The sequence below is a fragment of the Schistocerca piceifrons genome, chromosome 8 (genome assembly GCF_021461385.2).
Source record: "Schistocerca piceifrons isolate TAMUIC-IGC-003096 chromosome 8, iqSchPice1.1, whole genome shotgun sequence".
In the NCBI taxonomy this organism is placed as follows: domain Eukaryota; kingdom Metazoa; phylum Arthropoda; class Insecta; order Orthoptera; family Acrididae; genus Schistocerca; species Schistocerca piceifrons.
Window position 1 is genome coordinate 367070985 of NC_060145.1, and position 144179 is coordinate 367215163.

A 144179-nucleotide genomic window follows, 5' to 3' on the forward strand; every position below is an offset into this window, starting at 1 on the left:
CGATCCAGTCCATTCCACGTAAACACATTCCACATCATTATGGAGTCACCACCAGCTTGTACAGTGCTTTGTTGACAACTTGGGTCCATGGTTTTGTGGGGTCTCCGCCACATTCGAAGCTCACCATCAGCTCTTATCAACTTAAATCGACACTCACTTGACCAGGTCACGGTTTTCCAGTCGTCTAGGGTCCAACCGACATGCTCACGAGCCCAGGTGCGTCGGCTCAGACATTGTCGAGCTGTTAGAAAAGACAGTCACGTCTGTTGTCTGCTCCCATTGCCCGTTAACGCCAAAGTTTTCTGCATTGTCCAGACGGATACGTTCGTCGCACGTCACACATTGATTTCTGCGTTTATTTCACGCAAGTAATATGAAATCTGTTTCTTGTGACCCTTGATAAGCAGAAATATCTTCTCAATTTGCTTTACATTCCTACTTACAACCGTATTCAATGATTCTGTAACACTCTTATGACCACCGATTGGTGATTCTATGGTGAGTCGCCTATAAGTAACCAGAATAACGAATATGATGCCTTCACGAGTATATTTCCTGATTACCTGTTAAAGGCAATTTTTGGGCAAGGCATTTGACGAGGTTTCACATGTTTCCCTGTTCCTGCTACCAGCCTTAATCTCTTGTCTCCCCGTCTATAGATGGCAAATTGATTTTCCATCTAATACTTCAACACGACAGAGGAATTTACAATAAATTTTCCCTCAAACATATTGGACCTGAGGAAGCGGTTCAATAACGTGAAGCACCCGATCACAATGTCTGACCCGTCTTTAACAGCTTCGTCCAAATTATTTCAAATGTGGATTGTGCACTGACTTCAATAGGTATTATGATATTTTTACAGCTATAAAGAAGCCTCCAGTACCGGTGTTAAAACTTTGTTTGGAATATACATTCTAGTCGAAATTTGGAAATACGTAGCCTTTAACATCAAGTTTCATCCAACTTCCTATCCTTGGTTTTATGTGGGTATTGTTACCGTTTACAAGAGAGGCTAGTTCTGGGACCTTCCCATAAACTTCCTTGGAGTGAACTAAATCTGTATCGACATTTTTTCTCTCCGTTCTTCCATGGCCAGTACTAAATTCTCTAAGTAATGGGGATAGTGTTCTTCTCTGTCTGAAATAAGAACGTGTCTTTGTTGGGCATGTGGCATTGACTTCATTATCGTAAAAAACTCACATGTGCAGGCTACTGTCACTTTGCTACTCTAATAGTTGTGTCCTGAGTACAGCAAACGCCTGACGTACTAAGGGGAGGGTGTTACGTTTCCACTCCTTCAGGAGTAAACTTGGAGCTACCGATATCATAATACTCTACAAGATAGCGTACTGTATCTCATATTGCTCTTCCTTTACTGCACCCTGGAATTCTGGACAGAGCACTCTTCAGATCATGTGGTATCGACCTTAGGGCACCAATGATAACGGGGATGACACCAGCGTTTCCGTTCCACATCCGACTGCCCTCGATGACCAAATCCTTATATGTGGATTTATTCCTGTCCCCCTAGCCATTAATGATTCCATGGGACGGACTGATACTTTGATTAAAATGCACCATCTTTTATCTGGCTGACTTACAACATTGTCAAGGTTCTCAGCTGCAATCTTCCCGTCGGTATGTGTCTGTTTATCATACGAGAGGGTATTATATCGTGTGCACCTGAAGTGTGTGGTCGCATCATTTATTTGAGAGATATGATACTCCAAGAGCTCCTCGTATTTGCCAATTAAAGTGTGACGGCATCGTTTTGGGCCTCTTGAGGTCTTAATAATTCACCAAGGACAGCATGATTTTATGTCGTTTACAAAATTGACAATTATCGTCTATTGTTGTTAATATTATGATCACTGTATCGAGTTACTATTCAAATTGTAATGTCAACATGTTATAACCGTCGTGGTTAAAATGGTTCAAATGGCTCTGAGCACTATGGGACTTAACAGCTGTGGTCATCAGTTCCCTAGAACTTAGAACTACTTAAACATAATTAACCTAAGGACATCACACACATCCATGCCCGAGGCAGGATTCGAACCTGCGACCGTAGCAGTCGCGCGGTTCCGGACTGCGCACCTAGAACCGCGAGACCACCGCAGCCGGCACCGTCGTGGTTAGAAATGATGTGTACCAAGTGGTGTAAATACACAAATAAATAAACAGTTCGCCGAATTTCCTTTAATTTCTCAACGTAGAGACCACGTTTCCAGGAACTATTAATATTATTTACACACTGTTAATTTACATGTTACAGAGACTGCTGAAGATGCTTCAAATAAAGCGAAACGCGTCTGAGCCAAACAACACTTTATTACAGCCGTAAAACACGGAATAACTCCCGTATTAGTGTCACGTTGGAGATTTGGTTATACATCATGATCTCTGCGACCTCTTTGATGACAGAATTCGCGTAGTACGGGATAAGATTTTTGTTACGGTGAGCAGAATGTTATGTATTTCCGAGACTGTGGTCAGATGCCACTGATCTTCCTGCATCACAATATGAGACTACCACTTTTATTGCTTTTCTGCATCATTTTCCAGCCGATAAAGATATGCATTGCACGTGCGGATTAGCAAGGTCTACCGTTTTGAAATGTACGAAGTATGTTTAAGATGCATTGTGTGCCTGAGGCCACTACCAAGGACTCCGGGGCAGCTCTTCCTCAGGAATGGAATCGGCTCTGCCAATAGGATTCCGGAACCCCTCCGAAGAGAGAAACTACATTGCGATCAACCACATCTCTATTAGACTTTTTGTTGTTACTCCTAATGCTATTGCTGCATAAAATATTGTCTAGTTTTCATACGTTCTCAAATATGCCTACACTGCTTTTAAACATCAGTCTTAGATACTATTATTTTATGACTCCCATCGTTAAATTTAAGACTATAATTCTTTAATTTTTAAAAATTATACGCTATAATTATCTTTTCTCATTTGTGCATGTAAATGGCAAGACCTCTGCTCGCTCATTGCTCGTTTTCTGTTACGCTATATTTTCCTATATACCTTTTGCCTTGCAGCTTTTACTTTATTAATTTTGTGGACACTATATGTATCTCGACCTTCTTTAAAATTTCTTCCAATTTTTCTTCTTTGTTTGCTAATCCTCAGACATTCCATGTTACTACCCTATTTGTTAACTTTTCTCGTCGCAGGTTCGTCATCAGTATATCTTACCTTGATCTGAAGCTGTTCTGAACACTAGTTGCTTAACCTGCCCATTATATTTGTTTCTGTATGGAATTGAGCCAAGCTTTACCTCCTACTCTACAAAAATCTACTTATTACCAAAACTACGTATTTGCGAACTGTTATTAACGTGCACTCGAATGTTAACCTTTGGCTAAAGAGAACTGTAACTGATCTGAATGCAACTCGTCTTAACGTTCGTTAAATGTGCAACTCAAGTAAAACAATTATCTGGCCGCAGTCAAAATTTCCACTTATCTCGCGTCTTGACTACATTGTTGCCGATTTCTCGAAAGCACAACAGCAAACAGCAAGCAGGCACAAGCTAAGCTAAATTTCCATTTCTAAATGAATACCTAAACTGTTGTATATCACATGGTGCAATGTGATAATGTGTAATGCTAAACCTTTGAACAGTGGGATGGGGAGAATAACTATTCCTACGAAATGATATTCCAAGACCACAATTTTAGAATGAAGTATGCATTAAAACAAGCAGAGTAAAACATGGCGTCATCTTGACACATAACATTGGTCGGAACAATACTATGCCTAACAAAGTGAATGATTTGAAAAGGGTACGATGTTAACAGAGAATTTCTATAAAAACCAGACAACTTAATGAGTTAATATGTTAATACCTGACTGAGGAAAGTGCGACGGTCTTCCTCTCAGCTCTGAGTAAGTGAACAGATTTAATTAGCCACCAAAATCATTTCTATGAATTATGTGCGCAGTGTTGCAGTCTTAACTTATTCTCTTCAAAAAAAGTAACATTATTCAAAATTTGTATTCCTTTCGTCTTTCGATATATAATTCATATTTACCCCTGCTATCCTTTACAACACATATTTCTTCATCTAACAGACACAATCACGAGTCAACACATTATTACTGAACACATTCATCACCTTCCACACTTCAACAAGAATGTATCAGACTGTGTAGAGACAAATATTGTGCCACAACAAGACCAAAGATTGTTTAACAGTATCATAAATAGCCCTCTCTCTGACGTGCACGTCAATAACATACTAAAATCACAAACTGACACGTCCACCTTATAGTTGTAATTGGAAAAACTCACCTAGCCACCCTACGTGGGCAATTAGTGTATAGCCTGATAGTGGGGTTGCCCTTTTGCGGCTTTCGAACACTCCCAATTGTGTTTTAAGGATTTACTTCCCCTAGTGAGGCTGTCTTCCGTACGCCAAAGAGGCCTCCCTACCCCTTTTACTTATAGCTAGAGACGACAGGGAAAGGAAACAGTAGGGACAGGCATAGGACAGGAGAAAAGTGACAAATAGGCAGTTGTGGGACACTCTTCGTCGTTCGACCTGTTTTTGCTGTTTGGTCAGCCCCTTCGTTCTGTTCAGACGCTCTTTCTGCCATAGCTATTGTTGTGTCCTACTAAAGAATTCTTGTGCCACTGTACCCAGTCATCATTTGACGATGTACATCCGTCGAAATGATGTCATTTTTTTACGTTGCTGGATTGGGCACTCAGCTCGTTCAGAATATTGGTATAGCTTCCGCATTCACTCCTGCTCCAACAATAGTCCTTTTCAGGCGTTCTGCATGACTATTGACTCTGCTGCTGTGTATCTGATGATACCTGAGATGGACGCCAAAATTTCGGTGGCTGCACCAAGTAAACTGATCTTCTGTGCAACAGGTACTTCTTCTACCGGGTAGCACTTCGGTATGAAATGGTGCATACCTTTTATCCATGGAAGTTTCTTCAATGAAATAAGAATCAGTGATGCAGTCTCTAACAACCCAACACTAAATGTTCACAGTCCACTGTCACTGATGTTCAGCCTTCCTCAGCCAATGTGAATTCTCGACGGCCCTATAATATTTCAGGCGAGTAGTTCAGCTGACTCATCCTACACACTAGAATGATTATAAAGTGGCAGAAGGAAAAGAGGATGACAACCTACACTACTGGCCATTAAAATTGCTACACCACGAAGATGACGTGCTACAGACGCGATATTTCACCGACAGGAGGAAGATGCTGTGATGTGCAAATGATTAGCTTTCCAGAGCATTCACACAAGGTTGGCGCCGGTGGAGACACCTACAACGTGCTGGCATGAGGGAAGTTTCCAACCGATTTCTCATACACAAACAGCAGTTGACCGACGTTGCCTGGTGAAACGGTGTTGTGATGCCTCGTGAAAGGAACGGAAATGCGTACCATCACGTTTCCGACTTTGATAAAGGTCGGATTGTAGCCAGTCGCGATTGCGGTTTATTGTATCGCGACATTGCTGCTCGCGTTGGTCGAGATCCAATGAGTGTTAGCAGTATATGGAATTTGTTGGTTCAAGAGGGTAATACGGAACGCCGTGCTGGATCCCAATGGCCTCGTATCACTAGCAATCGAGATGACAGGTATCTCATCCGCATGGCTGTAACTGATCGTGCAGCCACGTCTCGATCCCTAGGTCAACAGATGGGGACGTTTGCAAGACAACCACCATCTGCACGAATATTTCGACGATGTTTGCAGCAGCATGGACTATCAGCTCGGAGACCATGGCTGCGGTTACCCTTGACGCTGCATCACAGAGAGGAGCGCCTGCGGTGGTGTACACAATGTCGAACCTGGGTGCACGAATGGCAAAACGTCATTTTTTCGGATGAATCCAAGTTCTGTTTACAGCATCATGATGGTCGCATCCGTGTTTGGCGACATCGCAGTAAATACACATTGGAAGCGTGTATTCGTCATCGCCATACTGGTGTATGACCCCGCGTGATGGTATGGGGTACCATTGGTTACACGTCTCTGTCACCTCTTGTTCACATTGACGGCACTTTGAACAGTGTACGTTACATGTCAGATGTGTTACGAACCGTTGCTCTACCCTTTATTCGACCCCTGCGAAACCCTACATTTCAACAGGATAATGCACGACCGTATGTTGCAGGTCCTGTACGGGCCCTTCTGGATACAGAGAATGTTCGACTGCTGCCCTGGCCAGCACATTCTCCAGATCTCTCACCAATTGAAAACGTCTGGTCAATGGTGGCCGAGCAACTGGCTCGTCAATACGCCAGTCACTACTCTTGATGAACTTTGGTATCTTGTTGAAGCTGCATGGGCAGCTGTACCTGTACACGCATCCAAGCTCTGACTCAGGCGTATCAAGGCCGTTATTACAGCCAGAGGTGGTTGTTCTGGGTACTGATTTCTCAGGAACTATGCACACAAATTGTGTGAAAATGTAATCACATGTCAGTTCTAGTATAATATATTTGTCCAATGAATACCCGTTTATAATCTGCATTTCTTCTTGGTGTAGCAATTCTGATGGCCAGTAGTGTAGTTCTTGTGTACAAAGTATCCAGTCGTTTATGGAGAACACAAAAATCTTAAGGAGTTACGGAGGAATAGGGAAGAGCGGAAAAAAATAATGAGAGACAAATTGGAGCTGGTAAAATGTATAAGCGTTGTTAAACCAGAAATGTAATTTGGTATGGTTGTATATTAAATGTCTTGTGATCAGATTTTGCCTTGTTTAATCCTTGAATAATGGGCAATACAGGATTCAAGAACGATCCATAAAAGACGTGCACTTCCATAAGTTCGTTACTCTTTGGATCATGAGTGCGCATTGGTTTTGCTACAGAAGAGTTTAATGACCGTGTATAGGTGGTCCACTGACGAACGCAAACAATCGACACAGGTTATGGACAATATCCATTGGAATTGCGTGGCTGTGTATCTGTATGACCGGAAGCACGGCGAGGTTTCCTAGCACGCAACCTGGGCGTGTGGCTCGCCTTGACAGTCTCTAGGTCGTGAAAGCTGTTCCTGCTCTCGCGCCGGGCTACGCGTGACCACACGTTGGCCGATGCAATCCACTGACGGGCAGAGTCTCCGAGTAGAACCTTCACTGTCGATTATGGCCGCAGTCTCGCGAATTTTGCTTTCCTGTTTATTTCGTTCGTATAGTCAAGAAGGCTTAATCACATCCCCGTATTTAACGACTGACATTTTGTGTTGCAGGCGATGCTATGGGGTGGATCGTAGAAACTTCTGAAACAGTGAGGTTGTCTACAGTATGCCCAGCATGTAAAACAGTCGTTTCCGCGTTTCCTTTTTGGACCATCAATTCTGGGGGTAGGCAGGTGTGATTGCCTTTACTTTACGCCTAGTACACAGCGCTGTGGTGGACCAGGGAACGTCTCCCTCCTATCGCTCATCTTGCCTGCTTTCATGATATGGCAGATGTTTCATTTTAGCTTTGTACCTTAATGTCCTACCTGCACCCACAGTCGTCAAGTACCTAAGAGAAGGTAGACAGCCTGACGATCATTCGAAGCGAAAAAGTCGATTAAACATGGCCTCTAAACCGCATACCTTGAGAGATATGAGCTTCATCTTCGATACTGTGAAACAGTCACTTCAACTGCAAGCTCTTTGCCTTCCAAAATTTTGGGATGAAGTTGTAACCTCACTTATAATTTTTCAGTAATTAACTGTGAATTTAACCTGGTATATTTTGAACGTCAGCAGTGCTGCGTCATGGCCCTGAAAGATCATTCTGAATAAAAAAGAGAAAAATTCTTACCTCAATGAAGTCGCCGGATAATGCATATATATCTGCTTTTACAATTTTTTTTTTTTTTGGCACAGCCCTGTGCAATGCTGGCCGATAGATTTGTCATTTATTAAAGGAAACAACTGATATTTCTTTTGCAATAATCGGGAGCATCATGGATTGGAGAAATTAGTAAATTCTTTAAATTGAAATGAATGGTTGTTAAAAGTTATCTTTTATAAGAAAGATTATTATTAGGAGATTTTTAAAACATTCACATGGGACTTGAGATAACAATACTACATATGCGCGAGGCTGCTTTTTACCTTATACAATAATGCTCAGGCTCCGGCATCGCTGCACCACGACCGGCCCAGCCAACACGATACACCAGACCAGACTGCTCGCTAGCAACAACTTACTGCTACAGCTACACAGTTCCTACTGCAGTCAACACTGCTCTCTGGTCTGAGATTCTCTTATACCTTGCATATCGCAGGTAGCGCGTGAGCAATACATCGAAATTACATCTGCTTGGACCCCTTACATAACCCTCCACTGGGGGGGGGGGGGGGGGGGCAAAAATTTGTCAGCGATGGTGAGTCAATTGGACTTGCCATGAGGAACAAATTTTTTTAAATCTAATTAATTAACTAAGTCTATAGTCACAGAATATAAACATATATATAAGTGCAGAACATGAAATGAAATAGAGTGCACATGCACTGAGTACAGAACATATCAAGAAATGACAAAATGTATACACAATGAGTACAATAGATATTAACAAATGACAAAGTGCACACGCACTGAATAAGTCTTTAGCATTTTTACAGAACATATCATGAAGTGAAATAAAGTGCACACGCACTGAATACAAAATATATTAACAAATGACATAAAGTGCACACGCACTGTATAAGTCTTTAGTATTTTTAGGACAACTGATCTTATTAACAAATGAAATAAAGTGCACAAGCACTGTAAAAATCTTTAGCATTTTACAAGAACTGATTACCCTAAGAATGAAATAAAGTGCACACACACTGTAAAAATCTTTAGCAATTTACAAGAACTGATTACCCTAAGAATGAAATAAAGTGCACACGCACTGTAGAAGTCTTTGGCATATTTACAACATATCATGGAGTGATATAAAGTGCACACGCGCTGTAGAAGTCTTTATCATTTTTACATATCATGGAGTGAAATAAAGTGCACACGCACTGTAGAAGTCTTAAGCATTTTTACATAACGTATCAAGGAGTGAAATAAAGTGCACACGCACTGTAGAAGTCTTACAAGAACTGATTACCCTAAGAATGAAATAAAGTGCACACGCACTGTAGAAATCTTTAGCATATTTACATAACATATCATGGAGTGAAATAAAGTGCACACGCACTGTAGAAGTATTTAGCATTTTATAAGAACTGATTACCCTATGAATGAAATAAAGTCCACACGTACTGTAGAAGTCTTTAACATATTTACAACATATCATGGAGTGAAATTAAGTGCACACGCACTGTAGAAGTCTTTAGCATATTTACAACATATCATGGAGTGAAATTAAGTGCACACACACTGTAGAAGTTTTTAGCATATTTAGGACAACTGATCATATTAACAAATGAAATAAAGTGCACACACACTGTATATGTCTTTACCATTTCACAAGAACTAGGAAAGGAATGGGAAGGATTGCATCATGGTTGTAGCACAGTAGGTGGCACGTAGCTGCACTGAAAGTCCATATCTTTCTACAGAAGCACAACACCAAGTGAGACAATCTGAAGTTCTCTTCCCTGAAGGATTTATCAGTGTAGCCAAGACACTGAAATGTTGTATTAATATTCAATGTTTCATTTTGGTAGTACATTAGGTACACCAAACAGTAGGACCGTAATAACATCTCCATCGTTCAAGGTGGTGGACAGCGTGATGTGTCAACACCACATTCTTATAGAATTAATACTCTTTCACCAACGTAGAATTAGTGCAAAAACCAAATATAGTGCTCCATGATCATGAGGATGGACAGGACAAACGGATATTGCAGGAATTTCTGGTAATTAGGTCAGAAGGTGAAGGACATTAAGTCTTATGCTAGTCATCATTGAGAATTACACTAGTCTATCAACCGATTTGAGTAATTGTTGGCACTCATTGCCTAGTTACTAAACATTTCTGTACTATGTATGGAGTATTACAGAACATTATTCATAAGTCGCCTGATTACAGTAAATATTGGCACTCATTGGCCAGTTACAAACCATTTTATGCATTATTCAGAAGTCATCATTCAAAGCAAGAGTTAATTAATGGCATAGCATCTATAGAGTATAACAAAAATATTATTTATAGAAATTATTGGCATAGAATTTATGCATTATTACAAAACATCATTCAGTATTACCTAGAACTCATCATTCAAGTGACATAGGACATACTTAAAATGTAACACACTGTAACTATTACTCAAGGTCTGTGGTCCAATAATACATAGATATAATGGATTCAATACATCTGAGAAATTTGCATTATATTTTGAACTAGAAATATATCTTAAACTGGTAGCATTATTTGGTTCCATACCGGTAATAGCTGGGACTGGTAATAGATTTTTTTGTGCTAGCAATGCATTGCGTTGGGGTCGATATTTAATTGCTGGGGCATGAAAATATTTGCTTTTGACTCATTGCTGGAAATAAGGATTAATAATGTCATTTGTCATGAGTCAGCTGTAGCAAGGTTATGAGACAAGTAGAGTATATGTGATCAAATTCATGAATGATACATACAAATTGGTAAAAAAATTCAAGTACTAGAACAGATTTAATAATTAAGTGCTTATAGCATATTAGTGTCATGAAAAGCTTCTCCTGGGAAAAATACAAAGTGGATTATTGAGCAGAAAGAAAAATGTATATTATGCTGAAAAGTAGTCTGCTTCGAATTAACAGATAATGAAACGTGTACTTAATATGTATGTACTCTAGCTGTCTTTCCCAAAAAAACATTCAGTCATTATACCATGCGACATAAGACATACTGTCAAAACGAACTGCAACAAATACTTAAATATCTACATAGCATCTCTTAACTAATAGTAAATATATAAACGTCATCATTATCATCATCTGCAAAGAAAAACTTCATTATTCATATTACAATAACTTCATCATTATCATCATCTGCAAAGAAAAACTTCATTATTCATATTAGCATATTCTTCACATAACTATTCATCATCATTTATTATCATGTGAAAAAAAGGACACTTCATTATTCACTATTCATATTACCATTTACTTTATACAACTATTCATACTATAGAGTTTCTTAATTCTAGCATATTTCATCACTAAAACTAAGATGTGTAGTTCTGTCTGACAGCTTGCTCAATCGCCTCGTATTCTGAAAGAAAAATAATTAGTCAAGACTGCTGTCATACGATGTGTACAGTATACTCTGGTTGATGCTTGTTAATTCTGATCCATTTACTCTTCATGACAAGATATTGCATTTTCTTTCGTTCATTCCGATGGTAAAATTTCCATTTCAGAGTAAACCACTGTAATCTGCCAGGAAGTTTCACTGTGGTTTGTTTAATTTATTTCTTGTACACGTTATTGCTATCTGAAAATGATGAATAAGAATTAATATCTTGCATTTAAATGATATACCCATTAGATAAAAACTTGTTTATAGTGGTATAATTAAGCATACAGCATAGCATGACAGAAAACGTATTAGGCCAAAAACATAGACAGTTTTCAAGTGCAAAAAATGTACACACAGTATCATAATGTGGTGGCAAAAAGTGTAGAATAGTCAAGATATTGAGATATCATAAGAAAAAATGTCAAAGTCAACTGTTGTTTGTTATATCTTAAAGATTACATAGTGCATACAGACAAAACAGGAAAACAATGACACATACACGAAAAATGGAAAATGTGCACGGTCTGAGATATAACGACAAGAAAACCGACCTGCTAACCTTACCTTGCCGGGCACTTGCTAAGAAAAAATATGATAATCATCAGTAAATAGTCACATAGATAGAATTGCATAAGTGGTCATAAAATATGAAAGTTTATCTGGAAAAATGTGCACGGTCTGACGTGTAACGACAAGAAAAGCGACCTGCTAACCTTACCTTGCCGGGCACTTGCCAAGAAAAAATATGATAATCATTGCATAAGTGGTCATATAAAATTCAGGAAATGGCATTACAGCGTGATAAATCATAAAGTATATTCATTCAATAAAGGGTTTAATATTGGAGACATGGTGATTGCCCTTGCTTTTTCTGGTTCTCAAAGTTTCGACGTGTACTACATTGGAGTGAGGAATGCTGCGAATTCGATATGGACCTACATATAGAAGCTCAAATTTACTGCATCTACTCTTTTCTCTGTTGGATAAATAGTGTGTACGTACTAATATCTTCTGTCCAACGCGAAAGTCACGGCGTGTACAAACCTGTTTTTCTGTCTTCTCCGGCGTTCTGCGGCACGTTTGATGTTGTTGAGAGCAATGTCAATTATTTCACGGTGGCGTAGTCGACGAGATGTAGGAAAAGATACTAGTTCTTTAATTTTGTTAGGTGGTTCAACATTTTTCAATATAACAGTCGGAGATAGCGTAGTAGATTCATTTGGTATGGCGTTAATTACATCCTGGAATGAGAGTATGTGTGTGTCCCAGCCAATATGTTTTTTGTGGCAGTATATTCTACATGGTTTACCAATTTCTTTCATCAGTCATTTACAAGGGTTCGAAGAAGCGTGATACTTGGATATATAGATCGGAGAAATGTTTCTAGCTCGTAACATACGTGTCCATATTGCAGATTGAAATTGTGGTCCATTCTCAGAAATTACTTTTAATACATGTCCTACATGGAATAAAAAATGTTTTACAAATGCATTCGAAATTGATTCAGCAGTAGCTTTGCGTAACGGAGTGAAGGTAACAAATTTCGAAATGAGTTCAACAGCGACAAAGATGGAGCAAAAACCTCTATTAGATCTGGGAATCGGTCCAAAAATGTCTACAGCGGCCATGTGTCTCAATTTAACGGGTACAATAGAATGTAACGGAGGAATATGTGAAGTCGTGTCTGATTTAGCTTTCTGGCAGATTTTACATGACGCTAAAGCTCGTCGAATACGTTTCTCCATGTTCGCAAAATAACAGTTCTGTCTCAGTATAAGAAAACATTTTCTGGCTCCGTAATGTGCGTAACTTAAATGAGTAAACCAAATTAATTTGTCAACAAGCTCGTCAGGAATACATAATAACCAGTTCTTGCTGTCTGGGTGAGAGCGGCGAAACATAATGTTCTTGCGTACAGTATAATGGTTTCTAATGGTAACATTATTCCTATCTTGCCAAAGGTGTTTAATTTCTTTCCACACGTTGTCTTTGCTCTGCTCTTGTGCTATGTCTCGTAATAATGACAAAATTAAATTTTCGAATGCAACTTGTTGAATATACATGACGCTAAAATTTGCTTGGCAGAAGTTGGTTGCGATGTCTTGCTGATTGTTGCTGAGAGAACGAGATAGTGCGTCTGCTACAATATTTTGTGTACCGGGAATGTAAACAATTGTAAAATTAAATTCCTGTAAATAAAGTTTCCATCTACTTAATCTGTAATGTGTAAATTTTGCTGAAAGTAAAAACTGGATAGCTCTATGATCTGTGTAAACGGTCGTATGTCTTCCATAAAGAAAATGCCTAAATCTCGTAAATGCCCATACAACACATAATGTTTAAAGTTCTGTAACAGAATAATTGCGTTCAGCAGGTGACAGAATGCGACTCGCAAAGGCGATGTTTTCAATTACTGTAGTACCGTCTTCTTCAATTTCCTGAAAAATATGTACGCCTAAAGCGGTGTTAGAACTGTCTGTGGCAATGGAAAAATTTCTAGTAAGATCTGGGTGTGATAAAAGTGGTGCATTCAACAAAGCTTGTTTCAGATTGACAAATTCAGAATGTGCTTGGCTATCCCAGGACCAAATAGTGTTTTTGCCCGTCAACTGGCATAATCTAGGGGTGTCTAAAGCAGCGTAATGAATAAATTCACGGAAGAAGTTAATTAATCCCAGAAAGCTGCGTAATTGTTTCTTCGTCGTAGGTACAGTCATGTCACGTAAAGCTTGAAGTTTTTCCGGGTCAGGCGCAATGCCTTCTGCTGAAATTACATGTCCAAGAAATTTTATGGAAGTTGCTAAGATTAACTGTGAATCCTTGTGCACGAAAAGTTTGTAACAGTTCTTCAAGAATCAGATAGTGTTCAGACCAGTTAGCTTCTGCAATAAGAATGTCGTCTACATACGTTGTGATTCTGTCTTTAAGTTCTGTCGGAAGTATAGTATTCAATCCGCGAATAAATGCTGCTGAAGAAATTGTTAAACCGAATGGTAATTCACAAAATTGATAACAGTCACCAAAACAGAGAAATGCTGTGTACTTTCTCCAGTTCGGTTGGAGCTGAATTTGCCAAAATCCCGATTTAAAATCTAATGTGGAATAAATAGCAGTACCATGAAATTTCTGTAGAAGTTCTTCTAGTGTCTGCGGGCGATCTGTTTCATTAATAATAATGTCATTGATGTGACGCGAATCAAGTACGAGGCGAAGTGAGCCGCCCTTTTTCTTAACAATATGGAGCGGGTTTATGTACGGACTAACTGCCGGTTCAATAATACCTTGGTCAAGCATAGCTTGCAATTCTTTCTTAACTTGTTCTCTGTGAATATATGGAATGGGATAATGTTTGGTTTTAAACGTGTCGTGCTGTTTAACTTGAAATTCATACATGAAACCGAGCATAGCACCAGGGATGTTGTCAAAAACTGGAGCTTGCTGTAAAAGAATATTGCGTAGTTGAGTTCGTTCGACGTCTGTATTTGCACTGCTTTGTTTTACTTTATCAGAAGTCATTTGCATAACGTCATAGTCGGCTTCGTCTGGTGTATTGTAGTTGTGAACATACGTATCTGTGAACAATGTGGAATGACAGTTTATGTTACGTGATGCAGAAATGACCTCTGTCCGATTAATTGTTTGTTCTTCTCCAAATAAAGAGTGCTGAAATTCTAATGCCAGTTGTACATTTTCATCCTTTAACATTAAATAGGAATTTTGAAAGTCAATAATTGCGTCATGTTGTACCAGAAAATTCGTAACTAAAATAACGTCTTGGGGTAAATAAGGGAACAATCCAAAACTTTGAGTGAAACGTATGACCTGCAATACAAAATGTTAAGTGTGTCTGTAACTTTACATCTACTCCTTTACTAGATACTGCTTTAGTTTTTCCTAACGGTAATGTAGGATAGGTATTCTCTTTGTTACATTCGTTGAAAGTTTCTTCATTTATAACTGACATAGGTGATCCAGAATCGATTACTGCTGAAAATTTGGATGATCCAGTCTTTACTTCAATGACAGGGTGCGAAATTGTTTTTTGAATAACTGGTTTTTCGTGCAAAAGTGTGTCTAATAACATTTTCGTGAACAAGATTCTGTCTATCTGAAGTATTGCTTACGTTGCTGGAAGATGCAACCTGTACTGTACCTAGTCAAACTCTATCTGACATGCTATTATTTGCGGGAGGATGCTGTGGCATCTCTACTATTTGTACTGTTCTGTTATTTCGTCCTGACGTATTACGTTCGGGATGATATCTACTGTCTGGTTCATTCATGATAATCTGTTGATGCGGATGATTCTGCTGCTGGTAAGACCGGCTGTTACGCTGAAAACTATGCTCATTACATTTACGTCTGTCATGATAGTCATCCCTATACGGCGCGTTGCGATAGGAGTTAAAATGATGTGTTTTCTGTACGTACTGATTTCCTTGTTGCGGTGTGTTACTATTTGGTGGAGCCGACGCTATACGTGTAGGCGGCGAAACATTAAAGCTTGGTTGACCTTACATATTACATTGTTGGTTAGGTATGCCAACTGGCTGGTTTTGTTGCTGTTGCGGAGAAAACCCTCTTTTGTTGCCAAAATGCGTCTGCGATAGCTGAAATTTTGTACATACTGATGATTAAAATTTTGTCTGTTATTAAAATTACGCTGGTAGTTCTGGAGTGTCTAATGAAAATCGTCACTTTCGGTAAAACTTGTCATATCGGGTTTTCTTTACACGTTTCTAATCGTAGATAGATCGATAGTTAAAGAGTTGTTTTGATAGATATAAAGGATAGTAAAAGAGAAGGCAGCAGTGCAGAAAACTAAAGATGAAATAGCACTACTACGGCTCGGGGCCCTGTGCACGCTACGGCACATCTTCATCGAAGTGTAATGAATCCCCTGAGGTCTTTTACGCACTGCAAATAAATTTTGGTTTCTGTGTTACAGGCAATGCCGGTGAAAATTCAAAAGCAAGTTGTTGTATCCAATCCAATTCTAGTTTCTGCATTACAGGCCAAGCTCGTGAAAGTACAAAAGCAAATTGTCATATCCAGTCGAAAGAGTGAATCTGTGTTCTGTCATTCTTAAATGCCTTAAATTTTCTCACAGATAGAAATTGCTTGTAATCAAAATTATCGTCTCTGTATGTCTTAACAGGTTCAGGATTGAATGATAATCTGTTTATCTGTGTCTGTTCGGAATCTCCGTCATGTAGTCTCTGTAAATTACCTAAGTTATACTGGCTGTGCGAGTGTGAGAAATATTCGGAATGTGGCGTATGCTGTGACGTGTTAGTGACTGAAACATTTTTTATTTCTGTCACTTTAAAATGTTCGTCAATTTGGCTGTTGTGTCGTTCAAATTTTTTATCAACTTTCGCATCCAGAGTGCGTGATAGTTTTGCTGACATTAATTTAAACTCGTCACGTAACTGCGTTGCTTTTTCAGAACATTGTTTAGCGACTGCACTACTTTCATCTCTAAGTGATTCTGTTGTGGCTGCATGTGTATTACTTAATTCTTGTGCAACACATCTAATTTCTTCACTACTGTTCCTAGCACAAGCCTTAATTTCCTCACGTAATTGTTCTTTAGTATCATGGCGTTGCACGGTAACGGCTGTAATCTGTTCACTAAGTTGTTTGTTCTGTTCATTAAGATTGTCGTGTCTTTTATTCGTCTGTTTGAAACTTTCATTAAATTGTTTGTTCGACCTGTCATATTTTTCACTTAGTTGTTTGTACGATTCATTAAGTCGTTTGAAATTGTCGTCTTGTTCTTTCTTGAATTGTAGTAATAATGCTACAACTTGATCCGTGGCAAAATTACCGACTCTGTTCTCTGTACTGTGTGATGGTGTATCTGCATTTGTCACGTTTTGTGAAATCATTTGGTCATTATCTGATTCATGAAAAGGTTTGCTAATCGGATGTGCACTGATTGTCACTACACCGGAATCAAATAAATCTGACGTATTCTGACTACATTGTTCATCTTCGTGGGAAAAATTTATCTGTTCACAATGCAAATTTTGCAAATCAGGTGTTTCAAAATGGGCAGCGTTCATTGTAACGGAACGTGCCGTGTCGTCACTTGCCGTTAAATTAACAGTGGACATAACTGAATGTGTTAGTTCATCATTAGGATCAACATCATTACTAGTGATCGGCACGCACTGATTATCTGTAACTAGAGGATTACCACTATTACACTGACTGTCGGTAGTATGATCGGTCAAATTATTCGAGTCGGCTATTTCAATCATTGCACATCGCGATGTACTGTTAACAGTTTTTCGCGGCATTTTCACAAATCAAAATTAGTCACAAATTCATCAAAGTCAAAGCAAAAATGGAACAAATACAATTACAACAAAGAGCAGTAACTTGCCGATGATCTGTGAAAGAAAGAGCGAAAAATTAGTAAATGCGTTGCGCCAGATGCAAACTACATTTAATATTATGTAAATAAGAGCAGATATATGACTACTTCTCAGAAATTTACAAAGAAAATACGATCCTGGCCGGTTGTCGCCAAGTGTAACCTCCCCACAAAATTTCTTTCACATTTTAGTGTAACCTCAAAACAGCAAAATTCCTAAACCTCTCAACAGAAAAAATATAATTATGTCGTTCACATTCAGTGTAACGTCCCAACAAAAAATAAATTCAGTAACCCGGTGATAATACAATGTAACTAGCCTCTCAATTAAATTGTCGCTCACTTATAATTTTTCAATAATTGACTGTGAATTTAACCTGGTATATTTTGGACGTCAGCAGTGCTGCGTCATGGCCCTGAAAGATCATTCTGAATAAAAAAGAGAAAAATTCTTACCTCAATGAAGTCGCCGGATAGCGCATATATATCTCCTCTTACAATAATTTTTTTTTTTTTTTTTTTTTTTTTGGCACAGCCCTGTGCAATGCTGGCCGATAGATTTGTCATTTATAAAAGGAAACAACTGATTTTTGTTTTGCAATAATCGGGATGATCATGGATTGGAGAATTTAGTAAATTCTTTAAATTGAAATGAATGGTTGTTAAAAGTTACTTTTTATGAGAAAGATTATTATTAGGAGATTTTTAAAACATTTACATGGGACTTGAGATAACAATACTACATATACGCGAGGCTGCTTTTTACCTTACACAATAATGCTCAGGCTCCGGCATCGCTGCACCACGACCGGCCCAGCCAACACGATACACCAGACCAGACCGCTCGCTAGCGACAACTTACTGCTACAGCTACACAGTTCCTACTGCAGTCAACACTGCTCTCTGGTCTGAGATTCTCTTATAACTTACATATCGCAGGTAGCGCGTGAGCAATACTTCGAAATTACATCTGCTCGGACCTCTTACAAAGTAGTATGGATCAAAACAAAAAATAGTCCGGTAAACTTGGGTTTTAAAATGAAAACCTTAAGAACTATGAGCACTTGCTCAATAGAAGAGATTTGTTTCACAATAGCGAAGACAAACGCGTACTCATAGCTCTTAATGTATTCACTTTAGAGTCCATTTTTACAAGATATTTTGCTTCGAATAATCGTTCGTATCGTAGACACACAAAAGAAGACGAAGTAAGTATTCCAGAATTCGAATAGAGAGCAGCTGCCAACGTGAATAACGTAGAAGTAAATATCCTCGGAGTAGTGAAGCAACTTAAATCACTTAATAAAAGTAAGATTTCTGGTCCAGACTATATACCAATTAGGTTCCTTTCGGAGTATGCTGATGCATTAGCTCCATATTTAACAATCGTACACAACTGTTCGCAGGGAGAGAGATCCGTACTCAAAGACTGGAGAGTTGCACAGGTCACACCAATATTCAAGAAAAGTTGTAGGAGTAATCCACTAAATTACAAGCCCATATCGTTAACGTCGATATGCAGTAGGATTTCAGAACATATATTGTGTTCTAACATTATGAATTGTCTCGAAGACAACGGTCTATTGACACACAGTCAACGTGGGTTTAGAAAACGCGAACATTATGAATTACCTCGAAAAAAACGGTCTATTGACACGCAGTCAACATGGGTTTAGAAAACGCAAACATTATCCATTACCTAGAAGAAAACGGTCTATTGACACACAGTCAACATCGGTATAGAAAACATCGTTCCTGTGAAACACAACTAGTTCTTTATTCACACGAAGAGCTGAGTGCTATTGACAAGGGATTTCAGATCGATTCCGTATTTCTGGATTTCCGGAAGGCTTTTGACACTGTACCACCCAAGCGGCTCGTAGTGAAAGTGCGTGCTTGTGGAATATCGTCTGAGTTACGTGACTGGATTTGTGATTTCCTGTCAGAGAGGTCATAAGTTTGCAGTAATTGACGGAAAGTCATCGAGTAAAACAGAAGTCATTTCTGGCGTTCCCCGAGGTAGTGATAAAGGCCCTTTTCTGTTCCTTATCTATATAAACGATTTTGGAGACAATCTGAGCAGCCGACTTCGGTTGTTTGCAGATTATGCTGTCATTTATCGACTAATAAAGTCATCAGAAGATCAAAACAACCTGCAAAACGATTTAGAAAATACATCTGGATGGCGTGAAAAGTGGCAGTTGACCCTAAGTAACGAAAAGTGTGAAGCCATCCACATGAGTGCTAAAAGGAAGTCGTTAAACTTCGGTTACTCGATAAATTAGTCTAATCTAAAAGCCGTAAATTCATCTAAATACCTAGGTATTACAATTAAGAACAACTTAAATTGGAAGGAATACATAGACAATGTTGTAGGGAAGGCTAACCAAAGACTGCGTTTTATTGACAGGACACTTACAAAATATAACAGATCTACCAAGGAGACTGCCTACACTACGCTTGTCCGTTAGTTTTGTGTTATCGCGAAATATGCGACAGAGTGTCACAGAAATAATACAGGATTTGAGCTCGAAATCATTAAAAGACAGGCGTTTTTCGTTGCGACAGAGTCTTCTCACGAAATTCCAATCACCAACTTTCTCCTCCGAATGCGAAAATATTTTGTTGACACCGACCGACATTGGGAGGAACGATCACCACGATAAAATAAGGGAAATCAGAGCTCGTACGGAAAGATATAGGTGTTCATTCTTTCCGCGCGCTGTACGAGATTCGAATAATAGAGAATTGTGAGCCGGTCGGTGTGACCGAGCGGTTCTAGGCGCTTCAGTCTGGAACCGTACGACCGCTACGGTCGCAGATTCGAATCCTGCCTCGGGCATGGATGTCTGTATGTCCTTAGGTTCGTTATGTTTAAGTAGTTCTAAGTTGTAGGGGACTGATGACCTCAGATGTTAAGTCTCATAGTGCTCAGAGCCATTTGAACCATTTGAGAGAATTGTAAAGGTGGTTCGACGAACCCTCTGCCAGACACTTGAATGTGATTTGCAGAGTATCCATGTAGATGCAGATGTAGATGTAAATTGCTATATACTCACCACTCCTCCTGGGACATTCTGTATCGTCTATTATTCAAGAATGAGAGACAGCGACTTCGAACAAACTTTACACATAGTGTCAAATATTTCCGGGACATTTTTCTCGTTGACGCCCATCACAAAATAATGAAGGCAAACAAGCTTTTCGCTAACTAAATTTTCGATATTCATGCGGCACAACTTCAGCAGTGGGAATGATTTTCTAATTCATTACTTCTTTAGTACTATCTCTGTTTATAACACGTTTAGCACAGCGCTTACACTTATGCCACTGACTGTACCTGCGAGATTTGTATTGTAACACGACACATAGTTCAGGAGATATGAAGTCGTTAATATGTTTAAGCTAGGAGGTAGTTTGAGGTGATCTAATGAACACTCGACGGTCGTTATACAGCAAGGGAGGTCAGACCGCTTTTAGAGCAAAGGCACTTCGACTGCAGAAATTTTACCAGTTAGTTGGCGAAGTATTCGTAACAAAGTTCCTTGCCTTACTGCTGTGCACGAACTTCCGCGCGCTCAAATTATTCTTGGGCTCTAGAGTTGGACCCGAAGTGGAAACCTCGGAGGTATTTAGTGTGTCTTGGAACGTACATAGGAAACACAAATTAGAGGCCATAGAAGGAGACGTGTGCATTACATTTGACATAAATGTTGTTCTGCTGAGGTCGAAGTTGAGTGTGACACTGAAGTTGTCTGGGCCGTGTAAAAGGTGTAGCTGAAATCAAGTTGTTTGTTGAATGTCTTTACCGATCGCTGCGACAGTTCTATAGTCATTTAGTCATTTAAACAAAGTCTATGGCCACAACACAAATCATACCCTACCAGTTTCAGGAGATCTTAACCTACCGAGTTGTTTGCACTGGGACATCTGTAGACTCCAGAATGAAATTTTCAGTCTGCATCGGAGTGTGCGCTGATGCTGATGTCTATGGAGTCATTGAGGGCGGGGGAGGGGGGGGTTACAGACAGTCGTGCGAAGTACTTTTGAACAGGAACTGTCGTGAGCAGATAGTTCGGCAGCAGGCATGCAATGAAAATTTCTTAGACCTTGTAGCTACAAACAGGCCAAGTTTTGTCGACAACGTCAGTATAGAAATGGGGATTAGCGATCATGTTGTAATTACAGAAAACTAATAAATCAGTAAGGCTGGGATAGTGTTTATGCTAGAAAGAGCAGACTGATAATTGTTAGCATCTCAGATAGACAGAGAACTGACATCACTTAGTTCCAGTAAGATGGACGTAGAGTAATTATGGGATAAGTTTAATCAGACACTAAATCGTAGTCTGGAGAGTTATCTTACTACATGGTGGACTAAGGCTGGAAAAGATCCACCATGGATTAATAATGAAATTCTGAACGCTGAGAAAGCAGGGGCTGTTGAACTTTCGGCTATAAAGTGAGGGCGCACATGACAATAGGCGAAGGTTAGTAGACATTTGTGCATATGTAAAGATATCTATGCGCGATGCACACAACAACTACCATCGCCACGCCTTACCAAAAGATCTGCCAGAGAACCCAGCAAAATTCTAGTCATGTATAAAATCGATAAGCGCGTCTAACGCTTCGATAAGTCCCTTGTTGACCAGTCTGGTGCGGCAGTTGAAGATAGCAAAACGAAAGCCAAGGTTTTAAACTCGCTTCCAAGAAATCATTCATGTAGAAGAATCTTACAAACATATCGTTATTTTACCATCGGGCAGATTTCCGTATGGGTGACACAGTAATAAGCATTCCTGGCGTAGAGAAACAACTGAAATATTTCAAAACAAATAAGTCACCGTCTCTACACGGAATCCCAATTCGGTTTTATAGAGTGCTTTATGGCGCCTTACCTACATTATATTTATCGCTAACATTTAGCCTGTGAAGAGTCCCGAGCGAAAGGAATAAAGTGGGGGTGACTCCGGTATATAAAAAGGGTAAAAGAATGGACGCTCAAAATTGTAGGCCAAGCAACCTTCGATTTGAACGTATTCTCAGTTAGAACATGATAGGATTGGATTGTTTGGGGGAAGAGACCAAACAGCTAGGTCATCGGTCTCATCGGATTAGGGAATGACGGGGAAGGAAGTCGGCCGTGCCCTTTCAAAGGAACCATCCCGGCATTTGCCTCGAGCGATTTAGGGAAATCACGGAAAACCTACATCAGGATGGCCGGAATCGGGATTGAACCGTCGTCCTCCCGAGTACGAGTCCAGTGTGCTAACCACTGCCCCACCTCTCTCGGTAGGACATCATAGATTTTCTTCAGACCAAGAAGCTTATGTCCACCGATCAGTATTGTTTTAGGAAGCATCGGTAGTGCGAAACTCAGCTTTCCTTTTTCTCGCATGATCTACTACGAACAATGGATGAATGGCAACAGGCAGAGGCCACATTATTGGACTTCCAGACAGCATTTGTCACGGAGCCCCATGGAAGGCTGTTAAAGATGGTACGAGCATATGGAATAGGTTCACAGATACGTGAGTGTCTCGAAGACTTTATAAGTTGCAGGACCCAGCCTGTTGTCTTCGACGGCGAATGTTTAACAGAGACAGGACCATCGTCAGGTGTGTTAAAGGGAAGTGTGATACGTACGTTGTTGTTCTTTGTATACGTAAATGATTTGGCGGTCAGGGTGGACAACAATCTGCGGTTGTTTGCTGATGACGCTGTGGCGTACGACAAGGTGTCGACGTTGAGTAACTGTAGGAGGATACAAAATGACTCACTGGTAGGCAAAATTTCTAGTTGGTGTTATGGATGACTGCTAGCTCTAAATGTAGAGAATTCTAAGTAGCAAAAACAAACATGCAATATTCGGATAATGTATTAGCAGCGTCCTGCTTGACACAGTCACGTCGTTTAAATATCTGGGCAATATTGACTGGAACAAGCATGCGAATACTGTGGTAGTGAAGGTGAATGGTCGACTTCGGTTTATTAGGAGAATTTTAAGAAAGTGTGGTTCAGCTGTAAAGGAGACCGCATATAGAACGCTGGCGCTACCTATTCTTGAATACTGCTGGAGTGTTGGAGTGGTTACCAGATCAGATTAAAGGAAGACACTGAAACATTTCACAGGCGCGCTGCCAGATTTGTTACCGGTAGTTCGAACAACACTCAAGTGTTACGGAGATGCTTCGGGATCTCAAAATGGAATCCCTGGAAGAAAGGCGACGCTATTTTCGAGGTAAACGGTTGAGAAAATTTAGAGAACTGGCATTTGAAGGTGACTGTCGAACGGTTCTACTGCCGCCAACCTACATTACGCATACGGACCACGAAGATAAGATACGGGAAATTAGGTTTTGTATGGAAGCATATAGACAGTCGTTTTTCCATCGCTCTATTTGCGATTATAACAGGAAAGGTTATGATCAGCAGCGGTACAGGGTACCCACCACCACGCACCACACTGTGGCTTGCGGAGTTTATGCAGCTATACATATACCATTGAATGTACCGAAAAAATTATGTCATTCTACAACACGTAGTTCAGGATATAACAGGTCATAAATATTGTTGAGTATGAAAAACTAGGTTTAGCTTAAAACGGTACACAACTTCCCCAGACTACATTCATCTAAACGTTTGACAATGAGAGCTCGCAACAATCTACCAACAAACTTAAAGGGCGGTTTCAAATCTTTATTGAACTTATGGCTCGCTTACATGCTTAACGTAAAATATTTAACACGATCGCTCATTTGTAAAGCGATGAGAAGTTTGATGGTGTTTTATGCAAGGGAGTTCGATACCTTAAAGAATCGTGGATTTACTGGTCTGTTCACAAAACTTGTAAGCTCTGTGATCTGTATTACGGTGTTCCGAATCTTTGTACGTCGAATTTTCTGAAGTGGAAATTGTGAACCACGTTAGCATTTATTTAAATGAGAGCTTTAATGGTGTACTACATCAACGGCCGTTAAAACACCGCACTGATTCAGACCCGTTCTGACACACCTACCTGTTTTACGATCGACTGGGCTGTGGATTGAGCTGTAAGAACAGGTTGGTCTGATCACCTAATTAAACGCATTACGTAAAATGTCGGTGTGAGGTTAAATTGCTGTTACACATCTTGTTACTGCCAATGTCTGTAATCAAAATCGCACGCGGCTACTACCACTTTAAAGTCCAAATAGTTGAAAGCATTTTTTTTAACAAACCGATGATGGAAATAGGCTATACTTCTGCAGACACAAGGGGTTATTTGTCTACTACATGTGGCCCTCGTGTTCGTTTCGAAATTAGGAGTCCAAGTCTGAGGTTGCCCTTGTGAGAGCTTGAACAAACAAGAGCTCAGTATGAAATCACGACACTGCATAAGCATACAATCACGGCGCTTTCATGATGTTTCATGATTTTAAGTCATACAAACTGTTTTCCTCTAAACAACATACATTTTCTTTTTTTTTTTGGGGGGGGGGGGGGGTCATCAGTGTTCTCGCTGTTTTGAGATGCTCCGTCACGAATTACCCTTCTGCGCCAATCTCTTCATCTGAGAGCAGCACTTGTAATCTACTCCCAAAATTATTTGTTGGACATATTCCACTCTCTTTCTTCTCCTACAATTTTTACCCTCTGCAGCTGCGTCTCTTACCACGGAAGATATTCACTGATGTCTTAACACAAGTCCTATCATCCTGTCCCTTCTTCTTCTTCTTCTTCTTCTTCTCAGTGTTCTTCATATGTTCCTTTTTTCATATGTTCTCTTTTTCGCAGACTCCACGGAGAAGCTCTTCATTCATTCGCTATCAGTTCACATAATTTTCAACATATTTCTGCAGCACCGCATTTCAAACGCTTCGATTACCTTCTTTTCTCCTTTTCCCACAGTCCATCGATTCTTACTAGGGCTAGGATTTTTATAATAGGACATATATTTTTCGACAAGGCTGACGCGTTCCTTAAATACATATAAATGCGTGTTATGTAAAATTAAATGAATTGATGTAATTTATTAATTCAGAATTGTACATATTTGGCCATTTCTTTCTCTTCTTTCAAGAAGAAAAGAACTTTTCTGATGTAATTCATTTCTTCCGTGTTACGTTTAGTAGAATTACGGTCTCATTTTGTTTTCTGGAAAATGGCACTTATGTATCTTTCTCCCAATTTTGGTTCAATTCATCATATGGACTTCACACTTAGGCGACAGTGGGTTGTGTAGACTATTGCTACTCTGTGAGTTGCTTAACATATTCTGTACACTGGATTGCAGACAGGTGTCTCACTGTGCTACTCAGTCTTGTTTAAGTCCGAAGTGTGAGTATATAGTCCAGTAAAGGTACCTCAATTGAAACAGAGTGTTCAAGTAAAGTTACAACACTTCATCTCTCAATATGGTGAGAAAGTATTTTCGACTGATGGTAGAATGTGGTACTGTGAGCTGTTCGGAGTAAGAGCAACTGCGATTGCATTTAACTTTAGCAGCACGTGGCAAAACAAACACAGAGACGTGGGATACAACAGACTGAAAATGTAAAAATATGATAGGAAATCCCGCCAATCTTATTCACCATTCTGTGAAGAACTTTGTACATCTTGCAGTGGCTAGTTTGAGAACAGTTTTCGCTACTAATTTTGATAGCACTGCATACAAATCTTGTACGTGGGTGAGTCTGTCACCCTGGCGTCCGAAGTGGCAGCCATTAATTGTGAAATTCCTGTACAGAAATATCAGCTTGGGGCCCCAAGCTCCATGCACCTTTCCTTTGTGGAGGCATTCCGTTAAGTAAACTAAGCTACCCAAAATTTCGCGACTTTTTAGAAAAATACGGAGGCAAATCTCTTCCTTCTTCATTCAATTTGAGAAAGAACTGCTTCACCTTCAGTAACGAGAAAAACAATGCAACAAATCAGACAACAGGTTGCAAATAAGATCAAGTGGGTATCAATTGATGAAACCGGAGACTATACAGGAATATCTATTGTAAATGTCATTGTGGGAACTTTGGAAGTAGAAGGTCCATATGAAATGATGATGATGATGATGTCCCATACTCCTTGACAGAGAGTACGGGAACGATGCTGGAGACCCGCACCGACGTACTAGCCAAAGTCCTGGTGGAGGTGATTTGTCATTGCCTTCCTCCGACCGGAATGGCGATGAATGATGATGACGAAGACAACAACACCCAGTCATTTCGAGGCAGGTGAAAATCCCTGACTCCGACGGGAATCGAACCCGGGACCCCGTGCTCGGTAAGCGAGAACGCTACCGCGAGACCACGAGCTGCGGACTTCATATGAAAATTTTCTAATAAAATGTATGTAGAAAGAGTAAATTTTTACACCATTAGCTAATTGTTCGACAATTATATGGGTGCCATGTGGCCCAGAGGCCATGACAATGTACTGCTCTTCGCAAAGGCTGCTACGCCTTATGTAGTAAAAGCTGTCGATTCTCTAAAAGCGTTATACATTAAAATGGTGCAAGTATGTGAGTTGTTTAGATAACGCCTGGTGCAGGTTTGCTGAAGAGATTCGTAGGAAATTCAGAAATGGTGACAAATTTATTGTACATGACAAAAACTTGTTTTTGGAAGTCCCTCCACGTGATGCTACATTTAAGTCGTTAGCACCAGCTCCTATTTGCACAAGTGTGGGGTGGGGAGTGGATTGATGAACATCAACGTTGTGAAAAACATCATTCATTGAAAGCAGTAAAGTCCAAGAATTAATATCTAATGCTGAAATTGCCGGCAACATTTCGCACATAAAGTCAAATTTTGGATTTATTCTTGCCACTACAATTGTTTAGGAGAGATCAAAAGTGCCACTAGTGTAGAAGACAGAATTAGTAAAAGAAATTGGTGAGCAAATTAGAAACTGTTTCTGGTAAGTGGGAAAATAAGTCTCAAAGAAAATAGAAAAAGTATAGGAAGAAACTGGACAAGAGCGAGTAGGGCTCGCGCTCTGAGGGTTCCGTATAAAGTTAACTATGTATGTATAAATTTCATCTACAGGTTTTTATGGGTGAGTTAACTTGTATCAAAATGTGTGACATAAATGGTCGTATCTTTTGATGGCATTGACTTAGAAGCTTACATTTTTGTTACGCAACCAAAGGACCACATTTGACAAAAATTTCAGCTTGACAACTCTACGCGCTCCTGTACAAGAGGGATTTTTACAGACAGACAACAAACAGATGCTATAATGGTTCATTTATTTACGACTGTGAAAGGGAACCCTAAAATAAATACAGAACCGGAATTAAAAAGATCAGTCACAATGTAATAGCTAATCCCCATCAGTTAATGGGATGTATTTCAGTATCAGCGATTTCCAGTACTTAAGTGACGTAGATTACATTGAATATTGAACTAAATGGTTCACGTAAATAAGAGACAATTATTAAAATATATTTTGCTGGAGTGCAAGCCAGTAGGCATGCATTAGTTCAAGATAGTGGATAGGGGAGGCCACCCTCTTTGGACCATCCGACAGCTATGGAGGTGAGTGCTACTTGGACACATCGGTCATTACTTTGAAGAACCACGCCTGGATGCTGCTCACTAGGAACCACAATGCACATGAGATCTCCTGCAGTGCAGGGCCACCGGCAGAGCCTGTTTTAACGGCCTCCATACGAAGGAAGGAGATGTACCATTTCTTATGACGCCAAGAAGAAAGATTTTGTTAACAGAACGCTGAAAGCAGAGCTTCTTAGAGAAACACTGACTGCTATAACTAACTTTGGAAAGTTGACTAAGAACCCAAGTGTTGACCACTTTTCAGGACGTGGGATGCCATCGATCTCATGCATAGCAAAATCTAGCGTAAGAACAGCCAGACTGACAAACGTAATCAATTTTTAGAGAGAAACTTGGCTGTGCTAACGAGGTCCAACCTCACTCGCCACAGACACAGCGAAGGACACAATTTTATAGCACCAAACGCTAGGCAGCGTGTTACTAGTTAACCTCCTAAAACAAGAGTCAGAGAAGGGGATCAACTTCTGTTAAAGCATCTTTTGACTGTTTGGAGTTCAGAATATGTATAGTTCAGCCAATGAAAATATGTGACGGAAAAAACACACAAAAACAGGAATCTACCTCATAGGAAGAGGTAAGTCGAATGATGTCACCACTATTTCCAGGGACTGTCCATGTCTTTTAGAAAACTTTCGATACCTGTATATTCCCTAGAAAGTCCCTGTGAAGGATGCCTCAAAAACTGCCCGTGCTGTTTGTGAATCCTAGTCCCACCAGAGAAAAGGTTTGTGGGTCTCCATAGCATTAAAAATTTTATCAGAGGAGCCCGACCGAAAATAGCTCTAGAAAGCGGGCAGCACAAAAGGTAGCTGTCTCCTCCAGAAAATTCATCTTAAGAATTGATCAAAAAACTGCCCTTGATTATTAAGAATCTTCCTTCCACCAGAGTAACGTTCTGTGGATATCCACAGCAGTAAACACTGAGCAGGGTTTACCCGACTGGTAGAACAAAACCGTACTAGGAAGCCAGGGGCACTGGTGGCTCAGCTGCCGTCCTTGATACTTGAGGCCCGCACCTGAGACCTTATGCATCCTCTAGCTCCTAAGCCAGCTGGGGATTAGAACGATTCTTCCGCTCTAATGTCTAATTTGAGGTTAGCACAGCTTACCGCCATCGTCTTAAATAGCACCCATACATCTACAAGTGCAGAGATGAAATAAATAGAGAAAATATCTACGCCATCACTGTTGTATTCCAATTGGAAATAAACATATCTTTCCGCAATAACGCCAATTTCGACTGGATTCAATTGAAATTTAACTAATTTGCTCAACAAGCTAAGTCTAATTTGGGTATAACTGTAGCTAAGAAACAAAGGAATTACAGACATTCGATGCGAGCGGCATTGATTTAAATCAATAGGTAAAGTTGAAAACATGTCTCTTACCAGGACTCGAACGCCGATTTCCTGCGTGTTAGGCAGTTGTGCTGACCACTGCACTGACTACTCTAGCACGCCTAGGGTCAGACTCAAATTCTAAATTTATCCACCCACTACTAATGAAGTGTTCCTTACCCATGATCCTCATTACTAGCGGCAGAAGTTGGAGCCAGGTGTGCATAAGCGCTGAAGAGATCATTAGCCATGGCATCTTAATACTAGAAATACCGGAGTTCTCCGTACTCCTTCGAGTAACACGTGGGTCATTTTTGACCCACACTGGGAAACCACAATTTTATTGGTATTTACGTGGTTTTAATAATACGTTCAGAGGGTCTCAGAGGATGATTTATGTTGTGTCGGTATCCGGGCCGACACCGTGAAGTTGAGATGGCTGAAAAGGCAAGCTAGACTAACGCAGACGGCGTGAAGTACTGGAACAGGATACGTAATTAATGTTAGGAAGAAAAGTACGGAGCAGGTTTAATACTTATCTTTAATATCATTGTGGTACATCGATCTTGACGATACACAGGAGACTTTAAGTTCAATCACTGTATGGCTAATGGCGCCTTGCTAGTTCGTAGCCATTAACTTAGCTGATGGCTATTCTGTCTCTCGGCTAATGAGAGAGAAAGGCTTCGTACATCTGGTCGGTAGCTAGGTTCTCGTACAACTGGGCGAGTGCTCTCTCGTATCACGAGACCTGCCTTGGTGGTGGCGCTAGGTCTGCGATTACACAGTGGCGACACGCGGGTCCGACATGTACTAACTGGACCGCGGCCGATTTAAGCTACCACCTAGCAAGTGTGGTGCCTGGCGGTGACACCACAATTTAGTCCCCAAAATAGATAGTTCACCATCATAAATAAATTTTCAGAAATAAACAGTTTTTATTTTAAATTTTACAGAAGTAATTCTTCAGTCTTTCATCAAACATCATTACAACAAGTAAGTAAAAAAAATGTTACACGGTTTTCATCCATAAACAGATTGAAACAGAGTCAAAATATACTGTTCATATCCGTACTAATCGTACTTTTACTTTTACACGCAAATGAGTACTAAGTATTTTTAAAAGATTCTAAAATTCAGCATGTGACTGAAATGCTCTGCGTGCTGCCTTGCTTATTGCAGTCAAGGAACAAAAACATAAGATCAGACAATTTCAGTACAAAATTATAGATACATGGAAATACTGGGAACAAAGAAGTGGACAGAATTGTTTAAGCTGGGATCGGCTCCCAGTTTTTACATTCGACAACTGCTTTCGCTTGGCAGCTTTTGCACATAGCTATGTTGCATTGAAACATACACGTGATGCTTTATTCTCCTTTTGTTCTGCGCAGGAAACCTGAATTTGACAAAGCTTTCTATTTCCAGGTTCACCTGGGTCAGTATCGAGTCACTGCAAGGGGACATTGGCTCGTCTCCGCAGTTTGTAAGCATCAGTAAGATCTTCTGCTACTCTGAGGATAAAGTCACCCCATAAAACCTCTTGTAGGTAAGGAACTTAAAAACTGTGTGAGCATTGATCGTGGCAAGGTCAAGAATGTGGTGATGATGATGTTTGGTTTTTGGGCGCTCAACTGCGCGGTCATCAGCGTCCGTACAAATTCCCAATATGTACACAGTCCAATCTAGCCACTTCCACCAATGACGATGGATTTATGAAGACAACACAAACACCCATTCCCCGGGAAGAGAAAATCCTCAACCCAGCCGGGAATCGAACCCCTGACCCCGTGATCCAGAGCCACTAGACCACGAGATGCGGACATCAAGAACGTTGTGAAAGACATGTAGACGCCATCGGTGGCTCCGAGCTCGGACAATGTAGAATCCTGTAGTGTAGTCAACTAACTCGACTCCACTGTTAGTTTCATTATACACTCCTGGAAATTGAAATAAGAACACCGTGAATTCATTGTCCCAGGAAGGGGAAACTTTATTGACACAGTCCTGGGGTCAGATACATCACATGATCACACTGACAGAACCACAGGCACATAGACACAGGCAACAGAGCATGCACAATGTCGGCACTAGTACAGTGTATATCCACCTTTCGCAGCAATGCAGGCTGCTATCCTCCCATGGAGACGATCGTAGAGATGCTGGATGTAGTCCTGTGGAACGGCTTGCCATGCCATTTCCACCTGGCGCCTCAGTTGGACCAGCGTTCGTGCTGGACGTGCAGACCGCGTGAGACGACGCTTCATCCAGTCCCAAACATGCTCAATGGGGGACAGATCCGGAGATCTTGCTGGCCAGGGTAGTTGACTTACACCTTCTAGAGCACGTTGGGTGGCACGGGATACATGCGGACGTGCATTGTCCTGTTGGAACAGCAAGTTCCCTTGCCGGTCTAGGAATGGTAGAACGATGGGTTCGATGACGGTTTGGATGTACCGTGCACTATTCAGTGTCCCCTCGACGGTCACCAGTGGTGTACGGCCAGTGTAGGAGATCGCTCCCCACACCATGATGCCGGGTGTTGGCCCTGTGTGCCTCGGTCGTATGCAGTCCTGATTGTGGCGCTCACCTGCACGGCGCCAAACACGCATACGACCATCATTGGCACCAAGGCAGAAGCGACTCTCATCGCTGAAGACGACACGTCTCCATTCGTCCCTCCATTCACGGCTGTCGCGACACCACTGGAGGCGGGCTGCACGATGTTGGGGCGTGAGCGGAAGACGGCCTAACGGTGTGCGGGACCGTAGCCCAGCTTCATGGAGACGGTTGCGAATGGTCCTCGCCGATACCCCAGGAGCAACAGTGTCCCTAATTTGCTGGGAAGTGGCGGTGCGGTCCCCTACGGCACTGCGTAGGATCCTACGGTCTTGGCGTGCATCCGTGCGTCGCTGCGGTCCGGTCCCAGGTCGACGGGCACGTGCACCTTCCGCCGACCACTGGCGACAACATCGATGTACAGTGGAGACCTCACGCCCCACGTGTTGAGCAATTCGGCGGTACGTGCACCCGGCCTCCCGCATGCCCACTATACGCCCTCGCTCAAAGTCCGTCAACTGCACATACGGTTCACGTCCACGCTGTCGCGGCATGCTACCAGTGTTAAAGACTGCGATGGAGCTCCGTATGCCACGGCAAACTGGCTGACACTGACGGCGGCGGTGCACAAATGCTGCGCAGCTAGCGCCATTCGACGGCCAACACCGCGGTTCCTGGTGTGTCCGCTATGCCGTGCATGTGATCATTGCTTGTACAGCCCTCTCGCAGTGTCCGGAGCAAGTATGGTAGGTCTGACACACCGGTGTCAATGTGTTCTTTATTCCATTTCCAGGAGTGTAAAATTCACTGTATCATGGAGCTTCTTCTCAGTATTGTCATTTACCTGACATCCCGGTACATCTTTCTCAGAATAAGATCTTTTGATTTTCTCTCTCCACTTCGCCATGCAGGAACTCTTTGAGTGATCTCCGAAGAGTGTCAGCTAAATTTGTTCCACATTGTTTCAGTTCATCCACTAGTTTCACGGAGGTGAAGAAGTTGTCAGTTGTGATATTACGACCACAGTTGAGAAATGGCTGTGAAAAGTTCGTAATGACATGGTAACTGTTACTCGGATCACGAGTTTCATGTTTGTCACGGTAAGGAAATCCTTCCAGGAAGCAGGACTTGATAGCATCACACAAAAAAGCCAATATTTTATCCCATTATAGCATAGCCTCCGGAAAAAAGAGTATCAATTAAATTATCGATACTCAGCAGTGGAAGGGCTATATTCGCTCTCAGAATAGTAATTTGTCATTTCGTACAAAATGGATGAACGTTTTTATTTTGTTTCATTGCCTTCTTGGTTCTGATGTTCTAGCTGTCGGACGCTTATTGTTCACAGTCTGTAACTAATACAATTATCTGTAGTAATACTAGTAATAAAGTTTGGAAGGTAGGAGACGGATACTGGCAGAAGTAAAGCTGTGAGTACCGGGCGTGAGTCGTGCTTCGGTAGCTCAGATGGCAGAACACTTGCCCGCGAAAGGCAAAGGTCCCGAGTTCGAGTCTCGGTCGGGCACACAGTTTTAATCTGCCAGGAAGTTTCATATCAGCGCACACTCCGCTGCAGAGTGAAAATCTCATTCTGGAAACATCCCCCAGGCTGTGGCTAAGCCATGTCTCCGCAGTACCCTTTCTTTCAGGAGTGCTACTTCTGCAAGGTTCGCAGGAGAGTTTCTGTAAAGTTTGGAAGGTAGGAGACGGATACTGGCAGAAGTAAAGCCGTGAGTACCGGGCGTGAGTCGTGCTTCGGTAGCTCAGATGGCAGAGCACTTGCCCGCGAAAGGCAAAGGTCCCGAGTTCGAGTCTCGGTCGGGCACACAGTTTTAATCTGCCAGGAAGTTTCGTATCAACGCACCCTCCGCTGCAGAGTGAAAATCTCATTCTGGAAACATCCCCCAGGCTGTGGCTAAGCCATGTCTCCGCAGTATCCTTTCTTTCAGGAGTGCTAGTTCTGCAAGGTTCGCAGGAGAGTTTCTGTAAAGTTTGGAAGGTAGGAGACGGATACTGGCAGAAGTAAAGCTGTGAGTATCGGGCGTGAGTTGTGTTTCGGTAGCTCAGATGGCAGAGCACTTGCCCGCGAAAGGCAAAGGTCCCGAGTTCGAGTCTCGGTCGGGCACACAGTTTTAATCTGCCCGGAAGTTTCATATCAGCGCACACTCCGCTGCAGAGTGAAAATCTCATTCTGGAATACTAGTAATATTTTGTATATGAAGCTACTGCTAATAAAAATTGTGTTTTTGTCAGTAGCAAGTGCCTTTCCTGTCCATGATTTAGTTACGTAATAATTGAATGTTGCCCTGGCCATTTTGTATGGGTTCATTGTTGTAGCGACGCCATTAATTATAAAAACGATATAAGCTATTTTAATAGTCATTTAATGCTAAAGCTATTAGAAAGAATAATCTCAATAAATACAAAACGGCGTCTAGTAATATTTTCCAGTTGAGTTTTGGCCGGAGGTACAGTTTCATTAAGAGTAATTTCTATAAATGTGTACGCTGTCATTGCAGCCAGGTGCTAACTGTGTCATGTGTATGGAATGTGGCGTCCAACTTTAGTTCGTGAAATTATTTAGGTCTTCGGAGATATATTCTCGACGAATCCCAAAACCGTGTAAAACTGTAGGTCCACACCATTAAACCACAAACACCTCCGAACGACTTGATTCTTAATAATCACTGAATATTTCTTTTGAAATTAATAGGAGTTATGAAATCTACGCACCTGATAATCCTTTTGTGCTTTTATATGTATTTATATGTTATTTATATATTTATACGTATATGTATTTATTTTCTTCAATACCATAAAACATAGTTTAATGCCTTAATGGTGGCTTCCAACAATCTCCTTTGAATCCGATATAGAACATCTCTCTTCCAATGTCCAACATGGAATAACAATCTCTTTGCCATAACTTAACGCAGTCAGTATATCTTTGTTATCGATGCTTAAATTCCACAGAGTATTTATCTCTTGCACAGGTATTTTACATTTATCGTCGTATTAATAGTCCGTCGCACTTTATCCTATAGGATTTTGCATCACAAAACGCTACACGGGGCGTCGAGAAGGACAAAGAAATAACAGTGTCATTATTGACGTAGTGAACCTTCAAGTAGCTAACACCCCTCTTTACCCTAGCCGTATCCCCTCATGTGCAAGCATAGATTCGGATATTCAGTGTAAAATTAATCGTACCGAAGCATACATTGCCAGGCAAACATGACGAGTATTTGACAGACACGATGACAATGTGGCAACAAAGATCGTCTTACACGGCCCAGTTGCAATTATCTTTAACGATTTCAGGTGGAGAAGTTCCAGCAAAGAGACTCAACGAGATCTGCTGCTGCGAAACGCATATGGTATTACCGTATTATTTAACTTACGGAGAACAGTAAGCAGTATAGACTTCATAACTACCGAAAACGTAATTAAAAGGACTCAAATAAAAGGAGCAAACAATAAAAAGGAATCGCTAAACCAAATTATAAATAACAATCAATTAATAATAATACGCAATCACATTAAAAAACGATCATTAAATAATAGAGAGAATAAAAAATAAGAACATTAAAGCTGGTGTTTCGGTGATACTGAGCTTGACATTAGTCTTAATCCTGCGGAATAGTCGTTCAGCATTAACACTAGTGCTCCTTTAGACTAATGCAACATATTGTATTTCTGGAAGAAGAATATCTCTAACTAACTGCATGACAGCAGCAACATATCAAGAAGATAACGTGAACATAATTACACACCCTTTCATTAAACTGGTCTTAACATGGAGAGGCTCACCAACAGAGCCGTTATCAGTGATAGCTACTCTCATATACAGGGTGATTCAAAAAGAGTAAACAGATTTCAGTTGTTTATTACAATCTAAACCATGGAAGACGGAAACACATTGCATATGTCGCTGGATGGAAGGAGGTTGAAAGTTTGATGTTAGCACATACTGCGTTGCTCGAGAAACTTCGGAAAAGTAGTACCTTTCATTCCACACACGCATCAACAGGTCTTGTTTATTGAACTGACAGCTTCAACAATTCAGTTTCTCAGTTCTTGAAAGAGTATCTGCAATAAGCGTGACAAAGACTCTGTCTTTTACGTACCCCCACACAAAAAAAAATCGAAAGGAGAGAGGTCTGGTGACCTGGAGACCAAAAGCAATGAACCAGATCTTCTTGTCCACCTCTTGCAGTCGAATGTTATGGCATAGTGTTGCTAAGATAACGTCGCACCTCAGGATAAAAGTGAGGCAGGACGCTGTCATGAATAAAAGTGAACATTACAGGTATGACATTCCTATAACAGTTTCCTCAGCAATAAACAAAAGACCCTCGAGTTCGTGAACACATTCCGTTTCGGTGAGTCTCTTTCATGTTCGACGACGACGTCAAGATTTTGTGATGCCCAAATTCTTATATTATGGTGGATTGTTTTACCCGAGAGATGAAACATCGATTCGTCCGAAAACAACAGTCTTTCGGAAAGAAGTGTCCTCTGCAATATGCTGGAGAATTCAAATGCCATATTCATACGTTGTCTAATGATCGCCGGGAAGTAGTTGTTGCAGTAACAACAACTCGTAAAGCTTCATGTGCAGACGTCATATCAGAACACGCCACAATGTTCGTTGAGGAAGTTCCTATCTGCCCCGTCTTGTCGTCTTCCAAGGCCCATCTAAGAATTTTATATTCCATCCATAAATATGTTTGTGCAGAGGCGGATTCTTGATGATTCTATGGCGGAATGTCCGTTGCATTTGAACAATGGACTGACTTCTCGCAAATTCCAATGCATAAATTTTTTCCTTTTGTGGTGTAGTGCCATGTTGCTACAAACTAACTACAGCACATCTGCGTGAAAACTTTGAACCTTCCTCTAACCAGTGACTTGCCCAATGTGTTTCTATCTTTTACAGTTTCTCTGTAATAAACAACTGAAACCTGTTCTTTCTTTTCGAGTCACCTTTATGTGAAAATAAATGTCAAAACTGTAATAAATGTCTGTGGAAACTCATACAGAGATAAAATCTTTCATGAAGCTGCATAGTTTATGAAGTGAAATGTCTTACTGAGAGCAATAAACACAATGTAAAGTGGTTTATGAGGTTCCTTTCATGTTTCCTCAAGATGAGGAGCTGTCAGTATTCTATCTGTGGATCCTCTAGAAAGCCTGACGCCACAAGGGCTCTTTCATTGTAATTTTTTCCACTAAGGGCATACCACGATTTGCGAGGATTCGAGTAATTACCTTCCACAAATTAGGCAGCAACTACGCTGTATATTCTACCGTAGTTCTTGCAGCCTGTGCGATCTCGTTTCTTAAATATGGTAACCAAGAGACTACTTCTGGAATCAGGAGGCATTTCTTCACGGTTCCAGATTTTAATAGTCAATTCATCTGTATGTAGTATGTGTTCCTTACCACATTATTTCAGAGATTCTATTGGCATACCAGTGGCCTTGTGTTGTTTTGTTTGATTGACGGTACAGTTAAATTCAGCTAATGTTGGTGGGGAGCAAAGTTCTTTGACGGGTGCTTATTCTATTATGTCGTATGTTTGTTCATCAATAGTTCATTCCTGACTCAGAAAGTGTTCAACACATTCCTTCTACCTATTCATGATGGAGCATTAATCTTTCAGACGTGTTGCTTCTCACTGGACCAAAGTGCATTTCTGTCAAAGGTGGTTGGACCGTAAATTGCGTTTTATGACTTGGAATATCTGTGGCACATTTTTGTCTGTGAGCTATTGTAAGTCTTTAGCTTTTGTATTCTTCAGTGCAAGGAAAATTATTTGTACGTTTGCTCTGGCAACACGAAATGCATCTTTCTTAGCGATGGAGCTCACGTTTCCGCATGCTTGCTAGGCTGTCCTCATGTTTCATTTTCTTCATCATTTGCCTCAAAACAGTCCTGATGTTTCCTGGCCTTATATTCTATGTTTCTTTGTAGCCGTCCTGAATGGTGGTCTTCAAGTTATCCTAGTGTTGTGTTACAACATTATGTCATTCCCTAGTTGGTAAGTGGTGAAGTTGTTACCTGTATTGTGAATCATATTCTGACTTGCCAAAACTTCTCAGTATCAAATATGTGCCTACAGTTCTTTTATTTCCTATTATGGGCGGTTACTGTCAGAAGCATGACTGAGATAATAAGTCTGTGATCTGCCCACCGATCAGCGGCTCCTGCTATCGTAGAAACATCGTGTACATCTTTTTAGGGGGAATTACGTAATCAGTTCTTCCATCTAGGGTGCTGCCAAGTCTCTCCTATCAGTGGCACCATTCCACCCTTCGAAGTCCTTACCAACTCTACAATTAAAATCACTAAGTAAGATTATTTTGTTTGTCGATTGATGTTTGATAGGGTGCTTGAACCTATGCTGTTGTGGTAGCGTCTTTGACTGTTCTGCTAGTGGGTTTGTCAAAAAGGGCACTTTTTTGCCCTTGGGGGTGGGAAACTGCCATAAAAGGCGGAAGAATCGGCACTGATGAATCGCATTAGGATAGAGAATACAATGGAAATCACTGCATTAAACACATATGAGGTGCATCCACAGGATATATGACCTGGAGTTGAGAAGGTGTCGTGATGATATCTCCATTGACCAAAGATTCTGGATTAGTCCTCCATTCTTCGGGAGGTGACTGCCAAGGGCAAGATTCCGTAGCAAGAAGATGGAATAACCAAAGAAAGGGTTACACTCTAAGAGTCTAAGCGTGGATTTCTGGAGCTTGAACGTGTTAGGAAAGGGAGAAAATGTAAAAAGGGAAATGCAAGGCGACATACCATTGGTCAGTAAAGTGAACTGGAAAGGAGATGAGGATTTGTGAGCAGAAGAACATAGATTAATATCAAAAGCAGCAGAAAATACTATAATATGAGTAGGGTTCATTATGAATGGGAAGGGAGTGCAGTGACTGAGCTACTGTGAATACTTCAGTGACTGTATTGGTTTCATCACAGCAACTAACGCCAACAACAACAGTTCAGGAATGCAAGTTTACATCACAAACAGAAGATGAAAATACAGAGAAAGTATATGACGATATTGAACGGGCAGTTCACTATGTAAAGGGAAATGATAATCTATTAGTCATGGGTGACTGAAATGCGATTGTAGGGAAAGGTGTATAAGAAAGAATTATGGGAGATCATGGGCTTTTTAGTTGGAATGACTAATTGAGTTCTGCAGCAAATTTCAGCTAGTAATAGCGAATATTCATGCATCACAAAAGAAGGTGGTGTACTTAGAAACGGCTCAGAAACAATGGAAGTTTCCAAATGGACTTCATCGTGGCCAGACAGTGACTCCAAAATCAGATCCTGGGTTTTAAGGCTTACTCAGGAGCAGATATAGGCTTGGATCACGATTTAGTAATGATGAAGAGTAAATTGCAGTTTAAGAGAGCCGTCCTGAAAAACAGCGTAGAAAGAAGTGGAATCTGAAGCACTGAGTAATGATACCGCTATGAGAAATACCAGACAAAACTGTTCATATGATTAGATATGGACACCTTTAAAAAGAACAATCGCACATGTTTTTAGAATCGTAGGTACAAGATACGTAACTGCGTAATCGGAGAACTGATCGGCGAAAGAAGGACGTACAAAAATGTTGAGGAAAAGAGGAAAAACATAAACCACCTAGGCATGAAATAAAATGGAAATCTGGGAATTCAAGTCGAAATGCCTGCGGATGACCCGTGAAGAAATCGAGAAGAAAGTGATACTAGGAAGAACATATAAAGCATATATAAAATTCAAATCTACCTTTGGTGAAGCTAAAGGCAAAAGGGGTTAATTAAGACTAGAATAGGAATTCCACTGTTAAAAGCAGAGGAGAGAGCGAATAGGTGGCAAATAGTACATTGAATGCCTGTATGAGTTGGAGAAATTGGCTGTTGTCGTAATGGAATTAATTGTAACTGAAATGGAAGAGGTAGGAGATCCAGATTAGTTAGATTTAGAAAAGCTGGGTAAGATTTGCGGTCCGATAATACAGAAGTGATCGATAACGTTACTACCGGTATTTCTAAGATCACTGTGAGAAGTGGCGACCAAACGACTATGCAAGTTGGCCTGTAGAATCTATTCGATTCCCGGCGGGGTCAGGGATTTTCTCTGCCTCGTGATGACTGGGTGTTGTGTGATGTCCTTAGGTTAGTTAGGTTTAAGTAGTTCTAAGTTCTAGGGGACTGATGACTATAGCTGTTAAGTCCCATAGTGCTCAGAGCCATTTGAACCATTTTTGTAGAATGTATGAGACAGGTATCATAACATCAGAATTACAAAAAAATGTCATCCACTCAGTTCCGAAGATAGCAAGAGCAAATATGTACGAGTTCTTTCGCACAATCAGATCGACGGCTCACGGATTCAAGTACCTGATAAGAATAATATGCAGAAGAATGCAAATTGACGCCGATCACTTTAGCTTTCGGAAAGGTAAAAGGCGCCTGAGAGGCAGTCCTAAAGTTGAGCATGATAATGAAAACAAGATTGAAGGAAAACCAGGACGCTATCATAGTATTTGTCAAGCGAGAGAAAACTTTCGACACTATAAAATGATCCAAGATATTCGCAGTTCTGAGAAAAATAGGAGTAAGCTATAACGAGCATTTGCTAATATAGAAGGAACAAAGAGTGGACGATAAGAGTGGGAGATCAAGAAGGGGGTATTCGGATTAAAAAAAAAAAATGTCAGACAAGGATGCAGTCTTTCGACCCTACTGTGAACTGTATACACTCAAGGAGCAATGACGAAAATGGTAAAAATGCTCAAGAATTGAATCAGAATTAGGGGTGAAAGAGTGTCAGTGATATGATTTACTGATGATACTGCCATCCTCAGTGAGAATGGAAAGAAACACACAACCTGTGGAACGGAATGAAAATCTAATGACCACATAACATGGCCGAGAGTAATCCGCGGAACGACGAAATTAATGAGAATTAGAAGACATGATCATAGAGAGAAGCTAAATATCAAAACTGGTGATAACATAGTAGACGAAATTAAAGAGTTCTGCCACCTTTGAAGCAAAATAACACATGTCAGACCAAGCAAGTAGAACACAACTAGCAAAACAGCATGGGTAAAGACGGGTGGTTCAAACATAGGCTCCAAATTGAGGAAGAGATTTCTAAGAGTGTACGTTTAGAGCACAGTGTTACGTGCAAGTGAGATTATGAACTGTGGAAAAACTGAGATGAGGTACCACAGAAGAATGTTGGAAATTGGGGGGAGTGTTATGGTAAGGAATGAAGAAGTTTCACGCAGTAATGGTGAAGAAACGAACATGTGTTAAACATTCACAAGGGACTGACATGTGTTATAGCATCAGGGAATAACTTCCACTGTACTAGAGGGACCTTTAGAGGGTAAAAACTGTAGAGTTGACCAAGAATTCAGCGTGTGGCCCTGGCACGAACGCCCTAGCGCTCAACCTAGCTGGCAACTTCCTCCACTGCCGTGGCACACTGTCCGAGTATGAGCAGGAGGAAAATGCGAACGCACCGCATTTAGATGGCAACGCACTCTGTACCACTTGGTTTTATACTTTCTCCACAACAAACAGATTACAAACAAAACAAAATTTCAGTATTAATCAATTATTTTTGGCATGCTGAAGACAAAGTATTACTTTTATCTTGTACAAACTGCAAAGGGAGATGGGAACAATGTCACATATTTTCACACTAACGCCGAAACGCAGTCGTGACTTATTTAGTTTCATAACCGAAAAAATCCTTTCATACATACATGTTCATCGTATATCGTGTAGTATTCTTGCAACCTCATTATGGTGACGTGGAGACTATCTGAGAAAAGCAATGTAGACGTCCTGCACAATTTAAACGCAAAGCGATTTGTCTTTAAAACGTGAATCACCCTGTAGACCAATAAGTGACATCTGCATATGCAAAATGCCTTTTTAAACTGAAACGACGTAGGGTCTCCGAAACAGCTTGTTAACAGCTGTAAGACTGGCAGTGTCATCAAAACGTTTAGAAAACTATCTTTGTAATTCTCATCAACAATTACTGACTCACTCGTTGGTACACTAGCAAACAAGGTTCAGATTTAGGCTCCGTAGACTGAAACTAAATACTCACAGACAAACAACTAAATATAGGAACTAACCGCATTAAAACAAATAGAAGCGTAAAATAATTATGGTATACATGGGACAGAGGAACTAAACCAGAAAATACGTAAACGGAAAGGAGTGCACACAAAATACAAGATCACAGCAATCAGACAATGGTCACATGTAGGACACGACACAGTACTAAGTGGCACATGCTGACCCACAATAATATAATTGTTTACAGATTAGGCAACTTATTAAAGAAGCAGGGACTACAGTTAGGATATAGGACAGACAACACAACACTCTGATCGGCCTTCAGAACGGCGTGAGCCAGGTCCGTCTCTATTCTAAGTTTCCAATTTTGTATGAAAGTAGAAAAAGTTCAGAACACAGAAAACATACACAGATAAGTAAGCACATTAGGTATATATGAACTCATATGCAACACTTGTCACTCGGTGTAATGTAAAAATGGTCGTGCGTAATGTACACACATCAAAAAAGTTTTGCATCACCCTGGTTCCCAGAACTCCTCAAGATAGATGTTGACTGTGGGTATTGTATCACAGGAACAGTCCCTTTGGTCAGTGATGTCACTAAACCCGCCCAAAGATGTAAACAATCATACACGAGCAGCGCCTATTAGACATAGGGGGTCCGACAGCCGATCAGTTCCAGTCATTAAACCAGGAAGGAGGTATACGGCTCGTGTTGTCTGTAGTTCAACCATCCTTAGACAATCAATACGGCGGTTCGATGGCATCCACATTGTTACTTTGTGCCAGGAAGGGCTTTCAACAACGGAAGTGTCCAGGCGTCTCGGAGTGAACCAAAGCGATGGAGGAGATACAAAAGGACAGGAACTGTCGATCACATGCCTCGCTCACGCCGCCCAAGGGCTACTACTGCAGTAGATGACAGCTACAAACGGATTACGGCTCGGAGGAACGCTGACAGCAATGCTACCATGTTGAATAATGCTTTTCGTGCAGCCACAGGACGTTGTGTTACCACTCAAACTATGCGCAATAGGCTGCACGATGCGCAGCTTCACTACCGACTTCCATGGAGAGGTCCATCTCTGCAACCACAACACCATGTAGCGCGGTACAGATGCGCCCAACAACGTGCCGAATGGACCGCTCAGGATTGGCATCACGTTCTCTTCACCGATGAGTGTCGCATATGCCTTCAACCAGACAATCGTCGGAGACGTGTTTGGAGGCAACCTGGTCAGGCTGAACGCCTTAGACACATTGTGCAACGAGTGCAGCAAGGTGGAGGTTCCCTGCTGTTTTAGGGTAACATTATGAGGGGCCGACGTAAGCCGCTGGCGATCATGGATGGCGCCGTAATGGCTGTACGATACGCGAATGACATCCTACGACCAATAGTGCAACCATATCGGCAGCATATTGGTGAGGAATTCGTCTTCATGGACGACAATACGCACCCCATCGTGCACATTTTGTGAATGACTTCCTTCAGGATAACAAAATCCCTCGACTATATTGGCCAACATGTTCTCCAGACATGAACCCCACCGAACATGCCTGGGATGGATTGGAAACGACTTTTTATGGACGACGTGACCCACCAAACACACTGAGGGATTTACGCCGAATCGTTGTTGTGGATTGCGACAATCTGGACCAACAGTGCATTGATGAACTTATGGATAGTATGCCGCGACGAATACAGGAATCCATCAATGCATGAGGACGTGCAGCTTGGTATTAGACGTACCGGTGTGTACAGCAATCTGGACCACCACCTCAGAAGGTCTCGTTGTACGATGGTACAACATGCAACGTGTGGTTTTCATGACCAATAAAAAGGGCGGAAATGATACTCATGTTTATCTCTGTTCCAATTTTCTGTACAGATTCCGGAAATCTGGGAACCGAGGTGATGCAAAACCTTTTTTTATGTGTGTGTAATGGAAAATTCTTTCCCCATGAACCATGGACCTTGCCGTTGGTGAGGAGGTTTGCGTGCCTCAGCGATACAGATAGCCGTATCGTAGGTGCAACCACAACAGAGGCGTTCTGTTGAGAGGTCAGACAAACGTGTGGTTCCTGAAGAGAGGCAGCAGCTTTTTCAGTAGTTTCAGGGGCAACAGTCTGGATGATTAACTGATCTGGCCTTGTAACACCAACCAAAATGACCTTGCTGTGCTAGTACTGCGAACGGCTAAGGGGAAACTACAGCCGTAATTTTTCCCGAGGGCATGCAGCTTTACTGTATGGTTAAATGATAATGGCATCCTCTTGGGTGAAATATTCCGGAGGTAAAAAAGTCCCCCATTCGGTACTACGGGCGGGGACTACCCAGGAGGACGTCGTTATCAGGAGAAAGAAAACTGGCGTTCTACGGATTGGAGCGTGGAATGTCAGATCCCTTAAACGAGCTGGTAGGTTAGAAAATTTAAAAAGGGAAAGGGATAGGTTGAAGTTGGATATAGTGGGAATTAGTGAAGTTCGGTGGCAGGAGGAACATGATTTCTAGTCAGGTGAATACAGGTTTATAAATACAAAATCAAATAGGGGTAGTGCAGCAGTAGATTTAATAATGAATAAAAAATAGAAATGCCGGTAAGCTACTACAAACAGCATATTGAACGCATTATTGTAGCCAAGATAGATACCAAGCCCACGCCTACCATAGTAGTACACGTTTATATGACAACAGCTCTGCATCAAAAAAATTCTTCAGGGTATCAGACCGCATCGTCATAATTTAAAATGCGCCAACGTTTCGGCCAGCGTTGCAGCTAGCCTTCATCAGGGCCTTACGTTAACTGCTAAATGAACACACTTGGTTCCTTAAATAGCTGCACGAGAAAACCGTGTCGTTACTTGATTGGCTGTAAAAAGAGGAGGAGGAGGGGTGAAAGGTATGCTTTATTGGTGTTTCCTTTATTATCTGTCATTGGCTGAAATAGCTGTTTTCTATTGGTCTTTATATTAATCCACCCCATTGGAGGAGACGGACGAATAGCGAACAGGTGATGGCTGTGACGTCACACTGTTTCCATGCTGTCCAGAAGCCGGCTGCGGCGTGCCATTGCTTTGTGTGCTCGCGACCACTACTGTGGCTCTCCGCGTGACTGCATGGGCCGCCACGACTCTGCCGCCGCTCCGTAGCCCTGCTATTGCAGGCAGCCAAGACCTCGGAAGCTTGTACCCGTCCTCTCTATTCACGTTGGCGCGTCTTTTGGCTGTTTCTATCGCCTCTCTAATCTTTCTTTTGAAACTGAGAGGCTGTTTCGCCAGGGGCTTCTTGAAAAAATATTGGTTTCCCGCACTCGTCTCGGTGTTCCGCCACTGCTGACTTAGTGTGTTGTTTCAGGCGGATATATCTTTCATGTTCCGAGAGCCTTGTGCTAATCGGACGTCCCGTCTCACCTATGTAGACTAATCCACACGCACCACCAATTTCATACACGCCAGCTGTGTGTAGTTTGTCAACTGCATCCTTGGTAGAACCGAGCATGTCTGATATTTTGTTTCTGCTTCGGAAAATTGGTTTGATGTCGGCTTTTCGTAGAATTTTGCCAATACGTTCGGTGACCCCTTATACATATGGTAACACAGCAATGCTCTGTGCCTCCTTCTCCTCTTCCCTATTAGTCTTCTCCCTTGTTGACATGGTGCTGTCTATCATCTGCTTCCCATAGCCATTAGTTCCGAAGATGGACCTGAGGCGTTCAAGTTCTGTCTTCAGATGTTCTTCGTCGCTTATCCTGTACGCTCTCTTCGTTAGCGTGTGCAGGGCGGACTTCTTCCGCGTGGGGTGATAGTGGGAGGAGGCGTGAAGGTACCTGTCCGTATTGGTTGGTTTCCTGTACACTTTGTGGCCAAGTTTACCATCAGGTTTTCGATAAACTTCCACGTCGAGAAAAGGCAGCGCCCCATTCTTCTCTGTTTCCATTGTAAACTGAATTTTCCTATGCTGTTGGTTAAGGTGCGTGTCGAAGTTCTGTAACTCCTCTTCTCCGTGGGGCCAGATGACGAAAGTATTATCGACATTGCGAAGCCAACAATTTGGGCGTAATTGTGCGGACTGGAGGGCTGTTTCCTCAAATGCCTCCATGAAAATTTCTGCTGCGATAGGCGATAGGGGTGAGCCCATAGCTACACCGTCAGTTTGTTCATAAAATTGACCTCTCCACTTGAAATAGGTGGTCGTCAGACAGTGGCGCACAAGCTCACATGTATCAGGTGCCACGCGTTCTTCTAGGATGTTCACAGTATCTGACACTGGGACATTCGTGAATAGGGATTTGACGTCGAAACTAACGGTCAGAGTTCTGACTAAAGCAAAGCCACCGAAGCAAAACATCAACGCTGAGGAATACCATGCCATCAAGGAACTCAGGGACAACCCCCACTTAGTAGTGGTACAGGCAGATAAGGGCAACGCCACTGTAGTCTTGGACACAACTGATTACAACAAACGAATGAAAGATATTCTCGCAGAACCTATCTACAAGAAACTTCAGGGAGATCCGACGGCCAAGGTAATCAAAACGTCGCAGGCACTGCTCAAGCACTCTAGAATCAACTTCGACAAGGCCAGAAGATTCATCCCGCAAGTGACACAGCCACCAAGGGTATATGGTGTACCGAAGGTACACAAAACCGACTTCCCCTTAAGGCCCATAGTAAACAGTATAAATTCGCCGACCTACTATCTAGCGAAAGAACTGGCACCTAAGCTCCGACACCTAGTGCACCAAACCGAGTCCTACGTTAAGGATTCCACTCACTTCGTGTCTCTCCTAAGGGAAATGCGTGTTACGGACCAAGATCTGATGGTTAGTTTCGACGTCAAATCCCTATTCACAAATGTCCCAGTGTCAGATACTGTGAACGTCGTAGAAGAACGCGTGGCACCTGATATATGTGAGCTTGTGCGCCACTGTCTGACGACCACCTATTTCAAATGGAGAGATCAATTTTATGAACAAACTGACGGTGTAGCTATGGGCTCACCCCTATCGCCTATCGCAGCAGAAATTTTCATGGAGGCATTTGAGGAAACAGCCCTCCAGCCCGCACAATTACGCCCAAATTGTTGGCTTCGCAATGTCGATAATACTTTCGTCATCTGGTCCCACGGAGAAGAGGAGTTACAGAACTTCCACAAGCACCTTAACCAACAGCATAGGAAAATTCAGTTTACAATGGAAACAGAGAAGAATGGTGCGCTACCTTTTCTCGACGTGGAAGTTTATCGAAAACCTGATGGTAAACTTGGCCACAAAGTGTACAGGAAACCAACCAATACGGACAGGTACCTTCACGCCTCCTCCCACCATCACCCCACGCGGAAGAAGTCTGCCCTGCACACGCTAACGAAGAGAGCGTACAGGATAAGCGACGAAGAACATCTGAAGACAGAACTTGAACGCCTCAGGTCCATCTTCGGAACTAATGGCTATGGGAAGCAGATGATAGACAGCACCATGTCAACAAGGGAGAAGACTAATAGGGAAGAAGAGAAGGAGGCACAGAGCATTGCTGTGTTACCATATGTACAAGGGGTCACCGAACGTATTGGCAAAATTCTACGAAAAGCCGACATCAAACCAATTTTCCGAAGCAGAAACAAAATATCAGACATGCTCGGTTCTACCAAGGATGCAGTTGACAAACTACACACAGCTGGCGTGTATGAAATTGGTTGTGCGTGTGGATTAGTCTACATAGGTGAGACGGGACGTCCGATTAGCACAAGGCTCTCGGAACATGAAAGATATATCCGCCTGAAACAACACACTAAGTCAGCAGTGGCGGAACACCGAGGCGAGTGCGGGAATTCAATATTTTTTCAAGAATCCCCTGGCGAAACAGCCTCTCACTTTCAAAAGAAAGATTAGAGAGGCGATAGAAACAGCCAAAAGACCCGCCAACGTGAATAGAGAGGACGGGTACAAGCTTCCGAGGTCTTGGCTGCCTGCAATAGCAGGGCTACGGAGCGGCGGCAGAGCCGTGGCGGCCCATGCAGACACGCGGAGAGCCACAGTAGTGGTCGCGAGCACACAAAGCAATGGCACGCCGCAGCCGGCTTCTGGACAGCATGGAAACAGTGTGACGTCACAGCCATCACCTGTTCGCTATTCGTCCGTCTCCTCCAATGGGGTGGATTAATATAAAGACCAATAGAAAACAGCTATTTCAGCCAATGACAGATAATAAAGGAAACACCAATAAAGCATACCTTTCACCCCTCCTCCTCCTCTTTTTACAGCCAATCAAGTAACGACACGGTTTTCTCGTGCAGCTATTTAAGGAACCAAGTGTGTTCATTTAGCAGTTAACGTAAGGCCCTGATGAAGGCTAGCTGCAACGCTGGCCGAAACGTTGACGCATTTTAAATTATGACGATGCGGTCTGATACCCTGAAGAATTTTATTGAAGAAGACAACGGCCGCGGAAGCTTACGCTTACATTTAAACAGCTCTGCAGATGACGAAGAAATTGATGAAATGTGTGGTGAGATAAAACAAATTATTCAGGTTGTGAATGGAGGCGCAAATTTAATAGTCATGAGAGACTGGAAGTCGATAGTAGGCACAGGAAGAGAACGAAACGCAGTAGGTGAATGTGGAATGGGGGTAAGAAATGATAGAGGAAGCCGCCGGGAGAATTTTGCACAGAGCATAACTTAATCATAGTTAACACTTGGTTCAAGAATCATGAAACAAGGTTGTATACATGGAAGAAGCCTGGAGATACTGGAAGGTTTAAAATAGATTATATAATGGTAAGACACAGATTTAGGAACAAGGTTTTAAATTTCAAGACATTTCCAGGGGCAGATGTGGACTTGACCACAATCTATTGGTTATGAACTGTAGATTAAAACTGAAGAAACTGCAAAAAGGTGGGAATTTAAGGAGATGGGACCTGGATAAACTGAAAGAATCAGAGGTTGTAGAGAGTTTCAGGGAGAGCATTAGGAAACGATTGACAAGAACAGGGGAAAGAAATACAGTAGAAGAAGAATAGGTAGCATTGAGAAATGAAATAGTGAAGGCAGCGCAGGATCAGGTAAGTAAAAAGACGAGGGCTAATAGAAATCCTTGGTTAACAGAAGAGATATTAAATTTAATTGATAAAAGAAGAAAATACAAAAATGAAGCAGGCAAAAGAAATACAAACATCTCAAAAATGAAATCGACAGGAAATGCAAAATGGCTAAGCAGGCATGGCAAAAGGACAAACGCAAGAATGTAGAAGCGTACATCACTAGGGGTAAGATCGATACTGCCTAAAGGAAAGTTAAAGAGAGCTTTGGAGAAAATAGCCAAAGGCCTTGCCGCAGTGGATACACTCGTTCCCGTCATATCACCAAAGTTAAGCGCTTTCGCGCGTGGCAGACACTTGGATGGGTGACCATCCGTGCCGCCATGCGCTGTTGCCATATTTCTGGATGCACTCAGCCTCGTGATGCCAAGTGAGGAGTTACTCGACCGAATAGTAGAGGCTCCGGTCAAAGAAAACCATCATACCGACCGGGAGAGTGATGTGCTGACCACACGTCCGTTCTATGAACATCGTCAGCTGAGGATGACACGGTGGTCGGATGGTCCCGATGGGCTATTTGTGGCCTGAAGACAGAGTGCTTGGAGAAGAGAGAACCACTTGCATGAATATCAAGAGCTCAGATGGAAGCCCAGATCTAAGCAAAGAAGGGAAACCTGAAAGGTGGAATGGAGTATATACAGGGTCTATACAAGGGCGAAGTTCTTGAGGACAATATTACGGAAATGGAAGAGGATGTAGATGAAGATGAAATGGGAGATATGATACTGCGTGAAGAATTTGATAGAGCACTGAAAGACCTAAGTCGAAACAAGGCCCCGGGAGTAGACAACATTCCATTAGAACTACTATTAGCCTTGGGAGAGCCAGCTCTGACAAAACTCTACCATCTGGTGAGCAAGATGTATGAGACAGGTGAAATACCCTCAGACTTCAGGATGAATATAATAATTCCAATCCCAAAGAAAGCAGGTGTTGACAGATGTGAAAATTAGCTAACTATCAGTTTAATAAGTCACAGCTGCATAATAATAACACGAATTCCTTACAGACGAATGGAAAAGCTGTTAGAAGCTAACCTCGGGGAAGATCAGTTTGGATCCCATAGAAATGTTGGAACACATGAGGCAATACTGACCCTACGACTTACCTTAGAAAATAGATTAAGGAAAGGCAAACCTACGTTTCTAGCATTTGTAGACTTAGAGAAGGCTTTTGATAATGTTGACTGGAATTTTCTCTTTGAAATTCTGAAGATGGCAGGAGTAAAATACAGGGAGCGGAAGGCTATTTGCAATTTGTACACACACCAGATGGCAGTTATAAGAGTCGAAGGGCATGAAAGGGAAGCAGTGGTTGGGAACGGAGTGAGACTGGCATGTAGCCTGTCCCCGATGTTATTCAGTCTGTACATTGAGCAAGCAGTAAAGGAAACAAAACAAAATATCGGAGTAGGAATTAAAATCCATGGAGAAGAAATAAGAACTTTGACGTTCGCCGATGACATTGTAATTCTGTCAGAGAAGGCAAAGGACGCGGAAGAGTAGCTGAACGGAATGGAAGGACATAAAGCGAACATAAACAAAAGCCAAACGAGGATAATGTAATGTAGTCGAATTAAATCGGGTGATGCTGGTGGAATTAGATTAGGAAATGAGACGCTTAAAGTAGTAAATGAGTTTTGCTATTTGGGGAGCAAAATACCTGATGATGGTCGAAATAGAGAGGATATAAAATGTAGACTGACAATGGCAAGGAAAGCGACTCTGAATTTGTTAACATCGAGTATAGATTTAAGTGTCAGGAAGTCGTTTCTGAAAGTATTTGTGTGGAGTCATGTATGGAAGTGAAACATGGACGATAATTAGTTTAGACAAGAAGAGAATAGAAGCTTTCGAAATATACAGAAGCATGCTGAAGATTAGATGAGTAGATCACATAACTAATGAGGAGGTATTGAATAGAACTGGGGAGAAGAGAAATTTGTGGCACAACTTGACTAGCAAAAGGAATTACTTGGTAGGATATATTCTGAGGCATCAAGGGTTCACCAATTTAGTATTGGAGGGCAACTTGGGGGTAAAAATCATAGAGGGAGACCGAGAGATGAATACACTAAACATCTTCAGAAGGATGTAGGTTGCAGTAGGTACTGGGAGATGAAGAAGCTTGTACAGGATATAGTAGCATGGAGAGCTGCATCAGACCAGTCCCTGGACTGAAGACCACATCAGCAACAATGTACAATTTACGTAATGACAAAACAAATGAAAACTGTCTGTAGGGTTAATATTCGTAGATTAGTTATCACTTAAAATATGTTCCCGTCTCAATGAGACAGAACAAAGGTGCTGCAGTATGTTTGAGTTAAACGATAAAAATTATGAAACTTCCTGGCAGATTAAAATTGTGTGCCCGACCCAGACTCGAACTCCGGACTTTTGCCTTTCGCGGGCAAATGCTCTACCATCTGAGCTACCGAAGCACGACTCACGCCCGTTACTCACTGCCTTACTTCTGCCAGTACCTCGTCTCCTACCTTCCAATCTTTACAGAAGCTCTCCTGCTCTCCTGGTAGAGCACTTGCCCGCGAAAGGCAAATGTCCCGAGTTCGAGTCTCAGTCGGGCACACAGTTTTAACCTGCCAGGAAGTTTCATATCAGCGCACACTCCGCTGCAGAGTGAAAATCTCATTCTGGAAACAACCCCCAGGCTGTGGCTAATCCATGTCTCCGCAATATCCTTTCTTTCGGGAGTGCTAGTTCTGCAAGGTTCGCAGGAGAGCTTCTGTAAAGTTTGGAAGGTAGGAGTCGAGGTACTGGCAGAAGTAAGGCTGTGAGTAGCGGCCGTGAGTCGTGCTTCGGTACCTCAGACGGTAGAGCACTTGCCAGCGAAAGGCAAAGGTCCCGAGTTCGAGTCTCGGTCGGGCACACAGTTTTAATCTGCCAGGAAGTTTCATATCAGCGCACACTCCGCTGCAGAGTGAAAATCTCATACTGGATAAAAATTATTTTGTGTTACAGGTGGATCTCACATCCAATAATTTTAATTGCAAACGCAACAAATGCAGGAGCAGCAAATCAGAATAATGAACATTTCATCGCCTAATCAAGCATTCCCCGGTGAGCTCTACAACCCGCAAAGTATAATTTACAATAAATTTTCAGCTCGTAAGTTAATAATAAAAATATTTTGTGAATACCATGGCATCTGCAAAAAAGAAATGAAAAGCAAGGCAGATGCTATATGGTTAAAAGAAGAAATTATGGAACTGTATGCTGAAAACAATTGGTCAGTGCTTAACTTCACAAAACCCATTTGTAATTTGTCACACTTCGAGAATATAACACTGAGAGAAAATGTATACCTACAAAAGTAATGCAAGAAAAACAGACATGAGAAAAAACAGCTCAACAGAATCATAAACAGCACAATAATGCCAACTGCATACATTCATCACAACCAAAATTTAGTTTCAATGACTGAATCCTCAACCTAACTGACAGAAAGAAGCCTACTACAAAAAAAACCAAAACTCAAAATCGATGCACACTTATCATACAAAACAACAGAAGAACTAATAACAAAATCTGAAGGAACAATAACGATTGAGGACTCCATATTTTAATGAAAACCTATCAAGAAAAATAGTAGTTGCAGAAATAACACAGAAAAAACAAATCTACGAGCATCTGTAATATTAGAACACCTGTAGAAATCACGTACAATAAGCTGAAACAATAATTAAAGAAAAACAATGTTATTCTAACTAGAATGGAGAAAGAAAGTACTACAGTGATTATGAAATAAAAGGAATACTTAGATGAAACACTAGATTTTTTGGAGGACAACAACAAGACCTAATTGACCAGTGAACTAGGCAATGTACCAAAAAAACATTCAATAGACATTGAAAAACTTCAGATATACATTCTAAGTAGGGCCAGGTAAAAAGAATGAGAAAGAAGAATCGAAGGGCATCAACTCTAAACATCGTACCAAAAGTGCATAAATACAGTATTCTGTTAAATCCAGCCATCGTTTTCAGAAATCCTCCATTCTTCACCTAGCCCAACACACACACTAATTTGTAAAGAAAATACGCACTTAGGAAAACAAAAGCTACCTGTAAAGCTAAAATGATTCATAGACAGAGTCAAGAACATAGAAACAACTGACACAGCAAGCCTTATATCATTTGATGTCAGATAGGTGTGCACTTGCATTCCAGTGAGCGAAACAATTAACATCATTACACTAGAACTGAAACAAGGAAACACAAGAGACACACATATTGACAAAACAGCAGTTATAATCAGGACTATAATAGAACGAAATTACTTCGTGTTCAGCAAACAATTTTATTCCCGGCGAGAATGAACTCAAATGGCAGAGCAATAACACAGACACAGGCACACACACACACACACACACACACACACACACACACACACACAATATTAAATGGCACATACTCATTTAAAATAGCATTGTTCACAGAATAGACGTCATATTAAGAAACAGGGACATAACATATGATGCAAGGCGGAAAACACAACACAGAAAAAAGCTCAGAATTCAGGTAACACCCACAGATAAAGTCGACCTATCAATTATATATGGAAGCACATGCATCACTTTCAAGTTAGTATAAATACCACAAACGTGCAGGAACTTTAAGATAAGATATTCAGAACACTTCAAAGCTCTAAGAAGTGAGAGATACCATACGACACTTGCTGAGCATTTACTAGCCCAGCTACAGCTTATACCATAAGCTAACATCAGACAAACAAAACTGAACGCGGCAGTGAACTCACAAGTGAATGCTGGGATGGGACAAATAATAACGTTTACATAGTGTTACGGTAAAGTAAAAGTGCTACAAAAAATTCTGCAAAGTATGTGTAATGTTTATTTTCAGTTCTCAATAACTTACGAGAGCACTAAAGAAAAAGAATAACCCAAAGCAAATCGTGAGTAATAGCAAATACATGTGAGTTATATCTTGATAAAATAAAATTACGACTCAAGGACATGTAATCATACTTTACATACCAAAATAAACCTGTTTCATTAAATATGACGTGCTCCCACTATTATTTAATGACCTTTTTACAAGATGATGATTTTACGTCTGGTAACTCGTGCGGAGCGACTACTTTTCTCAATTTATGGCCAATGTTAATGGCATAAATTCAATCCAGGCCAAACCTGGATCGTAATTAAATAAACAATAATATAGTCAAATAATGATGTGTTCATTTAAGACAATTACATTTAAATATAAAGTGAAGTGGTAATTCGCCAAACAAATTCGCATTAACATCATTTGGTTGAAGATGTCACGCTACTGTAAAGTTAGTTACTTCCTTAGTTATATACACGTTACATACATCGTTTGAACGATTCTTCTGTCGAAATGATGTGGGCCAGTCAGTTTATAGGGTATGTACACATGGTTAATTCAAATGTTCAAATGTGAGTGAATTTCTAAGGGACCAAACTTGCTGAGTTCATCGGTCCCTAGTCTTACACACTACTTACACTAACCTATGCTAAGAACAACACACACACCCATGCCCGAGGGAGGACTCGAACCTCCGGCGGGAGGGGCCCCACTATCAGTGACATGGTGCCTTAGAACGCTCGGCCTCTCCGCGTAGCACACATACACGATTAGTGTTAACGTTAACGATTACATTATCTTATTCCTAATCATGTAACTGCTGTTAACAAAAGAACATGATTTTTTCTGGCTCTCAGTTTTTTAGTAGAAATTCGTCATTCGAATGGAAGCTGTTCCCCATGAGAAATGATTTTTTAGCTTTGATGCAGGACTTTCTTTGCTACCATTCAGACATTTTATATTTCTGGACAAATGATTAAAAAAATTCGGTGCTGCATATTGATGTCCGTTCTGAGCCACTCACAGCGTTGACAATGGGTAACAAAAGTCATTATTCCCTGTAGTGTTGTTGGTACGGACATCAGTAATCTTGTAGAATTGTTACGTATTATTAATGACGAATTTCATGTAGTGACGGTGCAGTTAAAATGCCTAGCTCCTTTGAAGGGATACCTCCATGACGTCTGCGGTGGAACACCACAAGTCATTCTCACTGCTCGCTTTTGCAATAAATACTTTATTTGTATGCGATGACTTACCCCAGAAAATTAGTTCATAAGACATTACTAAGAGCAAATATGCAAAACATGTGAGGAGGTTCATCCGTTTGTTTCCAAGATCAACGATCATACCCAGTGCAAAACTAGCAACATAGGTTGTTGGAACGAATATTTGTTGTTCAGAACTGAATATACTGTGTTTTTCAAAATTTTGGGTGACTCCATTTTTTTAGAACCACTTTACAATTATTTCGAAAAATATAATTTACCTTCTCTTCTGGTGCTTTTTTCCGATGGGATTTGTTATAAAAATACTATGGTCTGCAAAAAGTACCAAGTGTTAAAGTGGAGGATCATTCACATACGGCATGTAAGGAATGGGAGTTGACGCAAAATTGAGCCACGAGAGATTTTTTGTGATTTCTCCCCAGTCACCAAAATTTTCCACCATTCCGACAACGTTTGAATTGTTCAACACAATCTTCTGCATTCTGCTTTCTAAGATTGATCCACACTACTTGTGAGTTCAACTACAGATTTTGCTAAGAGGGTAATATTAGCTATACAATCAAACACTTCAAAAAGATAAAAAAAAATACAAACTGATGATGTTTTTTTTATTTAAGGCTTGTAATATTTGACGTGTGAATGCATAAATAGCATTCTGAGTCGAGCGGTACTTTAGTAGCTCGTTGACCATGTTTGATCAGAAATATGTAAGGTAGGAAGTGATTTGCAGTAGTAGCTGCAGGCAGGCTCTCGTGCTATGACTTACAAAACATATCACAGCCATCGCAACGTTGCGAGACGAGCTGGCTTCAGGAGGTATGGAAACAGCTGACACAGCAATACTTAATCGGAAGTGGATGGAAGTCTTTCCTCACCAGACGCAGCGAAATGTTTTGTAGTATGTGTGCCACAAGTCACAGAAAAGCCCAAGCAAGTGCAGCTCTGAAGCACATTAATACCTATCCTTTTTACACTATAAGCACTTCTGTTAATATCAAAGTTCTATCACCATGCGGCTGTGATGTTCGGACGCTATCTGTAATTGTGTTCGTGGACCACAGCTTGACTCTGCGTCAAGGCAGTCCACCTTCAAAGAACAGGAGGTGGCGCTTCCACCACATCGGGCCAGAACCGGCACTGAGAAGCAGTTTGCCGGCCGTCAACTCGGGGCAGTGTATCACAGCTGGACAGCACAGTGTTCTTGAGCTGTGCTTCAACAAAAGAGCGGTCGCAGTTAGCGAATACTGCCGAGACGCGAAATTACTGCAAAAAGAAGTTTCTGCTTCACGAGCCAATGCTCGGTGGATGCTGCGCTGTGTCAGCATTGTGAAGTGACAATAAACAGAGGCCGCTGGGTTTCTCACCCACACTAGCGCTACATGTGTTGAGCTACAGCGGAAAACCATAAAATCGCCATCTGGCACTTCAAGTTGTTTGATTGGCGCCGCTCTGCGTCTTCTTACTCTCCAAGTTCCACCGGTCTATTACGTTTCTGAAATCCACACTCTGATAAGACAAGTAAATTGTTTCCACTTAAATGTGAGACTACTCTTTACTACATTACTTTTCTGAATATTTTTAAAAACGACGTCAGTAAGGAATCTCAATGATAATTGTTTAAATCTATTGTGTCATCTTTCTTACAAAGAGGTTTAACAATTGTATAATTCAATTTGTCCGGGAAAGTTCCCCGTGCTAGATATGCTCTGCATACGTCACTAAGAATTTTACTTATTATGTTGGAACAACTTTAAAGAGCTGTGTTTGAAATTCCATCGACACCACATGAGATAGTTTTTTAGAATTTTTTCAATTATATTAAACTCGGTGAAGAACGTTGGTGCTATTTCCATTAGCTTAAAGTTTTGCGGAGCAACAGTTGTAATATATTCTCTTCCTTCTTCAACCAAACCATTTAATTCTATCTATTCTATTTATCCTGCTACATTTATAAGGTATTGAAACTTGTGAATTATCATTCACAACATTATCGTATGGTTAAACTGTCATAGTATCTTTAATACTGGCTGACTGTCATGTCTCCCATTTGACAAAATCAAAAATATTTTTAACGTAATTGCCTGCATTATTTATTTCTGTCGGGACATGAATATTTCTGGGCATTTTAAATACTTTCCATAAAATATTACAGTATCTTTTTGAAGCATGCAAGTAATATTACGTGTTAACTTACACTGGCCTTTATGTAAAGTTACTTTTTCCTCTTGGATGAAATTTTAATTCCCTGAAATATACACATGATAATGTATAAATGGTTCTGGAAAACATTAATGTAAAATTACGATAACGTCAAAAACAAACAAAAACTGTCCTTAGGTCTCATTTTTATAGATAAGTTATCACTGGAAATATGTTCACATTTCACACTTGTAAAAAAATGATGATGGCTCAGAGATACTCAAATACGTTTGGGTCATACAAAAAAGAGTGTTTGCACAACAGGTGGACCTTACATGAAATAATTATAAAACTCTGTTAACACTGTTGACCGAGTTTTGATTAAATACTATACTATTAACCAGAATAAAACTCCTTCAAGCCTCTCCCATGAACACCTGTTAATATTTCGGAATGTATCAGTCTCTGAATCCATATTTAATGGACTTATTTTCCTTCTTCTGTTGAGAACTAGTACTTTTCAAAATATTCGACTTTTTTCAGAAAATACTGGAGATCACTACACAATCCTTAAAAAAAATGCTGTAATAAACTCATCAACTTCGAGAAGCCGAAAGAAAAATTACACTTCACCATAATGACATCAACTCCAGATTCGAAACTGCCTAGAGTCACAGAGGTAGAGCAGGTTATAAAATTACCAAACAGCAACAGAATCTCAGCAGAACCGCGCGGTCTCAGGTGCCTTGCCACGGTTCGAGCGGATCATCCCCGTCGGAAGTTCCAGTCCGCCCTCGAGCATGGATATGTGTGTTGACCTTAGCGTAAGTTGGTTTAAGTTAGATTAAGTAGTGTGTAAGCAAAGGGACCGATGACCTCAGCAGTTTGGTTTCACGTGAGCACCCGAGGCCCACCGCATCGCGTCCATGGAGACAAGGCGCACGCCAGAGCTTAAGTCAAGTCTTGGTGTTGACTTAGTACTTATGTACCGCACTTTTAAAATGTGACTACGCCTATTCACTCCCAGAACATGCCCTCTTAGACAAATTATAGATTCAGGTATATCTCCTGAAGAAGGCTCAATTATTTGGGCTGAAACCTAGGTAAAGGTTGGTTTCATTACTGCAGTAGAGACTAATAGTTTCTTATATATTAGAACCAATTGGCGTCAAGGTATAGAAGACCTAAAACAAGCACATATCAATAGGGAAACGATAAAGGAGAGATGTAAATCCAGAAAGAGAATTATGAACACGAAATTTAAAGTAAAAGAAAGCAATAAAACGAGAAAAGTGTGGACAGAAAAGGAAACAACAGCACAGTCAAAGAATGGAGAGATTTTGGTTCAAATGGCTCTGATCACTATGGGACTTAACTTCTGAGGTCATCAGTCCCCTAGAATTTAAGACTACTTAAACCTAACTAACCTAAGGACATCACACACATCCATGCCCGAGGCAGGATTCGAACCTGCGACCGTAGCGGTCACGCGGTTCCAGACTGTAGCGCCTAGAACCGCTCGCCCACCCCGGCCGGCCGAGAGATTTTGGGAAGAGAAAAAGAAGAAGAAAATAAAAAAGAAATATTACGTAAAATCCAAGTTGAGACACATCTTAAAGATGAAATGGGTGATAATAATAACAATAATAATGTGGGGTGTAGCAGTGTCTTTGCATCTAACGTCCAGAATGACAGAATACATCTTGGGGAACAACTTATGTTAGAGACAAAATGAAAATTTAAATTTATCCATGTTATATGGATATTGTTTGAGGTCTGCGACCATATTATAAGATTATGTGGAATAATTTATACTGCTGCAGTTACTTTTTACTAATATTTAACTAGCACAATGTGTTTGAAGTCTGCGACCATATTATAAGATTATGTGGAATAATTTATACTGCTGCAGTTACTTTTTACTAATATTTAATTAGCACAATGCATTTCGGCAGCATCATAATCAGGTGCATTACACAGTTACTTATACATCAGCTGATAGGTTATGTACATTAGCTCTGCGTACCAGGCTCGTGCGGTAGCGTTCTCGCTTCCCGCGCCCGGGTTCCCGGGTTCGATTCCCGACGGGGTCAGGGATTTTCTCTGCCTCGTGATGACTGGGTGTTGTGTGATGTCCTTAGTTAGTTAGGCTGAAGTAGTTCTAAGTTCTAGGGGACTGATGATCATAGATGTTAAGTCCCATAGTGCTCAGAGCCATTTTGTGTGTGTGTGTGTGTGTGTGTGTGTGTGTGTGTGTGTGTGTGTGTGTGTGTGTGCCAGTGAGGTTAAGAATCGAAAAATAAACATTTCAACTGGCGAATTCTTTTTCTGGCAGGTAAATCACAACTCAGCATTTTCACAAACATCTGCACATGTTTGTAAAAATGCTAAGTTGTGATTTACCTGTTACTGTCCTCTGTGTGCCAGAAAATGCAACCAATAACATAAATGTTTATTTTTCGATTCTTAATCCCACTGTCACATACAGCTAATGTACATAACCTATCAACTGATGTATAAATAACTGTATAATGCACGTGATGATGGCAGCATGCTGCCGAAACGAATTGTGCTAACTAAATATGAGTATAAAGTGACCGCAACACTATAAATTATTCCATATAGTCAAAATGAAAATGCTCACCGCCGCCTCCTGGTGACTGTAGGGCTCCTTTTGTATTGATTATGCATCTCAAAGGGGGCGCGTGTACACCTTGCATGTTGCCTTCAATCCCTTGATCCATTTTGTATGAAAGTCAGCTGTACTTATTTAATGGTGCAGAAAAAAAATACACAAACACAGATACTCAGAGGATGACAGTTCAAGAAAATTTGGCCACCCAAGTTGACCGACATGAATTCCATCGAACGTTTATGGAACATAACTGAGAGGCCAGTTTGTGTACAAAAACCTGTATCAGCAACACTTTTGCAGTTATGGACGGCTGTAGAGGCAGCATGCCTCAGTATTTCTCCAAGGGACTTCCAATGGCTGCAGTAAAAGTTTTCTGGGTTTGTGAGCACATTTCCAATATGTAAAGCTACCGGCGTTACGGTCACTGTTGCAAATGACCTTCTGCAGTTAGACTGTCAGTGAGAGAGCACCTTGGGTTCATGCTGCCGCCGGCCGTAGTGGCCGAGCGGTTCTAGGCGCTGCAGTTCGGAACCGCGCGACTGCTACGGTCGCAGGTTCGAATCCTGCCTCGGGCATGGATGTGTGTGATGTCCTTAGGTTAGTTAGGTTTAAGTAGTTCTAAGTTCTAGGGGACTGATGACCTCAGACGTTAAGTCCCATAGTGCTCAGAGCCATTTGAACCATTTTTCATGCTGCTAATAAGGCGAGTAGACCATTCTTTTGTTACATATTTTTACGAGCTTTATTCAGGTGCGACTTCAGTAATGGACAGGAACTGGGATTCCAGTGTACAGATGAGAGCTGAGTTGGTGACCCTTCTTTCACAGCTTCAGGCGGTGTTGGCTTCCGTCACAAAGATTGAGGCAGCTGGCAAGGGTCATCACTTGGTGGGGGGGGGGGGGGGGGGGGGATCGCACGTGGGGATGCGGGGATACGAGGGACGTCGAGCACATTCCATGTGCCCCCGATCGGTCCACTGCTCCGGCCGCGCCGGGTACTGATTGCATTAAGGTTGACTTCCCAGCCGTGGTCAAGTCGGAGATCAATCCAAAGTCTGACAGGCAGCGAAAGGCTTGACATTTTGAAAAAAAGAACGGGACTTCTGCCGTATGTTTGCGTTGTTCTCGCACGATACTTTGACTACGTAACTCGCTGTCTTCTTCAGAAGAGGAAGCTTCTCGGCCTGCAAGGTCTGGACATTCCCAGAGGGTGGGTTTGCTGGTAGTTGGGAACTCCAACGTTAGGCGCGTAATGGGTCCCCTTAGAAACATGGCTGCCAAGTAGGTGAAGCTAGTCAGTATGCAGTCCGTGTGGATACCGGGAGGAGTCATTCCGGATGTGGAAAGGGTGCTTCCGGCTGCCATGAAGAGTACAGGGTGCAGCCAACTACAGGTGGTGGCTCATGTTGGTACCAGGGACGTGTGCCACTTTGGATCGGAGGACATTCTCTACCGTTTCGCGCAACTAGAGAAAATAATAAGACTGCCAGACTTGTTTCAGAGATTAAGGCGGGGCTCACCATCTGCAGCATCGTCGATAGAGCGGACTGTGGTCCTTTGGTGCGGAGCCCAGTGGAGGGTCTGAATCAGACGCTCAGGCGGTTCTGTGGCCGTGCCAGCTGCAGATTGTTTCACTTGGTGGGTTTCTAGGTTCCGCTTAATAGATCCGGAGTCCACAACACACAGGAAATGGCTACATGGGTAGCGGGGGCTGTGTGGAAAGGACTAGGCGATTTCCTGCATTAAAGGGTCTCAGGAAACCACAGAAATGGCGTCCGCCTAAAAGCGAGGAGATAATACGCAATAAGTTACTTATTATTATTCGTTGGCTGAAGGCCAGGAGCAATTTAAAAAATATGTAGCGACGCTGCAGCGCGCTAATTCAAGCTCGCCGTGTGTGTGTGTGCTGTGCGCGTGTGTCAGTGCAGTGGTGTGCGGTCGCAATTACTTTACGCGACGTTGGTGTAGTTCCGCGCCCAGCCTCTAGAGGCGCTGTGTTTTCTATCTTTTATATACGTTCGGTTTATTGTTATTATTCCTTGTTTTTTTGAGTGAGAGTAGTTCCTTGCCTCCTGACTTGTGTGGACGAGTACTGTTTCCTCTCCTAATTACGGAAGTTTTCCGAGGATTAAGGATACTCTGTATAGGCCGGAAGCAAATTTTATAGCTCCGATCTGTCCATGCATGCCGGGCGTCGCAAGATACGCGCTCGCAATAAAGTTATTGTTACTCAACTGAAGGTCTTCATTTTTCCGAATCACGTTAAGCAAAGGTCGGACAGCCACCAGTTTAGCTGTACCCGACAAGTGGTGACCCCGACGTGATCCAAGCAGAGCCCGACGTGATTCAAGCAGAGACCGACGTGATTAAGAAGAAGCAGCCGTGAGCTACGTAAGTAACGAGCACATAATGACCGAACAGCAGGCCGTCTCCAGGATTGCAGTCCGTTTGCCGCCGTTCTGGCCCGACAACCCGGTACTCTGGTTCGCGCAGGCAGAGGCAAGTTTTAGCTGCGCTGGAATAACGGTCGAAGCAACTAAATTTGCGCTGATTGTGAGCCAACTCGACCAACGTTATGCAGCCGAGGTGCAGGACATAATCACAGCACCGCCCGAGGCTGGAGCTTATGCCAGGCTAAAATCAGAGATGATTCGACGGGTGGCCGCGTCACAAGAGGACCGGATACGTCAGGTTCTGACACAGGAAGAAACTGGCGACAGGAAGCCTTCTCAATACCTGCGACATCTACGCAGCAAAGTTGACACCGTTACTGTGCCAGACAGTCTGCTCAGAACACTGTGGAGCAGTAGGTTGCCGCCGCAAATAAAAGCCATAATCGCCTCAAAAACGGACATGCCGCTGGATGACGTGGCGCAGCTAGCAGACCGGATTCAGGACGCGATCACACCGGCTCCGGTCAGCGCAGTCGCGGCGTTGGACAACAGTGCAAACAGTACCGCGTCTGTAGCACGAGCCGACCATGATTCTCTCGCTGCCAAGGTTGAGCTTTTGTGCACCCAGGTCAGTGCGCTGCTGGCACGTGACGACGACAATAATAGAAGAAGCCGATACAGACGGCGGCGTTCGAGAAGCAGGCAGATCTTCCGGCGGTACTACCACTCCGCAAGGCGAGGTACCGTTGTGCTGGTACCACCGACGATTCGGCGATCAGGCAAGGAAGTGCACATCGCCATGCTCGCACCCAAACGCCACCGGCGGTCGACAATAGGCGCAACCGACTGCCAGTTATCCTCCAAGCGCCTGTTCGTTACCGATAGGAGTTCCGGCGTTAAGTTTTTAATAGACACAGGGTCGGACCTGAGTATCATACCACGAACAGCCATACATCGTTGCCGGCCGCCAACTGCCTTCCGTCTGACGGCTGCCAACAATTCTTCCATCGCAACATATGGCACACAGAGGATGGAGCTTAATCTCGGCCTACGTCGCGCGTACGGGTGGAATTTTACAGTGGCTGACGTCACGGAGGCGATCGTCGGGGCTGATCTTCTCGCACACTACCACCTGCTGCCGGACGTCGCGAACGCACGCTTGGTAGACAGCGTCACTGGCTTAGCAGTCACGGGTTTCCGTCGCGACACCGCAACGCACAGTGCCAAGTTGGTCCATGCTACGGAGGGTGAGTACACTGAATTACTGCTTAAATATCCGAACTTGACCAGGCCGCCCGGCGCTCCCAGGTTCATACCACATGACACGGTGCATCACATTCAAACGACGGATGGTCCCCCAGTAGCATGCCGACCTAGGCGTCTCGCTCCGGACCGATTGAAGATAGCGAAGGCAGAATTTGACGCCATGATTCGCGAGGGCATAATGCGGCCATCTAAGAGCCCGTGGTCCTCCGCATTACATCTTTTTCCGAAGAAGGGTGGAGCTTGGCGCCCATGCGGTGACTACCGTGCGCTTAACGCGCGAACAGTGCCGGACAGATATCCCGTTCCGTTACTGAGGGATTATAACCACGCTTTACATGGTGCCACGGTGTTCACAGTTCTGGACTGCGCTAAAGCGTATACACAGATTCCGGTGGCCAATGACGACATTCCAAAGACTGCAATAATAACGCCTTTCGGTTTATTTGAAAGCAAATTTATGACTTTCGGTTTACGCAATGCCGCTCAGACCTGGCAAAGGTTTATAGACTCGGTTCTCCAGGGGCTGCCGTTCTGTTTCGCCTACCTGGACGATGTGTTAGTGTTCTCTGCTGACCACGATCGACACCGACAACATCTGCGAGAGATTTTCGAGCGGTTGGAGCGTTACGGTGTCGTCTTGAACGTGGACAAGTGTGTTTTTGGGCAGTCAGAGGTGACATTTCTTGGCCATAAGATTTCTGCTGAAGGCTCTCTTCCTCTGTCCGAGAAGGTGGACGCTATCTTGCAGCTACCCCGACCAACTACGATCAAAGAATTACGTCGTTTTTTGGGGATGCTCAATTTTTATCGACGACACCTTCCTCACGCTGCGGAGCTGCAGGAACCTTTGACGGCGGCATTATCGGGCCCTAAAGTAAATAGCAAGTCTCTGATGCAGTGGACAGAGGACGTGTGTTCTGCGTTCGAGGCAACAAAGAGGAGCATGGCCGACGCGGCGCTTCTCGCACACCCACGGCTCGACGCGCCATTAGCAATTGTCGTAGATGCGAGCCAGACGGCGATCGGTGCCGCGTTACAACAATGGTCCGACAACGCATGGCAGCCACTGGAGTATTATTCCCACAAGCTTTCGCCTGCACAGAGAAAATGGAGCACATACGACCGTGAGCTCCTGGCAGTATACCAGGCAGTGAAATATTTTCGCCCCCAAGTGGAAGCGCGAACTTTCACGATATATACAGACCACAAGCCACTCACGTTCGCCTTCCGTCGGAATAGTGTCAACTGCTCTCCCCGTCAATTTCATCACCTTGAGTTCGTGGCCCAGTTTACTACCGACATTAGACATATTTCTGGGATCGACAACATTGTTGCGGATTGCTTTTCACGGATCAGCAGTGTTACCAGTACCATAGACTTTCCTGCACTGGCACAGGCACAGAGAGACGACGAAGAACTCCTTGCCTATGTCAAAGACACGGCTTCCGCATTGCAACTGAAACTCGTTGATGTTCCGGGGGAAGATACACAGCTATACTGCGACGTTTCTCGCGGCCGACCTCGTCCCTTTCTGACGCCGGCTTTTAGAAGACAAGCCTTTGATATAGTACATGGATTGTGCCATCCCGGGGTACGCCCGACATTCCGCCTAGTATCGCAACGTTTCGTGTGGCCAGGCATGCAAAAAGACTGCCGCGAGTGGGTCCAATCTTGTCTTCAGTGCCAACGCTGCAAGATTAACCGCCATGTACACGCACCGATCGGCGATTTTCCGGATACCACCGCCCGCTTTGCCCACGTTCATTTAGATGTAGTCGGACCACTTCCACCTTCGAACGGGCAAAGATATCTGTTTACAATGATCGACCGTTTTACACGTTGGCCGGAGGCAGTGCCGGTGGATAATATCACAGCAGACACATTAGCTTCCGCTTTTGCAATGACTTGGTTGGCAAGATTTGGATGCCCACTACATATTACCACTGACCGCGGACGGCAATTTGAATCAGACCTGTTCTCACAGCTGGCCAAGTTTTGTGGTTACACCCACCATAAGACCACAAGTTATCACCCAGCAAGCAACGGAATGATCGAACGCTGGCACCGTTGTTTGAAGGCCGCGCTGATGTGCCACGAAGAAACCTGGACAACCGCACTACCAGTGGTCTTGTTAGGCTTACGGACGACTTTCAAACCAGACCTGGGGTCGTCAGCGGCAGAACTGGTTTATGGAGAAACACTGCGCCTTCCTGGTGACTTTGTAGACGCAGATGCCACAGAGACAGTGTCTACTGGCCAGCCGGATTTCTTGCGACGATTGAGGGACCATGTATCAAAGATTCGCCCTCCGAAAGCCACACGTCATGGCAAGCCGCCCACTTTCGTGCACCAGGACCTGGAACAATGTCGTCACGTCATGCTCCGCACTGAGGGCGTTAAACCGCCTCTACAAGCTCCTTATTCTGGTCCATATGAAGTGCTACGGCGCGGTGCCCACACCATGGATATCCTAGTGAACGGCAAAACTACGAATGTCGCGTTGAATCGGGTTAAACCTGCGTATGTTTTTCCTGACACCCCACTAGCGGCACCTCGTCGCAGGCATTCACCTACCGCTGTTCCAGACACTGACGCCACATCTCCGGCGCCGGTTCTTCAACATCCGCCGCCCAACGCAGCACAACATCCACCTCCTGACGTTGTTCCTCCTCCTCCGACGAGGACGACCCGTTCTGGACGTCGGGTGCACTTTCCGGCGCGGTATCTCGATGCCGACGCTCCGCTTCCGCCCGGGGGGCTGATGTAGCGACGCTGCAGCGCGCTAATTCAAGCTCGCCGTGTGTGTGTGTGCTGTGCGCGTGTGTCAGTGCAGTGGTGTGCGGTCGCAATTACTTTACGCGACGTTGGTGTAGTTCCGCGCCCAGCCTCTAGAGGCGCTGTGTTTTCTATCTTTTATATACGTTCGGTTTATTGTTATTATTCCTTGTTTTTTTGAGTGAGAGTTGTTCCTTGCCTCCTGACTTGTGTGGACGAGTACTGTTTCCTCTCCTAATTTCGGAAGTTTTCCGAGGATTAAGGATACTCTGTATTGGCCGGAAGCAAATTTTATAGCTCCGATCTGTCCATGCATGCCGGGCGTCGCAAGATACGCGCTCGCAATAAAGTTATTGTTACTCAACTGAAGGTCTTCATTTTTCCGACTCACGTTAAGCAAAGGTCGGACAGCCACCAGTTTAGCTGTACCCGACAAATACACAACGGCTTAAGGCCTGAATTACCAATAAGGTGGACAATTACACTTTAAAAATAGTCGAAATCCTTTTAACAATCTTAAAGACTGTAGCAAGTAATAGTGACGGCTCAAGACCTTATCAAGACAGAACTGGAACTATTTTTCGGCTGAAAGCCACAAGCAATGTTACAAACAATTAACAGCTGAAGGCCAGCAGCAATTTCAGAATACATAACGGCTGAAGGTCTGAATTACAAGTGAGGAAACACATTGAAAAATACTAACATATTTCCTGGTAACAAGCTATAGTAACAACTGAAGGCCTTATTAAGAAAAAATAGCAAATTATTGGTTGGCTGAAGGCCACAAACAATGTTACACACAATTAACGGCTGAAGGCCTGATTAAGAAGGTTGAAAATTATTCAAGGGCTGAAGGCCTGAATTACAGATAATGTGGACAATTACACCTTAAAAAGCCTAAAACCACTTCTAATAATCTTAATAACTTGTAACAAGCTATAGCGATGGCTGAAGGCCTCACTAAAACAGAATTGAAAATTATTAGTCGGCTGAGGGCCACAAGCAATGTTACAAACAATTAATGGCTGAAGGCCTGATTAAGAAAGGATTCAAAATTATTGGGGACTGAAGGCCACAAGCAGTTTTCAGAATACTCAACGGCTGAAGGCCTGAATTACAAGTAAGGAAGGCAGTTGCATGTTGAAATACTAATACCCTTTTAAAATAGTCTTAACGAACAGTAACAGGCTATAGTGTCGGCTGCAGGCCTTATTAAGTGAAAATTGAAAAAATTTGTCGGATGAAGGCCACAAGCACTGTTACAAACAATTAACGGCTGAAGACCGGAATTACAAGTGGGGAAGGCAATAACATGTTAAGACATTAGGGTAATTTTTAAACAATTATGACAACTTGTCCAAATAAGACAGAGTGATGCCCAGACAGTGTTTCCTGGATCGACCTGAGGAAGGTGACTACAGCCGAGTAAGCGCTGAGACAGGCAGCCAAGAGTTGTACTCACGTAAAGGGATGGCAATTCACACTATGGATAGCTTAAGCGCCGACCGACTGACTAACCAATGCGCCTAACGCCCGATAACCGGTATAACGATGGAATACTTTTAGGCAAGGGCAAAGAGACGGACAGCACCACGTCTTCAGAAACACACCCAAGGCCGAAGGAAACACTAGAACCAAGGTAGACCTCCCAAAAACATATGCACAGTACAATTCAAGAGGCTGTCGAACTACACGCCGTGTCGGACAGCATCAACACGACGAGGAAAGACACACTGCCGGGAACGTACGCTAACCTCCAGGGCAGGTTGTATTGTATGTATGTATTGTATTTTAACCAAGGACCTAGAAACGACGGAGAGGCTCCGTCCCCGCCGCAGCCGCAGTGGTCCACAAACCGACGACACGACTACCGCAGTCCACTTCACCCCTCCGCCGCCCCACACCGAACCCAGGGTTATTGTTCAGTTTGGCCCCCGGTGGACCCCCCAGAGAACGTCTCACACCATACGAGTGTAAGCCCTATGTTTGTGTGGTAGAGTAATGGTGGTGTACGCGTACGTGGAGAACTTGTTTGCGTAGCAATCGCCGACATAGTGTAACTGAGGCGGAATAAGGTGAACCAGCCCGCATTCGCCAAGGCAGATGGAAAACCGCCTAAAAACCACCCACAGACCGGCCGGTTCACCGGACCTCGACACAAATCCGCTGGCCGGATTCGTGCCGGGGACCAGGCTCTGCTTCCCGCCCGGAAAGCCGTGCGTCAGACCGCACTGCCAACCGGGCGGGCCCAGGGCAGGTTACCGCTGGTTGCACTTCACTAATAAGAATAATACTAAATCCATACTAACATCAAGGAGTGGAAGGCGGCTGACAGCTTCCACCAACCTGACATACTCCACTTGTTGCGGTTGGTCTCACCGACCCTGGGAGCAGCAACACGCAAACAACAGCAATTTCTCAAACAGTGGAGGTTTCAGCACTGGACACGGTTCACTTAACGTCCTGGGTTCGGTCGTCGGCTACAGCCCCACGATTCGACAGTGCCTGTCCTCCCGGTGTAGACCTTCTGGCTGACACACACGACGACCCGGAAACACTAGCCGTGGCAACGAAGATAGTACCACAGTACTGCCTATCGGTAACCGCTGCTGTTGCCACTCGCTGGCAAACAATACTAGCAAAATGAGTGGTGTCATTAACACAAGAAGAAAACAAGACGCCACCACCACTATTACAAGACGCCAAGTTGTGAACGGCAAGAACGCGAGCCGCACATGGCTCATTTACCTTGTAGTGAAACTGAAGTAGATAGTTGCTGCGAAATAGTATGGATAGAGGTTTCACTTGACAATCGGAGTAAACTATTAATGAGATCATTTCATCGAGCCCTCGACTCAGATAATATAGTTGCTCAACAGTTCAAAGAAAACTTGACTCTCATTTAAAACAGGTACCCCACTTATACAATTATATTCGGTGGTGACTTCAATCTACCCTACATATGCTGGAAACGTTATCCGTTTGAAGCCGGCGGCTGGCATAAAACGTAATCCGCAATTGTACTGAATTCTATCTCAGAAAATTGTTTGAACAGTTAGTTCGTGAGTAAATGGTTACGAAAGCATACTTCATCTCTTAGCAACAAATAATCCTGGACAAATAGGAAGTATTATGACGAATACAGGGATTAGCGACCACAAGGCGGTTGCTGCTAGGCTGAATAGCTGAATACCGTAACACCCACAACCATCGAAAGAAACCATACTTGATCTCTTGACAGCAAATAATCCTGGACAAATAGAAAGTATCATGACGAATACGGGGATTAGCGACCTCAAGGCGGTTGCTGCTAGGCTGAATACCGTAACACCCACAACCATCGAAAACAAACGCAAAGTACTTATATTTAAAAAAAGCCGATAAAAATGGTCTTACAGGCTTTTTTAAGAGACGGTCTCCACTCCTACCGACGTGATCATGTAAACATAGAAAAGCTGTGGAATGATTTCAGAGAGAGATAGTATCGACGGCATTTGAGAGATATATACCCCATAAATTAATAAGTGATGGTACCGATCCCCCATGTTGCACAAAACGGGTCAGACCGCTGTTGCAGAAGCAACGATAGAAGCATGTTAAATTTAAAAGATTCGCAAAGTTTTGCTGCTGTTAGAAATACCCATGCTTCAATGTGAGATGCTTTTAATAATTTCCACAATGAAACTCTGTCTCGGGATTTGGCAGAAAACCCAAAGGGACTCTGGTCATACATAAAGCACACCAGCGGGAAGACGCAATCAATACCTTCACTGCTCGATAACATCGCTGAAGTCATTTTCAGTGCCACTAAACCCGAGTTTTAACTACGGTTTTCCTAAATTCCTTCTCCAAAGAAGACGAAGTAAATATTCCTGAATTCCAATCAAGAACAACTGCCAAGATGAGAAACATAGAAGTAGATATCCTCAGTGTAGGAAAGCAGCTTAAATCACTTAATAAGGGCAAGGCCTTCGGTCCAGATTGTAAACCAGTTAGGTTCCTTTCCGAGTATGCGGATACAGTAGCTCCGTATTTAGCAATTATACACAACCACTCGCTCATAGATTCGTACCTAGAGACTGGAAATTGCTCAAGTCACACCAATGAACAAAAAGGGAAATGGGAGTATTCCGCTGAATTACAGGCCCTTAACACTAACGTCAATTTGCAGTACGTTCAAAAATGGCTCTGAGCACTATGGGACTCAACTTCTGAGGTCATCAGTCCCCTAGAACTTAGAACTACTTAAACCTAACTAACCTGAGGACATAACACACACCCATGCCCGAGGCAGGATTCGAACCTCCGACCGTAGTGATTGCGCGGTTCCAGACTGAAGCGCCTAGAAACGCTCGGCTTGCAGTAGGGTTTTGGAACATACACTGTGTTCGAATATTATGAATTTCCTCCAAGAAAATTATTTATTGACACATAGTCAGCACGGATTCAGAAAATATCGTTCTTGTGAAACACAACCAGCTCTTTATACTTATGAAGTAATGAGTGCTATCGTCAGGGGATGTCAAATTGGTTCCCTTTTTCTAGAGTTCCCGAAGGCTTTTGTCACCTTTCCTCACAATTATAAATGAACTAAATTGGAACGATCACATAGATAATGTCGTCTGTGGAGCAAACTAAAGACTGCAATTCATTGGCAGAACAATTAGAACGTACAAAAGGTCTACTAAATAGACTGATTACACCACGCTTACCCACCCTATCCTGGAGTCTTGCTGAGCGGTGTGGCATCCGCATCAGGTGGGACTGACGGATGACATCGAAAAAGTTCAAGGAGCGCAGCTCCTTTTGTATTATCGTGAAATAGGGGAAATAGTGCTACAGATATGATACGTGAATTTGGATGGTAATAATTAAAACAAAGGCGTTTTTAGTTGCGACGGGATCTTCTCATGAAATTTCAGTTTTCTCCTCCGATTGCGAAAACATTCGGTTGGCACCCACCTACATAGGAAGAAATGGTCATCAGGATAAAATAATAGAAATGAGGGCTCACACAGAAAAATTTAGAGTTCGTTTTCCAGGCGAGCCGTTCGAGAGTGGAACGGTAGAGAGACAGCTTGAAGATGGTTCATTGAACTCTCTGCCAGGCACTTTATTGTGAATAGCAGAGTAATTACGTAGATATAGATGATGAGGTTTTTTTTAATGCCGAATGAGAAAACTTTGTTTCTGATATACCTGTTATCTAATTCTGATAAACTGTTAAGGATGAATGGGAGGGGTATTAGAAGTTCTTTATTGGTGTTTTTATTATTTCTTTTCATTGGTGGAAACCCGACGCTTTGATTGGTGTTTGCATTACTGCTTGTGATTGGTGGAAATCGGCGAATGGAAAACCAGGCGGCACTTGTGACGTGGCGGTGTTTTCCTGCTTTCTAGCGCCGGTTGAGGAGCGCCGGTACGCCATGTACCTGCGGCCGCTGCGGCCTCTCGGGCTGCTGTGTGTGTGTTGCTTCACGTGAGCTGTAGTCCCATAAAGCTGTTATCGCAGGCAGCCAAGACGTCGGAAGGCGGTATCCATCAGTGTTCACGTGGGCGTGTCGCTTGGCTGTTTCTATTGTCTCCCTGATATTCCTTCTCAAAGTAAGAGGCTGTTTAGCCAGAACGCGAGCTTCATCAAAATGAATCTGTTTGCCGCACTCATCCTGGTGTTCTGCCACCGATGACGTGGTGAGTTGCCTTAGTCGGATATATCTTTCGTGTTCATATATCGGTGTGCTGATGGGTCCCCCCGTCTCGCCTACATACACTAATCCACAGTCACACCCTTATTGACTGTGATAATGGCCGCGGAAGCCTACGTTTATGTTTATGTTATATGACTTGTTGAGCACATGCCACACCGAACAGATGTGTTTGTGTGTCAAATCTTACAGGACTTAACTGCTAAGGTCATCAGTCCCTAAGCTTACATACTACTTAACCTAAATTATCCTAAGGACAGATACACACACACCCATGCCCGAGGGAGGACTCGAATCTCCGGCGGGACCAGAACGAAAAGATGTACTACACCCGACAAACGGAGGTCAGACGCGATATCAGGAGGTATGCGATGACTTTTGTCGCCTCAGTGTATATTCGTTCCAGTAGTTGCGGCAGTTATCAGACAGAAAATGCTTACTTACCTCGAACACAGTCGTGCTGGTGATGAGTCACAAAGCAACCACGATGTAGTCATGCCTGTATGTGGAAATTTATAGATAAGATACGTAGACGAGATTTCACCCGAAGAAGAACAGTCTATGAGTTATGTACCTTTGAGATCGGTAAGACAAGCTAAGCAGAATTACATGTTACGTGGTGTCTGCCATGTACCACTTCCAGGGAGTGAACAGTCTGAACGCGAAAGAGTTCGTAGATTAACAGAACTCAAAATAACCCGACCGACGCCAGGTTAGCATGCGTATCGGAAGCAGCGTTAAACGTTTTTTAATTGGCAGAAAAAAATTTCCGTGTCAATGAAAAACACATTTTGGCAGCGAACTTAACGCTTCAAGTACTGGTAGGGGATGCATATAAAGCGGCCAAGAAAGTCATACGAAGTAGTCCATGTTGTTGCACGTACTTTTAACAAATATTCTTTCGAGGAAATATAACCCCCAAGCAGAGACGGTAGCAGCTACAGAATGTGGCAGTAAAAACATCGGCATGGAAAATGCAGCAAGGCTATTTGAAGAGGCAGTCACCACGCAGATAATTTATTTTCTGTATTTCTTCGCCGAGTTAACTTACGTAAGTGTAAAAAGTGCTATAACCTGCAAACCAAACACAAGCATTAACCCTGTGGCGCAGCTGCCCTTTGGAGTGGACATCTGTCAGCGTCACGCAAGCCACAGAACCGGGAAGGAGTGCATTTGCAGCCTCAGTTCCACCAAAAAACGCCAAAGGAGCGACGTTGACAGCTGTCCAATCCAGTAGGCAACCGCACCACAAGGCTAAGTCCGTTAATATGAAAACAGAACTGTGAGTTTGTGTTTCTGTATGCTCTGCAATTCCAAAATATCTCCCTCAGACAAACAGGATGAGTTTCAAATACAACGCCATTACATACAGAGCACACAGTACTTACCATAAAAGCAATTACGAGGAAGTGTAACGAGTATTACGAGCAAAATAAAATCCATGATTTCAGTGACGGACATACGAAATTCATTTTATTCGCATTATATTTTCAGTAGATGCCGAGAAACAACTAAACACGATGGTTCATTGTTTACTCACTAGGATATCGCACGCACGTACAACTCAATTCACTTCCTCATTAATGTGATTTTACCCGTTCGCTCAATAGAACTGCTGTAGCCGCTTGGATCCAAAATGGCGGCCGTCGACAAGTTGGCTGTACTGTCTTTCTTCATGGCTTTAATATAGCCATCCCTTAATTTACCCGTGCTAAATCCGCCAAAAACCACGCTGACACTGCGTGGATGCGTGACAAAGGCACAAGAAAAAGAAGAAATACACAGAGGTGGCAAGTCATGGGTTAGCAACATGCTCATACACAGACGGCGGTAGTATCGCGTGCATAGGGTACAAAACGGCAGTGCGTTAGCGGAGCTGTCGCTTGTACTCAAGTAATTTATGTGAAAAGGCTTCCGATATGGTTGTGGCCGCACAACGGTAATTAACAGTCTCTTAACAGAGAATTTCAGTTGGAATTAAACGCATAGAACATTCCATTTCGTAAATCGTTAGGGAATTCAATATACAGAGTTCCTCAGTGTAAAGATCTTGCCGAGAATACCAAATTTCAGGCATAACCTCTCACCACGGACAACGCGATGGCCGACGGTCTTCACTTAACGACCGAGATCAGCGGCGTCGATGAAGAATTGTCAGTGCTAACAGGCGAGCAACACTGCGTGAAAGACCAGCACATATTAATGTGGGACGTAATATGAACGTTTCCGTTGGAATAGTTCGGCGAAATTGGACATTGATGGGTTCTGGCAGCAGAAAACAAAAGCGACATCGAATGCAGTGCCTCTCCTTGGCTCGTTACCAAATCGGTTGGACCCTAGTCCGCGGGAAAACTATAACCTGGTCCGGCGACTCCCAGTTTCAGTTGATAAGAGCTGACGATAGGATTCGAGTGCTTTGCAGACTCCACGAAGCAATGGTCCTAAGCTGTAACAGGTCACTATGGAGGCTCCATTATGGTGTGGGCTGTGTTTACAGGGGATGGACTGAGTCTTATAGTCCAATTGAGTGGCAATGGCTATATTTGGCTGCTTGGGGAACATTTGCAGTCCTTCACTGACTATTTTACCAGACAACGATGGACTTTTTGTGGATGACTATGTGCCATCTCATTGGGCCACAATTTTTCGTGAATTGTCTGGATAACATACTGGACAGTTAGAGCGTATGATGCAGCCACCCTTATCGCTCGAAATATTTCCGAGCGAACATTTATGGGACATAATCTGGACGTAAGGTCTTGCACAAAATCCTGCAGCGGCTATATATTTCCGCATAGCAAACGAGGTCCGACATGATATTAGCAGGTATCCCATGACTTTTGTCACCTCAATGTGATTCATCCACGAAAAAACTGGCTTCCAACACATTTGTTCGATTGTTTCTAGAGCATTGCTCGTCAGTCTGGGACACTTAATGGGCTGGATTAATAGAAGGGATAAATAAGCTGCAAGGGCTAGTGGTGCGTTCCGCCAGGGGATCGTTTAACCGGCGCGAGAGCATTTCCATGCTCCAGTGGAAGTCGTTAAACGCGCTGTGTTGTGTATCACAGAGACGTTAGTACTGTAATGCCGAGACAATACATTCCAGGAAGAGTCGAGTAACATATTACTTCGTCTCACGTATGTCTCGTGAAGTGAGCACAACGAGAAGTTAGAGCTTATACGGAGGTTTACCGACATCCTTCCCATTGTAGCGTCACTTTTATAGTAAAATCATGAATAAGATAAATACGGATTAAAGAACACCGTATAAATGTAATATTCTCGGCTGTTTCCCCGTAAAAACTCCTCCCGAACAGGCCATGAAAGCCCAACGGGACCGACCGGCCGCCGCGTCATCCTCAGGCCATAGGAGTCACTGGATGCGGATATGGAGGGGCATGTGGTCAGCACACCGCTCTCCCGACCGTATGTCAGTTTCCGAGAGCGGAGCCGCTACTTCTCAATCTAGTAGCTCGTCCGTTTGCCTCACAAGGGCTGAGTGCACCCCGCTTGCCAACAGCGCTCGGCAGACCGGATGGTCACCCATCGAAGTGCTAGCCGAGCCCGACAGCACTTTGGTGATCTGACGACGTTTCCCGTAAGCTTACAAGAAAAAGTGTAAAGATTTGTGCAAGGGGAAGCATCTTTTTATAGACAACGTTCTTCATTTTCTTCTGTCTTTGATACTGCTGTGAGCTAATCGATGGGAGTTATGCCGAAAGAGTCTGAACAGTTATTAATTTAAAATATACATACTAAATGTTTCATTTCTTATTATTTCAGTACTGCAGTAGAAAACCTCCATGACAAACGTTCAAGCAAGTTCGAAGAGATACGTTAATTTTATCCATTTTGTAATTAACATCGCTGGTAGCTTATCTTGGAAGCTTTCACGATACTGTTTCCACTAAATAGCAGGCCAAACATTCAGTTCCTGTTAAAAGTAATGAATAATTTTGACTTCGACTTATAATTTTCAGACTCTTATTAAAGGATCACTTGAGATTTCCAAGTACGGCTGTACTCAAATAGTGATTTTGGCCTAGACTAGTCCATTAGTAATTAAAAAGTATCGTACTAGAGATGAAAGCTTTAAACATGGCTGCGTTGTGGTGCAGCCCTTAGTGGCCTACCTCTGTGTGTTCTATTTTACTATTCTGTGACTAAAGCGTTATAGCTTCATAGTTACTTTGTACGTGACATGCTAGATTTAAATGTTTTATTTCTGATGAAGGCACTCTTAGAAGCGGCCGAAACCTAGGTAAAAAGAATTCATTTTTGCGACCAAGGCCTGCAATTGTTTTAATGTTACCTTGTAGTTTATTTATCAGAACAAGATTTTCAGTAGGCTTATAGTTCTCTTTTTCGTAGCACTGACATCATATATAATAGTCTTGAGATTAGGTAACGATTTACCACGTGCCAATCTCGAGCGGAAAAGGGAAGCGAGGATCACGTAGTAATAGCAGGAGTACCCTCCGAAACATTCCGTTCGGTGGCTTGCAAAGTACAGATGCAGATACAGGTCCAAGGCCAGTGATTTGTGTGGTGACCTCACAAAAAACAATCCTGAAGAAGTTATCTAACTATAGTTGCGTTGCGATATTCTTAGGGATAGTAACGATCGAGTGGCGTAGCGTCCCTGGTCGAACTTTGATCTGGAACCGAGGGTTACAACCAGAACATAGCATCATCAATGAATAAGGGAATGATCATTACACCAACTCACCTACCACCGGAAGATAGTATGTACGAAAAAATTATTTTTAGACCACATGAAACGTGATTGTAACCAGACGCGCATCTTTCGTTCGAAGAAAATCGACGACTACGAACGTCTTTCTTCAGGGCTCCAAAATCATGGTAATCGCAAGTTGGTCATAGCAACACTTTTATGAATTTTAATTTCCACTTAATTACTTTAGTAGTTATGGATTATTTCTGTGATGATAGATCAACTACGAGATTAACATTTTTGAAACAGTAACGCTAGAGAGTAGGATTGTAAGCCAATATATCTATCGCAATAGTTATAAACACATTCGTGAAACTTAGGCGACAAAGAGTATTTTCTTGTGTAGTTATTAGCCTACAGTTTAGTTAGTGGCCGCAGTACGTAATGCTTCAGTACACTACAGACGTTCCAGGCGCTAGATATGTAGACACGCTAATAGCCAGCTCCGTTCTCCCTCAACTACCTACCTCCCCACCTGCCCGTCCTCAGAGGAGCAAGCTTGTTTTTGGTTCAATGGCTCTGAGCACTATGGGACTCAACTGCTGTGGTCATAAGTCCCCCAGAACTTAGAACTACTTAAACCTAACTAACCTAAGGACATCACAAACATCCATGCCGGAGGCAGGATTCGAACCTGCGACCGTAGCGGTCGCGCGGTTCCAGACTGTAGCGCCTTTAACCGCTCGGCCACTCTGGCCGGCTTGTTTTTGGCAAGTAAGGCTACGTTGTTAACAACTCAAGAGGACCACGACACTCCAATGGTTCGCAATTTTGGGAAGGAGCCAGGAAAAGCAGAAGACGAAGACACATAAGGACTGCTGTCCTTGTGTTGCATATAAATCGTGTCTCTGAGGTCACCCCATCTCCTCCCTCCTCCCTTCTTGGGGATGAAAAACAACAGTCATATTTTGTAGCAGTCTGTGGCCTTGTGCCCCGAAGGAGAAGTGAACTCACAACCTTTGTCGATAGCTTTCCCGCTGAAGATGTGGTCTCTACTGCGATATCTCTTCGAACTGGAATTAAAACAGGCATAATTGCATTATTTCCCCACTTATTAAGTAGTTACAACTAATTTCAACTCAGAGAAACTTGGTAGATACTGTAATGCGTTGACGCGCAACCGATTTACGCTGAAAAAAAAATTTGCTCCAGTTTTGGCCACCGGGTTCAAATCTGGCGCTGTGTTGCAAAAAAGACAAACAGAAATGTTTCCTTACGCAATGGATTGGGAGCGGGACACGGGCAGAAAAGGTCAAACAAGTGAGAAAGGCAGCATGTTGAATTTGTTATTAACTTCCACTTCCACTATTTATTCAATAAGAGCACCGGAGACATCGACGATGTGCTTTACAGCGCCAGATTTTGACCTGGTGACCAAATTTCGAAAAAAAAATTTCCAGTGTAAATGGGTTCTTCATTAACGCGTTAACATATCTACCAAGTTCCGCTGCCATACGATAATTACAACCCACACGGAACCTCCGTGAGTAGCTGCACATTAATTTTAACCACCAGGTACTAAACCGTGTTCCATTTTTAGATTAAAACTCATTCGCCTCGTTTTCTCATGTAACAGCAAATGCTACGTGTCAGCCGGGCGTTGTGACCGAGCGGTTCTAGGCGCTTCAGTCTGGAACCACGGTACCACTACGGCCGCAGGTTCGAATCGTGCCTCGGGCATGCATGTGTGTGATGTCGTTAGGTTAGTTAGGTTTTGAAACACGTATGTAACATAGCAGCGATGGCGAGGCATTGTAGCATCTGTGACCAGAGAGTATGCGCTTGACCGCGCGAGTGTTGCGAGCGGTTCTGAGTCTGTAAGTCAGTCGTTGCGAGTCTGTCAGTTCAGTCGTTGCGAGTCTGTAGCTCTGTCTAGTTGAGAGCAGTACTCAGTCTGTAGTCGTCATGCAGAGCGGTCGGTCAGTAGTAGCAGCCCAGTGCGGTTGTGTGACGTAGGCGGTCGGCAACACTGGTCAAGATGAGGAATAAGGTATACTGTTAATTAATATAATCATTAGATAATGAAAAATTTTATTTATTGTAATTATTCTCCAACAAGTCTCCCAATAATAATTTTTTATTTCAAAAGCATTTTCTCAAAAATTTAATTTTTTATTGAACTCAAGATTTCGTTGCACTTCCCATTTCATTCCACTTCTTTTGAAGAAAAATTCCAGTAAAATCACAAAAAAAGAGAATATTATTATTTGCAATGCAGTTCCTCCAAGCGGTGCGCAACAACAACAGCAGATATGTGACATTGATTTATTCTGAGGTAAGAGTTTAATTCTGATTGTTTTACACAGGGCCAAAGACCGATATTTCGGTTTAATTGAATTTTCTTGTCACTGAATGGACTTTAATTTTTTGAAGGATTTATAATTGAGTCAGATTGCGAATTTCACATTTGTTGCCATTGTCAGTATATTTGATTGTGGGCAGGTTACGCATAGAGCAGTGTCCATCAGCATTTCTAATTAGCATCGTCCTTTCTTTAAAAATTTTGTGGGGAGGTTACACTTGGCTCCCCATTTGTATTAAGTATTGTCCTTTCATTTTCTTTAAAATTACGGTGGGGAGGTTACACTTGGCGACACCCAGTCCAGGATCGTATTTCGTTGAGAGTCTTTTGAACAACAGTCAGATATCTGCTCTTGTTTGCTTAGATATAATTAGGATTTAGCGCAACGCTGTTAATAATATTGTGACTTTCTCTCTACAGGTCAACGGCAGTTTGTTGCTTTGTTGTATTTGTGTGTTGCTTTTGCACTGTGTTGATTTGTTTTGTGAAAATTTTTGACTATTGTAAAAATGCCGCGAAAGACTGTGAATAGTGTATCGCGAAGTATTGTGAGTGAAATTACCGACTTAAACAGCGTGACCGATAGTAATTGTGACACGCAGTGTAATGATGACAATCCTGCTTTCACTGACAATCAGTGCATTCCGACCACTAATGATGATTTTTGTCTTAATGACGAACAAACGAACTCGGTTATGTCCTCTGTTGATTTGTCGACAATCGATGACGCGGAACGCACTATTGTAATGAGCGCTGCCCAGCTCAACACAACTGGTTTACTAAATTCACGTGAGGAACAGACAAATTTGTCTAACGAAAATGGACAGTGTTCTGAAAGTACGACGGATCCATTTAATTCAGAAATAATGACCGACAGTGTACATTCGTCTGGCAAACCTTTTTGTAAATCTCAGAATAACCAAATGGTTACAGAAAGCGAGAGAATTCCAGATCCACCACTAAACAGCACAGAGAGTATAAACGCTAATTTTGGCTTTGATCGATTTTTGGCACTAGTGTTGCAACGACTTGACCAAATTTGTGAAAAATTTGATGAGCAGCACAAAGAATTTATAGAACGGAACAAACAATTTTCTGAAAATTTTAAACAGCAGAACGAAAAACACGACAACGTTAATGAACAGAAGAAACAAGTTAGTGAACAGATTACAGCTGTTACCGTTCAATGTCAGGACAATAAAGAACAATTACGTGAGGATACTGAGGATTGTGCTAAAAACAGTAATAAAGAAGTTGGCACTTTTGCACAAGAATTAAGTAGCACACGTGTAGACACAACAGAATCACATAAAGACGAGATTATTGCAGTCACCGAACAATGTTCGGCAAACGCAACATTGATACACGAAATTAATGCAGTCACCGAACAATGCCGTAAAAACGCAGTACAGATTCGCGACGAAGTTAATTTAGAGTCAGTGGAAGTTTCACACACTGCGAATACGGAAGTCAATTATAAGAGTGAACGACAGAACAACCAAAATGTCGAAAGTGTTACAGTAACAGAGTTGAAAACTATTTCAGTCACCAATACGTCACAGAATCCGCCACGTTGCGAGCATTTGCCTGACTCACGCAGCGTGTATAATGTGAGCAATTTACAGAGACTGCGAGATGTAAAATCCGAAAAGCCACGCGACTTAAAATCTGAAAAGCTACGCAACTTGAAATCCGAAATCACACAGACAAACAGACTTTCACACAAACCTGAACGTATTATCAAACTAAGTGACGAGAACGTAGATTTCGAGCAATTTGCATTTGTAAGAAAATCTAAAGAATTTAATAATGACAGAACACAGGTACACGCTTTGAGCTGTATACGACAATTTGTTTTTATGCTTTCACCGCTATTGCCTATAATGCAGAAACTAGAATTAACATGGATACAACTATTTGCTTTTGAATTTATACCGCAATTGCCTGTAACGCAAAAGCCAAAATCTATTTGCAGTGCGTAAATGACCTCAGGGGATTCATTACGCTTTAATGAATATGTGCCGTAGCGAGCATAGGGCCCCGAGCTGTAGTAGTGCTGTTTCATCTTTAGTTTTCTGCACTGCTGCCTTCTCTTCTACTATCCTTTATATCTATCAAAACTGCTCTTTAACTATTGCTCTTTGTAGAATTAAGAAACGTATGTAATGAAAACCGGATATGACAAATATTTTACCGAATGTGACAATTTTCAGTAGGCACTCCCGTAATGACAACTACCACCGTAATTTTAATAACGGATAAAATCGTAATCATCAGTATGTGTAAAATTAACAGCAAACGCATTTTTTTGGTAACAATAGACCTTTTCACCACAATAGCATGAAAGTCAGCCGCTTAGCATACCTAACCAACAATGCAGTCTACAAGGTCAACCAAACTTTAATGTTTCGCCGCGTGCACGTATAGTCCCTGGTATAACAAATAGTAACGCATGGCAGCAAAAATAACTACGTACAGACAACAGACCATTTCAATTCCTATCGCAATGCGCCGTATAGAAATTACTATCATGACAGACGTAAAAATAACGAGCACAATTTTCAGCGTACATTTAATAACAGTCGATCTTATGAGCAGCAACAACATCAGCAACAACGAATAATCATGAATGAAACAGACAATAGGTGTCATCGATAGCGTAACACGTCAGTAAGAAATAACAGAACAGTTCATATAGTGGATATGCCACAGCATCCTCCCGTAAATAACAGTACGTACGATAGTTTTTAACCAGATACAGCACAGATTGCATATTACAGTAACGCAAACATTACTTTTGACACGCAGAATTTTGCTCACGAAAATGTTATTTGAAACATGCTTTGTTGAATGCACCACTATTATCGCACCCAGATCTTACTAGAAATTTTTCCATTGCTACCGACAGTTCCAACACCGCTTTAGGCGTACACATTTTCCAGGAAATTGAAGAAGATGGTTCTACTGTAATTAAAAACATCGCATTTGCAAGTCGCATTTTGTCACCTGCTGAGCGAAATTATTCCGTTACAGAACTTGAAACATTATGTGTTGTATGGGCTTTTATGAGATTTAGGCACTTTCTTTATGGCAGACATACCACAGTTTACACAGACCATAGAGCTATACAATTTTTACTTTCAGCTAAATTTACTCACGACAGGTTGAGCAGATGGAAACTATATTTGCAGGAATTTAATTTTACAATAGTTCACATTCCCGGCACACAAAATGTTATAGCAGACGCACTATCGCGTTCTCTCGGCAACAATCAGCAAGACGTAGCAACCAACTTCTGCAAAACAAATTTCAGTGTCATGTACATTCAGCATGTTGCATTTGAAAACTTTATTTCATCGTCATTACAGGACATAGCAAAGGAACAAAATAAAGACAATGTGTGGAAAGAAATTAAACACCTATGACAAGATAGGAAAAATGTTACGATTAGGAACCATTACACTGTGCGCAATGACATTCTGTTTCGCCGCTCTCATCCTGACAGCAACAATTGGTTATTATGCATTCCTGACGAACTGGTCAACAAATTAATTTGGTACACTCATTTAAGTTACGCACATTACGGAACACGAAAATGTTTTCTTATACTGAGACAGAACTGTTATTTTACTAACATGGAGAAACGTATACGACGAGTTTTAGCGTCTTGTAAAATTTGCCAGAAAGCTAAATCAGACACCACTTCACATATTCCTCCATTATATCCCATTATACCTGTTAAATTAAGACACATGGCCGCAGTAGACATTTTTGGTCCGATTCCGAGAACTAACAGAGGTTTTTGCTACATCTTTGTCGCTGTTGAGCTCACTTCAAAATTTGTTACTTTCACTCCATTACGCAAAGCTACTGCTAAAACTGTTTCAAATGCATTTATAAAACATTTTCTATCTCATGTAGGGCATGTAATGAAAGTAATTTCTGACAATGGATCTCAATTTCGTAGTAGCGTATGGACACGCATGTTACGAGCCAGAAACATTTCTCCGATCTATATATCCAAGTACCACGCTTCTTCGAACCCTTGTGAAAGATTAATGAAAGAAATTGGTAAGCTGTGCCGAATATACTGCCACAAAAGACATATTGATTGGGATACACACATACTCTCATTCCAAGATGTAATTAATTCCATTCCAAATGAATCCACTATGCTATCTCCGACTGTTATACTGAAAAACGTTGAACCACCGAACAAAATTAAAGAATTAATAGAATTCCCCAAAAATCGTCGCCTACGACACCACGAAATAATTGACATTGCGCTGAACAACATCAAACGTGCCGCAGAGCGCCGGAGAAGACAGCAAAAACAGGTTTGTACACGCCGCGTCTTTCACGTTGGACAGAAAATATTAGTGCGTACACACTATTTATCCAGCAAATTAAAAGGTAAGTGCAGTAAATTTGAACTTCTATACGCAGGTCCATATCGGATTCGCAGCATCCCTCACCCCAATGTTGTACACGTCGAAACTTTGAGAACTAGAAAATCCAAAGGGAATCACCACATCTCAAACATTAAACCGTTTATGGAGTGAAACCACTGTATGATTCAACACACTATGATGCCATTTACTAATGCAATTATATTCACCTGACTAATTACTGATGATTATCGTATTTTTTTCTTGGCAAGTGCCCGGCAAGGTAAGGTTAGCAGGTCGCCCTTCTTGTCGTTACACATCAGACCGTGCATATTTTTTCAGACACACTTACGTATTTTATGACTAATTATGCAATGTTAGCTAATGACATGTTAATTTCATTACATTTTTTTTATTAAAGTCTTTAATTCTCGCCTTGATTAATTACACTACATACAAGCTGAACACAACGAACGTCACATTTGTCTTTTTATGTACGATTGTATTCCAGTTTTGTTAGTATGCACTGTGAAATAGTTAGGATATAACACACACCAGTTGACTTTGACATTTTTTGCCTTATGACATCTCAACATCGTGACTGTTTCACATTTTTTTTTTTTTTTTGCTACTGCATTGTATTATTCTGTGTACACTTTTGCATCTGAACACTGTCAATTTCTTTGACATATTACGTTTTCTGTCATGATATGCTGTATGCTTAAGTATGTTACCATAAACCAGTCATTATTTAGTGGGTATAGGATTTAAATGCAAGACATTAATCTTTGTTCATGAATTTCAGAAAGAAATGATGCATGTAAGAAATAAATTCAACAGAAATGGGAATTTCACCTACGGAATAAACGAAAGGAGATGCAATAACTTTATGAGGAAGAGTAAATGGATCAGGATTAACAAGCATTAACAAGAATATACTATACTCATCGTAGAATAGCAGTCTTAACTAATTTTTTTTTTTCAGAATACAAGGTGATTGATGCAGGCTGTCAGACTGAACTACACATCTTAGTTTTAGTGATGAAATATGCTAGAGATAAGGAATAGTTGTATAATGAGTAATGAAGTGATTTTTTGCAGATGACAGGTGATGATGATAATGAAGTTATGATAATATGGATAATGAAGTGATGGATAATGAAGTTTTTTCTTTACAGATGAGGATAATGTTGAAGTTATGTATTTATGCTACGTAGTTATTTAAGTATTTGTTGCAGTTTGCTTTGACAGCAGGTGTTACATTGCATAGTAGGATGACAGAAAGTTTTGGAAAGGACAGCTATGGAACACATTTTATACACATTTCACTACCTGTTAATTCGAAGTTCACTACTTTTCAGCATAGTGTGCGTTTCTTCTTTCAGGTCAATAATCCGTTTTTGTATTTTTTTTTTAGGAGAAGCTTTCCATGATACTTACTAAACCTGTTAGTTATTATACCTGTTCTAGTACCTGCATTTTTATTTTTTACCCATTTGTGTTTATCATTTATAAATGTGATCACATATACTGCCTTGTTACATAACCTTGCTACAGCTGACTCATGACGAATGACGTTACCTATCCTCATTTGCAGCAATAGGTCAAAAGCAAAAGGTATTATGCCTCAGCAATTAATTATCGATCCCAACGCAATGCATTGCTACCAAAAAAATGTATTACCAGTCCCACATAATGTCACTAGTTTATGATAATTCTGAATAATACTGATCAACTCTGAATAGCATGTCACTTGAGTAATGACCTCTTAATGAGACTATATTCAAAATAATGCTTTGTCACTAGCTAATAACTGCCACTGTTTGTTGTAATGATACTACTTATAATGCTTGTGATTACTAATGCTTTGACTGTAATTAACTGATTTTAATAATGCCTTTGTAATGATCTGAATACTACTGAATGAGGAACACTGTTTATTGTAATGAGTACTTGTAATGCCCATGATTATTAATGCTATGACTGTAATTAACTGATTTTTAATAATGACTTCGTAATAATCTGAATAATACAGAATGATGATTTTATTCAATACTTGCTGGCCACTGAGTGCCAATAATTAATGTCACTCCACGAATTGTTATTAATTATGCCATTGATTAGCTCTTGTTTCCAATGTTGATACTTTGTAATTTGAAATGAATGTGACTGTTTAATAATGTTTTGTAATTAGGAGAAGGCTAATAATTCTTAATATATTGGAATTTCAAATGATTAATTAACGATGCCATACTTTGTTGTTGGAAATGAATGTGACTGTTTCATAATGCTTTGTAATTAGGAAAAGACTAATGATTCTTAATAGATTGGAATGACACATAATTAATTAACTATGGTACTGTTTAATAATGCTTTGTAATTAATTAAGGCTAATAATTCTTACTATATTGAAATGACAAATGATTAATTAATTAACTGTAATTAGACAAATGATTAATTAACTGTAATTAGTCAAATGATTAATTAACTGTAATTAGACAAATGATTAATTAATGACAAATGATTAATTAACTGTAATTAGGAAAAGGCTAATGATTATTGGAATGACAAATGATTAATTAACTGTAATTAGGAGAAGGTTAATGATTCTTAATTATACTCTGTAACTGAAAAGAATGCGATTATTTCATAATGCTTTGTAACCAGGAAAAGAAGGCTACTGATTCTATGTACAACAATTAATGAACATTTTTCTGTAATACTACATACTTGGTACAGAAATGTTCAATAACTGGGCTATGAATGCCACAAACTATCAATGAAGACTGTAATTGTCAATATTATGTGACATAATGTCCTTCTCCTCATAAGCTAACTACCCTGAATTACTGCAATGTCCATTTGTCCTGTTTATCCTAGTGATCATGGAGCACTATCTTTGGTTTGCACTAATTCTACGTTGGTGTGCCTTGTAAGAGTGTGGTGTTGACACGACATGCTGTCCACCACCGTGAGCAATGAAGACGTTATTATGGTCCCACTGTTTGGTGTACCTAATGTACTGCCAAAATGAAAACATGGAACATTACTACGACAGTTCAGTGTCTTTGCTACACTGATAAATTCTGATGGGAAAAGATCTTCAAGTTGTGTCACTTGGTGTTGTACTTCTGTGGAAAGACATGGACTTTCAGAGCAGCTGTGTGCAATCTAAAGTGCTACAACCATGATGCAATCCTTCCCTTTCCTATCCTGATTCTTGCCACATAGTTCATAGGTTATACATTTTTCGATTCGCTGAACTCCAATGCGAATACACTTATGTCACTTGTCAATAATATTTTTGCCAGTCTGTTCATTTGTTCTGAATATGCTAAAGAATTTTTTCAGTGCCTGTGCACTTTATTATCTGTCAAATAATTTGTATATACATTTTTTTGATTTGCTACTATGTTTTGTACTCACATTTTGTCTCTGTCTGATATATTTTGTACTTAGTGCGTGTGCACAACATTTAAATATTCTGTAAGTTGTAGAATTTTGTTAATTAAAGAAAAATTTTGCCGCGCTTGGCAAGTCCAAATGACTCACCATCGCTGCCAAATTTTTGCCCCCCCAGTGGAGGGTTATGAAACACGTATGTAACATAGCAGCGATGGCGAGGCATTGTAGCATCTGTGACCAGAGAGTATGCGCTTGACCGCGCGAGTGTTGCGAGCGGTTCTGAGTCTGTAAGTCAGTCGTTGCGAGTCTGTCAGTTCAGTCGTTGCGAGTCTGTAGCTCTGTCTAGTTGAGAGCAGTACTCAGTCTGTAGTCGTCATGCAGAGCGGTCGGTCAGTAGTAGCAGCCCAGTGCGGTTGTGTGACGTAGGCGGCCGGCAACACTGGTCAAAATGAGGAATAAGGTATACTGTTAATTAATATAATCATTAGATAATGAAAAATTTTATTTATTGTAATTATTCTCCAACAAGTCTCCCAATAATAATTTTTTATTTCAAAAGCATTTTCTCAAAAATTTAATTTTTTATTGAACTCAAGATTTCGTTGCACTTCCCATTTCATTCCACTTCTTTTGAAGAAAAATTCCAGTAAAATCACAAAAAAAGAGAATATTATTATTTGCAATGCAGTTCCTCCAAGCGGTGCGCAACAACAACAGCAGATATGTGACATTGATTTATTCTGAGGTAAGAGTTTAATTCTGATTGTTTTACACAGGGCCAAAGACCGATATTTCGGTTTAATTGAATTTTCTTGTCACTGAATGGACTTTAATTTTTTGAAGGATTTATAATTGAGTCAGATTGCGAATTTCACATTTGTTGCCATTGTCAGTATATTTGATTGTGGGCAGGTTACGCATAGAGCAGTGTCCATCAGCATTTCTAATTAGCATCGTCCTTTCTTTAAAAATTTTGTGGGGAGGTTACACTTGGCTCCCCATTTGTATTAAGTATTGTCCTTTCATTTTCTTTAAAATTACGGTGGGGAGGTTACAGTTTAAGTAGTTCTAAGTTCTAGGGGACTGATGAGTTCAGGTGTTAAGTCCCATAGTGCTCAGAGCCATTTTTGAACCATGTGCCTGCAAACAAACAAAAATTAGCTGTGTAACATTATTTCTACGGTGTCGTTTTTCTATCTCATAGACACTGTACCTATCATCACTTTAAACCTTTGCTAAACTATGCACTGAACTCTCTTGCCAAAAACAAGCTTGCTCCTCTGAGGACGGACAGACAGGGAGGTAGGTAGCTGAGGGAGAACGCAGCTGGTTATTAGCGTGTCTACATACCTAGCGCCTGGAACGTCTGTAGTGTACTGAAGCATTACGTACTGCGGCCACCAACTAAACTATAGATTAATAACTACACAAGAAAACACTCTTTGTCGCCTAAGTTTCACGAATGTGCTTTTAACTATCACGATAGAGTTAGTGTTTCAAAATTGTCATTCTCGTAGTTGATGTACCATCAAAGAAATAATCCATAACTACTAAAGTAATTAAGTGGAAATTAAAATTCATCAAAATGATGCTAAGACCGTGGTTTTGGAGCCCTGAAGAACGACGTTCGTGATCGTCGATTTGGGACAAAATATGAACGTCTGGGTACAATCACTTTTCTGCAGGCAACGGCAAACATTTTTCCAAGAAGGCATTGATGCTCTTGTCTCACCCTAGGATAAATGTATTAACAGCTGTGGCCATTATTTTTGGGATTACAAACAGTTTACTTACTTTTTTCATCTGTACCGTTTTCGTTTGACTGCCCTATAAACAGGGGTGTGATTGAATGTATTTATGAGATTTTTAAAAAATTTGGAAATTCGAAGCATAAAGGTAGTCAACATGATTTATTAAGTTTTCTATGAATAACCGTATTTTTGAAGGAAGAATAATGTAAGATTGAGTTTGATGTCCATGCGGAAGTCAGTATTTCAGTTTTGCTACTGACAAATTCTTAGTCTTAGCTTGTTTGCAGTGAAAAGTGCTTGACCGGGCGCCATTGAGGTTTGAGAGGTGGATGCATACTTAATTCACATCAGCCGTTCACTCAAAAATTCAGCCGAATAAACCTATACGTAATAAATACGTATGTGGCTCTGAGTGTAATTTTCAAGTGTTTCGAAAAAGACGGGCCCGACAGTACTCTGGGCGATAGTCTTGTTCTCGTTGTTCAAAAACTTTATCGAATACGTTAATCAGAGCTGCAGTAGGAAGACCAGAGTCGTCGAGAATTACGTTATGCCGATCTGTGACTGTATTAGTTACTGAAGTTCGGTACTGCAGTGAATGATCGGGGTTTGTTAGCATGCGTGAGTGGAGGCTCACACGTGAAGAAAAGAGTAACTGGATAAGGGTTGTTTTTTAGAAAATTTTGTCTTATTTTTGCAATCTACGACTTGTCCAAAACAAATCCACGATAATATTTGTTCTTTCAACGATGTTGTGCTTTGATCGTGGCTAATACTTCCTATATTTCTTCTTTTGACGATATTGTCTTGTGATCGTGTCTCTGGCTTCCTCTTTTCAACAATACTCCTAATCTCCATGTGTAAAGAACACCCGGACATATATTTTAAATAGAATGTTCTAGATCGACCCCTCACTTTCTTCCCTACGATATTGCCTTTTAATATGCTTTTTAACAGTCTGATGAAGTGTCCAATGACTTTTGCTTTGCGTTCGACAATAGCTTTTATGAAATCTTTCTTCTCTCATATTTCCTGTAGAACCATCTCATTCATTTTTCTGCTAGTCCAACTATTTCTTGTAACTCTACATAAGAACATCATTTCCACAGCTTCGAGGCGAGCTTTCACGTGCTTTGCTAAAGTCCATGTTTCACATTACACTCCACTCAGAGGTCTTTTTACAAATAGTTTCTTAATGTGGGAGACGATGTGCTTGTTCAATAAAAATTTCTTCTTATTTCGGAAGGAACCCATGGTCAGTGTTATTATTCTCTTGATTTCCTTGAGGCATCTATTGTTTTTCTCCACAATTCTAGTGAGGTAGTAAATTCAATTACGACCTCGAGTTGTTCAATACCTACTTCATTTCAATCTTGCCTCTACCTCCTTCTGGTCTATTACCATGACTTCTGGCTTCTTGTAGTTTCCTAATCTCTGGATTTAAGACCCGATGCATTTTACACTGCAGTGCCAAATAAACTGGTGTAGACAAGATTGTTGAGGCTTTCGTGGCCACTTGTTGACAAACTGCCTATTGGCTTCTGTCTCGGGTTCTTCGGCCGACGTTCATCTAATGATTTTTCTGACGTTTCGCCAGCACGAGTGGATGGCATTGTCAAAGCTTCACCCTCCATTGCCGGTGGTGAACTGGAGCCGAGCTCGCGGGCGCAGACTATTTGTACCTGACGCGCCAATGTCCGAGGGCTTCTCCGCGGTCAGTTCCGGTGCGGTTCTCCTCTTGCTACCTGCGACGGTCGTTCGCTGCAGTACGGGAAGCCAGGATCCGTTTACCTTAAGGCTTTCCTCTTTCTTGTTCATACTGTTCGCGTGTTTTTGTATTTCTACAGCTTCTCTGAACAAGCGCGTGTGATAGTGCTTCTCTACAGCCATAACTTCCGTGTCGGCGAATTTTATTACGTGGTCGGTCTCATTCAGTGCGCGCTCTGCCACGGCCGATTTCTCCACCTGCCCCAACCTGCAATGTCGCTTATGCTCTTTGATCCTGGTGTTAATGGATCGTCCAGTCATTCCGACATAAACTTTTCCGCATGTGCATGGTATGCGGTATATTCCCGACATTGCAAGTGGGTCTCTTTTCTCCTTCGCCGATCTAAGACACTCTTTGATCTTCCTTGTCGGTTTGAAAATCGTCTTTACGCCATGTTTGCGCAATATACGGCCGATTCTGTCCGTCACTCTGGGAATGTATGGCAGAAAGGCCGTAGCCGATATTTCTTTTTGTGGTTCCTTACTTCGCAGAGTGTTTGGCTCTGTTACACTTCTAATATAATTTTTGGAGTACCCATTGCTCCTCAGGACAGTTTCCAGGTGTTGCATTTCTCGTTTGAGGTGTTGCGGCTCACATATTCGTCCTGCTCTCGTTACGAGCGTACTAATCATGCCTCTTTTCTGGCTCGGGTGGTGGTTTGACAGTTTGTGCAGGTATCGGCCCGTGTGAGTCGGTTTTCGATACACGCTGTGTCCCAGGTTTTCGCCGTCCCTTGTGACCAGCACATCTAGAAATGGCAGTTTCTTGTCCTTTTCTACTTCCATGGTAAATGTTATGTTGGCATGGAGGCTGTTCAAGTGTCTTTGGAAGTCACCGAGCTGTTCTTCACCATGGCTCCAAACCACGAAAGTATCATCAACGTACCTGTACCACACCTTAGCTTTCAAAGTCGCCGAGTCCAGTGCCTGTGCTTCGAATTGTTCCATGAAGAAGTTGACCACCACTGGACTGAGAGGACTACCTATGGCGACACCTTCCAGCTGTTCGTAGAAATCGCCATTCCACGTGAAATAGCTCGTGGCGAGACATGCATGGAAGAGCTTTCTGATGTCTAGCGGGGAAATGGAACCGATGTGCTCCAGAGCGTTACTGAGTGGCACTTTCGTAAATAACGAAACAACATCAAAGCTTCCAGGATATCGTTTGGTGCAAGTTTCAGTTTCTTCAGCTTCTCAATGAAATGTCCTGAGTCCTTAATGTATGTGTCGGTCTTCCCCACGTGTGGCTGGAGCAGAGAGGCCAAGTGTTTCGCCAGTTTATATGTAGGTGATCCAGGAGCGCTAACGATCGGTCTCAGTGGAACGTTGTTCTTATGGATCTTGGGTAATCCATACAGCCGAGGTGGTAGGGCTTCTGCGTTGCGCAGGTTTCTCTGTATGTCCGCCGGCAGAGAAGACGCCTTGATTAACCGATTCGTATTCCGTGTGATACGTTGCGTCGGATCTGCGCTTAGTTTTCGGTACGTCGTCGGATCTAATAGGTCTCGGATCTTTTGCTCATAATCTTCGGTCTTCATTACGACGGTCGCATTCCCCTTATCGGCAGGCAGTATCAATATACTCTTGTCGGCGTTGAGATTCGTAATGGCTTGTACCTCTTCTTTCTTCAGGTTGCAAGCTGGTGGTTTTTCTCGGCGCAGTATCCTGGCTGTTTCCGTGCGTATTTCCTCTGCCTTAATCAAGGCGTCTTCTCTGCCGGCGGACATACAGAGAAACCTGCGCAGCACAGAAGCCCTATCACCTCGGCTGTATGGATTACCCAAGATCCATAAAAACAACGTTCCACTGAGACCGATCGTTAGCGCTCCTGGATCACCTACATATAAACTGGCAAAACACTTCACCTCTCTGCTCCAGCCACACGTGGGGAAGACCGACACATACATTAAGGACTCAGGACATATCATTGAAAAGCTGAAGAAACTGAAGCTTGCACCAAACGACATCCTGGTCAGCTTTGATGTTGTTTCGTTATTTACGAAAGTGCCACTCAGTAACGCTCTGGAGCACATCGGTTCCATTTTCCCGCTAGACATCAGAAAGCTCTTCCATGCATGCCTCACCACGAGCTATTTCACGTGGAATGGCGATTTCTACGAACAGCTGGAAGGTGTCGCCATGGGTAGTCCTCTCAGTCCAGTGGTGGCCAACTTCTTCATGGAACAATTCGAAGCACAGGCACTGGACTCGGCGACTTGCAAACCTAAGGTGTGGTACAGGTACGTCGATGATACTTTCGTGGTGTGGAGCCATGGTGAAGAACAGCTCGGTGACTTCCTAAGACACTTGAACAGCCTCCATGCCAACATAGCATTTACCATGGAAGTAGAAAAGGACAAAAAACTGCCATTTCTAGATGTGCTGGTCACAAGGGACGGCGAAAACCTGGGACACAGCGTGTATCGAAAACCGACTCACACGGGCCGATACCTGCACAAACTGTCAAACCACCACCATAGCCAGAAAAGAGGCATCATTAGTACGCTCGTAACGAGAGCAGGACGAATATGTGAGCCGCAACACCTCAAACGAGAAATGCAACACCTGGAAACTGTCCTGAGGAGCAACGTGTCTGGCCTGGTTGTTAGATCGGTTAATGCTGCTACCATGGCACCTTATCAAGATATGAGTTTCAATGTGGTGTTATAGTCGGCGTACGAGCGATGGGACACAGCATCTCCGAGATAGCGATAAAATGGGGATTTTCCCGTACAACAATGGTACCGTGAATATCAGGAATCCGGTAAAACATCAATTCTCCGACATCGCTGCTGCCGGGAAAAGATCCGGCAACAACGGGACCAACGACGACTGAAGAGAGTCGTTCAACGTGAAATAAGTGCAGCCCTTCCACAAATTGCTCCATATTTCAATGCTGGACCATCAACAAGTTACAGCTTGAAACACGTATGTTGTGTGGCGGCGATGGCGAGGCATTGCAGAGTCTTTGACCAGAGAGCCATTTATCGTGGTTAGTCTGCGCTTGACCGCGCGAGTGTTGCGAGCAGTACGCTAGTAGTCGTCATGCAGAGCAGTACGCGAGTAGCAGTAGGCCAGTGCAGTCTGCCGGTAGCAGTAGCTCAGTTCAGTTGCGTCCAGTATGTCGGTAGTAGCAGTCGAGTGCAGTTGTGTGTGTGAGGAGTCGGCGAGCGTCGACATGGCATTCTGGTCAAGATACTGAATGAGGTATATTGTTAATTAAGGTAATCATCAGATAATGTAAAGTTTATTTATTGTAATTAATTTCCAACAAGTCCCCCAATAATAATTTTGATTTCAAAGCAATTTTTACAAAAAAAAAATTTATTTAATTGAACTAACGATTTCGTTCCACTTCCCTTAAAGAAAAGTTTCAGTCAAATTTAAAAAAAAAAGAAAAAATATATTACTTGCAATGCAGTTCCTCCAAGCCGTGCGTAACAATAAGAGCAGAAATTTGACAAGCAGTTTCAATGAGGTAAGAATTTAATTCTGATTGTTTTGCACAGGGCCAAAGACCGATATTTCGGTTTAATTGAATTTTCATTATCACTGAGATTTTCTTATCATTGAATTGTTTTTCATTATTTTCGTGACAGCTTATACTTTGAGTCAGATTGCGATTCTCACATTTTATTGTCATTAAATTTAATTGCTAGGGAGGTTACGCTTGGCTCCCATTTATTATTATATTTTCTATTTAAATATTTCTGTGGGGACGATATTGCTTCAAGGCTCTCATTTCTATTAAAGATTGTCATTTATAAAATTTTTGCGGAGAGGTTACACTTGGCGACACCCAGTCCAGGATCGAATTTTGTTGAGAATCTTTTGAACAACAGTCAGATATCTGCTCTTATTTGCTTAAGTATAATTAGGATTTGGCGCTACGCCTTTACTAATCTTGTGACTTTTTTTCTACAGGTCAACAGCAATTCGTTGCTCTATTGTATTTGTGTGTTACTTTTGCATTTGTGCTTATTGTTTTGTGAATAATTGTGACTATTGCAAAAATGCCGCGAAAGACTGTGAATAGTGTGTCGCGAGGTATTATGAATGAAATTAACGACTCAAACAACTTTACCGATAGGACATGTGACACGCAGTGTAATGATGTCAATCCTGCGTTCACTAACAATCAGTGCATTCCAACCACTAATGATGACTTTTATCTTAATGATGAACAAACGAACTCAATCATCTCTTCTGTTAATTTGACGACAATTGATGACGCGGGACGCTCCATTGTAATGATCGCTGCCCAGCCTAACACAACAGGTTTACTAAATTCACGTGATGAACACACAAATTTGGCTAATGAAAATGAACAGGATACACAAAGTAGGACAGATTTATTTAATTGCGAGGTAGTAACTAACAATGCGCATCCGATTAGCAGGCGGGATCAAATTATAGCATTATTGCTACAAATGATTAAAAACCTTGATGAACAGCACAAAGAATTTATAGAATGGAACAAAGAATTTTCTGAAAGTCTTAAACAGCGGAACGAAAAACACGACAACGTTAATGAACAGAAGAAACAAGTTAGTGAACAGATTACAGCTGTTACCGTGCAATGTCAGAACATTAAAGTACAATTACATGAGGATACTAAGGCTTGTGCTAATAACAGTAATGAAGAAGTTGGCACTGTTGCACAAGAATTAAGTAGTACACGTGTAGGCACAACAGAATCACATAAAGACGAAATTAATGCAGTCACTGAACAATGTTCAGCGAACGAAACACAGATACACGAAATTAATGCAGTCACTGAACAATGCCGTAAAAACGCAGTACAGATACGCGACGAGTTTAATTTAGAGCCACTGGAAGTTTCACACACTGCGAATACGGAAGCTGATGAGAAATTTGCACGACAGATCAACCAAATTGACGAAAGTGTTACAGTAACAGAGTTGAAAACTATTTCAGTCACCAATACGTCACAGAATCCGCTACTTTGCGAACATTTGTCAGAGTCACGCAACGCGTATAATGTGAGCAATTTACAGCCCCGGTAGCTGAGTGGTCAGCGTGACAGACTGTCAATCCTAAGGGCCCGGGTTCGATTCCCGGCTGGGTCGGAAATTTTCTCCGCTCAGGGACTGGGTGTTGTGTTGTCCTAACCATCATCATTTCATCCTCATCGACGCGCAGGTCGCCGAAGTGGCGTCAAATCGAAAGACCTGCACCAGGCGAACGGTCTACCCGACGGGAGGCCCTAGCCACACGACATTTCCATTTCCAGAGACTACGAGACGTAAAATCCGAAAAGCCACGCGATTTAAAATCTGAAAAGCTATGCAACTTGAAATCCGAAATGACACAGACAAACAGACTTTCACACAAACCTGAACGTGTTCTCAAATTCAGTGACGAGAACGTTGATAATAAGCAGTTTGCATTTGTAAGAAAATGTAAAGAATTTAATAATGACAGCGTACAGGTACACGCTTTGCACTGTATACGACAATTTATCTTTGTACATTCACCGCTATTACCTGTAATGCAGAAGCTAGCTTTGAACCAGATGCGACAATTTATTTTTGTATTTACAACAGCATTGCCTATAATGAAGAAACTAGAATTAACATGGATACAACTATTTGCTTTTGAATTTATACCGCAATTGCCTGTAACGCAAAAGCCAAAATTTATTTGCAGTGCGTAATTGACCTCAGGGGATTCATTACGCTTTAATGAATATGTGCCGTAGCGAGCATAGGGCCCCGAGCTGTAGTAGTGCTGTTTCATCTTTAGTTTTCTGCACTGCTGCCTTCTCTTCTACTATCCTTTATATCTATCAAAACAGCTCTTTAACTATTGCTCTACCTAGAATTAAGAAAAATGACTAAAGAAAACCCGATGTGACAAATTTTTACGGAAAGTGACAACATTCTTTAGGCACTCCAAAACCAGCGTAATTTTAATTACAGATAAAATCGTAATCATCAGTATGTGTAAAATTAACAGCAAACGCATTTTTGGTAACAATAGACCTTTTCACCACAACAGCATGAAAGTCAGCCGCTTAGCATACGTAACCAACAATGCAGTCTACAAGGTCAACCAAACTTTAATGTTTCGCCGCGTGCACGTATAGTCCCAGCCCCAACAAATAGTAACGCATGGCAGCAAAGAAATAACTACGTACAGACAACACACTATTTCAACTCGCATCGCAATGCGCCGTATAGAAATTACTATCATGACAGACGTAAAAATAACGAGCACAATTTTCAGCGTGCATTTAATAACAGTCGATCTTATTAGCAGCAACAACATCAGCAACAACAAATAATCATGAATGAAACAGACAATAGGTGTCATCGATAGCGTAATACGTCAGTAAGAAATAACAGAGCAGTTCAAATAGTCGAAATGCCACAGCATCCTCGCGTAAATAATAGCACGTACGACAGAATTTGACCAGACACAGTACAGGTTTCATATTCCAGTAACGTAAGCAATAATTTTGACACGCAGAATCTTCTTCACGAAAATGTTATTAATTTTGACGCCATCCGACACACGTTTGCATTAAGGACAGAATTACGACGTATGTAGACGACATTCATATCGCAGAAGCTAACTGGTCTGAACACAATCTGATTCTTGAACAACTGTTGCAAACTTTTCATGCACAAGGACTTACAATTAATCTTAGTAAATCGCACTTTGGCAAAACTTCCATAAAATTTCTTGGACACATAATTTCAGCAGAAGGCATTGCACCTGATCCGGAAAAAACTTCAAGCTCTACGTGACATTACTGTTCCTACGACGAAGAAGCAATTACGCAGTTTTTTGGGCTTAATTAACTTTTTTCGTAAATTTATTCATCATTCTGCTTTAGACACACCTAGATTATGCCAATTAAGAGGTAAAAACAGTATTTGGTCTTGGGATAAGCAAGCACACTCTGAATTCATGAACCTGAAACATGCTCTGTTGAATGCACCACTTTTATCGCACCCAGATCTTACTAGAAATTTTTCCATTGCCACCGACAGTTCCAATACCGCTTTAGGCGTACACATTTTTCAGGAAATAGAAGAAGATGGTTCTACAGTAATCAAGAGCATCGCATTTGCAAGCCGCATTTTGTCACCTGCTGAACGAAATTATTCCGTTACAGAACTTGAAACATTATGTGTTGTATGGGCTTTTGCGAGATTTGGGCACTTTCTTTATGGCAGACGTGCCACCGTTTACACGGACCACAGAGCGATACAATTTTTACTTTCGGCTAAATTCACTCACGACAGATTAAGCAGATGGAAACTTTATTTACGGGAATTTAATTTTACAATAGTTCACATTCCCGGCACACAGAGTGTTATAGCAGACGCACTATCGCGTTCTCTGAGCAACAATCAGCAAGACGTAGCAACCAACTTCTGCAAAACAAATTTCAGGGTCATGTACATTCAGCAAGTTGCATTTGAAAACTTTATTTCATCGTCATTACAGGACATAGCACAAGAACAAAATAAAGACAACGTGTGGAAAGAAATTAAACACCTTTGGCAAGATAGAAATAATGTTACGATTAGAAACCATTACACTGTACGCAATGACATTCTGTTTCGCCGCTCTCATCCTGACAGCAACAATTGGTTATTATGCATTCCTGACGAACTGGTTAACAAATTAATCTGGTACACTCATTTAAGTTACGCACATTACGGAGCAAGAAAATATTTTCTTATACTGAGACAGAACTGTTATTTTACCAACATGGAGAAACGTATACGACGAGTTTTAGCGTCTTGTAAAATTTACCAGAAAGCTAAATCAGACACCACTTCACATATTCCTCCTTTATATCCTATTGTACCTGTTAAATTAAGACACATGGCCGCAGTAGACATTTTTGGTCCGATTCCCAGAACTAACAGAGGTTTTTGCTACATCTTTGTCGCTGTTGAGCTCACTTCAAAATTTGTTACTTTCACTCCGTTACGCAAAGCTACTGCTAAAACTGTTTCGAAAGCATTTGTAAAACATTTTCTATTTCATGTAGGGCATGTGATGAAAGTAATTTCTGACAATGGATCACAATTTCGATGTGGCATATGGACACGCATGTTACGAGCCAGAAACATTTCTCCGATCTATATATCCAAGTACCATGCTTCTTCGAACCCCTGTGAAAGATTAATGAAAGAAATTGGTAAACTGTGTAGAATATACTGCCACAAAAGACATATTGATTGGGATACACACATACTCTCATTCCAAGATGTAATTAATTCCATTCCAAATGAATCCACTATGCTATCTCCGTCTATTATATTGAAAAACGTTGAACCACCAAACAAAATTAAAGAATTAGTAAACTTCTCTAAATGTCGTCGACTAAGACACCACGAAATAATTGACATTGCGCTGAACAACATCAAACGTGCCGCAGAGCGCCGGAGAAGACAGCAAAAACAGGTTTGTACACGCCGCGACTTTCACGTTGGACAGAAAATATTAGTACGTACACATTATTTATCCAGCAAATTAAAAGGTAAGTGCAGTAAATTTGAACTTCTATACGCAGGTCCATATCGGATTCGCAGCATCCCTCATCCCAATGTTGTACACGTCGAAACTTTGAGAACCAGAAAATCGAAAGGCAACCACCATTGGTCAAATATTAAACCACCAAACAAAATTAAAGAATTAGTAAACTTCTCTAAATGTCGTCGACTAAGACACCACGAAATAATTGACATTGCGCTGAACAACATCAAACGTGCCGCAGAGCGCCGGAGAAGACAGCAAAAACAGGTTTGTACACGCCGCGACTTTCACGTTGGACAGAAAATATTAGTACGTACACATTATTTATCCAGCAAATTAAAAGGTAAGTGCAGTAAATTTGAACTTCTATACGCAGGTCCATATCGGATTCGCAGCATCCCTCATCCCAATGTTGTACACGTCGAAACTTTGAGAACCAGAAAATCGAAAGGCAACCACCATTGGTCAAATATTAAACCCTTTATTGAATGAAGACACCTTATGATTCGACACACTATGATGCCATTTACTAATTTTTTTTATGACCACTTATGCAATTATATTCACATGACTAATTACTGATGATTATCGTATTTTTTCTTGGCAAGTGCCCGACAAGGTAAGGTTAGCAGGTCGCTTTTCTTGTCGTTACGCATCAGACCGTGCACATTTTCCATTTTTTTTCGTGTGTATGATTGTATTCCAGTTTTGTTTATATGCACTGTGAAATAGTTAAGATATAACACACACCAGTTGACTTTGACATTTTTTGCCCTATGATATCTCAACATCGTGACTGTTTTACGTTTTTTGCTGCTGCATTGTGATATTCTCTGTACATTTTGCCTTTGAACACTGTCTATGTTTTTGACATATTACGTTTTCTGTCATGTTATGCTGTATGGTTAATTGTGTTACCATAAACCAGTCATTATTTAGTGGGTATACGATTTAAATGCAAGACATTAATCTTTGTTCATCAATTTCAGAAAGAAATGATGCGTGTAAGAAATAAATTCAACAGAAATGGGAATTTCAACTACGGAATAAACGAAAGAAGATGCAATAACTTTATGAGGAAGAGTAAATGGATCAGGATTAACAAGCATTAACAAGAATATACTATACTCATCATAGAATAGCAGTCTTAACTAATTTTTTTTTTTCAGAATACAAGGTGATTGATGCACGCTGTCAGACAGAACTACACATCTTAGTTTTAGTGATGAAATATGCTAGAGATAAGGAATAGTTGTGTAATGAGTAATGAAGTGATTTTTTGCAGATGATAATGAATACTGATGAATAATGATGAAGAAGATGCTGTTATGAATAATGAAGTTTTTCTTTACAGGTGATGATAATAATGAAGTTATGATAATATGGATAATGAAGTGATGGATAATGAAGTTTTTTTTTCTTTACAGATGAGGATAATGTTGAAGTTATGTATTTATGCTATGTAGTTATTTAAGTATTTGTTGCAGTTTGTTTTGACAGCAGGTGTTATATTGCATAGTAGGATGACGGAAAGTTTTGGAAAGGACAGCTATGGAACACATTTTTATACACATTTCACTAGCTGTTAATTCGAAGTTCACTACTTTTCAGCATAGTGTGCGTTTCTTCTTTCAGGTCAATAATCCATTTTGTATATTTTTCCAGGAGAAGCTTTTCATGATACTTACTAAACCTCTTACTTATTATACCTGTTCTAGTACTTGCATTTTTATTTTTTACCCATTTGTGTTTATCATTTATAAATGTGATCACATATACTGCATTGTTACATAACCTTGCTACAGCTGACTCATGACGAATGACGTTACCTATCCTCATTTGCAGCAATAGGTCAAAAGCAAATAGTGTTATGCCTCAGCAATTAATTATCGATCCCGACGCAATGCATTGCTAACAAAAAATTGTATTACCAGTCTCAAATAGTGATACCAGTTTGAGAAAGTTCTGAGTAATGCTGATCAGCTCTGAATAGTATGTCACTTCAGTAATGACTTCTTAATGATAAATATATATATATATATATATATATATATAAAATAATGCTTTGTAACTGGCCAAGGACTGCCACTGTTTATTGTAATGAGACTACTTATAATGCCCATGATTATTAATGCTATGACTGTAATTAACTGATTTGCCTTGTAAGAGCGTGGTGTTGACACGACATGCTGTCCACCACCGTGAGCGATGAAGACGTTATTATGGTCCCACTGTATGTTGTACCTAGTGTACTGCCAAAATGAGAACATGGAACATTACTACGACAGTTCAGTGTCTTGGCTACACTGATAAATTCTGATGGGAAAAGAACTTCAAATTGTCTCACTTGGTGTTGTACTTCTGTGGAAAGATATGGACTTTCAAAACAGCTGTGTGCAATCTAAAGTGCTACAACCATGATGCAATCCTTCCCTTTCCTATCCTAATTCTTGTCACATAGTGAAAATCATTTTTTTTTTTTTGCTAACATCATTTATGTTCATGGGTTATACATTTTTTTCGATTCGCTGAACTCCAGTGCGAGTACACTTATGTCACTGGTCGACATGATTTTTTGCCATTATGTTTGTTTATTGCGAAAATGCTAAAGACATTTTTTCGATTTGTTCTGAAGTACAGTATATGTGCACTCTTGTCTTTTATATTGTATATACATTTTTTATTTTGATGATATGTTCTGAACTACAGTGCATGTTCACTTATGTTAGGTGTTAATATGTTTTCTACTGAACTTCAGTGCCTGTGCACTTTTCTCACTTTTCAATATGATTTGTACTCATTCTGTATGTTCAATACTTCAGTGCGTATGCACTTATGTCATTTCTTGCTCATTGTATATACATTTCGTCATTTGCTGATATGTTCTGAATTGCAGTGCATGTGCACTCATGTCACTTGTCAACATGATTTTTTTTTTTTTTTTTGCCATTCTGTTTATGCTAAAGAATTTTTTCAGTGCGTGTGCACTTTCTTATCTGTCAAATAATTGGTATATACAGTTTTCTGATTTGCTACTATGTTTTGTACTCACATTTTGTCTTTGTCTGATATCTTTTGTACTCGGTGTGTGTGCACCACATTTAATTTATGTACTACATTTGAATATTCTGTAAATTGTAAAAATTTCTTGCGATGGCAAGTCCAAATGACTCACCATCGCTGCCAAATTTTTGCCCCCCCCCCCAGTGGAGGGTTATGAAACACGTATGTTGTGTGGCGGCGATGGCGAGGCATTGCAGAGTCTTTGACCAGAGAGCCATTTATCGTGGTTAGTCTGCGCTTGACCGCGCGAGTGTTGCGAGCAGTACGCTAGTAGTCGTCATGCAGAGCAGTACGCGAGTAGCAGTAGGCCAGTGCAGTCTGCCGGTAGCAGTAGCTCAGTTCAGTTGCGTCCAGTATGTCGGTAGTAGCAGTCGAGTGCAGTTGTGTGTGTGAGGAGTCGGCGAGCGTCGACATGGCATTCTGGTCAAGATACTGAATGAGGTATATTGTTAATTAAGGTAATCATCAGATAATGAAAAGTTTATTTATTGTAATTAATTTCCAACAAGTCCCCCAATAATAATTTTGATTTCAAAGCAATTTTTACAAAAAAAAAATTTATTTAATTGAACTAACGATTTCGTTCCACTTCCCTTAAAGAAAAGTTTCAGTCAAATTTCAAAAAAAAAGAAAAAATATATTATTTGCCATGCAGTTCCTCCAAGCCGTGCGCAACAATAAGAGCAGAAATTTGACAAGCAGTTTCAATGAGGTAAGAATTTAATTCTGATTGTTTTGCACAGGGCCAAAGACCGATATTTCGGTTTAATTGAATTATCACTATCACTGAAATTTTCTTATCACTGAATGAACTTTCATTTTTTTGTGAGGAAGTTATATTTGAGTCAGATTGCGATTCTCATTTTTATTGTCATTAAATTTAATTGCTAGAGAGGTTACGTTTGGCTCCCATTCATTTATTATTTCTGTTTTTAAAATTTCAGTGGAGAGGTTACACTTAGCGCAATGTCCATTAGCATTCATAAATAATATTGCCTTTCCTTTTAAATTTTTGTGGGGAGGTTACAAGCTTGAGAACCATTCGATAAAATATCATCAATATGGGCTTTCGGGCTGAAGGTCCACTCGTATACCTTTGATGACTGCACGGCACAAAGCTTTACGCCTCGCCTGGGCCCGTCAGCACCGACAGTGGACTGCTGATGACTGGACACATGTTGCCTGGTCGGGCGAGTATCGTTTTAAATTGTGTCCAGTGGGTGGACGCGTAAGGGTACGGAGACAACCTCACGAATCCGTGGACCGTGCATGTCAGCAGGACACTATTCAACCTGGTGGAGGCTCTGTAATGCGTGGGCGTGTGCAGTTGGAGTGATATGGGACCCCTGATATGTCTAGGTACGACTCTTATAATTGACATTTATTTAGACATCCTATCCGATCACGTACATCCTTTCATGTACATTGTGCATTCAGGCGGACTTCGGCAGTGCTAGCAGGACAATGCGACTCTCCACACTTCCAGAATTGCAAGAGAATGGCTCTAGGAACACTCTTCTGAGTTTAAACACTTCTGCTGGCCACCAAACTTCCCAGACAGGGACATTATTAAGCGTATCTGGGATGCCTTGCAACGTGCTGTTCAGATCTCCACCCCTTCGTACAGATTTATGGACAGCCCTGCGGGATTGATGGTGTCGTCCCTCCAACACTACGTCATACTTTATTCAAGTCTATATCACGACGTGTTTTGCCACTTCTGCGTGATCGCGGGGGCCCTATGCGATGTCAGGTGTACCTGTTTCTTTGGCTCTTCAGTGCATTTCATGGCTTCTGTGAGTCTGGCACTATTGCAATGTCGTTTACAAATCTGATGAAATGAATATGAATACTTTGATTCCAATTGCATTTTCTTTGATTGTTGTTAGTGCCTCGTCGATGAACATACCAAATGAGTAAGGTGACAGAGGGCTCCCTTGTCTCTTTCCCGTAGTAATTTCTACTTCTTTCTTGCTTGCCTGTCCTTCCAGTCAAGTCCTACTTTGCGCAGTTCTTTAAATAATAATTAGCAATCAACCATATCAAATGCTTTTTCTAGGTCAAGAAAAGGTTATATACGTTTTCCTGTTTACTTCTGCCCTTTCTTCCGGTATTTGGAGACAACCTAATGAATCCGTGGACTCTGCATGTCAGCAGGGCACTCTTCAAGCTGGTGGAGGCTCTGTAATGGCATAGGGCGTGTGTAGTTGGAATGATATGGGACCCTTGATAGTTCTAGATACGACTCTGACACGTGACACGTACCTAAGCATCCTGTGTGATCACCTGAATCCCTTCATGTCCATTGTGCATTCCGATGGACTTGGGCAATTCCAGTAGAACAATGCAACACCCCACACTTCCAGAATTGTTAGACAGTAGACCAGTTGTTTAAGACGCCCCCAGATAATAATCGAAATGACTAAGGTTGAGGGAACACGTGGGCCACGGAACTGATCCTCCTCTCCTTGTCAGTCCGTCGTGGTATATACCAATCAGTGAGTCTCGAACACTGAGTCTGAACGGCGTTGGAGCTCCATCGTGCATAAGCTACGTGTTTCTACCGGGTGATCAAAAAGTCAGTATAAATTTGAAAACTTAATAAACCACGGAATAATGTAGATAGAGAGGTAAAAATTGACACCCATACTTGGAATGACATGGGGTTTTATTAGAACAAAAAAAAGAAAAGAAAAACGAATTCACAAAATGTCCGACAGATCGCTCTGGACAGCAAACCTGCTACCGTGACGGGTGAGAGCTATGCCAATAAGTTACAGAATCGCATCATCCCCAGCCTGGCTGATAAACACCTGCTGGAACGTACGATGTTTATGCAGGATGGCGCTCCACCCCATATTGCTAGACGCGTGAAAGATCACTTGCGCGCGTCGTTTGGTGATGATCGTGTGCTCAGCGTCATGTTCGTCATGCTTGGCCTCCCAGGTCCCCAGACCTCAGTCCGTGCGATTATTGGCTTTGGGATTACTCAAAGTCGCAAGTTATCGTGATCGACCGACATCTCTAGGGATGCTGAAAGATAACATCCGACGCCAATGCTTCACCATAACTCCGGACATGCTTTACAGTGCTGTTCACAACATTATTCCTCGAGTGCAGTTATAGTTGAGGAATGACAGTGGACTAATTGAGCATTTCCTGTAAAGAATATCATCTTTGCTTTGTCTTACTTTGTTATGGTTCAAAATGGCTCTGAGCACTATGCGACTTAACTTCAGAGGTCCTCAGTCGCCTAGAACTTAGAACTAATTAAACGTAACTAACCTAAGGACATCACACACATCCATGCCCGAGGCAGGACTCGAACCTGCGAGCGTAGCGGACGCTCAGTTCCAGACTGTAGCGCCTAGAACCGCACGGCCACTCCGGCCGGTTTACATTGTTATGCTAATTATTGCTATTCTGATCAGATGAAGCGCCATCTGCCGGACATTTTTTGAACTTATGTTTTTTTTTTTTTTTTTTATTTGTTCTACTAAAACCCCATGTCTGGAGGATGTTCTGTAGACAGCAAGACGTGTTGGGACAACATACGATGTTCAAATGTGTGTGAATTCCTAAGGGACCAACCTGCTCAGGTCATCGGTCCCTAGACTTACACACTTCTTAAACTAACTTATGCTAAGAACATACACAGACACACCAATGCCCGACGGAGGACTCGAATCTCCGGCGGGAGCGGCCGCACAGTCAGCAACATTGCGCCTCTAATCACGCGGCCACTCCGGGTCGCGGACAACGTATGACACTACCAGTCACCCACAGTTCCATTTCATACGTTAATCTTAAACTGAGGTGTAGCTTGTTGTATATCATGAGCATTCCGATCGTCGCATATGGGTAGGTTGTGGAAGTCTCTTATTCCGACTTTTCCACACATTGCAGAACTGAAGGGACAAACGACGAACTGGCAGTTTGTGAAACAAAACATCGGCAAAAGTTCAACTGTGGTGAGTGATCCACAGACGTAAGACCCTTCACACATATGAAATAATACGGATACGTTAGCTACACGTCCAGTATCCTCTCAGGATGCTGAAATGGTGGCTACACTGCACCGGCGCGAACACCTCGAATATTTGCTGCAATAAATAATTATAAAAATCGTTGTTATTAAGCTGTTTTTAAACGTTTACAGTTGTTATAAATATAATCTAAGTGTTGTTAAATTAGTGGAAGTGTTAGTGACGTCTAAAATAAGATTAAATGGGGTAAGAAGCGTATTTTTCTTCTCGGCTGTAGCACGAATCCTAGGCCTAATTTCACGCGCGCGAATCGTTAAGTAAGCAGCGAATTAAACTTATAGGTAAACGTTTCCAGTTGGTATAAATAAAATATAAGCGTTTTTACATTAGTGGAAGTGTTAGTGGAGTGTTAAAGAAGACTAAAAGGGGTAAGAAGTTTATTTTCCTTCTCGCGCCTATAGCACGGATTTTAGGCTTAATTTCACGCGCGCGTATCGTAAGTAAACAGTGCCTTAAACTTATATGTAATCAGCAGTTTTTTTTTTATTCAGTACTCTTTCAATTTAATTATATCTGTCTGAATAGTTTCTAGGGTCCTTTGTTTACGTTTTAGTGAGTGCTTAAATCAGTTTATACGATTTTTGTTTTTACCATGAGTGAGAAGTGTGTGACATGCCGTAGGATCGTTAGTTCCGGGGTGTGGCGTGATGGGTGCTTTAGTTTCTTTCATTGGGGCGAATGTAGTGGCGTGGGAAATGGGGACATAAATGAGGCTCACCAGGGGCGAATGTAGTGGCATGGGAAATGGGGACATAAATGAGCCTCACCAGTGGTATTATACGATCTGCAGTAGAGACAGGAAAATATTGGAAGGGAAAATTGCAGCACTTGAAGCTGACTTAGACAAGGCAAGAGAGGATATGGACAGGTTCAAGAGGGAGAAGGGTGAACAGAGGTGGGAAGTGGCAACAGGTAATAGGAGAAACAGGCAAAGGATAGCATCAGACTGCTTTGTCATAAATCTTGAAAATAGATTTGACCTGTTGCCTCAGTCAGAATCGGATGACCCTCATGTAGCTGAAGCTGTAGAATGTGCACGCACAACAAGCTTTCAAGGACTTGAAAAAGGTAGGGAAATTTGTAAAGAGAAAGAAAGTTCTGTTGTTAGGTAGTTCCCATGGTAGAGGTGTCGGCCAACTACTGCAGGAAAATCTAGGTCCAGAGTACCAGGTCACAAACTTGTTCAAGCCTAGTGCAGATCTGGGTCAGGTAACAGAGGATGTAGGTTCTTTATGCAAGGATTTCACAAAGGAGGATGCCGTGGTTATAGTGGGTGGTCCAGGAAATAGCATTGACAGAGACACTGAATATTCCATAGAGAGTGACCTGGTGAAGATAGCATCAGTAACGAAGCATACGAGTGTGGGATTTGTGTCTGTGTTGAGAAGCCATGATCGGCCTCATTTGAACTCTTCTGTAGGGAGGGTGAACTTGGAGTTGGAGTGGCTGCTTAGGACGGATATAGTGTCCCATATTGGTTTGATTCCTGTGGATGCTATCGACAGGTGGGACTACATTAGGCATGGCCTTCACCTCAATAGGAAAGGGAAGGGAAAACTGTCTGCGTTGATTGCAGAAAACTTAAGGGGGGACACTGTCATAAGTGGTAAAATACCAGTGGTCACAGGTGTCAGAGGGATGCCTTTATTGGGGTAGGGAAGGGGGAACGAAAACGAATTTTAAGAGAGATTGGCAGACACCCTCAGTTTGAGAAAACAGATGAACAGGAGTCAGATTTTAGCATACGGCCTCCATTTAAACGTTTAACAGAAAGTAATAAAAAACTGCCAGTTCACCTTCGCCAAAGCAGTTATAATCCCATTAGTATGCAGTATCAGTTATCTTTATTACACCAGAACATTCCGGGATTCAGAAATAAAGTTGATGAACTACTCATTTCTATTCCAGGATGAGATTTTCACTCTGCAGCGGAGCATGCGCTGATATGAAACTTCCTGGCAGATTAAAACTGTGTGCCGGACCGAGACTCGAACTCGGGACCTTTGCCTTTCGCGGGCAATTTCTCTACCAACTGAGCTACGGAAGTACGAATCATGCCCGCTCCTCACAGCTTCACTTCTGCCAGTATCTCGTCTCCTACCTTCCAAACTTTACAGAAGTTCTCCTGCGAACCTTGTAGAACCAGCACTCCTGAAAGAAAGGATACTGCGGAAACATGGCTTAGCCACAGCCTGGGGGATGCTTCCAGAGTGAGATTTTCACTCTGCAGCGGAGTGTGCGCTGATATGAAGGTCCCGAGTTCGAGTCTCGGTCCGACACACAGTTTTAATCTGCCAGGAAGTTTCATATCAGCGCACATTCTGCTGCAGAGTGAAAATCTCATTCTGGAAACATCCCCCAGGCTGTGGTTAAGCCATGTCTCCGCAATATCCTTTCTTTCAGGAGTGCTAGTTCTGCAAGGAGCTTCTGTAAAGTTTGGAAGGTAGGAAACGAGGTACTGGCAGAAGTAAAGCTGTGAGGACGGGACGTAAGTCGTACTTCGGTAGCTCGGTTGGTAGAGTACTTGCCCGTGAAAGGCAAAGGTCCCGAGTTCGAGTATCAGTCCGGCACACAGTTTTAATCTGCCAGGAAGTTTCATACTCATTTGTATTGATGAAATGAATTCATCTAACCAAATTGACATAATCTGCCTCTCTGAACATCAAGTGACCATCGGTATAGATATGTTAGACATTTCAGGATTTAAGCTAGCTGCCGGCCGCTGTGGCCGAGCGGTTGTAGGCGCTTCAGTCCGGTACCGCGTTGCTGCTGCGGTCGCAGGTTCGAATCCTGCCTCGGGCATGGATGTGTGTGAGGTTAGTTAGGTTTAAGTAGTTCTAAGTCTAGGGGACTGATGATCTCAGATGTTAAGTCCCATAGAGCCATTTGAACCATTTAAGAGTAGATATGGATGGAGGAGGAGTTGCCACATTTATTAAAACTGCCATAAATTCAAGAACATTGACATTATAAATTCTATTTAGAGCAGCATCTAGAAGCATGTGCAACAGACATAGAATTCATAACAGACCCTATATAATAGTAACTATCTACCGAGCACCTGTAGGAAATTATAATCTATCCATAAATCATCTAGAAGCTCTTTTGGGTTATTTAACAGAATGAAACAAAGAAATTTTTATTGCTGGTGACATTAATACAGATTTTCTAATGCAATCTTCCAGTAAATATTTACTGCAGTTAGTAATGTTGTCTTTCAATCTAACTCATACTGTAAACTTTCTAACCAGGATCACAAAATCCTCAAGGACAGCCATTGATAACATTTTTATAGACAAATCAAAGGAAAAAAATCATATCATAAAACCCGTAATAAATGGACTATCACATCATGATATGCAGCTCCTTGTTTTAGATGTAAATTCTAAGCAGATTATCAAGACTGCTAAATCTGTGTACAGGATAGTAGTCAATCAACCAAAAATTGAGTGTTTTAGAAAACTGCTCAAAGATATGAACTGGAAAGATGTTTATAGTGCTCATGACATTAATGAAAAATATAACACATTCATGAACAATGTCAGTACCATGTTTGAAAACTGTTTTCCTCTAAAAGTTACTCTAATTAAACAGAAGTCTATAATAAAACCATGGATTACACAAGAATAAAGATTTCCTGTAAGATAAAAAGGAAAATGTATCTGTCGAGCAAGAATAGCTCCAGTGCTGATGATTTAGCTAAATACAAGGAATACTGTACAATATTAAAAAAAGTAATTCAGACATCTAAACAAATGCACTACAAGAAGAAGATAGTAATGTCAGAGAACAAAATAAAAACAATATAGGATAAAGTGAAAGAGGAGACTGGTAGAACCAGAAAGGAACAGGAGCAAATAGCATTAAGGGTAGATGACACATTAGTAGCCGATGGGCATAGTGTGGCAAATCTATTTAACAAGTTCTTTATATCCATTATTGATAGAATGGGATTGTCAGGATCAGTTAATAATGCCACAGAATATCTGAAACTAGCCTTTACAAATAGCTTCAGGTACATGAATATGTCACTCACTTCACCAAAAGAAATAACTTCCATAATAAAGTCTTTAAAAACAAAGCATTCTAGTGGTTACGATGAAATATCAACAAAGTTAATTAAGGCATGTTCTTGTGAGTTTAGTACAATTCTAAGTTACTTGTGTAAGCAATCAATTATAACTGGGACATTTCCTGACTGTCTAAAAAATGCAGATGTTAAGCCTCTATTCAAGAACGGGGATAAAGAGATACCATCAGACTACAGACCGATTTCACTTTTGCCAGCATTCTCAAAAATTTTAGAAAAAGTAATGTACAGGCAGCTTCTCAACCACCTGACCACAAATAACATATTATCAAGAACACAGTTTGGATTTCTGAAGGCTTCTGATATTGAGATGGCTTTTACACCTACAGTGAAAAGTACATAATTCATTAAATAACAAGTTACAAGCTGTAGGTATTTTCTGTGATTTTTCAAAGGCATTTGATTGTGTGATCCACAACATCCTTTTAAATAAGTTAGAATTCTATGGTGTCACGGGCAGTGCTGCAAAATGGTTCAAGTCATACCTTGCTAACAGGAAACAAAGAGTGTCAGTGCTAGGGACTAGTGAATTAAGTCATCAGTCATCATCAGAATGGGAAGAAATTACACGTGGTGTCCCACAAGGATCCACATTAGGGACATTGATTTTTCTTGTGTACATTAATGATCTCTCATCAGTTACACTGCCAGAAACTGAGTTCGTTTTGTTTGCAGATGACACAAGTATTTGCAATAAATAGTATGTTGAGTGCAGTTATAGAAAGTTCTGCTAATGATATTTTCATGGATATTAATAAATGGTTTAAAGCCAACTCACTGACACTGAACTTCGAAAAGACTCACTATATGCGATTCATAACCTGTAAGAGGTTTCCACCCAGCATATGCATAAAGTATGAAGAAGAGCAGATAGAAGAGGTTGACATCCTTAAAGTCATGGGATTATAACTTGATAATAAATTCAGTTGGGAGGAGCACACCACAGAACTGCAGAAACGCCTTAACAAATCTGTTTTTGCAATTCGAGTGTTAACAGACATAGGTGACAAAAATGAAAAAGCTTGCATACTTTGCCTACTTTCATTCCATAATGTCATATGGTATAATACACTCCTGGAAATGGAAAAAAGAACACATTTACACCGGTGTGTCAGACCCACCATACTTGCTCCGGACACTGCGAGAGGGCTGTACAAGCAATGATCACACGCACGGCACAGCGGACACACCAGGAACCGTGGTGTTGGCCGTCGAATGGCGCTAGCTGCGCAGCATTTGTGCACCGCCGCCGTCAGTGTCAGCCAGTTTGCCGTGGCATACGGAGCTCCATCGCAGTCTTTAACACTGGTAGCATGCCGCGACAGCGTGGACGTGAACCGTATGTGCAGTTGACGGACTTTGAGCGAGGGCATATAGTGGGCATGCGGGAGGCCGGGTGGACGTACCACCGAATTGCTCAACACGTGGGGCGTGAGGTCTCCACAGTACATCGATGTTGTCGCCAGTGGTCGGCGGAAGGTGCACGTGCCCGTCGACCTGGGACCGGACCGCAGCGACGCACGGATGCATGCCAAGACCGTAGGATCCTACGCAGTGCCGTAGGGGACCGCACCGCCACTTCACAGCAAATTAGGGACACTGTTGCTCCTGGAGTATCGGCGAGGACCATTCGCAACCGTCTCCATGAAGCTGGGCTACGGTCCCGCACACCGTTAGGCCGTCTTCCGCTCACGCCCCAACATCGTGCAGCCCGCCTCCAGTGGTGTCGCGACAGGCGTGAATGGAGGGACGAATGGAGACGTATCGTCTTCAGCGATGAGAGTCGCTTCTGCCTTGGTGCCAATGATGGTCGTATGCGTGTTTGGTGCCGTGCAGGTGAGCGCCACAATCAGGACTGCATACGACCGAGGCACACAGGGCCAACACCCGGCATCATGGTGTGGGGAGCGATCTCCTACACTGGCCGTACACCACTGGTGATCGTCGAGGGGACACTGAATAGTGCACGGTACATCCAAACCATCATCGAACCCATCGTTCTACCATTCCTAGACCGGCAAGGGAACTTGCTGTTCCAACAGGACAATGCACGTCCGCATGTATCCCGTGCCACCCAACGTGCTCTAGAAGGTGTAAGTCAACTACCCTGGCCAGCAAGATCTCCGGATCTGTCCCCCATTGAGCATGTTTGGGACTGGATGAAGCGTCGTCTCACGCGGTCTGCACGTCCAGCACGAACGCTGGTCCAACTGAGGCGCCAGGTGGAAATGGCATGGCAAGCCGTTCCACAGGACTACATCCAGCATCTCTACGATCGTCTCCATGGGAGAATAGCAGCCTGCATTGCTGCGAAAGGTGGATATACACTGTACTAGTGCCGACATTGTGCATGCTCTGTTGCCTGTGTCTATGTGCCTGTGGTTCTATCAGTGTGATCATGTGATGTATCTGACCCCAGGAATGTGTCAATAAAGTTTTCCCTTCCTGGGACAATGAATTCACGGTGTTCTTATTTCAATTTCCAGGAGTGTATTTTGAGGTAACTCTTCAAGCAAAACAAAAGTTTTCAGAGTCCAAAAGCGTGTAATACGTATTATTTGTGGTTTAAATTCACAGACATCCTGTAGAAACCTCTTCAAAGAACTGGATATACTAACTACTGCCTCTCAGTATATTTACTCCTTAATGAAATTTGTCCTAAGTAATATATCTCTTTTTCCAACAAACAGCTCAGTTCATACATACAATACCAGGAACAAAAATGATCTGCACAAGGACTTAAAAGTACTTACTTTAGTTCAAAAAGGGGTCCACTACTCAGGAACACTCACCTTTAATAATTTGCCAGCAAACATAAAAAATTTAGTTACAAATAAAGATCAGTTTAAAAGAAGCCTGAAAGACTTACTAGAGGCCAACTCCTTCTACTCTATTGACGATTTTTTTAATAGAAACAAATGATGTATTGTAAATACTCATACTATTAGTATTGTTATTTCAGCTTAAAAAATGATATATGGTATATACTCATACTATTAGTAAAGTGACATGTTCCACATCCACGAGGATCTCCTCAGTACGGATCTATGGAACGAAAAACTAATCTAATCTAATCACCACACTGCGCTGATACTTGACTCTTCCTTGACAGCCTGTTGAACATGCTCTTCTTGGTAAAGTGAACGAGAAAGATGCTGTCTTCCCCCATCTATAATCGGTGGTGCTTCATAATCTGTGGTGCTCGGATCCTATCTCAGCAACGCGACAATAAACAACACCTCAGGTTAGCTGACTAGGCTGTCTTCCTTCTGGAAGCGCCGTCTGATACAGCCGTGTTGCCTCGTCTCAGTTACCATTTGTACGGCCGTACATAAACGTCATGTCTGCCTGATCACGAAATGCACATAATGCCATGTCGAACGGAGTACTTTTGATAACACACTACCTATAGTATATGTACACAATGGATACGACAGAGGCAAACGAATGGTGAATTAAACAAGTCTTCTTAGCAGCACAACGCCATTTGGGGTATAATGAGTCAAAAGGATGCACAGAGAAGTGAGGCTCTTGCGTAGTTCCTGGAAAGCCGTTGAAAGTCAACTTTCAGTAGTATCTCGCAAATGAAGGAGTTTGAGACATGTGTTTATATGAGTTTTTTCCCTTGTTTTGTTGTAAGGAACGTATCACGAAAGTTTGTAAAAGTATTCTTGAAACACCCTGCATAGTTTTCTTACTCTTTATAAAATTATGTAACTGAAGAATTAGTAATATATTCCAAATAGCATTAACATATTATAAAGCACTTAGATAATTAGAATGCTAAATACTTACAAATTTTGCCCATATCAGAAGCTCGTGACGAAAATGGCGGACTGTTTATGCGGTCTGTACCGTGCATTCCTTCATGTGAATCTAAACTCAGTACCGACGAGAAGAAATCAGGTCTTTCTAGGTACATTCTTGGTATAACACTCCTCCCTGTTGTAGGGTATACAAGTTGGTATGGTACTGAATCAAATGTTTTTTGGTATTCAAGAAAAAACTCAATGAACATGTCTGCTTTGATTCGTGGTTTCCAGGGTGACATGTGAGAAAAGTGCGAAGTGCGTTTCGTATGGCCGATGTTTTGGAATCCGTGCCTGTTGGCATCGAAGAGGTCCTTCTGCACGAGATACCTCATTACGTTTAAGCCCAGAATAAGAGCTAAGATTCGATAGGAAATGGACATTAGTTCAGTGAATTAATTCTGCTAACCTTCATACAGCAGACGGATATGACCTATGCTTTTTTACTGAGACGACTTTTATTCATCTGCTGTGGAATATTATTATGTTTAACTGAGGGGATGTAGCAGTCGCTAAATTTGTTCTTGAACTAATGAAAACTACGTCTGGCCTTGGAGTCTTGGCCAATTTAAATGATTTCAGCATTTCTCAGCACTGCTGTAATAAGATCTATATCATACATCTTAGCAAAGATGGTTAAGCTGTAGCCGTACTTTTGTATCATCCTTTGTAGGGGTACATTTGAAAGCGTTGTTCATCAATCCTGCTTTTCTTTGCTACATTCATTTAAACTTTCTGTGTCGTCGATTACTATCTGGGCTGTAATTTCGGTGCCACCGACAGGCTCTACATATGAACAGAATTTCATTGACATTTGTTGAGAGGTCTCTCGATAAGATACACAGTATTCTGCTAGTTGCTGAAGGCTTCACGTATTTACCTACTTTCAGCCAAACGCGTTTACACTCTAGTCCTACGGTTTATTTTATATCTGCTGTACAGTAGCTACTTCTTCTTTACAAGCTCCCTTACAGAGACTTTATATTGTGGTTCGTTCCTATCATCAGGAACTGCCACAAGAATTGCATAGTTATCCAATATTTAGTAAACTGTGTGACTAGAGCCATAGGTTCTCTTCAAGTTCATGCATAGTTTCGAGTTCTTTCTTGAAATGTGACACTGTACCCTCCTGATCTAGTTTATTGATAATGTCCTCTGCTTGCTTCCAGAGATATTGACCTTGTAGGGTTTCGAGTTCTTTCTTGAGATGTGACACTGTACCCTCCTGATCTAATTTATTGATAATGTCCTCTGCCTGCTTCCAGAGATATTGACCTTGTAAGTATCAGACATTTTTATTAAAAGCAATGGCTACTGGATGCAATGTAGACAGTACGACACACTAATGCACTCGTTAGATAGACGAGGCGTTGGATACTGAATCTTATTTGTGAACATGAACATGAGGAGACCACTCTTTGCATTTATAATGACTTAAACTCGGCGGCCGACACTTCCAGTACGATGTCAAGATGTTTGCGGAGGAAAGGCATCGACTTCCTGCCGTGTCGAAGACTTTCTCCGCTCCGAAGCTGGAAGTTGCCTTCATCATCATTTCATCATCATTGACACATAAGTCTCCCAATGCAACGACAACTAAAAAGCCTTACAAATCGACGGCCAAGCATCCCCATGTGGGACTCCCTGTCATCAGTGCCACACGATCATTTTACATTTCATTTCAGTCTACTCTTCCTCAAGACCTGAAAACAGAGAATGTTGTTCGACGCTAGGGTATGAAGCGAGGTCGACGTTGTAACTCATCTCAAAGGGGATTCCGTTGGGTCCAGTTCGGGACTCTGGACAGCACAGTCTATTTCAGGAATGCTGTTGTCCATGAACCACTTCCTCACAGATGCTCCTTCATGACTGTTCCTCTACTCTCGGCTGAGCACTAAATACTTCCCCACTTTCCCTGAGATAAGGGGCCACACCCTAACCATCCTCTCAAGTGTCGCATAGCGTTGATTACAAAAGTTTGTGACTTCTGAGGACATGCTCTATCACTGCATGCCATTCGTTTTAATTCGCTACGAACTGTCACAGTGCTACCTGGACTACTGGTAGCACTTCAGAAATCATGAATGATGCCTTCTGTTAAATTCATTTTTTTTTTCTGCAACCACGCACCGGTATGCTCGTCGGTGTCCGTTCGTCAGTACATGAGATGTGCCTTATTTTGGTTTAGCTATGGTTATCCCTTCGCGTTTACGCTTCACTGTGACATCACCTACAATCGACTTGGGCTTCTTTGGGAACGGTGAAATGTCGATGGCAGATTTGTTACTAAAATAACATCCAATGAATAGTACACTCTCGAAGTCATTGAGGTCCCCCGACTGCCCCGCTGTTCAATGTTTCTCTTCTGGCAGCACGAAATCCCCCACTTCTCGTGATATCTAACGGTGAATGCGCAGTGATGCCCGTATACCTGTGGTCTGAGAGTGTATTCTCGGCAAATGATAATTTCACCTCCTTGGGTAAAGATATTCACTTTAAAACAAGTTGAAACCTCCTTTAGTCTAGGCAGAAATCTTAATATATGTCGCATTCGGGAGGAGGATGGTTCAATCCCGTCTCCAGCCATCCTGATTTAGGTTTTCCGTGATTTCCCTAAATCGTTTCAGGCAAATGCCGGGATGGTTCCTTTGAAAGGGCACGGCCGCTTTCCTTCCCAATCCTTCCCTAAGACGAGCTTGCGCTCCGTCTCTAATGACCTCGTTGTCGACTGGACGTTAAACACTAACCACCAACCAACCTTAATATATGAATGCGTGCTGTCTAACCGAAAGACGAGGCATAACGCATTCATATAAATGATTCGACTCGATCGGTGACGAATCCATCTACTTCAGTGCATTCAGACATTGATCCATCTCAATGGGCAACGAATCCATCTTCTCCAGTTTAGATACACAGTTACGTCTGATCTCCTGCGGGAATCTTAAAGTAGCGAGCATGCAGGAAATGGACAGGGCCTGCAGATAGATTGTGCTACACTCCGTTCGTCATAAGAACAAATCTGATGTAAACATTACGCCATTCGTCCGCTTTTACTTGAATCTCATTGGATTTCGTTTCACGGGGAGCCGAAGCCAAGTACTATCGTAAAGATACGTTTTATGCTGTGTTACACGCACATAGACTGAGCGATTATTTGTGGGACAACAGCTTTACCGGCACATTAAACTTGGAAAGCAATGACCAACCAGCGGTCCAACTAACCTGCAATGATATGAGCAGTTGCAGTTCAGACTTAAAAAGTGACGGGCAAAGAAACAATGTAGCTTCTGATGTCACTTAGTTTTTAAAGAGATTGAAACAATATTCAACAAAACTTTAGCACCATCGCGCACTTCTAAGGCGGCCAGACGGAAAGCATAAAATACTCTTGTTCTCCCCTGACGTAGTATTCTAATTACAAACAAGACTGCTAAAAATTCCTGACATAAACACAGGCTAATTTTTTGAGCGAGCTATGTGTGATGCGAAAGCATACTGCAGGGCTTTCACCGTACTGTTGAATACTGAAGCCACTGAAGGCATTACAGTCAGTCATCTGGTAATCTCTTAGCTCCTTCCTTATCCGAATCCGAGAAATACATTTCAGTACTGGAACTGTCATCTGCTACGTTGATAAACGTAGGCGCCACATCTAATCCTCTTCTTGTACTACGTGCCGTTCTATATTCCGCCAACGTTCGGCAGTGACATGAAAAAAAGCTGCGTGCGTTAGTTCCAGTATGTCTGACAGCTTAACAGTCTTGTTACTTCTCTGGCCAAATCCCTTAACTTGGTTCCAGATCACTTCGGTTCATGTTGTCATAGTGTAGTGGCAAATGTAAAAATGCAACATAGGTAGGGTGTGCTCGAAGCTGCGAAAATGATTTGTTTTTCATGTTTCTACGACACATATCTACATTTGTGTTATAAAAAAATGGACATAGTCCAAATAAAGATTATTTAGTTTTTCATTTTCGTCTTAAAAATGTAACTGTCATGTTTTCTTAATTTAAGCAACCTTTATTAACAGTCTTTTATAAAATATCGGTAACTGAGAATTTATATTAGAAATGAAAACAGGAATTTCGCATGCAATATGTAATTAAGAAGACCTGCATCACTCAACAAAATTAATGATGATGTATTGTACAATTACGAGTCGTAGATAATTCAAATTGAACGAGAGAAGAAAATCAGATTCCGGCGGGACTTGAACCATCGAACCATTTATTGCGTCAAATTCTCAAGTTACTATGGTACCCCATTCTGCTATAATCGTCTGTGCACTTCTGTTTTGATCATCTAAGATAGTGCTTCGGAAAACTTCAAAGCCAATTACCTCTGTAAATTTATGACAAACATTAAGAACAACCGATTTCTCGGCACTTTTTAACCGTGTTCCACACGCGTGTTTCTCTATGGAACAGGAAGCAGCCTCAGCCACTTTCATACTGCGTATTAACAGCGTGCAAATCACAGCAGTACAGCGCAGTTTTGAAATAATAGCTACATAACTAAAGCGTGATTAAGAACAAAATTGATAGCTGCTAATACATCTGAATATCTTAAAGTTCCATTCAATGTAACTATTTAATAATATGTGGCTTCTACTTCCAAGAGCGCAACGACACCAGTGTACGTGTGCCTATGGTGACGATCTAGTCCCCTACCTTCGCAATGAAGACGATGTTTGCGCGACTCCGACTTGGGTGGCGAGTATGAGAAGGCAGCGGGCAGTCCTATTAACATTTCCAAATCGAAGGTTCTGCTCGTTGGTGTGGGTCTACCTGAGAGATATGTCGTTTCTGTAAGTATGGCCTCCAGCGTTCACTGTTTGGACATTGATTTTATGAACGACCTCCGTTGTTCAGCGGCAACCAATAGGAGACGTTGAAACGTCCCCTTTTGAAAAATTGAACATGACTGTGCTTAAACTGACACACAATATTTTTAGCGCAACGCAATCTGACTTTCAAATAATCCCTACGAAAGAATGGCCCTGACTAACATTAACCTATACCTTTCACAAATCACTTACCCCACAAAAATCTTCGTTACTGGAACTACTGCAATACAGCGAGCGCCACTACTGCCAGCTAAATAAAAGATTCAAACTACGGAAGGCACTAACTACTGATAGGCATAGTTAGCAAATGAAAGATTTTAATAGAGAACAAACAATGTATTTACCTTAATAGTCATAATATATATAGCAGTTCATGACAAATTACAAAACTCCGCCATCTCTCTCCCCACATCCACCACTGCTGGCGGCTCACCTCCAACTGCGCAACGCTACGCGCTGTTCACATCCAGCTGCCGCTACCCAACACTACAATGGCAGACAACAATGCAAACTAGCGACAGACTGCACGCAGCACAGCCATTGATTTTCACACAGAGCGCTACGTGGCGTTACCAATAAGAAAACCTAAACAGCCTACTTACATAGCCCCCATGCTCCCCACAAAAAATTTTACAAATTGTTTTGGGCAGTGGCCACTAATGATTTGAAAAAAAATGTTCATAATTACAATAACAAAGAAATCAAATGCACACACTTATTAATACAATGTTGGTCAAAAGCTAAAATTTTGTGACAGTCCATAAAGACATTCCTGATCATTCATCGTAATAGTAATTACAGTTTTTTTCACAAAGTCTCATTAGTAAAAGAAATTGCACACAGAAGTAGTGGATTTCCATGCAGTCTTGAAGAAGTAGCGTTGTCCATCCGACGGAAATACAGCAGAGCAAACCCACAGCAGAGTCAGTCGAAGTTTTGAAGAATATTGGTAGGTAGGTCATCACAGAGCAGACCACTGCAGTCCTGGTAGAGATTACGGTATTGGTGGGCCACCAGAGGTGCAGACTCACTGCAGTCCTTGTAGAAATAATGACACTGGTTAGTTAGCAAAGGTGTAGACCCACTGTAGTCCTTGTAGAGACGGCCAGCAGCCATCCGTTGCGACTGTGCAGGTGCACAATCACCATCGAAGATTCTTGCGGAGAATATAGCAAGTCCATAACCACCACTTGTGCACTCACAAAGTGTTTGGAATTTTCCTTAGAACCAGCAATGCTGTTATCCAGTCCCTTGCTGAATTATTAACACACGTGCAAACACTAACAGTCCCTACTTCTCGCATATTGTCCATATACTATGACCAACAGAAATGTGTGCAGTGAAATGGAACTTACAAGTTACTTAATTTGATGAACTGGTGTCAAGTACAATTTTATAACATAAGAATACAATAACAAAGGTACAAAACACATCATTAAAAACATAATAATACAGATAACATTTGTAGTAATAGGGGCTTTAAAAAAGAATAGAAATAAACATATACATCAGTGTTACAGGAATTATGACATAAGTAAATACATAAAAGATCAGAATAACTTTCGAAACATCAACTTCACACATGAGCATTAAAACAAAAAAGGATAAATAATGTCTAAGCATATTTACAAGGTAAATAACATATTATCAGAAAAATTCTGCAACATAACTCTTATTAGCTAAACACATTAAGACAGGAAAAACACAAATTCACATAGTGTAATAACACAAAGATTCAGGACAGGGTTTGTTTTCAGTGTGACATTTGGTACTGCAGTCCACCCCAAAACTTCATTCCATACACCTTTCCTCTTATTTCAACATTTGTTTCCACCAAAAAAATTCTATCCAAGCATACTTTCTGTATTTTTCTCGTATAACCTCTCAGTGCATTTCTTCAAATTCATCACAACTCATTCTCTTATAGGCTATCCCCTCTTAAGCTAACTTAAATCTACTGAGCTCAGATGCTAAACTAAGGGACGAGGCAATGCAGCAACATAAAACAATTAATACAAACAGCAATGAAAAAAATGGAAACTGTCAAAGCAAGCAGCAGTAAAATAAATTAGCAGAGCAATTGCAATATTACAACTAATATAAGGCAATGTGCAGCAAACAAAAAAAAAACAAATCAGTAGTAAAACTCGCTTCACAGGGTAATACAAAGTCAAATTCAGTAACACTATGCCTGGCAAGCAGCAGCAGCAATGCAAAAACTTATATCTAAACATGACGTAGCTCAAGCAGAAAAAATATTACACTAAAAATGGCCATGTCTAATACCTATGTCACATCTTAACACTAGAGTGATGCATCATGAGAACTTACACTAGCAGATAAGTTACCAAATCGTAAAAAAATTATTTATGCAATTCCTGTGAAGGGAAATGTCTATTTATGTGCCCTCATTTTCTTGGAAGTAGATCATAAATTTCTTATTGACTGGATCTGTAGGCATAAAATAACTATATTAGTACATGTATTAAATTTTATTTTAACCAATGCTGCAGTGCAGCTAGAAACTAGATATTAAAGAAAATGAGCAAATATGTACAAAGGACGGCATGAAACATCATTCATTAGCCATATGGCATTTCATAAGGCAGTAAAAATTCTCTCAATTCTCGAGAAAGACGCTTGTCATAATCAGGTGTGCAGATGTAAGTATCTTTCCAAGTAATGAGCGTGTTGTATTTGCGGTGCTTTCTACAAAGGAATGTCAATAGCGAGGATATGGCCTCCCTTTTTTTTTTCTTTTCTACCTGTGCCTCTGAAAGGCACTCACTAATGACATCTTTCTAGGCGACTGTCGCCCATCTGTGTGCCCACGACGCATTACGTGCAGGTGGTCACTTAACTTTCTTACGGAAACATTTACGACAGCAGTTTCCGCTACAGTGACAGTCTCATATAAAAATATTTCACAGGTCAAGAATTTGCGTTACAAGTGTGTAGAAACAAAATCCTATGAATATAACAGTGTTCAAAAAGTTTTCGTCAGCATTGTGACACATTCACGCATTTACATACATTTCATAACTCTTAAAGTACGGTTCTTGGTTTCCAACAACCTGTTTCACAAACCAGAGTCCCTAACCACTACTCATTATTCCTTATCTTATTTGTCGACACTTCTTCAATATTTCATCATAACAGATACGTAGCATACTCAAATAACTCATATAGCATTAGCTTATTGATCACAAACATACCGCAACAGCATAATACACATAGTCATCGTAATAATAACATCATAACACCTCAGTCAACTCTCAAAATCGTCGTAGCTTCCTCCAGTAATTTCAAAACCTAAAAAAAATTCTCTGCTCATGTCAAAAGTGTCATCTGCCTCAAACGTACTTTAAAATCATGATCCCATATCAAATACATCATTCAGAGTTCTCATAGTATCACAATAGTTCCGGAAAAATATGAGCATTTCACAAAGTACAGACAAAATACAATTTCATAAGTGTGAAGTTATTCAACTATGTAATTACGTAAACATCTGTCACTGATGTAGTAAAAAACGATTATCTCTCAGTTACATGATCAGATGGCTGTGTAATTTGTGTGTTAGAGAAATATGATACCGATGTGTAAAATTGTATAAGCAAATACCATATTAGCTAGGGCTCCGTGTGCTTGCCACACACATGGTACACAAATGAGGCGTGTACTCCCCTGAGGATAAATGTAATTATATCCTCAAGTGTTACAGATTACAGCAATGGAATCAAATGTATCATGGAAAACTTTCTTTGTAATTCAAAAATCTTGAAAAATAAATGGTTTAAGTACAAAATTGATCACTCAAATGCGTGTCCTGTAGCGCTAAATGTGCGTCTTGCTGTAAGATAATTCTGTGGAAGTGTCGTAGTTATCGTCCTCTGTAAGCAAAGTTCTGCTGAAGTCAATGTACTTACCTCATCATAAACGAAAGTGAAATGCTTTGCGAATAGATATCATAGTTATTATATTTATTGCCATGATGAAGAAAGTACTGTGCTGTGACGTATTGTTGTGCTACAAAAAGGCTGTCTCATTGTAGCTATACCACAAAAGTTACTACTAAAATATGTTTTACTTTCCAGAATAATTCAGAAAAACTGTGCAGATATAAAACAGAAACACCGCAAAAGCAACATTGTAAATTGTCACTCATTAGTAGTGTCATGATAAAATCGTGTAGCTGTCACATAAACTAACCTCTGTGTCATCTGGTATCTCACAGAAAGTACTTCAAATCCAGAATGTATTTTCAAGTAAACCAAAATGTTGCATAAGAATCTCATTAGCAGTACTGGTAAATGTTCTAAGTATGTGAGCCTTATAGTCGTTACGTAAACGTGCAACTAACAAGCAAGAATGTACACACACAATAACACTGTGTCGTCTGTTCACAATAACAATGCATTCGTAATTTCTGTTTAAATAAATTCTCTTGGTTCTTGACTGGATATTTAACTTCAAACATTGTTGCATATTAAGAGATTCTAAGTCTGACAAAGCATACTAGTAATGTAAAGTGAAAAGTTATATGGCAAAGACAAAGTTAAAAAGCAGATTATCTTTCAATAAACGGTTTTACATGTGAAATGTGGTGTAAACCTTTACTCTTCCTAGTATACAGAGTTTCAACTTGAACGCAATTATCATACGGTATACGTCGGTAAAGCATACTAGAATTTTTTTCTCAAGGTTAGCGTCTATGTTATTTTTCTCTGAGCCAGCCAGCGCACGCGGCTGCCTGCGGTGCGAGTCATTGTCTGTCTCTTTGTTGGCGTGCGCCGTTATTGGGATTAGGAGACCGAACTTCTACAAATTCACCTTGCCCAGAGGGCCCAGCCCTGTTTAAATCCTGCCAGTTCTGATGCAATTCAGGTCTGTCGTTACGATCATATCATCTGTCATGTCGGTAGTTCCTGTAGTTTCTTTCTTCTCGGTTAAGTGGTGAAGAATTTCTCCCTGAATTATCACTGCACGGTGGACCGTTGCGTCTAAAGTTATTCTGTCTCCCGTAATAATTGTTTTGGTTCCCATATTGTCTGTTTCTCTGATTGTCTCTGTGATAGTCATTACCGCGGAGAGGTGATCTTTCCCTGTAATTATTACTACTCTGCCAACGATTGTCATACAGGTGGTGTCTGTTTTGGTCACGATTTGTGTGGTGAGAATAGCCTTGTCGCGTCCAGTTATCGTTTCTGTGTCACAGAATTGTGACGGATGTGACCTGTAGTGATTGTTTTCCTGTTTTCGCATCCTGCGACTGTCTGTGTCAATTTCTAATTCTTGTAAGAGTCCCTGAAAAGCTTCAATGTCGTCTTTGCAACGTCCTGCCAAAATAATATGTCGTAAATGTTCAGGCAATTTGATTAAGCAAATGCGGATGAGTTCTGAGGGGCTGTATGGGTTTGACAGGTACTGATTCTTGTGCAACATGTCTTCAAAATATTTCACAAGACTGGAAAATTCAGATTGTTCGAAATGTTTCATCATTATGATGCCATGTTTTACTCGGTCTTGTGTGGCTTGAGACCAATATGCTGAGAGGAAGGCATGATAAAACTCTCCTTCACTGTGGCAATCGTGAATGACCGATCGCATTCTTACAGCTGGTTCATTCTCTAAGTAGCAACACATAAATTCTAATCTGTGCTCTAATGACCAGTTGGGAGGAAAACAATGAGAGAATTGATGGAGCCACGCTTGTGGATGAATGTCGTTGCCAGAATTCTTAAATGTTTTGAATTTACGTGTAGTAATAAACAGCTTATAGTCAAAGTCATCATGTTAGCGATTCGCATATCGGTCATTATTACGTCGTTTCGGCGGTTCCATTTCAAAATTCGGTGCACCTTGCCAATTTCTTTCATAATTTCCGAAATGCGCTGTGTTATTATTTTGTGGCTGTTCCGTATTTCTATGTCCCTCTTCCCGTATTGGGGCGCGAGTGTCCTCTGAAATACGTAATCCTTGTATTACCTGTGTCAGATGATCTTGTACTTCCCGGATTTCTCTTTGGTGTTGCGTATTAATTTGATTCTGATTTTGTTTGAATTTCCTAATTTGTTTGCACTCTTCTGTGTCATTCAGATTATCATCTACCTTCATAGATAAATTAGTGACCTGATCCGAAAGTTCGGCTACTTTCTCCGATAGTGAACACATTTCCTCAGTGTGTTTTTCTGAACCAAGTTTCAGAGTGTCCATTTGTGTTGAAATCGAATCTACTGTGTCCTTTAAGTTTTCTTGAGTTTTTGCAAGTTGCGTAACCGAATCGGTAGATGCAACTGAGTCAATTTTAGCTTGCAAGGTGTCGTGATTTTCATGAACAATAGTTTGCAGTTCTTTTATGGCTGCTTCGTGATTCTGTAATGCATTTTCATGACGCGAAAAAATAGGTTGGAAATGCTCACAAATTTGTGTTTTTACGTCATTACAGACTTTTTGACATTTCGATTCGATGTTATGTAACTCAGTAGTTAAATCTTCACGTGTGTGTTCAAGCGTGGTGTCTAACTTTTGAAGATTTTGTTCCATTGTGTCTAACTTTTTAAGATTTTGTTCCACTGTGTCTAACTTTTGATGCTTTTGCTGTGTTTGTCTCTGATTTTGTTCCATTGTGTCTAACTGTTGCTGTGTTTGTCTCTGATTTTGTTCCAATGTGTCTAACTTTTGAAGATTTTGTTCCATTGTGTCTAATTTTTGTAGCCTTTGTCCCATTTGTTGCATTAACTGTAATAACAATGCACTGGTGTCTGAAACATGTTCCTCAGTGCTTTTCGGCAGTTAAATTGCACAGGCAACATTCACATTTTGACAAGCAGAAAATGTTTCTTGACTCATTTGAGAAAACGGTGAGAACCCAAAACCTGAGTCTACAGTATTTGCAATATTGTGTTCTGTCATTCCCGATTCCTGAGGCGAGCTGTTGCCGATCGATCGATCGATAATGCTTCCGTTTTCACTAATTGTTTCACTGCCTATGCCATGGTTTGCCGCCCGCTCCATTTCCCTATGCACAATTACCAAGTTACTATGTTGAACATTAGTTAATTCATTACACAGTGGCGCTAATACACTGCTTTCGTCTTCGCTGTCATTTCTCAGTTTACTTTGGAGCCTAGTGTTACGTTTTTCACACGCCATTATTTATTTATTTATTTTATTTATTTATTTATTTAACCTGATCAGATTAGGGCCATCAGGCCCTCTCTTACATCGGACCAGTGTTTCACACATGCAGCATTTCACACATCAGAGTTACATCATGAACATAGTTTAAATGAGAAAATTAGCTTACTCTAGTGACAATATGAATAAAGAGTAGTGACTAAGACCTAATTAAGTAAATGCGGAAGTATTTTTACAACAGTTGCTATACATACAGATTATGATAAAAGCAATAATAATAACAGTAAAACAAAAAATCAAATAATAATGATGAATATGACTAAGACCTAATAAAGTAAATGCTGGCAGTATTTTTACATCAGGTGCTATACATACAGATTATGGTGAAAGCAATAATAATAACAGTAAAAAAAAATCAAATAATAATGACAAACATGAGAAAGAGTGGCAATAATAATGAAGGTTTGTGCAGATGTACATTAATATATTGGTGTGTAAAGTAGATGTTTACTAGTATAGCGAGTTTTGGGTAAGGGAGGTTTAAGGAGGGGGAGAGAGGGAAGTAATGAGGTGAAGTGCACTCATGTACAGAGGAAGGCATTACTGTTGCTTAAGTAGATACGTCATTAACTGTTTTTTGAAGCCGGTCATGTTTTTAAGTTCTCTAACATAACGAGGGAGGTTATTCCAGAGTCGGGTTCCCGCTACTGTAAAGGACTTGGAGAAGGTGACTGAGCGATGCAGTGGAACGGAGAGGATTTTATTATGATGGGAACGTGTGTTTCTGTCATGTTGTTCCGACATGAGTGTTAGGGAAGAGGAGAGATATGAGGGACAGTGTACATTTATAAGGCAGTAGATGAGACAGAGTGTATGGAAATCTCTGCGTTTGTCTGCACGCAGCCAGGATAATTTTGCATATGTTGGTGAAATGTGATCAAAAAGTCGAACGTCACAGATATATCGGACGCAGGCATTCGTGACCAGTTCTAGACGTCGGGAATTTTCCTGAGAGAGGCCTTGTAGGATAATATCGCTGTAGTCAATGATTGGGAGTATAAGCGTTTGTACTAATTTCTTTTTCAGATCGAAAGGGAAGAGTTTTTTATATTTTTGTAGGACATGAAGGGATGCTGATGCTTTTTTGCACACTGCAGTTACGTGCTCTGTCCAATTTAGATTTTCATCAATTATTACTCCCAAACTCTTTGCTGATGGCGAGAAGTTAATATTTGTTCCATTTAGGATAAGAGGTGGTACGGATTCCCGATGTTTTGGGCTAATGAGCTTAGAGTGACCAACAAGTACCGCTTGGGTTTTAGATGGGTTTAGTTTTAGACCTATGTCCTGTGCCCAGTTTGACAGCGCATCGAGGTCGGTATTGAAATTTTCAATAGCTTTCTTGAGATTGCTTGGTTTCGCACTTAGATACAACTGAAGGTCATCAGCATACATATGGTATTTGCAATATGTCAGGACCGATGACACATCATTGACATAAAGAGAGAAGAGTATAGGACCTAATACTGAGCCTTGGGGAACGCCTGACACTACCTGCCGCCATTGTGATTTTATATCCCCAGACAGGACGCGTTGCTGACGAGACATCATGTATGAGCGAAACCATTGCATTGCGCTTTGTGAGAAATTTAGACCGCTAAGTTTGGCTAGTAAGATGTCGAAGTCGACAGTATCAAATGCTTTGCTGAAATCTAAGAAGCAAATAATAGTCGCTTCTTGTCTGTCCATGGCAAGTTTCAGGTCATCTGTCACCTTTATCAGAGCGGATGTTGTGCTTCGATGTTTACGGAAACCTGATTGGTATTCGTCTAGTAGGTTGTTAGTAGTTAGGTAGTTGGTGAGCTGGTCATGAACTATATATTCTAAGGCCTTTGATAGTGCAGGAAGAAGGCAGATGGGGCGGTAGTCAGAGGCTGCTGTGGCGAAGTCCTTTTTAGGCAGTGGCTTAATTTGTCCCAGTTTCCAGGCCTCAGGGAAAACACTTGTGATTAATGAATCGTTGAAAATGTCTGTTATAGAGGGCAGTAGTTGGTCAATAATAAGTTTTACCATCTGGATAGTGATACCATCATGTCCAGTAGATGCTGATCTAATCCGCATTATGGCTTTCTTGACAGTACTGCAAGTGACGTGCTGTAGATAGAATTTTTCTTTGCTACAGTCGTTCATCCCAATGAAGTAATCAATGATTCTCTGTTTTTTTTGCGGATCAATTTTGGTTGCAGGTAATGTGAAGAATCGGTTTAGTTCTTCAGCTGGGACCATGGGATTTCCTGCAACTTTTATTTTGCCTAAACCGAGACTACGGAGATTTTTCCACAGGATAGCTGGTCTACATCTATTGTCAGCTAATGTACGGGCATGTCTGAGCTTAGCGTTTCTCACCGCTTGACTGACTTTGTTTCGTTTCTGCTTGTATACAGCGTGATTTTCAGGTGTAGGGTGTATCTTGTATGCTCGATGTGCAGCATCTCTGAGATTCATGAGCTGTTTTAGTTCATCAGTCAGCCAAGGTGCAGGTTGCCTTTTTACTTTTCTGGTCTTTATTGGAGCATATTTGTCATATAGCTGAGTAATTTTGTTAGTGAAATCGTGGAGTTTGTCGTTTATGTCCATGAGGGGAGTAGAGGTCATCCCCCAAACTATTTTTTGTGCCTCAGTTTCGAGTTCAGGCAAATTTATGCGTTTGAGGTCTCGGTATGTAGACAGTTTTTGTTTCTTTCTAGGGCATTCTAGTGAATACGTCATGGAAATGATGTCATGGGCAGACATGCCAGGCGCAGATATTTGAGAGGTGCGGATTATTCTGTTCGGAGATTTCGTCTTGAATATATCTATGAACGTGTGACTGGTAGTCGTGTGATGAGTAGGTGCCAGCTGAAGTAGCGTCATATTTGAGGAAGAAAGCATCCTCTTAAATTTCCCAGTGGAAGGACTATTGCACAGAAAATTAATGTTAGTGTCACCAGCTATAATTACATGTTCATATGACGATTCGAGACTAGAGAGGGCAGTTTCGAAGCAGGCGAACCCACCTACTTTAGGAGGTTTGTAAAGGACACATATTAAGCACTTTCTGTTAAGTGATTTGATCTCTATGAACATATATTCCACTTGTTTATCTACATTGTTGTCGGATGTGTGTAGTACTGTAGGTGACAAATCAGAGCGTATGTACGCCCCTACTCCGCCCCCTCGTCTGTTGCATCTGTCGTGCCTGAGAAAGATATTATTGTCACAATATTTCACACGACAACACAGAAAAACACAATTTGAAGAGCAAAAATAGGGGAACACATTAACATAGCACTGAAAATAATATCTAGTTAATTGCAAGCGCAGCTGCGAAATACTTGCTCCAAATCTACATGCATGCCACAACTGTTTTACTGTACAACAATGAAAGACTGCAACTACAAAGGAGATTCTCTCTACAATTACGCTCTAGCAATAAACAATAGCTACACTAATTACACAAACTACAAGAAAAAAATCGGAAGATTCCAGTGAGGTATCCTCGGCTAAGGGTCGACATATGAAACGTCCCCTTTTGAACTATTTTACAAGACTGTGCTTAAACTGACACACAATATTTTTAGCGCAACGCAATCTGACTTTCAAATAATCCCTACGAAAGAATGGCCCTGACTAACATTAACCTATACCTTTCACAAATCACTTACCTCACAAAAATCTTCGTTACTGGAACTACTGCAATACAGCGAGCGCCACTACTGCCAGCTAAATAAAAGATTCAAACTACGGAAGGCACTAACTACTGATAGGCATAGTTAGCAAATGAAAGATTTTAATAGAGAACAAACAATGTATTTACCTTAATAGTCATAATATATATAGCAGTTCATGACAAGTTACAAAACTCCGCCATCTCTCTCCCCACATCCACCACTGCTGGCGGCTCACCTCCAACTGCGCAACGCTACGCGCTGTTCACATCTAGCTGCCGCTGCCCAACACTACAATTGCAGACAACAATGCAAACTAGCCACAGACTGCACACAGCACAGCCAGTGATTTTCACACAGAGCGCTACGTGGCGTTACCAATAAGAAAACCTAAACAGCCTACTTACAACGTCTCCTCCAAACGATCAGGGCTCGCCTTGTAGACCACCGGCATAGATTCTTCGACATTGTACAGCGTGCGCAATACGTGAATGTTTACGACGCCTCACGCATCCCCCACGTGGCAGAAGTGTTCCCGGTCCCGATTACCCTCGCACGTCGGATGTTGATGGCGATGGGATCCTTTATCTGTACCGGGATGTTATTTAAAGTTCAATATTCCTCCCTTGCCCTCCCACCGGAGAGCGGTAGAGTGGGCGTATTCCATATGCCAAACAGAATTACGGCGCTTTTTGTTAGCTTCCAACTTTCGGCACTTCCTTCTTGAATTAAGTTACATCCTGCACTCCTTACCCCTTCCTCGTATACTCCAGCCCGAGGGAGGACTCGAACCTCCGCCGGGACTAGGCGCACAGTCCGTGACTGCAGCGCCTAGACCGCTCGGCTAATCCCTCGCGGCTATACTCCAGACAAAGACTGTACACGACACATTACAAATGTGTCGTACACCCAACCCCATTGAACACACGTTTCCCCAGATCATATGGCGTCGTGTGTGGAAAGCGGTGCATACTGATTATTTCGACACCAGTGTCCAATCCACCTGGTATATCACTGTCAATGCAAGCATGTCAACCAGTTTCGTTTGCACCGCAACCACCTCACTGACACACCCCTCTGTGTTTACTGTGGTGTAGAGGACACGGATGCTCATCGATTCTCATGTGATCCGTCGTCAGACGTTTGGAGGCTCGCGCAGCGTATCTTGGCTTTCCTTGCCCGACAGGCACCTTCTCAAATCACTTTCCTGACGCTTTTATTCCCGAATGTGATTTATTATTCCGCAACAAAAACTAAAGCTGGGAATTGGGTACGTTACCTTTTTGGCACCGACGTGATATCAGAACAACGTTATTGAACGTACTTTAACGATCAACACTGTGTACTTGTGCGCAACCCCAGATACAAGCAGTTCTTTTCCAATTTTCTACGGAGCGCCTTTCATGACTCGCCTTCCAGCTGGAATGTCCAAGTCATGAGATGCTGATGCTCTTTTGTCGACATGATGTTCTGAATGCACTACAAACGGAATGTCCATTAAAATTTAGAGAAGACACGTTTGGATGTTCGGCCAATCGAAAGGCGCTAGCGACACCTGGAATTCTGGCACATAGACGAATTTAATAAAAAAATTTAAAAAATTAAAAAATATAAAATAAATAAAAGAAAATAAAAATATACATACAATAAACGCAAAGAACAAAAAGTGCAGTACAATAAACCAAAAAAACAAAAAGCCCGCACACAACTACTTTCATTTTCATCGCTACTCTCTATATTCTTCCGCCCTGCTTTCTTCTTTTCCAACTCTCTTGTAATAATATGTTAGTTGTTTTGGAATAGGCGTAGATACGCGCCAACATCTGAAGAGGAGCATTTTTTTTTCCTTAGGACACGAGTGGCAGTGGCAAGTAGATTTTTTTGTAGTTTTCCTTTCCTGACCAGGGGCGGTAAAAAGTAGTAGAGCATTAAAAAAAAGGTGGCGCGGTGGTTAACGCAATTCCCAAGTAAGCGGGGGATCCCGGGTGTGAGTCCTGGTCTGGCACAGATATGTACTCATCGCCGCTGATTCCGCGTAAACTCCCGATGAAACTGACACCAATAGCCTGTTCCCTTTCCTTTCTCCTCTCTCCACTTTTTTAATTTTTTGGTTTTATTTATACATTTTATTTTAGTATGTCATAGCCATAGAGTCACAAGTGATGCGCTGAAAATGCGTTTGGTTTGGCTTCAGCAAAAAATGTGGTAGTTGCAATATTAGGAAAATGTATTTCAAAATCATGCATGTTGTGTGGCATTACGGCATTACGCTGTATGATTTCATGTTTCTTTTGTGCTTAACTAGTAGCTGAACTTTTTACGAAAAAAAAATAAGGAATGTATCGTGTGGTGACTGAATGCAGAACGACCTTCCAGTTGCACACTCATGCAAGCGACAACGTTCAAACTACCACACAGAAATTTTCCTCGAGGTAATTAGAAGTATCCAGATCCCTTGCAGAGATTAGTGTTATTTTGAGTCCTTGAAGTTATTGCCATACGTTGTGAGACATTTCTGTAATAAATTATGGCTCTCTGGTGTATCACGTACTGACGTGCCGTGAAACAAAAAATCGACACAGCAGGAAAAGGCAGTACTCGCAATCGCACTGTCATCCTCATTTCAGTTTTCCATGAATCTCTAAACTAGTGCATTTATGATTCCATATGTATCTTTTGGATTCTCTTTTCCGTCTCTGAATGAGTCTACTAACTTTCCGTCTAAATCTGTTACGTATTAATAGGACTCTGTACGCCACCAGGCTAAATTTTTCTGAACATTAATGACAAAAAATGGTCCAAATGGCTCTGAGCACTGTGGGACTTAACATCTGAGGTCATCAGTGCCTTAGACTTAGAACTATTTAAACCTAACTAACCTAAGGACCTCACACACATCCATGCCCGAGGCAGGATTCGAACCTGCGACCGCAGCAGCTGCGCCGTTCCGGACTGAAACGCCTAGAACCGCTCGGCCACAGCGACCGACACGTTAATGACAGAAATCAGTGACTGCAAAATGTAAAATCAGTGCCTGATGAAGTATGTTCACTATTAATCGTTGTTTTAAGGGATAACTTCTTAAATTTTCTGGAAATCAGAATGTAATACATGAAATTATCCAGTCACTTTTAGTTGTGAAACTTCCTTCAGTTTCTCTTCTGACATTCCGTTCTGTCACACATTATAAGATATATTAAAAAGATTCATGATCTATTTGTATAATTCGTCGTTTCTGAATTGCAGATTGCATTTGATCGGCTGAAAGCACTTAAAACTGTGTCCACCAGTCTTTTATTTAAGCATAGGCCCTGAATGGCTATAACTTGCTCCAAAGAAGACAGTGCTCTGTGTTGCTGTCTTCTTTTATTTTTGTTTATTTGAAATAAACACTTCATTCCATTAACAGCGCTTAAGTAATTCTTGTCCCTCGAGCGTTATCACGGTACCTGGTGGTAAGACAATTAGCAGGTAACATGGGCACGTTAAAGTTACACAGGAAGTGACATAACTAAACTTAATTAGGAAAAACATAAAAACACACGTCTCAGTTACCTACATAACACAAGAGCAAGAACCCAAAGGTAATAAAAAGTAATGTAAGGGCGATTTACAGTTCAGAAGAGGGAGATATCTTGGTGGTGCACGTTGCGGGGTCGCCTGTCACTTTGGTTGATCGGAGGAGCACTGCGGTTTCGTACTTAATTTGTGCAGGGGAAAAAATTCACAGTTTCAAATATCGAGTGTACCTATGGAAAGACTGCGCCGTGCTCTAAGGAAATATGCTCTCCATGCTGAGTTTGTGCTCTATGGTGAGAGGATGAGGATTAGGGTATTCGTTACAGGAAATCCCCTCTAAGTACGAGATCGAAACTATTGCTACCAGAAAACACGTCTAACACTGCCTTCTGTCTGCAGTTGCATTAAATATTCGACTGAACTCTGCCTTGCTGAACTCTGCTTTGCTTGTCTCAGTAGTGTGACCTGAGAAACACACGAATAATTTTCTGCCTAGTGTCTGTGATTGTGAACTGACTGACTTCGTGATGATGGAATGGTGAATTACGTACGTGAGAAAGGTGGCACTGCCGGAATGACATTGCTTATGGGTTCAACTTTGACATGCTTACTAACCCTAGAACACAATTAATAATAATCTTGATTGGCTGGATGGTTTACCCCTACACGGAAAGACAAAGTGCAGAAGGTTGTTAAACAACCCACAGCAGCTGCTCTGTCGATTTACGGCTGCTTTCAAGCGTCCTTGGCAGAAAAATATTCGACTCCCCTCAAATACGATCAAACACGTCCCCACAATTCTATAGCAGTTTCCGTCAAACGCGACATAATGCGCTTGACAAGATGTTCCCTCTGTGCCCTCATCTCAGACACGCAATATTTGTCTAGAACTATGGAGCGCGTTCCTTGTTCCTGAACACCTTCGACTCAGCGCTCGCAAAGCACAATTTGAAGTACCATCCTGGTGCCAGCAGTACTAGCAAGTTTCTTGAATATACCCAAATTATGCGTCCATGTTCGCCGGCCGCGGTGGTCGAGCGGTTCTACGCGCTTCAGTCCGGAACCGTGCGACTGCTACGGTCGCAGGTTCGAATCCTGCCTCGGGTATGGATGTGTGTGATGTTCTTAGGTTAGTTAGGTTTAAGTAGTTTTAAGTTCTAGGGGACTGATGACCTCAGATGTTAAGTCCCACAGCGCACAGAACCATTTGAACCATTTGCGTCCATGTTCATTACGTTTACATTCCAAGCGTGGGAAGGTTTTGAAAACAGGTGCTATGAATATCTGCCGTTCGAAAATCGTGCACCATAGAATATACTAGAATGAAGAAGTGCAGTATGTGTATTTACACTTCGCGCCTGTGTGTGATAGAAACAGTCATGAAAAGGTGTCATTTACTCGCAAATCAAACAACGGAAGGTTATCCATTATGAACAAAAAATCCTTACATCAGGTGTAGATGATCTCGACAATATGATGACTATGTAAACGGAATGAATGGAAAAGCCTTCGATGTGCTGTCAACATAATGTGCTTATTGAGGGAAAAACACAACAGTGCAATCCACTCTCTACACGGTGAGTAGTACGTTAAGCACCTATGGACCTGCAGGTATGAAAAGACCCCAAGCAATATCTTAGATATTTCAATAGGGCACGAACGTATGTCTATGACAAGTCCCGAACGTGGTCTATGTCCAAAAAATGGTTCAAATGGCTCTGAGCACTAGGGGACTTAACATCTATGGTCATCAGTCCCCTAGAACTCAGAACTACTTAAACCTAACTAACCTAAGGACATCACACAACACCCAGTCATCACGAGGCAGAGAAAATCCCTGACCCCGCCGGGAACCCGGGCGCGGGAAGCGAGAACGCTACCGCACGACCACGATCTGCGGACTGGTCTATGTTGCTGCAAACAAATTACTATGCGAACTTGATCAGACATGCGTGTCGATCCGCCAACAGACGTTATTTCAGCAAGATCCACCTCTGTCGGGATCAGCCGCACAGTCCATGACTCCAGCGACGGTTTGGGTTGGGTTGTTTGGGGAAGGAGACCAGACAGCGAGGTCATCGGTCTCATCGGATTAGGGAAAGAAGTTGGCCGTGCCCTTTCAAAGGAACCATCCCGGCATTTGCCTGGAGCGATTTAGGGAAATCACGGAAAACCTAAATCAGGATGGCGGGACGCGGGATTGAACCGTCGTCCTCCCGAATCCGAGTCCAGTGTCTAACCACTGCGCCACCTCGCTCGGTTTACGAATGAGACAAAACTGCAGTGGAGAAATACTGTTTAGAGGTAAAAACAGTGTAACGTCCTGCTAATTAATGAGGATTTGAACACGTTCATATTAGGAATAGGTCATGTTTTACTACAGTAGACTTTCTTCATAAGGTATTCTTTATAATCTGTTACTGAACCTCATTAGTAAAATGCAGATTTTACAGCGTGTTTTGTAACTGAATTTTATTAGTACAATGCACAGTTAGTTAATTAAACGTAGCAGCACAGAAACAAGTATGTGCCTACTGATAACTTTGTTCCCTCCTGTGATGGTGATTTGACGTATTAATTTATAACATATTTTTACTCTACAGCTGGAGGTCAACCACGACTGTCTTATCGTAAATTATAACGCTAGCTGCCTTTTTAAACATGCAAGACATCATCTGTAAGCTAACATTACGCCCCTCCTTGGAAATTTTACAGAATTACAGAAGCAAACTGTTTATGCTGGATGGCTGCACACGCTATACTGTATGGCGTTGAGTTTCTACTATATCCAACGTCAATGCCATAAGTATTCGGCTACATCCATTCAATATAACGGATCAAATAGGCATCTCGTTGTATTATCGATAGAGAAAAACGTATACCGAGGACCTTTCGTCCTGTTCCTCGACAACTGAATTGTCTTGTGATAGACGTTTATAACAGATTGACATGTAAAATCCTCTTTGCTCAAAGCAAGTGCCTCAGCAGTTGAACACATGAGAGCTAGACGTATGTGCAGACAGCGAAAACGACAGCCCTCCTGCATTTTTTAGTGTATTGTGACATTTATGTGTGATGTTTGCGACGTGTGGGAGCTGGTGTGTTATCTCTCTGTTGACAGTGTGATAAATATCTTTGTGGCTGTTGTTATTGTACATTGTTTCAGTGTGTGTGTTATTTCGAATTACAATGCAATGTTCCTTAGGACATGGATACGTGGCCGAAGGAATCGACACTGAGGCAACTAAAGCCGTTATGAAGTACGTAAAATATATACGCAGTTGCGAATACGGACTACCATCAGCAGTATAATGGAGAGAAAACAATGAAAATTTATGCTAGACCGGGACTCGAAACCGGATTGTCCGCTTATTGGCGAGCTGTTGCCTTACCACTTTTTTTGCTGACCACCCGGTCCCGGAAGCGTGTGCGCACTGCCATTTCTCAATTTTTTTCTTTTTCTTTTTGCCAGTTCAGTGTTAGAAAAACGTTCTTCAGCATTACAAAACGCAATACCTCACTTAGAAATGCTAATAACAAAACAAATTATGTATATGAACATAATGATCATAGTTCTTACATGAAACAGCGCTTACTATAAAATTAACGTTTATCAATTCGGTAGAAATTACAGAATAGAGATAACTACGAAACAATTTCGTTTGAGTCGTTTTTGGTTTCAAATGTAAAAATGATAAGAGATATAGAAAGCTGGAAAAGAATTTAAAGTTGCTCTTGGTGTGCGAAAACGAATCGGCGTTCGCTCGTTTTGAACAACCGGCTGGAGACATGCCTTAAGAAAGCGAACGCCGAACCTTTGATGATCATGAAAATATAGCTTCACCTGTCAAATTCACTCACATTCTTGTACACAGGTTTCTTGTAGAATGGAAGGTTCCAACTGGGGGGCTCACTGGAGAAAATGGCCCCTAGATAGTTAGCAAAGGTGAACTGATATTTAACGTGTCGTCTCATTACCTGGTGTTGTGTTGACAAAAAGCGTATAAAAATCAATTACTTTCGTAGCTCCATATCTGAAAAGCTACAGGACGGCTATACCCTTTATTCAGGCGACAGCATGTACCTTCGATGGTGGGAAATTCGTCTCTTCCGGACACAGGAGCACACTGCGGACGACCACATGCGTTGGCACTTGGAGATAAAACCAAATATCTACTGGAGAAGGAACTATCATGCACCGCCGCGCCGCAGGGGAAACGATGTTTCGTCAATGACGTGTACATTACACCTCAGACAGATAGGGCTGTCCGTCAGGATGAGGGCATGGAGTTTGTGTCGCGTCAGGTATTTACCGGTAACGCCGATGACATATAAAACTGACCGCCGGCCGGCCGCCACAAAGTCCAAGTTGTTCACTTACGGTGGCCAATAAAACCGACCGTCCCTGACAACACCAAGTCCGGCCATCTGCAAAATCTGCCAACACTGTAAGATGCGGAAGTGTCAGGAGGAGGTGTTGTCTATTTCCTTGGTGCAGAGTGAGCCCGTGGCCTAGTGGTAATCCTCTTGCAGTCTATACTTATAGTCACGTGTTCGCGTCCATCCGTACTTTTCTTTTTTCAACATTTCGTCTCTCGTCTAGAGTCATGAGTCTAATTGAACAGCGAAGATAATTCGCTTCACATTCAACCAAGCAGTAATAACAAATACATCCAGACACAATTCCGCAGGTCAGCTCGTGGCTGCGTCGCGACTAGAACAGCTTACGCTCGAGCGCTTCCTCGCACTGCAGCGGCTACCGGCCACCGGCCAGACGCCACCCGCCGCATGAAATTGGAGGCCGTCCAGTGAACGCGGCGCGACGCTGCCAGTGTATGTCTGAACTGTCATTTTCAAATTTGAAGCACTAGTTATCATCTTGCAGTTAAGCATTAAAATTCATGACCTACGATTAAGCGTTGTAAAATTGGGTCGCAAGTGGAAAAAGGTGTAACATCTGCAACACAATATTTACTTTTGGTATAACAGAGGGGTGAATGCAGAGGCGGCAGCTCGAAAGATTTGAAATGAGTGTGGAGCGAGTGCTTTTGGGAAAAATACGTCAGAAAAAGATATTTTTGTTTCAACAAAGATCGTTTTGGCAAGAATGATTTTCCACATTAAGGAAGTCTCGACTACTGATATAAGTGATGGATTACCATTTAAATATCATGCGACATTTGCATTCAACAGACAAGTTTCAGAAGTCTGGTGTAGGAGTACTACATGCTCTGATTCGAAACAACAAAAATCAACGGAGTGACTGTTTTTGCAGTTTTGCTTGAGCGTCATCAGGTAGCTCATTGAACATTTCTGTGCAATAACGTCGCTGGTGACGAGTTATGGTGCCCCTATCGTTAACTTCTTAAGAAGAAATGAAAGTGAAGCCACCAGCACCTGGTGGCTTCACTGAGCACACAAACTGCCTACTCAATCGTCTTCCGCTCATAGACAGCGCCAAGAACTCTCTTGTTCCAACACTCAGAGCAGAAGTAATACCTTTGGCTCTGCGGTCGAGCCCAGTGAGCGATCCGCATTATAAAGCCTATCAGAGACATACATCATTCAGAAAATCATAATTTCATTTTGACTTACATTAATATTATTATGATATTCAGGTGCCACATACAAGTGCGTTCCAGTAGGCTCCTTTCACAACCCTCCAGCGGGACTTAACAAATTTGGCACATATTTGAAAGTACCTTCTACAACAAATGTGTAGCAAATTTATCTCATTACTGATAAATAGAAATCTTGAGTAGTATAGAACCACCCTCAAGTAACATGCAATGAGAGTACAAAAATGTCTAACTGTATAACACCATTAAACTTGAAAGAATTGAGAGTGTTCAGGTGCACTAGTATGAATGATAATCTGGTTATATTATGAATATACTGTCTCGTAAATAAGGTTGCTGACAAATAAATCATGTAAAGCAAAATCAGTATGCAATCCTAATCGTTAAGATAATGGTATAGGATTTGGCAAGGAAAAGGAAGAGTCATGGCTGAAACTATGAGCATGATGAAGTGGCTGGATCATTAAGCTTCTGTGACAATCTTCCGCAAACACCTCCAATCATGTACACAAGGTAAGACATATTTTCCTAGAAAGGACGCAACATACATAAAATACATCATACAATATAAATATAGAAAATACATCAATATATCCATATACTCCTCGTTACTGAAGTACAGCACAGGGCATGACCACACATTACACATCAACATTCCACCATTACTGAAAAAAAAAAAAAATTGGTGCAGCTCAGGACATGAACACTCATTAAATATTCTAACAATACTCTTATACCTAATACAAAATGCAGAGGAAAGTTGTTTCTAATTCTAAATCTTTATAGGCAATCTGCCTAGTTTTCCTAGTACACTGACAGAAAAATGGTTATACAAGACTGCCAGGAAACAGTGTGAGAAGTGTCAATGGGTTTTGGTATTACACATAAATTGCTTATGTCAGGCTTTCCTGCACATCTTTACATGTGGCACTTTTCACATTTTCATATACTTCTATTTATGAGCATAATGTCTCATGTGGATACAATGAGACTTCTGTACATTGGTTCTACAAAATATTCAAAATGGATGAGTACATCCAATGGACATGAGTTACAGGGTACATTGATTTCTTAAATCTACATAGGTGAAAGTAAGTAAACTGTTGACGTCATCATGTATAGAAGACATATAGCAAAATAGAGCACGAGACTGTGCATAAATGAAACATGGAAACATTATAAAATACAAAGAGTGACTAACCTAAATAATTCATCAGACAATAAGGTAAATTTCAGCTCAGCATCGTAAAAATACAGCACATTACTTGGTATTAGTAAAGACACAATGGCATCAGAAATAAATGAACATAAGATATATAGAGGCCATATAGAAAAGAGTGGTCAGACCACACAAGGGATGTGATCCGCTGCATACATGTCAAAGTAAAAGGTGCTCTTTCAGTTGTTGACTTCATGCGATTGCTTACGAAAATAGAAAAATTTGCAAGATCTAATGTCACAGCTAGAGAACCAACCTTCAAGATTCTCCTTACTGAGCACGCCGCCACATAATAAAATGCTGAATAATCAAGGAACCGTAAGACAAGGTATCAATACAATCTGTGTAAGCACGTGAAATGCAAAGAACGACATCTGCAAGACAAATGCCAAATACCATATTTCCCAAAAAGTAGGAAACAAATTTATAAAAAGCTGAAAAGCGTATATATACATATATATATATATATATATATATATATATATATATATATATATATATATATATATATATTAGTAGTGTGATGCCTTTAAAATTCAAGATGTCGAACTGAAGAAGTAATTTATGTCGTCAAAATTTATGCATATCATTAGTGTAAATAAAGTAGCTGGATACGTAAATTTCGTACAATAGTTGCCGTAAAATTTTCTTTTGAAATTCTTGCTGCTGAAATAAGTGTGCGTATAATTTAGTTCATTATCGCAGCTGTATTCTTGGCGCTAAAATTAACCTTACTGGTATTTCAGTAATTTCCCATTATTGCAATAAGATGGAGATGTAAATTCAGTACATATCAATTAGGTGTTGCGTAGCTACAGAAGACGCACAAAGTGGACAACTTCAGTGTGTCAGTGACAAAGTCGTGTATAACATCACAGTCTGGGAAAGCATAATCCTATAAAACGTAATTTATGCGATGGCAGAATCTGCTATGTTGTATTTACATAGCGCAAAACATTTGATCCAGTTCTGTTGTTGGCTTGGCATAATATTTTTGAGATGAATGTTGATGTGATTAGTTTCGGAGAGCTATGTTTTCAATATATATGCTTGAGAGTTTGATGCTGGTGATATTGAACCCTGGTTGTTTTATTGTGGACTGATTTGCTGCTAATGACATGGAGATTAATTTCATAGGATCTGTCCACTGCTGTTAAATCAGACTGGCTTTGTGAGTTAAAAGAAGTACCTTTGACGTCAGTGGGTTTGATACAGGGTGTTTCAAAAATGACCGGTATATTTGAAACGGCAATAAAAACTAAACGAGCAGCGATAGAAATACACCGTTTGTTGCAATATGCTTGGGACAACAGTACATTTTCAGGCAGACAAACTTTCGAAATTACAGTAGTTACAATTTTCAACAACAGATGGCGCTGCGGTCTGGGAAACTCTATAGTACGATATTTTCCACATATCCACCATGCGTAGCAATAATATGGCGTAGTCTCTGAATGAAATTACCCGAAACTTTTGACAACGTGTCTGGCGGAATGGCTCCACATGCAGATGAGATGTACTGCTTCAGCTGTTCAATTGTTTCTGGATTCTGGCGGTACACCTGGTCTTTCAAGTGTCCCCACAGAAAGAAGTCATAGGGGTTCATGTCTGGCGAATAGGGAGGCCAATCCACGCCGCCTCCTGTATGTTTCGGATAGCCCAAAGCAATCACACGATCATCGAAATATTCATTCAGGAAATTAACGACGTCGGCCATGCGATGTGGCCAGGCACCATCTTGCATAAACCACGAGGTGTTCGCAGTTTCGTCTAAGGCAGTTTGTACCACCACAAATTCACGAAGAATGTCCAGATAGCGTGATGCAGTAATCGTTTTGGATCTGAAAAATGGGCCAATGATTCCTTTGGAAGAAATGGCGGCCCAGGCCAGTACTTTTTGAGGATGCAGGGACGATGGGACTGCAACATGAGGCTTTTCGGTTCCCCATATGCGCCAGTTCTGTTTATTGACGAAGCGGTCCAGGTAAAAATAAGCTTCGTCAGTAAACCAAACGCTGCCCACATGCATATCGCCGTCATCAATCCTGTGCACTACATCGTTAGCGAATGTCTCTCGTGCAGCAATGGTAGCGGTGCTGAGGGGTTGCCGCATTTGAATTTTGTATGGATAGAGGTGTAAACTCTGGCGCATGAGACGATACGTGGACGTTGGCGTCATTTGGACCGCAACTGCAACACGGCGAACGGAAACCTGAGGCCGCTGTTGGATCACCTGCTGCACTAGCTGCGTGTTGCCCTCTGTGGTTGCCGTATGCGGTCGCCCTACCTTTCCAGCACGTTCATCCGTCACGTTCCCAGTCCGTTGAAATTTTTCAAACAGATCCTTTATTGTATCGCTTTTCGGTCCTTTGGTTACATTAAACCTCCGTTGAAAACTTCGTCTTGTTGCAACAACACTGTGTTCTAGGCGGTGGAATTCCAACACCAGAAAAATCCTCTGTTCTAAGGAATAAACCATGTTGTCTACAGCACACTTGCACATTGTGAACAGCACACGCTTACAGCAGAAAGACGATGTACAGAATGGGGCATCCACAGACTGCGTTGTCTTCTATATCTTTCACATCACTTGCAGCGCCATCTGTTGTTGAAAATTGTAACTACTGTAATTTCGAAAGTTTGTCCGCCTGAAAATGTACTGTTGTCTCAAGCATATTGCAACAAACGGTGTATTTCTATTGCTGCTCGTTTAGTTTTTATTGCCGTTTCAAATATACCGGTCATTTTTGAAACACCCTGTATATGCGGAGCAGAATTTTGTTTTGGTCGGCGTACCGCTACTTTGCTTTGAAGTAAGCTGTGGCGTGCCGTTGGGCCACCCGACGGTATTGTTGACCATGTCACTGCTAGTATCAAGGACGGCGTGGCACTTACCTGTTGCAGACATCATACTTTGTCTGTCCGTCCTCACCATTTCTTCATATTGCTTAGTAAGGGTCACACATAATTCCTTAGTAAAATTTTGCTCTGTGCTATTGATGGATTTTTTAATATGATTTGAGGTTTGCGACGTGGCAACGTCTGTAACGGAATCTACGGAATTATTTTCAGAGGTCTTAATATCCGTATCTGCGTGTTTAAAACGGTTATCAGTCGTTTCTATGTACGATTTAGGTTCGTCACGTATGCGGGAAAATTGTTCATTGAACTGTGTAGTGTCGTCATGTAGTTGTCTTTGCATGCTGGCGAACTGTTCATCATTTTTATTAAATCGTTCATTGAGCTGAGCAGTGAAGGCATCTTGTTTTTCTCGTATTTCTCATATGATGGCTAGCTGTTCATCAATTGTGTAATTACGTTTTACCATCATTTCATGAGAATTTGAAGCGTCGCTTCCGTATTCTTTTCATTTGATGTGTCGGGTGTCACCTGCATTGCGATTTGTGGTGTGGAGACGTCATCTACAACCATGGACGTCTCGTTTGTTGCATTATCTACATAATTACTGATAATGGATCCTAACGGGTTTTCAAAAACAGACTGAGTACTTTGCATTACTGTGTCTTCTGACATAGTATTGGCATTCTGATTGACTGTACAGGAATTGGGAAGTTTATTGACCTCATTCGGTAAAAAATTGTGTTCTGGCACCTGCGAATTAGCAATATCAGCGTCGCGCATCATACCGCAATCGACAGTCTGAGCAGATGGTAAATTGGGTGAAATCATACTGTCAGGAAACTGTACATTACTTTGGGAAATGGAGGTCATGTTTTCTGTGGTGTTTTACAATTGTTGCACCTCAGAACGGTTACTATCATTTGCAACGTTGTTGTTAATAATCGGAAAATCGTCCATTTCGATATCTTAAATTGCCAGATTACACGCCGGAACCTTAACACTTTCACGTGGCATCGTAAATCACATATACAATTCCAAAGACAAAAAAATGTTGAACAATCAAATCACTGGAAAACAGGGTGGAGCATAAGAATGCCGATGAACTGTGAAAAAAAAATTTGTACAGATTAGTAAATTATGTTGTG